We start from the raw sequence: 144,179 nt of genomic DNA, 5'->3' as shown, positions 1-144,179 counted from the left end.
GACAAGATAATTGTATTTATATATTTATTTATATAATGGTATTTGTATAATGGTAACTGGCAATGAAAATTAAATGAGCTAGAACTATAAGCAATAACATAGATGATCTTAAAAAAACGCCATATTGTGTCAAAGGAAGACAGATCCAAAAGAATACCTACTTATTCTATGGTTCTATTTACATAACATTCAAAACCAGGCAAAACAAAGCTATATTGTTTAGGGATGCATAATAATGTGGTGAAACTATAAAGAAAAACAGGTAGTGATTATCTCTTGGGGGAAGGGCGACTTGTTATTGAGAAGGGGTTTTTGGGGGGCTTCTGGAGTACTAGCAGTATTAATTTCATGTCCTGGGTTGTGGTTATATACTTTCTAGAATTGTGTTATTTCAGAACAAAAACATTTTAAAACAAGCATGAACACAGACATAGGAAAAGGAGCAATCTTAAAAGGGAAGGTCCAGCTTGGGTTTTTTGGACATGTAGGATTTATAGTGCCTATAACATCTAAGAGAAGTAAATCTTAACTTTTCACCAAGACAGCTTCCTCATTGCCCTCGTAGGCTCTTGTAGCATTTTTTGAATTCATCGTAACTAATGCCACCAGACCTTTTCACATCTTTCCTACACTGAACTTCAATCATGTCGATTCATTTTACCAACTCCACTTCTTTTGTGTTTCCCACCACATCAATTCTATACTCTCCTACTCTCCTACTTTGGAACAAAGCCTTCCATACTTTCACTCCGTACTGTATGTCTATACTTATTCCTCTAGTACTACTTAACACTCCCTTTAGATGCCCTTGACTCTTCAGGTCCTGATCTCCTCAAGAGCTATAGATTTGCACAATCCAAGTGGCATCAGTATTTTATTCTGAGGTTGTGCTCACAGACATCGTGTTCAGTCCTTTACATGCAATTTGTGTGGTGCCCCTGGATGATCTTTTTCTCTGAATTCTTGTCACATTTACTGTTCAATGAATTCGACTTCTTGAAATTAGTTGCTGTTTTCTGTGCTTCCTGAGTGTTATCTTCCCACCTCTTGTAAATTTACCACGTCATATTCCTTCAGAAACTACTTCAGAACAGGTGTTATCACCACTAACACTACATATATACATATGTAGTTGCTCAGTCTGAGAGAGAACTATGTAAAATGGCAGTTATATACTGTATTGTGTTTTGATTCCTTAATTTTTAGTTTCAGCATAAATAGATTTTAAACATAGTTGTTTGGTGAACAGATTTACAACATTTACAACCTGAGGTCTTCCATAAAATATGTCGAAAAATAAAGGCTGTTTCTTTTCATGTACTAGAAATAACCATTTTCTCTTTAATTGGAATCATGTTCATTACTGTGTGAATCACAAGCAGTTTTTTGTTTTATTTTCTAAATTGTGCTGTTGGAGAGAAAGACCATTGATTAGAATGAAGATGTAGATTTCTTTGCATGTACATATTTGTTCAGAGGGCACAGAAGCTACTGTCTTCGTTTTCTTTGAAAGTAAAAAGAGTTTTTAAAAAAAGTTTGGTTCTTGTCATTTTGTGGGCCATAGTTTCTTTTGAGAAAGTAATAAAAGATTTATACCTTCTCCCCAGGAGAAAATGAACATTTGTAAATAAGATTTAGTGTTCTTGATACTGTTTAGTTGCTGAGGGTTTAGGGATCTTCTCTTAAGACTCCATGTGTTAGAAACACTTGGTAAATTGGAATAATAATGATCAAGCCAGAGAAAATGGACAGCCACCAGAAGAGGTTGTATGCAAGAGTAGGTGAACCTAGAACACCCTGTGAAACCATCATCTGTGTCTGAGGCCTCTGTTGTTAGGAAGGGAACAGTCATTAGTTTATTTTTTAGAATACCCTGCATAGTTTTTAATCTGCTTTGAATGCTCATGTTGAGGATCAATAAAATCTTAATCCCCAGAAAAGCTTTTTTGGCACATTGGCAAAACGTTGATAATTGTTAAAGCTAAATGAGTTCAGTTTACTGTTCTCTTTGCTTTTGCCTATGTAAAAATTTGTCTAAGTGGGCTTGGGGGCCTTTTTGGAAGATGGCATAGATAATTGTGTTTCTGTTATGATTTTGCTAATTCAGTTCTAGAAGGAGGTCAGTTTCTTAATCCGTCTTCGTAGTGGCTTGTATGGAGGAACAAATGGTAAAAATTTTCTCAAAAATTACACAATGGAATTTTCAGAGTTCAGCTTGCAAGTAGTATTAGTAGATTCTTTGTCAAGTAGTCTTTTGTTTTACACTAAGGAAGCTCAAGAGATTTTATTATAATGCTATTTTTAATAGGCTGGGTTTCCCCCTATAGGGGAAAAATCTTATAACTTCAAAAAGTATTCTACTTTTTCTTAAAATATGAGAGCAGTATGTTTGTCTATAAACTATATGAACGTATTTATATTAGAAAGGGAATTCAATTTACTTTTTAGAGATTAGCCCCCCACCCCAACTTTTAAAGCAAGTTCTTATAGACCTGTTTAAGTTCTCATTCAATCTTTTTCCTTATGAGGGTTTTCCATCTCTAAGTTCTTATGACAGTTTTGGATCCTTGGAATTCTCAAGTTTACTTGATAGAAGTACATAGGTATGCCAATCATCTTGCACTCAAGTTTTAGTCCTTCTTTTGAAAGAATACCTTTAAAAACCACAAAGGATTCAGTGGTATATTTTAATTTGTAGGAAAAATTTATATAACACATTGATACTTTTTAAAATCTAATAGTTCTACAGAAGTTATAAATGGAAAATAATTCTCCAGATCTTCATTTCCAGTCTCACTCCATGGAGGACAAAGAACTGTTTATTTCAATATTTCTTAATAACTTGGTTATGCTTCTACACTCTATCATATCTACTTGTGGAAGACACACATTAAGCCCATAAGATAATGTTTATTTGTAATGACTGGGGAAAGCCTTTACCCTTAGTGGGTCTACTTTCTTGTTCTGTATTGCAGTTTTAAGACTGCCATTTTCATGTCTTACTGTATTTGCTTTTTATAAATTTGATGGCAGTTCTCAGACATCTATGTGATCTAAGTGAATCTAAGCTCTTCCTTAGCTCATTTGATGTTTTTGTTTAAATATACCTTTTTTCTTTTTTTACGAATGGTAAAATCTACACCACTGATAAATAGAAGCAGGTTAATGAAGCCAAAGGATAGTTGAAATGTAGGATGTTGTTGGTGTTGCACATTTTTTTTTAAGTGCTTAGTCAGAACTAAAATTAAGGTATGGAATAATTGTGACAGTTGTTTCTGTTTCAAAATTGAAGTCTAGTCCTGTAAATTGCCCCATAAGAATACTGGAAGAAAATTATTTGGTTATATACAAGTAAAAGTATATGCATGTTTATATATGGGAATGCATAATATATTTTTATAAATTTTTTATATGTGTATTTATTTTTTCTCCCTCTCAGGCTTATAGCAATAGATAATTGACTTGTTACAGATACATAATGGCAGCATTAAAGAGCCACAGGGGAATTGAGCTCTGATAGCCTAAGAATATAGAATAGGAAAGCCCACCAGATAACTTCAGATTAGCTTAGCATTATTGCTTTTCTGATTATATTCTGAGAATAAGTACTTCTGCAACAGTGATCTTTTTATGAAGAATGAAGCCCTAGTACCTTTCAAGATAAACTCTTAATGGCAAAGTTAATCGTATACATATGCCAGAAGAAGAGGATTTGAGGTACAAAATGAGAAAACTGCCACTGGTGTTTCCTCAACAACAGGTTTCAGAATAAAATGAAACACTGTCTATATACAGAATATTGAGAAGCAAGGAGGATCTTTGCCAAAGTGCGCATCTGAATACATACAAACATTAGAATTATACCTAAGTAATTTTTATAATCAAGTTCAGGAAACAAAAACAGTTTTATCATTCTTAAAAGAAGCTTCTTAGTGTAAAAACAAGGTAATTAGTGAAAAAATTTTATAAAATGATAATCAGCTGGGAATCAAACTCCAGGAAGTTCCAGCCAAAACCTGGAGGGTTAAGTGTAGGGTTTTATAACATAGGGATAATCAGTGTGTTAAAGTTGATAAAGAAATAGGTATAAGCATTGATTAAAAATTACATAGACAACTCCTAGTAAAACTAAATCAGTTTTTGGTGTTTTCCAAATAACCATTGTGAATCAGGGGTGGATGAGCATATAGTAAATGAAAATAAAAAACATAACAATGTTGTAACATTTCTTACAAATGGGACTTGACTTTACTAAAAGAAAAACGTTTCTGGGCCAGATGTGCCCAAGAATATGAGTGGATTCTCTGTTTACATCAGCACTATTTGGAAGTTGCTTTGGTGGCTTCTAGTGGATAAAAAACTATAAATGTCATTGTGTGCTATCTTTAAGATACTGTATAAAGAATAAACTTCCTGAGAATTGTACAGAGCTGCGTAATGAAAAGTACAAACCTTTTGAGGGATAGAATAAGATTATGAATTAAATAAATTGAAAAGGATAATTTGTTTTTGGCTAGGGATTTAATATTATAGTCAATTCTTTTTTCAAACAGTATACTCTCAATTACAGTGAAAATATCAACAGGGTTTTCTTGTTTTACTTTAACAAAATGATTATACATTTATTTGAAAAAATGAACATGGAAGAATAGCTAAGAAAATTATATAAAGAAGAATGATAAAGAGCCCTTATCAGATACTGAAAATTCATTGAAAACTGCAAGAGCAGACAAATCAATGGGAATAGAATAGAAAGTCTGGGAAAAAACTTATCTGAATATAGAAATTTGATACATGATAGAGTATTTAAGATCAGTGAGGAGAGTTAGTTTAGTAACTTTTAAGAAGAAATTGAATGCTCATAATAAGATGCTTCTAGATGCTAGGGGTACAGCAGTAATAAAATAGTCCTCACCAGAGTGTATGTTCCAGCAGATAAGATATAAAATAAGCAGTGATTATAGAGTTAGTAAAGTGCTGTGAAGAGGGTGTAATCCAAGGGAACCTTACCTACTTGAAGGCTTAGTTGAGGAAGTGAGTTTTAAAGACCTACAGAGACTTAAAAGTGTGAAAAAGTGTTCCAGGCAGGTGAACATTTTTCAGTAAATGGTTAGCTATTTGAATTAAAATGAAATGGAATCCCTTCTTTGTTCCTTATTACACAAAACTAAATTCCAAGTAAACCAACAGTTTAAATGTACAGAAGGAAAGGTCTAAATTAAGGGTGAATTTTCATAATTTTAGGGTATAGAAGTCTTTTAAAGCTTGAGATGAAATCCATGAATCACAATAGATTCCATGGTAAATTTGCCTGCTTAAAAATGTTAAAACACCATTAAAAATGGTGAAAGACAAGTTAGAAACTGGGGGAAGAAAACAATCCATGAAATAAAGTGTCACTATTATAAAATAGTTCTTCACAGAAAAGTATGTTCAATCTCACTAATTAAACAAAAAGATGCAAATAAAGTCTAGGTTTTTTTTTTTTTTTTTTTTATTTTTCCCCTATCAGATGAGTCAAGATTTACAAAACTCTTTGGTGGCAAGAATGTGGGGTAAAAGCAAACTCAGAATGTTTGGTAATATGAATTGATATCATTTTTGGAGGGTATTTGGCAGTAAGTATCCAAAAATAAGGTTACTTGTACTTGCAATCACAGTTCTAGGAATTTACTCTGGGGAGATAATCCTAGATATGTTAAAAGATGTATGCACACGAATATTTGAATCTAGGATTGTTCTATGCAGAACATCTAAATGTCCTTCAGTATAAGGTTGGTTAAGTAAATTATAGTAAATACTTATGTGGAATGCTGTGTAACAGTGAAAAATAATGGTGACCTGTGTTCATTGACAAAGATGTCCGTTTCTTATTGTTTAAGGAAAAAGGCAGGTTATAAAACTGGAGTGTGATATTATTTATGTAGATTTATATACATATATCTCTTTGGCCATGTATGCATAGAATACTGTCTAGAATGTTCACCAAACTATTAGTCGTTAGTTTTGTAAAGTCAAATTTTGGATGACAGATGTTTGTCCTTTTTGTGAGCTATAATATTTTTATAAAAACAAGGTGTTTCATTGGTTTACCTATTCATATTTATTGTTGGATTCTTATGCTTTATGCTTATGTTTCAAATAAAACTTGGCATTTTTTGTTTTCTCAGAGATAATTTGCAGGAAAGAATTTGACTTTATGCTTTAAATATATTTGGATTTGCTGAATCATGAAGGACAATTTTAACTTGAGCTCATCACAGACAACTTTAATTCATATTTATATGAGTTCCCCTTTTATAATGACATTTTGGTTGATAATTTGATTATTACATTGAAATATAGTCTAGTTAAAGTATTAATGAAATATATATGTATGTATGTTGTTCTTAGGAGAGTTGTTCTCATTTGATTTTTCTGGATACACCATGGTTTGACACAAAGCTGAAGAAGAACTTCATTAAAAATTGGAAATCTCTTTTGAAGTATCGATTATTTTTAAATTTGAGAACCTCTTGTTTGTATGTAAAGAACCTTGTAGTTATCGAAATCTGTTATTTACAAGCTAAAAAGTAATTAACCAGATTCTGCCTTAACATATTTGCTGGTTATCTTGATTCACAGGTTGAAAGTTATTATCTATTATTCCTTTTCCCTTTAGAATTTTGAGATATTTCAAGAGGCAAGGTACGATGTCTAATCTGAATTAATGGAAGCATTGTGCTAGGTATTTACCTCTCTTCTGTCTAGGAATTTTCAGTCTAATTAAAATACTGTAACCTAAACATAAGAGATAAAACTCCTGTAAGAAAACGGGAGAAAATTCGTAACCTTGGATTTGGTAGTGATGTCTTAGACGTGACATCCAAAGAGCAACAAAAGGATAAAAATAGATACTACAGACTTCATCAAAATTAAAAACTTGTTCATCAAAGGACACTTTCATATGTGAAAAGATAACCTACAGAATGGAAGAAAATAATTGTTAACTATATAGCTGATAAGGGTTTAATATCCAAAATATATACAGAACTGCCACAACTCAACAACCAGAAGACAAATAACCCAATTAAAAAATGAGCAAAGGACTCGAATCATCATTTCTCCAAAGAAGATATACAAATGGCCAATAAGCACATGAAAGGATGCGCAACACCATTGGTCATCAGGGAAATGGAAATCAAAACCACAGTTCATACCCACTGGGATGGCTATTATTAAAAAAAGTAGGAAATATTAGGTGTTGGCTAGGATGCAGAGAAATAGGAACCCTTGTACATTTCTTGTGGCATTGTAAAATGGTGCAGCCACTGTGGAGATCAGTTTGGTGGTTCCTCAGAAAGTTAAGTATGGAATTAACATATGACCCAGCAATCTCACTTCTTGGTATACCCAAAGGAATTGAAAGTTGGGCCTTGAACAGATATTTGTATACTGATGTTCATAGCAGCATTGTTCACAATGGAAGCAAAAGTGTCAATCAGCTGATGAGTGGACAAACAAAATGTGGTATATACACACTGGAATATTAATCATAAAAAGGAATGAAGTTCTGATGCATGCTACAACATGAACTTTGAAGATGTCATGTTGAGTGGAATAAGCCAGCCACAAAAAGACAAGGATTGTTTGATCATATTTATGTGAAATAATCTAGAAGAAGCAAATTTCATACAGACAGTAGATTATTGGTTACCAGGGCTGGGAAGGGGAAGAGGGAGTTATTGCTTAATGGGTGCAGAGATTCTGTGTGAGGTGGTAAGAGCGTTGGGGTGATAGATATTAGTGATGGAATATTGATTGTGAATGTAGTTAATACTATTAAACTGTATACTTGAAAGTGGTTTAAATGGGAAATTTTGTGTTGTGTGTATGTTGCTACAATAAAAAGTAAAAAAAAAATTCTGTAGATAGTATGTAGTGTATTAGATATTGAACTATTTTTGTATATACGTATTTTATAAAATGCTATATATAGATATTATATACTTAATATAAAAGTGCTTTAAGGTATACTTTTTTGTTTCCTCCTCCTTCCCCTTTTCCTGGTGAAATAAAAATTATTTCATTTCAAAAGAATATTTAGAAAGCAACTCCATTGTATAGAATGAGACACATGTAATCATTTCATTTTTTAATTTTTTGGGGCAGTGTGCTTTTTAGGTGGTTTAGTAAAGAAGCATTACTACTAATGTATTTTGACTGGTTTAACTAAAATTGTTAATAAAATGAATGCATTTATATCAAATGCAGCCTAACCTTTTAAAATCCCATTACTCGTCATAAATTACCATTAGAGGTAGTACAACTTTCATCTCAGTGCTGTTATTGTATTAGTAGCTTCGCTTCCTCTTATTTTAAAACAGTTTAAAAAATCAAAATAGCAACAAAAACCCAATCTACTTTCATACGTATATGCTTCTATTTGCTACAATTTGTAGCCATACAACTCTTCCACTGAGTAAAAGCTATGATCTTGGTATTTTAAATCCAGTTAATTGCTTTTCCCTAAAGAAAATCAGGTTTTTGGAGAGCTCTAACAGTGTGCTATTGCTGGGCTCTCATCCTTTCTGTTTAAATAATGCAGGTACTTTGATGGGAACCTGGAGAAGCTCTTTGCTGAGTGTCATGTAATTAATCCAAGTAAAAAGTCTCGAACGCGCCAGATGAATACAAGGTCATCAGCACAGGATATGCCTTGTCAGATCTGCTACCTGAACTACCCTAACTCGGTGAGTATCTGGTAGTTTAAGGTTAGCACTGACTCTATTTCAGAGGGTAAATCAACTTTCATTATTTAAACAAAGGAAAATCTGGGCGCCTGGGATTGTAGTAAAACAATAATTTTATCAGTGTATTGAGAAGGAAGGGAATGAAGAAGAACTTGTATTGTCCCTTCCCCCACCCCCAATTTGTTTTCTTTTTTTTTAAAGCAGCAACTTGTCCAAGTTTTCGTTACGTATCAAAAGTTTTGCCAAGTTTATTTTACCACCATGAGACAAATTGTGTAATTAGGTAGGCAATGAGTAGAATTTTTTTTCATCCAAATTAAAATAGATTTAAAACTTCAAGTTTTCATCTGTTGTTTTTTTTTTAAACACCCAAAACACTTACCAAGCATCTTTAATACTATTTCACTAGGTTACTTTCAGGATTCTTCATAAAAAAGATTTTCACTTACTCAAATCTATTCTAATGGAGATTCTTAAATTACAGCATGGGGGGACACAGCTGAAGTAGAGAATAGGACAAATGAATTACGTTTTAAGTAAAAATATCCCTCTTAAAACTTATATTTAAGGTAATCTATTATGGTATAGTTAGTAAAGAAACTTTAGGCTCAAATAAATGTAATCTTCCTGTAAAGATCTTATTTTATTAGTAACCATAGGAAAATTATGTTTGTGGCAAAATTGTGTTACTTGCAGTTCATTTTTTTAAGATGTTTCAGAATACTTAAGAATTTATTTCTGTAATTATTATAACTGTCTTGTTCACATTCTTTGCTTTAATAGTTAAGCAGCTTTCTAATAATTTCTGTATTCTATGTCTTTCATACCAGTGTTATCTATCTATCTATCTATCTATCTAAACATACCAAAGGTTTTTCATTGTTTATCTTAGAGTTTTATGTGTGTATCAGTAAGAAGGCCCATATGAAAAAAGGGAGCTAATTTGTGCACATTTACAAGTGCCTTGAGAAGAAGTTTTAAAAGGAGTTAATTAAGCATTCTTAAAGAAATTGGAAAATCAGTGAGTTAAAGTAATTTAGTAGGTGAAATGTTGAACTGAATTTCAGGATTCCCAAGTTTTGATCATAGCTCTAACACTAAATATTTAGTTTGAGGTGGGTAAATTACTTAATCTCACTGAATTTCAGTTTCTTCATCTTTCAACTGAATGAATTGAATAAGATATTCTTTCAGATCTCTTCTAGCCTGAAAATTGTATCATTTTCCTCTCCTTAAATCACATCTGTAACTTAAATATTTAAAAAAAACAATCAACAGTACTAATAAAGTCTATTTATTAAGCTTGTGTTTTGACCATTTTATTATCTTTCTTTGACAGATCTTTTTGCCAGTTGACGTTTATTTAGTGGTTACAGTTTATAAGTGTTTTTGAGGGGCAGTACTAAAACCTAAATAATTTCTGAGGTTATATAGGGATTCCTTATTCTTGATGTAAGTCTTAACTATAGCTAGCTGCTTACAAATATTCCCTGTAACTTTCTGAGTTACCTTGGTATTTTCTAGCAGCCTCAACAAGCTAGAATTGAACTCATGACTGAAGCTTTGATGTGTAAATTTTTCTTTGCACTTATAACTGATGATGAAGAAACCATTATTCATTCAGCACAACAGCACTATTCTAGGTGTTAAGAACACAGTGAAGAAAAAAGACATATTCAGAAAAGAATGGTAAGTGCCTGGATAGGGCAAACAGATGATAGGATACTGTGGAGGGACACCTGACCCCATTTTGGATTAGGATTAACAAGTTAACATCTGAACTAACCTCTGAAGGTAGGGTAATTAGAGAGAACCAGGAGAATGCTGTTAATGCAGAAGCTAAGAAAAGAGTCCATTTTCAAAAAAATGAGGAATCGTAAACAGTATTAAAAGCTTCAGAGAAAAGAATTGAAAAATGAACTTGGAATTAACAGGAAGTTTATTGGTGATCTTAGAAAGTTATTTTAAGTACTGTGGTAGCATGCATAGCCTATGGGCTCAAGAGTGAGTGAATTGGAGGTGGGAAAGGAAGGGCAATAAATATAAACAAATACTCTTAAAGGGAAGTTTCACTATGGAGATGACAGGACAGCATAGCAAAAGTAAGAACGTGTTAGAAAGTGAGTTAGTGTTACAAAAACTTGTGTGCCAAGCAATATGAAAAATATAATCATGAAGAAACGAGGGTTTCTTTTCTCATAATTTTTAGACTACTATAGAAGAATAGTTTTAAATTCTTTAGTTTTTGGAAGTAAATGTCACCTGAAATCCTTCGTGAAGCTTTTCTTAATTGGATGGGTGATTTCTTCACTTATATTGTATAACTCCCATATTTCAGCTTCTATTAGTCTCTTCAAACATTTACATTTGCCTTTTATTAATGTATATATCAATGTATATATTTAATACCTTTTATTAATGTATATATTTAATACCTTTGCCTTCTGGAAAGTAGTTTTAGTTTTATTCAATGCCACATGAAAACAGGTGTTGTAATAAATGTTTTTGATAGTTTAGTTTATAACACTTGGGGTTAACTTTCCTTGTTGGTCTATAACACATGGGGTTAACTTTCCTGGTTGGTCTCTCGTTTTAAAACAATTTCCTGATATGTGGAGCAGTTTCCCCCCACTCACCCATGTAATGATAGTTCAGTGGTTTCTTTACTCTAGAATAAAGACTTTTAAATAAACCCCAGTGATATAAGGATTTATAGTTCTTAAATCTGAAGGAATCTGTTGTTTTGAATCAAAGTAGCTTTCGATCTAGCTGGGCTACAATATCTCATTTTTATGAATTCATGGCATGGCTAAGTGGTATCCTATTTTACCAAAATTAGCAATTTACTGTTTAAAAACAATATTTTATTTTTAAAATTGAGAAATAAGTTATGGATACAAACACAAAGAATTTGAAAATTTTCATTAATATTGAAGTTCTGAGACCTAAACTGAAAGTGTTGATTTATTTTGTAGTTTTCCCCATACATGTGAAAGAAGTGTTATGTTCTTTTTAGTTTCCCCACATATTTTATATATTAACATTGAAACAAGGTTATGAAAAAAATGTTTAATACAAAGTTTATGGGTATCTTAAAAAAATTAAAACATAAAGGGTTTGTTATAATCTATTTAATAAATTACCATCTGATACAGTGTCAGAAGTGTATTTACAATTGAATTTGTGGTTTTAAGTTGACTTATTTTTGGCTGGTTAGTGCAGTTCGAAGAATTAGTTGTTATCAATCCTCAACAAATGGTCTTTCATTTCCAAATGCACCAAAATCAGAATATTTTTGTGACTAAAAGCATTTTTATAATATTCTTAAACTAATGAAGACTCAATAGTATTTATTATTGGTAAATAATTTGTATTTTCTAAGAAGAAAATTATTTGACTTTTTCTGGGTAACTTAAAATCACAAAAGGTAGTCTGGTCCAGTGGTTTTCAGTTTTTTCTTGTGAAATAATTTTTTACCAAGTCCAGTATATGAAACAGATAAAGTCAGAGTTGAAGATTATGAGGATTGCCTACCCATCTGCCTCCACCCCTTAGGCTTCTCTGTGGAATCTTGCTGCTTCTGGGAACACAGCTTTAAAACAGCTCATCTAGATCCAACCTATGTCTTCTTCTTTACCCCATTTCATTTTACAGATGAGAACTGATGCCCAGATTATTTGTTTAGTTTTTATGAACAAAATGGCTATAATTTTGGAGATTATACAGGCAACTTCTAATGGAGGAAAGCTTTCTTAATATTCTTGTTGCTGTTTGAATTAGTTTCTGTGTAAATGAGGTAGGGGAGATAAATGAAACCCTTGAGAGTTTCTTTTAGTTCTTTCAGTTCCTTTTCTTCAGGACTGTTAATTTCTGGTGTAGGAATTCTTTGTATATTTTTATTGTATTCTCAGCCAGATTTATTTCTGATGTATACAGGATAAGTTTGATAAATAATCTGATACCTTGAGTCTGGGAAAGGCCCAGGAAGCCATGTGGGTGGTGAGCACAAGGTAGTAAGGGAACAAACATCAAAGGAAGAAGAGGGAAAGAGCAAAAAGACAGAAAGCTAGCCAGACTTATCCGTGAAAGTAACAACTTTTGAGAGCAATAAAATATGTCTTTAGAGCACAGGATTTGATTTTTCTTTAGACATGCATGTATAATTTGTTTTTTCTAACTGATCTTGTCTACCTAATTAGAATAAGGTTTGAAAAGAAGCCTTTAAAGTAAAAATATCTTACTGTGTATTTAGTTATAGCGAGCACTTAGTAACCATTGTGACATTCAACAAATTAATCTCTTAGTCTTAAGGATTCTTATTTAAAAAAAGAATAAAGCACATGAGGACATGTGTATGTTTTTAACTTTTGAATAAAACATTTGTTTTACAATTGGTGTTATTTATGTTCTTTTCTATATTTTTCCTTTACAGAATGTCCCATTCTCAGTTTAGCCTTGAAAATTAAATAGCCTCCATTACTCATCTGGTAACTAGTTAGTTGCCCCATCTTCTCCTTCATTGAAGGGGAGTAATGAGAATAGCTCTTTCATTTCCCAGGTCTTGTTTTAATGGATGAGAATATTGATTTTTCTAAATATTTACATTGTTCTTTGAAGGAGCTGTAATTGGCATTCTGAAAATCACTGTATTTTAAAACTTGGTATGTACTTTACATGTCATTCAGTCTATAAAACTAGTTTCAGAACTCTGATACATTTCCTTCCTATGCATTTTTATATAGTTGAGATGCTCTGGTATCATGAGCAACATCAGAAATTTCATATAAAAATATTTTTAATAATGGCTAATTAGAAAATATAATGGGATAAAAGATACCATTCAGAAGAGCCACAAAAAGAAAAGAATAGCTGGTGCTAAACCTGGCAGTAAATGCAAAAGATCTATACTAAGGGAGAAAAAAGGATGAGTTTTGAGTATTCAGAAAGATAGAAGAATAGTCAAGAAAATATAAAAAAGAATAGATGAATGTTGGGGGCAGGGGAGGACTAGTCTACCAGATACATGAATATGAAGAGCAGTGGAACAGGACAGAATCAACTATGCATGAGAATTTAGTATATGATAAGAGATGCATTTCAAATAGGGTTGATGATTCAATAAATGCTGTTTGAACAACTAGGTAAGCCATCTGGGGTGGAAAGTTTGAATACTTTCTAACTGTTTGTATCAAAGTTAATTTCAGATGGAATAAATATTTATATATAAAGATTTGAATACATAAAAGTAGTAGAAAACTCAGATTGGGGGAATGTGCTGACAGGTGATTTTTTAAGCATGGCTTGAAATTCAGAAGCCATAAATTTAAAGATGATGCATTCCACTCCAAAAGAGCTTCTGCATAACAACAAATTTCAATTCAAAATTGGAACTGGGAGAAAATATTTTCCACACTTATAAATGGGCAGTTGACTAAATATGTAAAAAGTCTTCCCAAATCATAATTAAAAAGAAAATCCAGTGGGAAATGGGCAATTTATTTGAAGAGAGTGCACAGAAAAAGAAATATACAGCCTTAAATCTTTTTTCAAATGTTTAAACGTCCCTCATACTAAAAGAATTTCAAATCAAAACTAATAAAATGTTCATTTTTAACTGTTAGATTGGCCAAAGATCAAGGAGTTGGCTAATATTCTATGTTGTCATGGCTGTGAGAAACCAAGTGCCACTCCCAGAGTATAAATTGCTGCAATCTCTGAAGGGAAGTTTGGTAATACCTTTCAAATTGTTAATGTATGCCTGTTACAAATTCGCCCTAAAGTATTTTCATATGATCACAAAGATGTATATATAGAGATAGTTCAGTAGGTAGAAGGGGAAAAAAAGAGATAGTCTAAATATCCGTTAATAGTGGACTGTTGAAATAAGCCGTGCAGACTTAAAGAGGTGGACCCATGTGAAACAATCAGAAATCTACTGAATAAAAAAAGCAAGGTACAGAATAATGTGTGATACTGCTACTGTGTATGTGTATACATACATGGATGTACTTGAATGGTCTAAGAGTGCTTATATGGTTTGTATGGACATTGGAACATCTCTGAAAGGATATGTAAAAAATTGAAGAGAGTGATTGCTTCTGTGTAAAGTAGAAAGACAGGAATGGTGGTGAAGGAAACATTTTTCAATATAAACTCATGCTATTAAAAAAATTGTTTAACCGTGAACATATGTTAATACAAATAATTTAGTAGTAAATATTGTAAATTATTCTTAAAATAAGGTTACTATTATTCGAGTTTTTTTAAAAATACAGTTCTCCAGACTCTCTAATATTTAAAGTTGCTTAATATCCCATTATAGAATACAGTATACTTCATTTAACCATCCCTCAAATTATTAGCACTTCAAATCATGTAAGCAATCTATGGTAGAACAAAATTTTACTGTTCTTAGCTATTCTGAATAAATCGTCTGTGGTTTACTGTAGGATTTTATTTATTTTCTAGGTTAGCTACATTCCATTCTATGTCCTGTATTTGTGTGACAGTTATTTATAGCAGCTTTATTGAGATGTAATTCCCATACAATGCCATTTACCCATTTAAAGTAGTTTTTAGTATATTCAGAGTTGTGCAACCATTTTACCACTGTTACTTTTAGAACATTTCCTGACCCCCCCCAAAAAGACTGTACTCATCAGCATTCACTCCCTACTTCCCCCCACTTGCCCTGCAACCCTAGACAACCAGTAATCTGTATTCCAGTTTTAGATATACCTGTTCTAGGCATTTCATATAAATGGAATCATAAAATACGTGGTATTAGTAGCTGACTTCTTTTACTTAGCATAATGTTTTCAAGGTTCATCCATGTTGTAGCGTGTATCAGTACCTTGGTTCTTTTTATTGCTGAATAATAATCTGTCACATGGATATACCATATTATTTATCCATTCATTGGTTGGTGGACATTTGGATTGCTTCAACTTTTTGGCTATTAAGGATAATGCTGCTATGAAGATTCATGTACAAGTTTTCACATGGACATATGTTTTCATTTCTCTTGAGTACATAACTGGTAGTGAAATTGCTGGGTCCTATAATATCTCTGTGTTTAACTTTTTGAACAAATACCATACTGTTTTCCAAAGTGGCTTTACCATTTTACATATCCACCAGCAGTATTTGAGGGCTCCAGTTTTCCTACATCCTCACCAACACTTGTTATTATGTCTCTTTGATAATAGTTGGCCTAATGTGAAGTGGTATCTCATTGTGATTTTGATTTACATTTCTCTGATGGCTATTAATATTGAGCATCTTTCGTGTGCTTGTTGGTACATGGCATTTTCTAATATTTTTATTTAGCACAAACTTACTATTGTTACCCACCTTTCCTAAAAATTATATTTTTGGTGGATGTATTTTTTCATTAATTAGGTGTTTTGTGTTCAGTGTATTTGCATGTCTAAATTTCACTACCTAAAAGTTCATTTTAGGATCCCTTCTATTCTTGTCAAGTTGAATATTTTAGCCACTGTGAATAATGTGGACTTAACGAGCCTTACTGGGTCACTGTATATAGTGATTTTTCTGATAATGTCATTGTTAAAGTCCTTGTTTTATTTTTGTTGCAGTATTTCACTGGCCTTGAATGTGGACATAAGTTCTGTATGCAGTGTTGGAGTGAATATTTAACTACCAAGATAATGGAGGAAGGCATGGGACAGGTAAAACTGCAAATTTAATTTCCAGTTTTTGGTGAATTTTCTACAGTGTTTAGACCCTTGCACAAATATGAACAGTTTAAATTTTCTGGATTATGAATCACATGGGAAACTTTTTCTAGATTAAAACACTAAAATATAAATGCGGGCTTTTTGTATTCATAATAAGACATTTTAGTTAATGAGCCAATCCAAGTAATTTTTCTCAGTGGACATCAGCCTTGTATGTATCAGGCCAAGCTTACCGAGGAATTTTGTCAGATATCTTGGCTTTTGCCTTTCAGTTTTGTATTGGAAAACCAGTTATTCAGGTTAGCAATAGTTACTTTTACTGTTTATGGTGATAAACATACAAACACATATCTTTTAAATAGAAAGGGGAGAATTAAGATCGTACAAATGTTAAGATATCCCTAGAACCTAGCAAAGTGTCTGGCATTGGTAGGCCTTCAGTAAATATTTGTTGAATGAAGACATAGTTTGAATTTCAATCAATCTTTTTCAGACTATTTCGTGTCCTGCTCATGGTTGTGATATCTTAGTGGATGACAACACAGTTATGTAAGTATTTTTGATAGATTCTGCATTTTGAATATTGTTCAGTTGGTTAAACCAAATTAACTTTCTTTCAGTATACATAGGAGATAAAATTTTTTAAATATGAGAATACTTTGTAATCTACATTCCTTTGTGGTAGGTGCAAAAGCCCATTTGTAACTTGGTTAAAGGCTCATTCACTAATGTGGTAAATGTGGCTTTTTTTAAATCATGGAATTGGAGAATAAGATATGTCACTGAGTCAGTTGATGTCTGGGAAGCACATGCCAAGATAGAATTGGAATGAAAGAGAATTTTTGTGGGATAGTATCTGTGCAGGGTAAAAGGGAGGAGAAGGAGCAGGAGTAGGCAGGCTTTGATGCTACCACTGATACCTGTTTTAAAGAGAGAAAAAAGGAGGGAACTTTTGTAGGAAGACATTCAAACCATGGTGCAGCTCTGAGAGAATCTCTGGCGGCCTGTAGAGGAATGTTGCAATAATCTGAAATGGGCAGGCCCTGGTTACCCTTGCTTTGCTCAGTCATTGACTGGGACCTGTCCAGGGAGAGCATAGCCTCTGTTCAAATACTGCTGCAGATCCCAAAGGAGACTTCAACCTACTGCTGTCCCCATGAAAGGGTTCTCTTCTGAAAGGAGAAAGAAGCATAGTTAGTTCTTGAGCCTGGAGTAAACTTCCTGTTTGTTTAATTACGCAGTCAGTGCCATCTCCATAACCTCAAGTCACCTAATTGATCTTGCTCCAGGAAGATAAACAGATTGAGGAACTATGAATAATCCAAGAATAAATTGTATAATCAGTCCTGGCTAATTTCCTGTACAGAAAGGTATACTTTTGTGTTTAAGCATTGGATTATCTATTAAATAAAAAGTAGTCAAGAGCTTCAATAAGCAAATGTCTTAACCTAATAAACCGATGAATTGACTTGACCAGCATGGTTTATAAAGCTTACTGATTCTACTTTCTTAATAACCGCAACCTTCTTTGATTTATTTGAAACCTATTTACCATTTTTGTCGCTCTGTGTTATCCTGGTTCTATTTTTCAGGAAATCTTATTCCATTATTATTTTAAGCTAGCAAAAATGAGCCACCTAACATCTTGAAGTACCACTGTCCTTCTGGATGTCTTCATCCTGTTCCAATGTTTTGTGGTTCCTTGTGGACTTCTGTTCCTGTATTCTTTCATGCATTCCACAAATATTTACCAAGAGCTTACCTATTAGCACACATGCACAGTGGAACAAAAGAATGAAGATATAGTTCCTTTCCACAAGAGGGTCACAATAATAAATAATTGCAATAGAGTTTAAGTTTTTTATATATAAAGCTGTGTATACAGTGCTGTTAGAAAGAAGCAAATTATTCTACCTCAAATGTGTAGAGAGATTTTATAGAGAGAGTAATATGATGAAAGGTATGAAAATTGTGGGTGAGGGATAGTATTAGAGAAAGAATGCCAAACAATATTAACAATATTTAAAAGTTAGATCATAAAACTTTTCTAGTAAGGATTCTGTAGTGGCTAAAGTACAGGGTAGGGGGCTGTTAAAGATGAGGATGGAAAGAGTTTGGCAGTTTATAATGATTTTTGTCATAAAAGGTTGTTAAGACTGTGATAATAGTATTTTCATTTTAAAAATACAGCTTTGGTGAGATAGTGGAGGGTGGTTTAGACTGGGGAGTCCTATGGGCAGTTAGATGGTACAGGCATACCTCATTTTATTGTGGTCTGCTCTATTGCACGTCACAGATAATTGCATTTTTTACAAATCGAGCAAGCATATCCATATTTTTCCAATACCATGTGCTTACTTCATGTCTCTGTGTCACGTTTTAATTAAAGTATGTACACTGTTTCTTTAGACATTATGCTGTTGCACACTTAATAGACTGCAGTATAGTGTAATCATAACTTCTATAAGCTCTGGGAAACCAAAAAATTTTTGTGACTCGCTTTATTGTAATAATTGGTTTATTGTGGTAGCCTGGAACCGAACCCTCATTATCTTCAGGGTATGCCTTTACCTAGAGTAGTCCAGGTTAAAGATGATGGCTGGGCAGTTGGGATTCCAATAGGGGACTGTAGAATCAACAGAATTTAGGAACAGATTGTTTGTTAGGTATGAGAAAACTCCAATGTGAGTCTGCAGTTTTTAATTTGATCCGTTTCTTAGAAAGTAATACCCTTCAGATGTGGGACTCAGTAACAGTTAAAGAAATGGGAGAGGATGCCATCACTCTTTAATGGAATGTAGAATGAGAAGACAAAAATTTTAGAGACTAACTTTTAAGGGGACAATAGAGGAAGAGGGGTCATCGTGAAAGATGCTTTTAAGTGATGCTTTAAGAATTAAGAAAACCAGAAGAGAATAATGTTATAGGAACCAAGATAGAAGAGAATGTCAGCAAGAAAAATCAATAGTGTTGCTTGCTGCAGAGGTGTTAAGGAGAACAGCCTTGAAAAGAGACCACTGGATTTCCACTTTATGAAAGCATTGTTTCACTACAATGGTGAAAGTGGGGATCACATTGCAGTGAATCCAGTATGAATGGAAAATGGAGTCAGTCTGAAGAAAGGAAGGCAAAGTGTGATGGTTTGTGTGAGATGAATATAATCCCCAATGGATTGCATATTGATTTATCTTATCTGTAAAGCACCTTTGGATAATTCTGTTAGTTTGTAACTTGAAGAAGTTGAGTTGGGTTGAGCCCATGGCTATGCTAATACTGGTTAGGCACTTTTACCATTTTCTTGGGTGTTCTTAAATATCATCCTTATAGCGAGTGTGTCAGTTTAGACATTGTTTTTCAAACTATGCACAGTGACGCTCTAAGCTCTTCCTGAGAGGTACGTAGAATCTCCGCTAGGGGACTCTTTCCTCTGGGTTTGCCAGAGAAACCTGTTTCATGTGTATCTTATATATTGGGTTTCAGGATAAAATTTTATTTGGAGAAAAGCTAGTTTGGAAGTGAATGAATGTTTGCAATATATAAAACAAATGTGGCTAATTTCCTTGATATCAAAAGGGCTCTGACAAATCAATAGGAAGAATATAATCCAATGGGAAAAATGAGGGAAGGACATGAACAAGCTAAAAACATAAAAAGCTATCACATCTTGTTAAGTGAATGCAGATCAAATTAGATACTCATCCTTAAAATTTTTGTTTTGGTGTTTCAGATTGGTAAAAATTAAAGAATAATGTGAATGATACAGTACAACAGGGAGTGTACACGGTTGCAACCTTCTTGTGATGCAATTTAGGAATTTCTGAAAGTTTATATGTTCTTCAATATTTTACCCATTAGTTTCAAAAAGTCTTTGAATTTTTCATTTCCTTGCTTTCTCACTTCCTGTGTTTCTGACAAGTCTGCTCCTAATGATACTGTTGTTTTTCTATCGCTCCTTTCAAGATTTTATGTCTTTGGCTTATAGATATGTCTAGATGGGGTTCTCTTTTTATTTATCTTATTTGGGATTTGTTGAGCTCTTTGGACCTGCAAGTTAATGTTTTTCATAAAATCAGAGAACTTTAAGGCCATTATTCAAATATTTTTTCTGCACTTATTGGCATAGACTTTTGTCCCACGGGTCTCTGAGATTCTTAATTTTCCTCAGTCTTTTTTCTCTCTCTTTTTCAGTTTGGATAATTTTGTTTGATCTGTCTTTGAGTTCACTGATTTTTTTTTTTCTGCCACCTTAAATCTGCTTTTGAACCCATCTACTCAAAATTTTCATTCTTGTTAATGTACTTTTCTTCTTTAGAATTTCCATTTTCTCTACTGAGACCTGCTATTGTTAATTGATTGTTAACCTATTTTCCTTTAATTGTCTGCATAATTTCCTTTAATTCTTTGAACATATTTGTAATAACTGCTTTGAGGTCTTTGTGAAATCCATTATCTGAGCTCCCTCAGAAACAATTTCCATTGACTTATTTCCTCCGAAGAATGGGTCATACTTTACTGTTTCTTTTTATGTCATAGTAATTTTTGGTTGAAAATGGATATTTTAAATACGCATTATAGCAACTCTGGGTTCTGTTTTCTCAAGGTTTGTTGCCTTTTTTTTTAATCTCTCTCTCCATCTGTTTAGACCAAACTGGAATCTTTGTGCCTTTCAAGGTACAGCTGAGCTCTGCTCAGTTTTTAAGTTCTTATTTCTTAAATTTAAAATTCTTGTTCTCCAAAGGTCACCACTTTTGTCTGTATAGCCAGTGATTTGGGCATAGGCTTTGCTCAGAACATTTCCAGGCTGTGTCTTCCACCCTCTGTAGATTGGTCTGAGTATGGATTTGTACACATTCAAAGTTGAAGCCATTTCTCAAGGCTTTCTTGGGTTTCACTGTTCACTAAACTCTCCTGGTTCTTCCCTGTATTTGTACTGTTTCCTGGTCAGCTTGGGATATGTCAAGAGCTTACCTCAGCCCTTCTATGGTTCTTTTATTTCCAGGATCTCCTTATTAAATTTCTGGTTGGTTCACTGCTTTCTCAGAATTGTGACTTCAGTCTTGGGCAGGAAAGCTTTGGATTTTCCTCATCTGTTCCCAACAGAATCTGCCACTTTTAGCTGGCAAAGCCATGAGTTCTCACATCCTTCCCCAAAACAAATCCACCCCTTTTTTTGCATCCATCTTCAGCCTAGTAAAACTATAGTTCTCACCAACTGAACTCGGAGATAGTGGGCTGTCATCCAGCAGTTACATTGCTTGGAATTTTCCCCACAAATGTGCAGAGGCACATTTACAAGGATACTCACTGATTGCAGCGTTTATTATAATTTATAATGAATTGGAAACAACCTAAGCAATGAAAGTAAGTGGTTAAATTATGGCACACCCATATAATGGAACCATTACAAACAAATAGATAAAGCTAGCTATATGTTCTGATACAGAAAGATGTTCAGTGGTGAGGGCATTGCAGCCTGGTACATGTACAGAAAACTTTGAGGGAACTCGTAAGAGACTTAATAGTGCTTTCAGCTGGCAGGTTGGGCATTAGGAAGAAAGATTTTTAATCTTACATAGTTGTATACTATTTGGGTGGATCGTACATTTTCTTTTTTTTTTTAATTCTAGTAATATATATACAAACTAAAGTTTCCCCTTTTAACCACATTCAAATATATAGTTTAGTGTTGTTAATTATGTTCACAATGTTATGCTACCATCACTACTACCAATTACACAAACTTTTCCATTACCCCAAATAGAAATTCTGTACAGTTATATTAACATTAACTCCCCATTCAAGAATTTGTTTTTAAAATGTTTAGTCTTAAGCTGTAGTAACTGAGATGTGCATTTCCATTTAGATGAAATAATAGTTTTTTGTTGTAATTTGAATTAAACTCAGTTGAAACTTAAATTAAAACTGAAACCCTATCCTTGCCTTCAAACTTATTCCCCTATAACCCTCTCAAGTTAAGGTTGTTTTTTTTCCCCCTTACGAACCTTATGGTCAAGAGAATGGAGTCATCCTTCCCCTCAGTCCCAAATGCTGGATTTAAACCATTTCTCCACTCAAGTTAAAAAATTCTTATGTCCTTTGTGGCTTACATTATCTAGCTATATTATGGTTCTTAACATGATGCAACACTATCATCTCCTGACTTCTTGGTCACTCCCATTTGAGAATTCATGGTACTAATACCTAACTCACTGTATTTTCTTTCTCCCAAGGCTTGCTATCATCCAGGGATTTCAGTGCCCATTTTGTACAGCCCTTTCTATACCTGATCCCTATAGTACTCAAATTACTACCAGCAGCATCACCACCACCCCAGAACTTGTTAGGAATGCAAAATCTCAAGCCCATCTTAGATTGACCTGATGTGGTTCTGCTGCACACTTAAGTTTGAGAACCACTGCCCTGGCCTTTACATTTCCCAGATCTACTCATGTTCAGTAAAGCATTCCCTCCATTCCAGCCATGTACTCCCTGGACCACATCTTAGGGCTATTCTAGATCTGCTCTAATGATTTAACTTTGCAAAATCATCTTTTTCTGCCTCTTCCTTAAATATTATTGTTTGGGGTTCTGCCCAACCCCCATCCCATCTCATTCTGTACACTTTATATCCTCGCCTAGATGTTGAAAATTTCCAAATTTAACTCTCTAAATCAGCTCTTTCTTGGAGTTTTGGACTCATGAATCCTACTGCATATCACATCTCCATGTGTATATTCTACAAGTTTTATCATGTTAAGCCCTCACCACCACCACCACCACCACCACCACCATCAAACTTAATCATTCTTCCTGCTTCTGAATATTAAAGAATGGCTCCACTAGGTGTTAAAGACTTGTCTCTTAGAAACCTTGATGATATCCCTGATTCATTTTTTTTCCAACATTTGCATTTTTTAAAATTCAGTTTTATTGAGATATATTCACATACCATACAGTCATCCATGGTGTACAATCAAGTGTTCACAGTACCATCATATAGTTGTGGATTCATCACCCCAATCTATCTTTGAACATTTTCCTTACACCAGAAAGAATTAGAATAAGAATGAAATATAAAAGTAAAAAAGAACACCCAAATCATCCCCCCATCCCACCCTATTTTTCATTTAATTTTCGTCTCCATTTTTCTGCTCATCTACCTGAATTCATTTTTTTTCTCCTGCATCTCCCATAGTCATCTAAATTCTTTGCCTTTAACTAAATTCTCTGTCAGTTCCACATCCTAATAACCCTTAAATGCATCCATTTCTCCCTATTCTTATTGCCAATAACCTGGTCCAGGCTGTCATCCTCTCTTAGTTGGAATTCTGCAATTGGTTCCTAACTGATTCTTGCATACCTTGTTTTATCATCTTCCAATTCTTTCTTCACAAATGTCTTCCATTGTCCTACCACGCTCACCTATGCAACTTCAACTTTTGCCTCATCTTTTCTCAAATTCTATATTCTAGACATGCAGAACTTGGTTTCTTGAGGGTACTGTACCTTTTCTTTGCAGTTGGTTTGGCTTAATTTTTTTGCAACACAGCATCACATCTTGTTCACTGGGAAATGTCATTCTTATTTAATTATAGTAGGCTCAATTTGCTACATATTGGTTTGTTTTTTTTTTTGTTGTTGTTGTTGTTTTTCTTTCAGTATGTCCTAAAATACATTCAGTGAAGTAGTATGAAGAACACTAATCTTAATGTACTATCTAAATCAAGGTATAGAACTTTTCTAGAATCCAGAATGTTCATCCTTGTGCCCTTTCCCAGTCAGTAACCATTTTACCCATGAAAGAAACATATCCTTTCTGACACCATCAGCTAGTTTTCCTGTTCTTGAACATGATACAGATGGAATTGTGTACCATGCACTCTTTTGTGTGTGTGTGACTCCTTCAGTTAACATAATGTCTTTGAGATCCATGCATGTTTTTTATATGTATATATATGTTTTTTGGTTTGTTTTTTTGTTATTGCCATGTAGTATTTTATTCTGATAATATTTGGGATTTGTTGGTTGGTTGACTGGCTTTTGCAGACTGTGAAAAAGCTTCAAAGAATATTCTGGTATGTATCTTTTGGTGGGCATGCACTGATATCTCCTGGGTATATTCTTAGGAATAGAATTTAATAGATACTACCAGAGGCGGGGCAAGATGGCAGACTGGTGAGCTCTATGTTTTAGTTACTCCTCCAGGAAAGTAGGTAGAAAGCCAGGAACTGCGTGGACTGGACACCACAGAGCAATCTGACTTTGGGCATACTTCATACAACACTCATGAAAAAGTGGAACTGCTGAGATCAGCGAAATCTGTAAGTTTTTGCGGCCAGGGGACCCGCGGCCCCTCCCTGCCACGCTCAGTCCCATGGGAGGAGGGACTGTCAGCTCCAGGAAGGAGAAGGGAGAACTGCAGTGGCAGCCCTTATCGGAAACTCATTCTGCTGATCCAAACTCCAACCATAGATAGACGGAGACCAGACACCAGAGAATCTGAGAGCAGCCAGCCCAGCAGAGAGGAGACAGGCATAGGAAAAAAACAACATGAAAAACTCCAAAATAAAAGCGGAGGATTTTTGGAGTTCTGGTGAACATAGAAGGGGGAAGGGCAGAGCGCAGGCCTGAGCTCAGGCCCTGAGGCGCATATGCAAATCCCGAAGAAAAGCTGATCTCTCTGCCCTGTGGATCTTTCCTTAATGGCCCTGGTTGCTTTGTCTCTTAGCATTTCAATAACCCATTAGATCTCTGAGGAGGGCCCTTTTTTTTTTTTTTTTTTTTTTAATCCTTTTTTCTTTTTCTAAAACAATTACTCTAAGAAGCCCAATACAGAAAGCTTCAAAGACTTGCAATTTGGGCAGTTCAAGTCAAGAGCAGAACTAGGAGAGCTCTGAGACAAAACGCAATAATCCAATGGCTGAGAAAATTCACTAAATACCACAACTTCCCAAGAAAAGAGGGGTGTCCGCTCACAGCCATCATCCTGGTGGACAGGAAACACTCCTGCCCATCGCCAGCCCCATAGCCCAGAACTGCCCCAGACAACCCAGTGTGACGGAAGTGCTTCAGATAACAGGCACACACCACAAAACTGGGCGTGGACATTAGCCTTCCCTGCAACCTCAGCTGATTGTCCCAGAGTTGGGAAGGTAGAGCAGTGTGAATTAACAAAGCCCCATTCAGCCATCATTTCAGCAGACTGGGAGCCTCCCTACACAGCCCAGCAGCCCAGAACTGCCCTGGGGGGACGGCACTCACCTGTGACATAGCACAGTCATCCCTCAACAGAGGACCCGGGGTGCACGGCCTGGAAGAGGGGCCCACTTGCAAGTCTCAGGAGCCATACGCCAATACCAAGGACTTGTGGGTCAGTGGCAGAGACAAACTGTGGCAGGACTGAACTGAAGGATTAGACTATTGGAGCAGCTTTAAAACTCTAGGATCACCAGGGAGATTTGATTGTTAGAGCCACCTCCCCCTCCATGACTGCCCAGAAACAGGCCCCATATACAGGGCAGGCAACACCAACTACACACGCAAGCTTGGTACACCAATTGGACCCCACAAGACTCACTCCCCCACTCACCAAAAAGGCTAAGCAGGGGAGAACTGGCTTGTGGAGAACAGGTGGCTCGTGGACGCCACCTGCTGGTTAGTTAGAGAAAGTGTACTCCACGAAGCTGTAGATCTGATAAATTAGAGATAAGGACTTCAATTGGTCTACAAATCCTAAAAGAACCCTATCAAGTTCAGCAAATGCCACGAGGCCAAAAACAACAGAAAATTATAAAGCATATGAAAAAAACAGACGATATGGATAACCCAAGCCCAAGCACACAAATCAAAAGACCAGAAGAGACACAGCAGCTAGAGCAGCTACTCAAAGAACTAAAGATGAACAATGAGACCATAGTACGGGAGATAAAAGAAATCAGGAAGACCCTAGAAGAGCATAAAGAAGACATTGCAAGACTAAATAAAAAAATGGATGATCTTATGGAAATTAAAGAAACTGTTGACCAAATTAAAAAGATTCTGGACACTCATAGTACAAGACTAGAGGAAGTTGAACAACGAATCAGTGACCTGGAAGATGACAGAATGGAAAATGAAAGCATAAAAGAAAGAATGGGGAAAAAAATCGAAAAAATCGAAATGGACCTCAGGGATATGATAGATAATATGAAACGTCCAAATATAAGACTCATTGGTGTCCCAGAAGGGGAAGAAAAGGGTAAAGGTCTAGAAAGAGTATTCAAAGAAATTGTTGGGGAAAACTTCCCAAATCTTCTAAACAACATAAATACACAAATCATAAATGCTCAGCGAACCCCAAATAGAATAAATCCAAATAAACCCACTCCGAGACATATACTGATCACACTGTCAAACACAGAAGAGAAGGAGCAAGTTCTGAAAGCAGCAAGAGAAAAGCAATTCACCACATACAAAGGAAACAGCATCAGACTAAATAGTGACTACTCAGCAGCCACCATGGAGGCAAGAAGGCAGTGGCACGATATATTTAAAATTCTGAGTGAGAAAAATTTCCAGCCAAGAATACTTTATCCAGCAAAGCTCTCCTTCAGATTTGAGGGAGAGCTTAAATTTTTCACAGACAAACAAATGCTGAGAGAATTTGCTAACAAGAGACCTGCCCTACTGGAGATACTCAAGGAAGCCCTACAGACAGAGAAACAAAGAAAGGACAGAGAGACTTGGAGAAAGGTTCAGTACTAAAGAGATTCGGTATGGGTACAATAAAGGATATTAATAGACAGAGGGGAAAAATATGACAAACATAAACCAAAGGATAAGATGGCTGATTCAAGAAATGCCTTCACGGTTATAACGTTGAATGTAAATGGATTAAACTCCCCAATTAAAAGATATAGATTCGCCGAATGGATCAAAAAAAATGAACCATCAATATGTTGCATACAAGAGACTCATCTTAGACACAGGGACACAAAGAAACTGAAAGTGAAAGGATGGAAAAAAATATTTCATGCAAGCTACAGCCAAAAGAAAGCAGGTGTAGCAATATTAATCTCAGATAAAATAGACTTCAAATGCAGGGATGTTTTGAGAGACAAAGAAGGCCACTACATACTAATAAAAGGGGCAATTCAGCAAGAAGAAATAACAATCGTAAATGTCTATGCACCCAATCAAGGTGCCACTAAATACATGAGAGAAACACTGGCAAAACTAAAGGAAGCAATTGATGTTTCCATAGTAATTGTGGGAGACTTCAACACATCACTCTCTCCTGTAGATAGATCAACCAGACAGAAGACCAATAAGGAAATTGAAAACCTAAACAATCTGATAAATGAATTAGATTTAACAGACATATACAGGACATTACATCCCAAATCACCAGGATACACATAATTTTCTAGTGCTCATGGAACTTTCTCCAGAATAGATCATATGCTGGGACATAAAACAAGCCTCAATAAATTTAAAAAGATTGAAATTATTCAAAGCACATTCTCTGACCACAATGGAATACAATTAGAAGTCAATAACCATCAGAGACTTAGAAAATTCACAAATACCTGGAGGTTAAACAACACACTCCTAAACAATCAGTGGGTTAAAGAAGAAATAGCAAGAGAAATTGCTAAATATATAGAGACGAATGAAAATGAGAACACAACATACCAAAACCTATGGGATGCAGCAAAAGCAGTGCTAAGGGGGAAATTTATAGCACTAAACGCATATATTAAAAAGGAAGAAAGAGCCAAAATCAAAGAACTAATGGATCAACTGAAGAAGCTAGAAAATGAACAGCAAACCAATCCTAAACCAAGTAGAAGAAAAGAAATAACAAGGATTAAAGCAGAAATAAATGACATAGAGAACAGAAAAACAATAGAGAGGATAAATATCACCAAAAGTTGGTTCTTTGAGAAGATCAACAAGATTGACAGGCCCCTAGCTAGACTGAGAAAATCAAAAAGAGAGAAGACCCATATAAAGAAAATAATGAATGAAAAAGGTGACATAACTGCAGATCCTGAAGAAATTAAAAAAATTATAAGAGGATACTATGAACAACTGTATGGCAACAAACTGGATAACGTAGAGGAAATGGACAATTTCCTGGAAACATATGAACAACCTAGACTGACCAGAGAAGAAATAGAAGACCTCAACCAACCCATCACAAGCAAAGAGATCCAATCAGTCATCAAAAATCTTCCCACAAATAAATGCCCAGGGCCAGATGGCTTCACAGGGGAATTCTACCAAACTTTCCAGAAAGAACTGACACCAATCTTACTCAAACTCTTTCAAAACATTGAAGAAAATGGAACACTACCTAACTCATTTTATGAAGCTAACATCAATCTAATACCAAAACCAGGCAAAGATGCTACAAAAAAGGAAAACTACCGGCCAATCTCCCTAATGAATATAGATGCAAAAATCCTCAACAAAATACTTGCAAATCGAATCCAAAGACACATTAAAAAAATTCATACACCATGAACAAGTGGAGTTTATTCCAGGCATGCAAGGATGGTTCAACATAAGAAAATCAATCAATGTATTACAACACATTAACAAGTCAAAAGAGAAAAATCAATTGATCATCTCAATAGATGCTGAAAAAGCATTTGACAAAATCCAACATCCCTTTTTGATAAAAACACTTCAAAAGGTAGGAATTGAAGGAAACTTCCTCAACATGATAAAGAGCATATATGAAAAACCCACAGCCAGCATAGTACTCAATGGTGAGAGACTGAAAGCCTTCCCTCTAAGATCAGGAACAAGACAAGGATGCCCGCTGTCACCACTGTTATTCAACATTGTGCTGGAAGTGCTAGCCAGGGCAATCCGGCAAGACAAAGAAATAAAAGGCATCCAAATTGGAAAAGAAGAAGTAAAACTGTCATTGTTTGCAGATGATATGATCTTATATCTGGAAAACCCTGAGAAATCGACGATACAGCTACTAGAGCAAATAAACAAATTTAGCAAAGTAGCGGGATACAAGGTTAATGCACATAAGTCAGTAATGTTTCTATATGCTAGAAATGAACAAACTGAAGAGACACTCAAGAAAAAGATACCATTTTCAATAGCAACTAAAAAAATCAAGTACCTAGGAATCAACTTAACCAAAGATGTAAAAGACCTATACAAAGAAAACTACATAACTCTACTAAAAGAAATAGAAGGGGACCTTAAAAGATGGAAAAATATTCCATGTTCATGGATAGGAAGACTAAATGTCATTAAGATGTCAATTCTACCCAAACTCATCTACAGATTCAATGCAATCCCAATCAAAATTCCAACAACCTACTTTGCAGACTTGGAAAAGCTAGTTATCAAATTTATTTGGAAAGGGAAGATGCCTCGAATTGCTAAAGACACTCTAAAAAAGAAAAACGAAGTGGGAGGACTTACACTCCCTGACTTTGAAGCTTATTATAAAGCCACAGTTGCCAAAACAGCATGGTACTGGCACAAAGATAGACATATAGATCAATGGAATCGAATTGAGAATTCGGAAATAGACCCTCAGATCTATGGCCGACTGATCTTTGATAAGGCCCCCAAAGTCACTGAACTGAGTCATAATGGTCTTTTCAACAAATGGGGCTGGGAGAGTTGGATATCCATATCCAAAAGAATGAAAGAGGACCCCTACCTCACCCCCTACACAAAAATTAACTCAAAATGGACCAAAGATCTCAATATAAAAGAAAGTACCATAAAACTCCTAGAAGATAATGTAGGAAAACATCTTCAAGACCTTGTATTAGGCGGCCACTTCCTAGACTTTATACCCAAAGCACAAGCAACAAAAGAGAAAATAGATAAATGGGAACTCCTCAAGCTTAGAAGTTTCTGCACCTCAAAGGAATTTCTCAAAAAGGTAAAGAGGCAGCCAACTCAATGGGAAAAAATTTTTGGAAACCATGTATCTGACAAAAGACTGATATCTTGCATATATAAAGAAATCCTACAACTCAATGACAATAGTACAGACAGCCCAATTATAAAATGAGCAAAAGATATGAAAAGACAGTTCTCTGAAGAGCAAATACAAATGGCCAAGAAACACATGAAAAAATGTTCAGCTTCACTAGCTATTAGAGAGATGCAAATTAAGACCACAATGAGATACTATCTAACACCAGTTAGAATGGCTGCCATTAAACAAACAGGAAACTACAAATGCTGGAGGGGATGTGGAGAAATTGGAACTCTTATTCATTGTTGGTGGGACTGTATAAGGTTCAGCCACTCTGGAAGTCAGTCTGGCAGTTCCTTAGAAAACTAGATATAGAGTTACCATTTGATCCAGCGATTGCACTTCTCGGTATATACCCGGAAGATCGGAAAGCAGTGACACGAACAGATATCTGCACGCCAATGTTCATAGCAGCATTATTCACAATTGCCAAGAGATGGAAACAACCCAAATGTCCTTCAACAGATGAGTGTATAAATAAAATGTGGTATATACACACGATGGAATACTACACGGCAGTAAGAAGGAACGATCTCGTGAAACATATGACAACATGGATGAACCTTGAAGACATAATGCTGAGCGAAATAAGCCAGGCACAAAAAGAGAAATATTATATGCTACCACTAATGTGAACTTTGAAAAATGTAAAACAAATGGCTTATAATGTAGAATGTAGGGGAACTAGCAATAGAGAGCAATTAAGGAAGGGGGAACAATAATCCAGGAAGAACAGATAAGCTATTTAACGTTCTGGGGATGCCCAGGAGTGACTGTGGTCTGTTGATTTCTGATGGATGTAGTAGGAACAAGTTCACAGAAATGTTGCTATATTATGTAACTTTCTTGGGGTAAAGTAGGAACATGTTGGAAGTTAAGCAGTTATCTTAGGTTAGTTGTCTTTTTCTTACTCCCTTGTTATGGTCTCTTTGAAATGTTCTTTTATTGTATGTTTGTTTTCTTTTTAACTTTTTTTTCATACAGTTGATTTAAAAAAGAAGGGAAAGTTAAAAAAAAAAAAAAAGAAAAACAAGGAAAAAAAAAAAAAGATGTAGTGCCCCCTTGAGGAGCCTGTGGAGAATGCAGGGGTATTCGCCTACCCCACCTCCATGGTTGCTAACATGACCACAGACATAGGGGATTGGTGGTTTGATGGGTTGAGCCCTCTACCACAGGTTTTACCCTTGAGAAGACGGTTGCTGCAAAGGAGAGGCTAGGCCTCCCTATGGTTGTGCCTAAGAGCCTCCTCCTGAATGCCTCTTTGTTGCTCAGATGTGGCCCTGTCTCTCTGGCTAAGCCAACTTGAAAGGTGAAATCACTGCCCTCCCCCCTACGTGGGATCAGACACCCAGGGGAGTGAATCTCCCTGGCAACGTGGAATATGACTCCCGGGGAGGAATGTAGACCCGGGATCGTGGGACGGAGAACATCTTCTTGACCAAAAGGGGGATGTGAAAGGAAATGAAATAAGCTTCAGTGGCAGAGAGATTCCAAAAGGAGCCGAGAGGTCACTCTGGTGGGCACTCTTATGCACACTTTAGACAGCCCTTTTTAGGTTCTAAAGAATTGGGGTAGCTGGTGGTGGATACCTGAAACTTTCAAACTACAACCCAGAACCCATGAATCTCGAAGACAGTTGTATAAAAATGTAGCTTATGAGGGGTGACAATGGGATTGGGAAAGCCATAAGGACCACACTCCAGTTTGTCTAGTTTATGGATGGATGAGTAGAAAAATAGGGGAAGGAAACAAAAAGACAAAGGTACCCAGTGTTCTTTTTTACTTCAATTGCTCTTTTTCACTCTAATTATTATTCTTGTTATTTTTGTGTGTGTGCTAATGAAGGTGTCAGGGATTGATTTGGGTGATGAATGTACCACTATGTAATGGTACTGTAAACAATCGAAAGCATGATTTGTTTTGTATGACTGCGTGGTATGTGAATATATCTCAATAAAATGAAGATTAAAAAAAAAAATAGAGACTACCATACAGTTTTCCAAAGTTGTATCTACACTCCTGCCCTCCTCCTAGCTATATATGAGACCTCTAATCCTTACCCACACTTGTATTGTCAGTTTTTTTTGAAAGTTTAGCCATTCTGATGGGAGTGTAGTCATATTTTATTGTGGTTTTATCTCTCTTTTTATGAAGTGCCAATTCAAGCCCATTCTTAACTATGTATTACAACTGTCTTTTCCCAATACATGGCTCACCTTTTCTCTCACTCTGATATCTTTTGATGAACAAAAGTTCTCATTTTAATGGAGTCTAATTCATCATTTTCTCCCATTTATGATTATTGCTACTTAAGAAATCTTTCCTTATATCAAAGTTATATTTATTTTTAAGGCAGTCCACAGAGAATTTATGGAGAATGCTTTGGAATCATGTGACCTTCAAGTTGTATGTCTCATAGTGAATAAACTGAATATCCCTAATCATTTCTCCCTAAGGAAACAGAAAAGCATTGACTTTCATATTCCAACTAGGACGTTTGGCACAAAAGTTATAGAATACTATCTATTTAAAAATATTATATGCCCAGGGGATCAGAGCTGAAGTTCATATTGTAGTAATTTCCTATTACATTGAAATGGAAAATGAAACAATTTGTCAGTTTTTGCTTGTTAATAAGGCAGAGTGTATAGACGGTACAAATTACTAATAATTATTAGTAATTTAAACTTAAAAAAATGTTATTGAACTATATAAATATAAACTTACAGATTGAAGGAGTGGCAGAGCAGGGTAGGGAAGGGGCACATGAAACAAGTTGTCTTAAAGGGCATTATAAGGTATAAGGTCTTTGGCTTTTACTCTAAGATAGAGCCATGACAGGGTTTTGAGCAGTTGATTAACGTAGAATTGCTCTGACTTTTGGTGTTTAAAAGACACTTTAAATGGGAGCAAGGAGATTGGTTGGGAGATTATTTCAGTAGTCCAGGTGAGAGGTAATGGTGGTTTGGACCAGGATGGTGAGAAATGGTTGGATTTGGTATGTGTTTTCAAAGTAGAATCAGTGTTAGTTATGGGGTATGAGAGCATTAAGGATTACTGCAAGATCATTTGACCTTTGATCATGATTAGGTGACTTCAGGAATCAGAAAATGTTATAATTATTTTTGTAATTAGAAATTTGAGGATTTATACAGAAGATACAAAGCTATATGAATAGAATAAGTTCTTTTTTAAAAATAATATATCATACATTTTAAAAAATGGAGATAAGTCCAGATACATAAAAACATGGAGTTATTCCAGCATGATGGGGTTTCAGATGACTTTTATTTCCTTCTTTTTGTGCTTCTGTATTTTTATGTGGGGTGGGGGGACCTTTTTAAAGAAAATATCTTTATAATTGGTCTTAAATTGAAGCATAATGTTGATTTACTCACACTGCTGTATAAGGATGGTTTAGCAGTTGGTGTAGAAAAAAACATCCTTGTGTTTAGTTACCTGTTTCAAATCACAGCTCTCTGGTTAACTCATCTGTAAAAATGAATTATTGTTCCACAACGCAAAGATAGTTAAATGTATCCCACACTGTGCCCAGCATATATAGTATGTATTCAGTAGAAGTCATTATGTTTACCTTCATGTAGAGCTGCCTTTCACTATGAGAGTTGACATAATAATTTTCAATTTAAGTGATGGGAACAGATCTTTGTCAGAAGAATCAGCTTATTAATAACCAGGATGATGCTTTCTCTCCTTTCTCATCAGATAAACTAAGATAGACTCCTTGGCTTAATAACTACAGCATACCTTTTTTCTTACCAGTCCTGGTGGGCCAAAGGAAGGTTTTGATAGTCTCTTAGGCTAGCGTCAGCTACAAGAAATCATTAGGGTTTTTATCACAGCACAAAAGCATTATGGGTAATAGAAGGAGAATGTGTTTGATTGTGAATTGGGGCATCTAACTTTGGATCTGGTTCTTTGATTAATTTTTTTATTCAGCTAAAATTCACATAACATCAAATTCACCATTTTAATCATTTTAAATGTACAATTTGTTGCCTTTAGTAAATTTACAATGTTGTATGACCATCACCACTTTTAATTCCAGAACATTTTAATCACCTTGGGGAGGGGGGGTGACGACAAAGAAGCCTGTACTCACTAAGCAGTCACTCCCCATTCTCCTCCTGTAGCCCTGGCAAACAGTAATCTGCTTTCTCTTTGTGTAGATTTGCCTGTTCTGAACATTTCATATAAGCTGAAATTATACAATATGTGGCCTTTTATGACTACTTCTTTCACTTGGCATAATGTTGTCAAGGCTCATCCATGTTGTAGTATGTATTAGTACTTCATTCTTTTTATGTTGTATAGATAGTCCACATTTGATTGTCTTCATTTTTTTGGGTATTATGGCTAATGCTGCTATGAACATTCTTGTACAAGTTTATTGTGTAGTTTTTCTTGGGTTTACATCCAAGTGTGGAAATACTAGTCTGTATGGTAATTTTTGTTTAATTTTTTTGAGGAACCACCAAACTCACTAATTATTTTTAGACCTCAGTTTCAATATCTGCAAAGTGTGCAGGTTTATTCATTAAAAAAATATTTGTTAAACCCTTTCTACAGGGCAGACACTGTGCTGAATAGAGAGGATCCTTTCACAGAACTGATTGGTTGGTTGGGGTAGGAGAACAGGAAAACAGACATAGAATAATTATACAGAAAGCTTCCCAATTAAAATTATGACAAAATCTATATAACTCTACAGTTGGTTTGTTCAGACACCCCATTATTACATGAAACTTGGAATAAGGAAGTGAGATATGGTAGGTTAATACAGATTAGAGTGAAATAGTGACACATCCCAAAGTAATTTGGGCAGAGAATAAGTATATATACAGGGCCCCCCAGAGGAGCTGGGGGAAAGCGCTGAAGTGTTGGACTTCCTCACCTGGACTGATGCTGATGCTGTCACAAACATTAGGACTGGTGGTTTGATGTGCTGAGCCCTCTATCATGGGACTTGCCCTTATGAAGCTTGTTACTGCAAAGGAGAGGCTATACTTGCATATAATTGTGCCTAAGAGTCTCCTTGAGTACCTCTTTGTTGCTCAGATGTGGCCCTCTCTCTCTCTCTAACTGAGCCACCTCAGGCAGGTGAGCTCACTGCCCTCCCCCTACGTGGGACCCAACTCCCAGGGGTGTAACTCTCCCTGGCAACGCAGGATATGACTCCTGGGGATGAATCTGGACCCAACATTGTGGGATTGAGAATATCTTCTTGACCAACAGGGGGCTGCAAAAGAAACGAAATAAAGTTTCAGTGGCTGAGAGATTTCAAATGGAGTTGAGAGATCACTCTGGTGGACATTCTTATGCACTATGTAAATAACACCTCTTAGGTTTTAATGTATTGGAATGGCTCGAAGTAAATACCTGAAACTATCAAACTCCAACCCAGTAGTCTGGACTCCTGTAGACGACTTGTATAACAACGTAGATTACAAGGGGTGACAGTATGATTGTGAAAACCTTGTGAATCACACTCCCTTTAGTGTATGGACGGATGAGTAGAAAAATGGGGACAAAAGCTAAATGAAAAATAGGGTGGAATGGAGGGGTGATTTGGGTGTTCTTTTTTACTTTTATTTTTCATTCTTATTCTGATTCTTTCTGATGTAAGGAAAATGTTCAGAAATAGATTGTGGTGATAAATGCATAAGTATATGATGGTACTGTGAACAGTTGATTGTACACCATGGATGACTGTATGGTATGGTACATGAATATATTTCAAAAAAATTGAATTTAATTAAAAAAAAATTATGGCAAATTCTAAAGAGGAAATGTGGAGAGGACTGTGAGACCTGAGAGGGTTCCACATCTAGACTGGTGTGGAGAGGTGTCAGGGAAGGTCTTCAGTAGTAAGTACTAATGATGCTGAGACATATCTGTTAGTTTAGTGAAGTTATATAAAAATAATAGCACCTAATATTTACTGAGTGCTTATCAGTTACCAGGCACTGTTCTAGTCTCACAAGTCTACAGATAAGTAAACTGAGGCATGGAGAGGTCAAATAACTTGCCCTCAATTTATACCTAATGAGCTGTGATGCCAGTGTTAAAACCCAGGCAGTCCCACCTCAGAACTCCACCACCACCATGTTATTATACTTCTCTTTCCTCTCCAAAGGAAGCAGCCATATGCAAAGCCTCTGAAGAAGGGGTGGTAGTACGTAATATTTTTGAGGAGATGAAAGAATGCAAACAGGAGTGAAGTAGCACATGATGGTGTGAGTTCTTGTGGAAGGAGAGTGATGGAATATGAGGCCCAAGGGTTAGGTGGGACCAAATCAAACAAAGCTTTTTTGGTCATTTTAAAGATTTTAATAGAGTTGACTATACACATGGTTGATATAATTCTTCTTGGCTTTGGTAGTAGTTGCCCTTATAATGGTGTTCACCATGAAATGAATAAAACTTAAGCATCGAGGTTCCTCACTTTCGTGGGCCTCTATGAGTTCTAGAAACTGTGAATTATAATGTATTTTGCATGGACAATTGAAGCCAGGTTCCAATCAGTAAGCATTTCTGGTAAATAGATATGAGAGATCTTTGAAAAAGAAGGCCCTCACAATTTTGTAAGCTTTAATTACCACAAATCCTGGATCCATTCCTTAAAATTTCTGTCAATAGCATCTCTCTTATTTTACACATTTACTGATTTGGGTGGAGATTCAAGGGGAGGTGGCTGAAATTTCTATCTTAAGGCAAGATCCTCAAAGTCTGAAAATGTTGAAAGGTCCCTAAACTTGGCAATAGAGAGTAAATAACAGTAGAATAGAGTATAAGAAACATGGGCAAAAAAAGGCTCCAAAATAAAACTGTAGACTCTGTAATTACTGATTTGATTAGTACAGTTACATTTGTTTGAGAGCATATGAGCATTTCAGTATTTTTGTGTCATGGCAATTTTTATAGCCATAGTAAATAAATTAAAATTGTATTTTGTGAATAGAAAATGCTCTTCCTAATAAACTTCTTTAAAACATTTTTTATTGTGAAATTCAACATATATGCCTAATAGCAGTAACTTTCAAAGCACTATTTAACAAGTAGAGAGCAAATTTCAAAGAATATTATGTATTACAGTTCTTAATAAACTTTTTGTTCTTTGGTTTTAGGCGCCTGATCACAGACTCAAAAGTTAAATTAAAGTATCAGCATTTAATAACCAATAGCTTTGTAGAGGTAAGTGATTTCTTTTATGGTTCCCTTCCTTTAATGAAGGGAATTGTTTGTTAATAGAAATATTACTAATAGAAATATTACTGATTTTCTTTGACTCTCGACAGTAAGAAACACTTTTATCGTAAACTTGAGATAAAGATTTTATTTTGAAGCATACCAAAACAGCTTTACAACTTCTCAAAGGAATGTGACACATCACTAAGTACATCTGTCATTAGAGATCTTGAACTTTGCTGGTAAAATTATTTTTACAGTATTCATCTTGTATCTGTCTTTATCCCTAGTGGGAAATTGTAGCAGATAAGTTTATGGAGCGACAGATGTAGTTATGCCATGTTTATGTAGTCATGTCATGTTTGATTATGTTTGGGATTCTAACCCTGCATATTTCTCTGCTTGTTTAAGGTACCACTGCCAGTAAACCTTGTTAATAAAAAAAAATGCTACAGTTACTCTCATGACATTTCTTTCTTAGAGCAGAACTGAGCAGGCAGTGGCCTACCTGCTTTTGTAAATAAAGTTTTATTAAAGTATGTCCACACCCGTTCAGTCTATGATTGCTTTTCACTGCATGGGCAGAATTGAGTAGTTATTACAGAGACTGTAACGTCTACAACACCAAAAGTCTTTATCATCTGGATTTTTACAGAAAAAGTTCGCTGACTCTTCTATAGGAGCACCGGTGTAACCTGGAATCTTAATTCTAGAAAGTTTTCATTTCTGTTAGAGATTTTGCAGGTCAGATCTTCTAGAAAACAGCATTTTTAGGAATAGTATTATTTTTGAAGTGGACAGTGGACTTCTGAGGTCTGATGCTGAATATTGCTTGAGCTATGTTTGGTCCAATAATAAAAATATTTCATAAGTTGTATTTCTTTTGGTGCAACTAATGTGCACTCTTGCCTGTGGCTTAGGAACTGGCTTTTGTTCTCAGAAGCAGTAAGAACTATTCTGCAGCATCTTATCACCTTCCCTGATTAGGAGCATGTCTGGTTTTCTTGCATCTTATGAAAATTGCCCTGAAATAGAACCATAAAGAAATCAGTGCTCGCTAATGGTCACATAATGAATAATTATTTTAAAATTTCTCATTGGGATTTTGAAGATAAAGGAGATGGCATGGTTCTATTTTAAAAAATCAAATCTTCGAGAGATAATTTTGGAAAAAACAATGGATGCAAAAGCAGTACCATAGAAGACAAGTATTGTCAGCAGATTTTTTTTTTAATGCAGTTTTATTGAGATATATTCACACAGCATAGAAACCATCTAAAGTATCCAGACACTGGTTCACAGTATCATCACATGGTTGTGCATACACCCCATGATCAAATAAATTTTTATATGCTCATGTCACCATCAGCCCTCTGCCCCTTCAAGTGAATATCTCCACCTTGAACTAGGGGAGCAATATAAATAATTGCTTTGTGTTGTAGGAAATCGTGCATCTTTTTTTTTTTTTTTTTCCAACTTGTGTTTTAGTGCAATCGACTGTTAAAGTGGTGTCCTGCCCCAGATTGCCACCATGTTGTTAAAGTCCAATATCCTGATGCTAAACCTGTTCGCTGCAAATGTGGGCGCCAATTTTGGTAAGCAAGTGATTTCCTAAATTGGAATTGTGCGCATCGCTGTTCTATTTCTGCTGTTTATTCTTGGCAGTAAAATGGCACAAGAAAAATTGTTTACTTCAGGCAGGGGAGGTGTAAGTGATGTTGGTTTAAAATAGTATATATTCCTTAAATGAGAATTGGATGAAAAAGATACTTCTTAACATAGTTTTCTTTAACTTTTTATTTTGAAATAATTTCAAATTTACAGCCAGTTGCAAAAAATAATACAAAACACATACAGAGAACTCCAATGTACTTCACCCAGATATCCAGATCCAACAATTTTTTTTAACATTTTAACACATTTGCTGAATCATTTCATCTGTGCATCCCCTAAACATTTTTTTTCTTTTTTGTTTTTTTTTATTTTGTCTTTTTTTCCATCCCCTAAACATTTTGAGAGTGGATCATATGCATCTTGTTCTTAGAGCATTTAGTACTTTGATATATATTTCAAAAAATATATACTCTTATGTAACCACCTGAAGTTCAGTTATCAATTTCAAGAAGTTTTAAATTGATATAATGCTTAGTCTATATTCCAGTTTTTTTGTTTGTTTTTTTCCAGTTAATCCCAATAATAGCCTTTGGGCATTTTCTCCTCCATTATTAGGTCCAGTCCAGGATCACGTATTTCATTCAACTGTCATTGTCTCTTCAGTCTCTCTCACTCTTTTTTTTTCTTTCTTAAATGTGCGAACATACACAACATAACCTTTCCCATCTCAGCCACTCCCAAGGGTATCATTCAGTGGCATTAATCATATTAAAAATTGTGCTACTCTCACCACCATCCATTCCCAGAGCTTTCCCATCACCCCAAACAGAAACCCTCCACCCATTATGCATTAACTTCCCTTTCAAACTCTTGCCCCCACTACCCCTCCCAACCTACTTTCTGTCTCTATAAATTTGTATATTCTTGATTCCTTTGTGTCTGACTTATTTCACTCAATATTTTTAAGGTTCCATTCATGTTGTAACATGTATCAGAACTTCATTCCATTTTTATGGCTGAAGAATATTCCGTTGTATGTATTTACCATATTTTGTTTATCCATTCTTCTGCTAATGGACATTTAGGTTTCTTCCACCTTTTGGCTATTGTGAATAATGCTGCTATGAACATTGGTATACAAGTATCTGTCCCTGTTTTCAATTCTTTGGGGTATATACTTAGAAGTTAGATTGCCAGGTCTTATTGGTCGTTTTTTTGTTTAACTTTGAGGAACTGCCCAACTGTTTTCCATAGTAGCTGCTTATTTCGTAAACAAATTTTCCTTTAAGTACCACTGTAACCTGTATAGGAACAAGCCTACAGATCTGGGACAAGAACTCAGTTCTTCTCATTACTAGTTGATTGCTTATTTTGGCAAATTATGTTTGGTTCCTTTTGATTCTTGTTCTACTTTCAAATGATATCTTAGGGCATAAAATACATAATTTTTTTTCTTTCTTTAACTCTGACATGATTAATCTTACTCCTTGAAAGAAAACATACAGGTAAATTTTGAGAAATGATACATGGTTGATTAGGTGTGATTTTTAGCTTTTCCTGTGGCTCACCTGCCCCAGATTTCTTGGTAATAGGGATCCTTGGAATTCTATAGTTTATTCTTCAGCTGCTGAATTCGAGATTCTACTTAATAGGGAATTTCCAATGCCACATATTAGGGAGTTGAGATGTTCTTCCTTTCCTTTGAGGATCTTTTAGGAGTGAGAAGCCAAGCCATGCCAAAAGCCTCTGAAGCTAGGAAGTAGATATTTTATTGGTTTTCCATGCCTTTCTTTTTATCTCTAATCATCTACAGAATTAGAATTATACATCATTAATAATACTTCCATAAAGGGCAGGTAAATTCACTAAGGCATGTAGTAATGTGTGTAAAATACATGCTATGTTGATAAATAGTCAAATCTAAGATTAAATGTGCATCTTGTTTCAGAGTTTACCCTGTAGTTAGAGGGTGGAGTCTAACTGATTTCATATCTACTTTCAAATATATTTTTAGTATAAAACATTTCAGGATAGAGAATAGCAGAGTAACAATGAACACCAGTGAATCTATAACTCAGCTTAACCAAAATTAGTATTTTGTTTCTTTTTGTTAAGAAATAAAACATGACAGATGCATTTGAAGCTCTCTGGTTCCCTGCTCCATCCCATTCCCTATCTACTTCTACAGAAGTAGCCATTATCCTGACTTCATTTAAATTGATATTACTTTGTTTCTGTCTTTTGCAAAGGATTTTTGGCTTTCCTGAATCACTTGATTAGCTAATTAATCAGCTATTCCATGGTTATTTTTCTTAAATTTTTGTGTTTATTCCTAATTCCTGTTTTTTACAACTTCGTATACTGTGAGCCTAGAAAAGAAAAATGAATTAACAATTAATACATCCTTAAAGAACATTTAGTTTCACTCTTTTGTTTTATATTCTGCCTAATACCACTTCTCAGAGGGCTGAGGTTTGTTTATTTGGATTATACAAAGATATTTGCTTTCTACATTTTATTTACTATGCATTAGTATTAAATTATATAATCATCCTACAAAGTGGGACTTCTATTCTTCATTCAGAGTGTTAAATAAAAGATCTAATATACACTGGGAAAGCATTGTTTGGAAATTAAGTTCTAAATATAATCTCAGACACTTTAGCAACCTTAGTGAAAATTATTTCAATTTGCTTTCAGTTAGAGAATGGTTACATCAGGGAACCATAGATTTTAAAGCTATCAGAAAAATAGATTTCTAACTAAACTGATTTTTATTATGAAATTGTCATCAAGGTGTGTTCTTATGCTTACAATTCATTTATTCATTTCACACACATTGATTGAGTGTCCACTACATGCTGCTAATTATAATACTAAATAATAGATAATTTACTGTATTATAAAATAGACATGATTCCTGTCTGTATTTGTTGCTCACTCAAAACTGGTGAAAATACTGTGGAAACCAAAACCATGAAAATGGCTGGTTTGTTTACTTAAGTAAGTAAGACTAATTCTTTTAATTCTTTGTATAACTTTACAGCTTTAACTGTGGAGAAAACTGGCATGATCCTGTTAAATGTAAGGTGAGTTTGTCTCGCATTTTAATTTCTGAATAATATGGTGCACTGCTATGAAATGATGACTAAAAATCACAGCCCAGGATTTTGTTATCTATCCTTTTAGTAGATGAAGATTTCGTCTTGCCCTTTTTACTTCGGATGATGATTACAGATATTCAGGGACCATTCCGTGGTATATAAGGAGAAGATAAAAATGTCATCTCCAGATTATCAGTTTAAGGCACTTAACATGGTTGAGGCATCTCCCTTGGCAGGCTTTGTAGTTAGCTGAGGGGACTAACAACCTTGGAGCTGAGGTTCTCCAAGCTCTAGGTTCCCTATTTGGCTCTAGTCAGAAAAAGTCCTCCTTTAGTTGATTTTATATATACTGCATATGAGAAGTATAGGACTTCCCTGGTTTAATAGTAAGTAAGCCCAGTGATAATCTTGTGTTTTAGCTTTTATATTTAAGCTTGTCCATAGTAAAATGCTGAAAATAATTTGCTATTCTTTTTCTTAAGTCTTTTGTTGTATCCTAACAGTTGTTATTTTCAAACAGTGGTTAAAGAAGTGGATAAAAAAGTGTGATGATGACAGTGAAACCTCTAATTGGATTGCAGCCAACACAAAGGTTGGTATTTTCCTTCATAAGCTCTTGGTGATGAAACCGATAAGGATAAGTTCATCAGCATTAGCAAAAGCAGTGACTTCACAGTTAAGGGCCTTGTTTTGACCTTTTTCTCCATTAAGTTTTTCCCAAAATGATTGCCTGTTTAATAATAAAGTAAGTTTTCCTTTATTTCAGCACTAAGTTTGAGTTTATTTTGGATTTTTTTTTTTTTTTTAGTAGAGTGTTGAGGTACTGTTCTGCAGGATGTGCAGTACTGCATTTTAGTTTTCCTCCACAAGAAGAACATTAATTTTCTACTCTGTTCTTGGCTACCTTTTAGTACACAAACGTATTGTAGCGTTTACTACACCTAGTGTGGTTCTATTAGACTAATTTACCTTTCTGCCTTAAAAAGTCCCCAGTGTTTACTTTATTAGGAGTCATTCATTTCTTTAGGGCAAGATTTGCACCTAACTAAGCAACTATTTTAGTATTGTAACTGAACTTAACAAAAGAAAGTTTCTTCAAATCTCACTTCATGTAAACTTTTAAAACAGGATTTATTGAGAAACTTGACTCCTACGAAATAGAAATTATGGGATAATATGGGTATCCCTTGGCACTTTTTTTATTGCTGCTGTTTTGCAGAGCCCATGATACTAGTTTCAAAATTCAATTTCTTTGTGACCATGAACCAGTTCCTTACCTTAGACAAATGTCTTACAAATGGAAGTACTCTTGAGTACTCTTAAGTGATAAGCAAGCATTTAAATCCCAAATGTGTGCTCAGCTAATATCTTAATAAAAAATTTACAAATATGCTGCCTTTGTTGAAGAGAAATTCAATTTTATATCTGTAGAAAAGGGAAATGACTTCAGTGATGAATGATAGGCTGATTCATGAGCTATTTATTTTTAGTATTGTTTTTCACATGTGAAGATGATGCTTAAAGAATGCTCTTTGTCGGTTGCTGCAAAGGAGAGGCTAGGCCTCCCTATGGTTGTGCCTAAGAGCCTCCTCCCGAATGCCTCTTTGTTGCTCAGATGTGGCCCTCTCTCTCTGGCTAAGCCAACTTGAAAGGTGAAATCACTGCCCTCCCCCCTACGTGGGATCAGACACCCAGGGGAGTGAATCTCCCTGGCAACGTGGAATATGACTCCCGGGGAGGAATGTAGACCCGGCATCGTGGGACGGAGAACATCTTCTTGACCAAAAGGGGGATGTGAAAGGAAATGAAATAAGCTTCAGTGGCAGAGAGATTCCAAAAGGAGCCGAGAGGTCACTCTGGTGGGCACTCTTATGCACACTTTAGACAACGCTTTTTAGGTTCTAAAGAATTGGGGTAGCTGGTGGTGGATACCTGAAACTATCAAACTACAACCCAGAACCCATGAATCTCGAAGACAGTTGTATAAAAATGTAGCTTATGAGGGGTGACAATGGGATTGGGAAAGCCATAAGGACCACACTCCACTTTGTCTAGTTTATGGATGGATGAGTAGAAAAATAGGGGAAGGAAACAAAAAGACAAAGGTACCCAGTGTTCTTTTTTACTTCAATTGCTCTTTTTCACTCTAATTATTATTCTTGTTATTTTTGTGAGTGTGCTAATGAAGGTGTCAGGGATTGATTTAGGTGATGAATGTACAACTATGTAATGGTACTGTAAACAATCGAAAGTACGATTTGTTTTGTATGACTGCGTGGTATGTGAATATATCTCAATAAAATGAAGATAAAAAAAATGTATATTAGATGGGATACCTTATGTAGTGAACTGAGACTGTGTCTTGATATAGAGCTATGTGGACAGTTCATTATTTCATTATGAGCATACAAAAATAATTCCAGAAATAAAAGTTGGCTTTATAAATCTTTTCATTAAATTATTAATAGCCATAGGCAAAGGAAGCATCCACCATCAAGAAAAGAAAAAAAAACAACTTTGATTTTTGCCTAGAAAGGTTAATAGTCATTGAAAAAGTAGGTCAATGAAATAACTGGGTTGCTGAAAATAGTTAGAACTGACAGGTAGACTACTAGAAGTCTATAGGCTATAGACATTTGGTTTGAATATTTTTGTAAAGACGGCATTTCTTGGTAGAGAGATGAAAATTAAATGAATCATGCAAACTTACAGCAAAAAATAAAATTTTTAAATGAATAATAATAAAAAAAAAAGAATGCTCTTTGAATTATGCCTGTATTAGTTATGTCTTTGCACTGTTCTATCACTCAGTTATGGGACAGTGATAGGAGTAAGTAATGAAATCATGAAGGCCGACATCCAATTTTTTACTACTAGTACTCTGTACTACCCCCAAAATTAAAACATAACTATATTTTTGTTCTAGCTTGCAAACTGTTTTCTGTCTCCCAAAAAGCATTAGCAGTGAAACACTGGATTGTGTCACATAAAACAAATGCCTGAATCTTTAAGGAATGTATGGTACAAATTATTATTATTATTATTGGCTTTTTCAAAGCCATCATGGTAAACATAACTCATGTCACTCAAAGTTCCTTGCTAAATACAGTGTACTGTTAGGAAAGCAATTGGTTACTTTTTTGTTGTTTTTAAAAAATTCCTACTAAGCATTCTTTTTTGAAAATTGAAAATTTCCCCACCCAAAAAAGAAAAACAATTCCATTTTTAAATACTGTTTATTAAAGTCTCAGGAGTCTTAAATATGCTTTGTTTTTAGAATAGGGTAGCAGTAGTTTCATTAAATAGTTTGATAAAACTGTTTCCCACTTTTTGCACCTAGAGAAATCCCTAAATATATAAATAAATATAATAAAATTACCATATTTTCCTATTTAAAATTACTATACTTTGTGGACAGTGCAGTCTGTTTCACAAAGAAGGCCGATTTGTGCAAATAGTAATAGGTTGGGTGATGCCCCCCCAGTATACAAACATCATACCCAAATATAGCAAATACAAGCAAAAAATACAAGCTTTGATCTTGTTTGTAGTATTAATAAAAATAATGACCAAATTTGATTATCTGGATTTTTCAGAAGAAAAAAATAATAGGCCTATGGGGTAGAAACGTTGGCTCACTAGCAATTAGGAAAATAAGGTCTTGGGAAAAGTAATACAGTACAAAATGATCTCTATAGCACATTTGTAAAGGGTCTACAAGGAAAAGAATTTAAAATGGGTATTAGGCAGAAGAAAGTTGGGAAATTCAGTGGCCACAGAAAGAATCTACCAGTTATAGCCTAGTTGATTTCCTGCTTACCTGCTCTTGAGGCCAGATTTCTTGGGTTTGAATCCTGACTCTTATCATTTATTGCTATTGACTTAGGGACTGATAAATGGAAATAATAATAGAACCGCCATAAGGATTATAAGTTAATGCATATAAAACACTGAGAACAGAGCATAGGATATAGTGAATGTTCAATAATTATCTCTAGATGAAATGAGAGAATGTATTATATTTACATGAATACAATGTTTTACCTCCCACGTACTATGTATATGATAAGAAGTACTTAAAATATTTTTATCTCACAACCCAACTAAAAAAATTCCTTTTAAATTGCTGTACATCTTAAAAGCCAGTGATGATAATAACAGCTAATTTTTAATGTGTTCATTAAGTGTTGGACACTTCTAAGAGCTTTACATGTATTAATCATAGCAATATGGTATTTAAAAATAAATTGAATCTAGAACTGGCTTCTCCTCAGTCATAGTAATACAATCTAGTGTAGCATTGACACCAACTTCATAGTTTCTCTTCATAGGAGTGTCCCAAATGTCATGTCACAATTGAGAAGGATGGTGGCTGCAATCACATGGTCTGTCGAAACCAGAATTGTAAAGCAGAGTTTTGCTGGGTGTGTCTTGGCCCTTGGGAACCACATGGATCTGCCTGGTAAGTTGGGGAAATGAAGAGAAGAATATGTTCACATGAGTATGTGCTATGTGCTGCATATTATGGATAAGGTTTCTACTTCGTAGAGATCACCATTTAACTTGGGAGGTAATGGAAGATCCGTAGAGAGAGGAATTAGGCATATTTCACAGAGGAGGTAACAGTTGAGATGAACATTAAGAAAAAATTGTTCATTATTTTTCTAAGTGGTGGGAAATACAGGGCAAAAGGAGCAGTCTAAACAAAGGTACAGTGATATGAAAGTACATGGCTTGTTCAGAGAGGAGTTGGGTTTGTCTAGTATGTCTCTGTAGGCAAAAATTAAAATCTTAACAGTCTGTGAAATAACCCAACCTGCAGGCATGTTTTATTTATCCTGCACATCAACAGAAAAAATTTTGTCCCAAAGTTTGAAAAAATTCAGATATTTAACTACCCTTTCAAACCTAGGAACAGGCCTGCATTCTAGCTGGCAGCAATTGCCTAGAACTGAGTGGCAGCCCTTTAGATAGGATCCTTAGTTTCAGTTTGCCGTATTTCCCTAATACTGAAGGTTAATGTAGTTTGCATTTATCACACTGACACCATTGTTTTTTCTTTAGTGGAAATATCTTTGTTGCATGCATATTCCTTATCAGTAAGACTAAAGATGCTTTGAATTTCAAGAAAAAATGTGAGCACACTTTGGTAGAAGTGAAAACATTTGAGTTATAATGTGCAAATGGACAACCTCACCAATTTCTGTTACTTGGCTGTCACCTATTGGCATTTGAGTTTGTGGCTCCTGATAGGTTGCCTGATAGGGAAAAAGAGTTAGAAGGTATATTGGGGCGTAAAGTAGTTTGGACGTTATCACAAGGATTTTAAGTGGAAGTGACAAGATCAGATCTGTAATTTAGGTAGAGAAAGCTCTGTGTTATGTGCCTTACATACATTATCTCATGGTTCTGGTTACCTTGTAGAGTGAATGGGAGGGGAAGAGATTGCCAGTTCAAGACGAAATGAGGAGGATCTAAACTTAAGACAGTGGCAGGTTTCCCCTTTTAGATTCATTGGATAGATGTTAGAGGAATAGTATGAGGGATTACTTCTCTGAAGTTAATTCTGAACAGGTAAAAACTGATTGGTTAAGTAGAAGTAAAAACAGTGATTTTGCCACTGTCAGAGCTAAGGAAGTGTATTTAGGGTTTACCGAGACAGGTGTCCTGGATTTTAAGAAGGCAGTCTTGGAGTTTAAGAGCTTTCCCAGAAGCTAATTTCACCCTGTCCTTTTGTAAACAAGCCTAGTGAAGGGGGAAGTGGGTAGGGAAGAACAATTCTTTAAAGGGGTAAATTTCTGAATAATCAAATCTCTGATCACAATTCAGATTTTAAATTAACTGTATTGGAACCTGAAAAGTGTACAAAACAAATGATGGATACAGAAGAATGATCTGGATCAGGGGTGTCAGTTATGCTGCCTGTGCTCTTTACCCGTAGCTGTCATGGCAAGATTTCAGTCTGATTTCCTGCAGAAATCTGAAAATGCCTCAGAATCCTCAAAATAGCATTCTCAGTAGCACTATCAGTCATCTGAGTTAGAAGTTTTGATGAAGTTTGTATGTGTTCCTGGGTTTAAGATCCTTAATGATGTTGTTAGGATAAAGCCTAGAATGAGAGAATGCTTATAAATGTCTCAAAAATATCAAAAGGAATGTTTTAAACAATACTGTCAGATAGGGAGAAGGAGGTGTAGATAGAGAAATGGTAATAGTTAGTTAATAGAAGGCAATTTGTTTCTTCAAGGAGAGTGATCCTTGAGTTATGTTGAGGAGACTAATTTATTGGTAAGAGAGGATTATAACCCAAGCTGGAGGAAATTGATGTCTCCTGACCCAGGTTAATTATGGTTGGGAATACTTTAAAAACTTGAAAATGAGATCACTGAGCCACTGTTGGGTATTTCTGAGTAATTATGGAAAATAGAAAGACTGAAAGCAGATAAATTGTAATCCCAAAATTTGTGATTGGTTCCACAAACTATGGACCACAGAACTTGTTTCCTCATGCGAAATTTCCGAATCAAATGGTATCACTAGGATAGTGGATCACGGAATGTATTTTAGATTTCAATGAAGTATTTCAGTGTGGGATAAGTTTGTAACCTGTAATAATACATATTTCATAACATGGTTGAGGGGATTAAATGTAATAGTACATTTGAAGTCCACAGCAGGTGCATAGTAAGCACTTCATAAATACCAGCTGCTCCAGTAATGTAGGCTCGCATCAAAGAGGTAGTAACCAGGACAAGGGAAGTGCCGGTCTTACTCATTTCCACTCTAAGCTGACTTCTCTGGGCAGTCTCCCTTCCCCACTTTGTGTATTATTCAATTTTAAATGAATTTTGTAAACTGTAATAGCATGTAAAACACATATTGCAGTGTGTATTACATAGTGGGCCCTCAACTATTTGTTCTTTTTTGCTTATAAGAGAACAAATAAGGTGAGTAATTCTGGAAATATCATATTTGAGAATATTTGACCTAAATATTTGAGAATATTTGACCTAAATAAGAGAAGACCTTGGAGGTGAAATAATCTCTGTCTTTAAAAATTGAGTTGGAATTTTGAACTGTAGTTGATAAATGGAAGTTCTAGAGTCACAGTGTTTTCTAATGATTTTAGTCGAGCTGATTTGGAATGGACTGCCTTAGGAGGAGGTGGGGAGTTCCTTATTTTTGAATGGGGAAAACTCATCCATTGTTACAGAGAGGGACTGGACATGGATCAGATTCCACAATACTCAGTTCTTTTCAGTCTGGTAATTCTATCATTACAACCGTAGAACCCTGGACATTTTAACATCTCAGTTGATCTGTTATAAGGGAGAATGTTGGTTCTGGATGGTCTGGGTTAAAATTCTGTGATCTGTCCCTTTTCATTGTTTTTATGGCTTTATGGAATCCCCTTAATTTACTTTAAAGGTACAACTGTAACCGCTACAATGAGGATGATGCAAAGGCAGCAAGAGATGCACAGGAAGTAAGTACAATTATTTTCATATAAGTGTTGAGTAGGAATGTCCATTATATATTCATTAAAGAATAGTGTAACAGTTTTCATCTCTGAAAGATTTGTATCAAGATAATCCCAACAAATACTGTGTATCTATCTGTTTATATTTTGAAAGGGAATCTTACCCAAAATGCTTATCAGGAACATTCTTATTTATTTTATTAACTTCATTATTCATCAAGAATCTTCCTATATAGCTAAAATAACTTATCACACTTAACCAATTTAATAATTCCTTACATTCATTCAGTCCCCAGTTGTCCCAAAAATATTCTTTTCAGATGATTTCATAGCCAGGATGCCAACCAAAACATGCTTTGTATCTGATTCTTATTTCACTTTTTAATGTTTCTTTAAAATTTATTTCTAAATTTATTTCTAATTTTAAAATACCATAAATACAAAAGAATGTATAGAACCTGGTTCTGTCATATTGTTAGAAATGAAAGTTCTGTCACGTTTTAAAAGACTGGAAATTATATTTTGTATTTATAAATGTAGAGTGTTTCACAGACTTTCACATTATTTAGGATCCTTTTAAAGGAAAAAAATTCCAATGATTTCCAGTGTTGATTTAAATTCTGTTCATTATAATATTGCATAAATATGTATAAACAAAAAATTAGCTGTAAACTCTTTTAAGTTCTTATACAACTGTATAGCCAAACCAAGAGAGCTAAAAAGCCAGTGAAACTCAAGTTAACATTAATTTAAATAATTTTATTATTTGACAGATAATATTTGCTGAAATTAAATTACTGCTGATAGACTGTTATATAGCTAGGTTCTTTTTAATTTAGTATTACTACACTATTAAAGTAGTGTCATGTGATTGATAACTCATCCTCCCACCAGTTTTCTTTATTTCATTTATTGCAAATCTTTGTTGCTACAAAGCATCCTTATTTGACTTGACCAAATATTGATGAATATTGATGTATTCTCTTATCACTTATTTTTCTCACTAGCCTGTAACAGTTAAAGCAGTGCTACTTTTAATGCCAACTTTTTAGCCATTTCACAAATGGCTGCCCTGAAATTAAATTTTGGTCCTTGGTTATAAGTTCATTCAGATAATCCAGAATGTTTGTATTTTTTCTTCATCAGGTTATCACATTTTTAAACACATTTTTAAAATTTTTAAATAAATTTTTTTTAAATATTTAAAAATATCATGGACTGTTGAGACCAGGTCATTTGGCATCCCTGCCCCATTCCTATCTAGTGGTCTCTATCAAAAAGGGATGTTGGATTTTGTCAAATGCTTTTTCAGCATCTATTGAGATGATCAATTGATTTTTCCCTTTTGACTTGTTAATGTGTTGTAATACATTGATTGATTTTCTTATGTTGAACCATCCTTGCATGCCTGGAATAAACCCCACTTGGTCATGGTGTATGATTTTTTTAATGTGTCTTTGGATTCGATTTGCAAGTATTTTGTTGAGGATTTTTGCATCTATATTCATTAGGGAGATTGGCCGGTAGTTTTCCTTTTTTGTAGCATCTTTGCCTGGTTTTGGTATTAGATTGATGTTAGCTTCATAAAATGAGTTAGGTAGTGTTCCCTTTTCTTCAATGTTTTGAAAGAGTTTGAGTAAGATTGGTGTCAGTTCTTTCTGGAAAGTTTGGTAGAATTCCCCTGTGAAGCCATCTGGCCCTGGGCATTTATTTGTGGGAAGATTTTTGATGACTGATTGGATCTCTTTGCTTGTGATGGGTTGGTTGAGGTCTTCTATTTCTTCTCTGGTCAGTCTAGGTTGTTCATATGTTTCCAGGAAATTGTCCATTTCATCTACATTATCCAGTTTGTTGCCATACAGTTGTTCATAGTATCCTCTTATAATTTTTTTAATTTCTTCAGGATCTGCAGTTATGTCACCTTTTTCATTCATTATTTTGTTTATATGGGTCTTCTCTCTTTTTGATTTTGTCAGTCTAGCTAGGGGCTTGTCAATCTTGTTGATCTTCTCAAAGAACCAACTTTTGGTGATATTTATCCTCTCTATTGTTTTTTTGTTCTCTATGTCATTTATTTCTGCTTTAATCCTTGTTATTTCTTTTCTTGTACTTGGTTTAGGATTGGTTTGCTGTTCATTTTCTAGCTTCTTCAGTTGATCCATTAGTTCTTTGATTTTGGCTCTTTCTTCCTTTTTAATATATGCGTTTAGTGCTATAAATTTCCCCCTTAGCACTGCTTTTGCTGCATCCCATAGGTTTTGGTATGTTGTGTTCTCATTTTCATTCGTCTCTATATATTTAGCAATTTCTCTTGCTATTTCTTCTTTAACCCACTGATTGTTTAGGAGTGTGTTGTTTAACCTCCAGGTATTTGTGAATTTCTAAGTCTCTGATGGTTATTGACTTCTAATTGTATTCCATTGTGGTCAGAGAATGTGCTTTGAATAATTTCAATCTTTTTAAATTTATTGAGGCTTGTTTTATGTCCCAGCATATGATCTATTCTGGAGAAAGTTCCATGAGCACTAGAAAATTATGTGTATCCTGGTGATTTGGGATGTAATGCCCTGTATATGTCTGTTAAATCTAATTCATTTATCAGATTGTTTAGGTTTTCAATTTCCTTATTGGTCTTCTGTCTGGTTGATCTATCTATAGGAGAGAGTGATGTGTTGAAGTCTCCCACAATTATTGTGGAAACATCAATTGCTTCCTTTAGTTTTGCCAGTGTTTCTCTCATGTATTTTGTGGCACCTTGGTTGGGTGCATAGACATTTACGATTGTTATTTCTTCTTGCTGAATTGCCCCTTTTATTAGTACGTAGTGGCCTTCTTTGTCTCTCAAAACATCCCTGCATTTGAAGTCTATTTTATCTGAGATTAATATTGCTACACCTGCTTTCTTTTGGCTGTAGCTTGCATGAAATATTTTCTTCCATCCTTTCACTTTCAGTTTCTTTGTGTCCCTGTGTCTAAGATGAGTCTCTTGTATGCAACATATTGATGGTTCATTTTTTTTTGATCCATTCTGCGAATGTATATCTTTTAATTGGGGAGTTTAATCCATTTACATTCAACATTATAACCGTGAAGGCATTTCTTGAATCAGCCATCTTATCCTTTGGTTTATGTTTGTCATATTTTTCCCCTCTGTCTATTAATATCCTTTATTGTACCCATACCGAATCTCTTTAGTACTGAACCTTTCTCCAAGTCTCTCTGTCCTTTCTTTGTTTCTCTGTCTGTAGGGCTCCCTTGAGTATCTCCAGTAGGGCAGGTCTCTTGTTAGCAAATTCTCTCAGCATTTGTTTGTCTGTGAAAAATTTAAGCTCTCCCTCAAATTTGAAGGAGAGCTTTGCTGGATAAAGTATTCTTGGCTGGAAATTTTTCTCACTCAGAATTTTAAATATATCGTGCCACTGCCTTCTTGCCTCCATGGTGGCTGCTGAGTAGTCACTACTTAGTCTGATGCTGTTTCCTTTGTATGTGGTGAATTGCTTTTCTCTTGCTGCTTTCAGAACTTGCTCCTTCTCTTCTGTGTTTGAGAGTGTGATCAGTATATGTCTCGGAGTGGGTTTATTTGGATTTATTCTATTTGGAGTTCGCTGAGCATTTATGATTTGTGTATTTATGTTGTTTAGAAGATTTGGGAAGTTTTCCCCAACAATTTCTTTGAATACTCTTCCTAGACCTTTACCCTTTTCTTTCCCTTCTGGGACACCAATGAGTCTTATATTTGGACGTTTCATATTATCTATCATATCCCTGAGTTCCATTTCGATTTTTTTCAATTTTTTTCCCCATTCTTTCTTTTATGCTTTCATTTTCCATTCTGTCATCTTCGAGGTCACTGATTCGTTGTTCAACTTCCTCTAGTCTTGTACTATGAGTGTCCAGAATCTTTTTAATTTGGTCAGCAGTTTCTTTAATTTCCGTAAGATCATCCATGTTTTTATTTAGTCTTGCAGTGTTTTCTTTATGCTCTTCTAGGGTCTTCTTGATTTCCTTTATCTCCCGTACTATGGTCTCATTGTTCATCTTTAGTTCTTTGAGTAGCTGCTCTAGGTGCTGTGTCTCTTCTGGTCTTTTGATTTGGGTGCTTGGGCTTGGGTTATCCATATCGTCTGGTTTTTTCATATGCTTTATAATTTTCTGTTGTTTTTGGCCTCGTGGCATTTGCTGAACTTGATAGGGTTCTTTTAGGATTTGTAGACCAATTGAAGTCCTTATCTCTAATTTATCAGATCTATAGCTTCGTGGAGTACACTTTCTCTAACTAACCAGCAGGTGGCGTCCACGAGCCACCTGTTCTCCACAAGCCAGTTTTCCCCTGCTTAGCCTTTTTGGTGAGTGGGGGAGTGAGTCTTGTGGGGTCCAATTGGTGTAGCAAGCTTGCGTGTGTAGTTGGTGTTGCCTGCCCTGTATATGGGGTGTGTTTCTGGGCAGTCAGGGAGGGGGGGGGTGGCTCTAACAATCAAATCTCCCTGGTGATCCTAGAGTTTTAAAGCTGCTGCAATAGTCTAATCCTTCAGTTCAGTCCTGCCACAGTTTGTCTCTGCCACTGACCCACAAGTCCTTGGTATTGGCGTATGGCTCCTGAGACTTGCAAGTGGGCCCCTCTTCCAGGCCGTGCACCCCGGGTCCTCTGTTGAGGGATGACTGTGCTATGTCACAGGTGAGTGCCGTCCCCCCAGGGCAGTTCTGGGCTGCTGGGCTGTGTAGGGAGGCTCCCAGTCTGCTGAAATGATGGCTGAATGAGGCTTTGTTAATTCACACTGCTCTACCTTCCCTACTCTGGGACAATCAGCTGAGGTTGCAGGGAAGGCTAATGTCCACGCCCAGTTTTGTGGTGTGTGCCTGTTATTTGAAGCACTTCCGTCACACTGGGTTGTCTGGGGCAGTTCTGGGCTATGGGGCTGGCGATGGGCAGGAGTGTTTCCTGTCCACCAGGATGATGGCTGTGAGCGGACACCCCCCTTTTCTTGGGAAGTTGTGGTGTTTAGTGAATTTTCTCAGCCACTGGATTATTGGGTTTTGTCTCAGAGCTCTCCTAGTTCTGCTCTTGACTTGACCTGCCCAAATTGCAAGTCTTTGAAGCTTTCTGTATTGGGCTTCTTAGAGTAATTGTTTTAGAAAAAGAAAAAAGGATTAAAAACAAAACAAAACAAAACAAAACAAAACAAAACAAAAAAAAGGGGCCCTCCTCAGAGATCTAATGGGTTATTGAAATGCTAAGAGACAAAGTAACCAGGGCCATTAAGGAAAGGTCCACAGGGCAGAGAGATCAGCTTTTCTTCGGGATTTGCATATGCGCCTCCGGGCCCTTCCCCTTTCTATGTTCACCAGAACTCCAAAAATCCTCTGCTTTCATTTTGGAGTTTTTCGTGTTGTTTTTTTTCTATGCCTGTCTCCTCTCTGCTGGGTTGGCTGCTCTCAGATTCTCTGGTGTCTGGTGTCAGTCTATCTGTGGTTGGAGTTTGAATCAGTAGAATGAGTTTCCGATAAGGGCTGCCACTGCAGTTCTCCCTTCTCCTTCCCGGAGCTGACAGCCCCTCCTCCCACGGGACTGAGCCTGGCAGGGAGGGGCGCGGGTCCCCTGGCCGCAAAAACTTACAGATTTCGCTGATCTCAGCAGTTCCATGTTTTCATGAGTGTTGTATGAAGTATGCCCAAACGCAGATTGCTCTGTGGTGTCCAGTCCACGCAGTTCCTGGCTTTCTACCTACTTTCCTGGAGGAGTAACTAAAACATACAGCTCACCAGTCTGCCATCTTGCCCCGCCTCTAGTGGTTTTTAGACTCTCATTTGAGATACGTGACCCCATGTAATTTTGATATGAAAATTCTACAGTGACAGTCATGCTTTTTCCAACATTCCACTTGGACTTGATTCTACTATTGTAGATTCTGTTTAGTCATTACATGTCCTTCCATTGTGTTGTGTTGTGTTTTTCATCTTAGCCTTTTCTCACTTTATGACTTGCTGTTTTTGTTTTAAGTAATCACAATCATGTGACATCCTACTGAAGAGGCCTTGCATTTTCCAAAATATTCCAAATTTTGATGATAATCTTTGATAGCACCTGGTCTTCATTTCGGTGCTGAGAGAATCCCTTTCTGAGATCTGCATGGAGTTACTAACATCTAGATGCTAGAATGTATTATTTTTCTAGTCCATATCTATTAGACTAAGCTATAGAAACTTCTGGAGTAAAGGAAGAGATTTAATATCAGTGCTTTTATTTGTTTGTTTAGTGGCAGCCACACCTGCCAGAATGAATACAGCATACTATTGCATGTCTATCTGGCCTTTTTTTCTTTGCCCACTTCCCCTTCTCCTACTCTGGTCTTCTGTTTACTGGGAGTTTCAGGAAAGTACTAGAAAATATGTTTGGAAGTTGACATGCAGTCTGGAAAGAACTTATATAGTACTCTGAATGCCTTGGAAAACTACCTCTGTCATAGAATAATTGTTTACTTAATATACTGTACCACAGGACTGACAGTGTTGGACATTTGAGTCTTCCTGTCTTCTAGACAAGGAGTTGGCACAACTTTTTCCATGAAGGGCTAGATAGTAAATATTTTCAACTTCTCCAGCCATAAGGTTTCTGTTGGGACTACTCAACTCTGCCTCTGCCCTTGTGACACTAAAGAAACCATAGACTTAAATAAATGGATGTGACAGTGTTCCAAGTAAACTTTATTTACAAAAAAAAAGGTGGCAGCTGGATTTGGCTTGCAGACCATAGTTTGCCAGCCTCTGTTATAAGCAGTTAGTTTTGTTTTGTTTTTTCCCAAAGTGTCTTCAGGCATTTCTGCATTTTATCGCTGTAGATTCTGGCAATTGATTGGGAAGTTAGTCTTATTTGCAGTGGTGGTATGGGTTTTCTTTTTTCATGTTGAGCTTTAGAGGTGTTGTTGTGAAAACTTATTTCAGAATTGTTGGTCAGATTAAATCAGAAGTACTCTAGTGTCATGTAGTTTAATATGATTTAGGTTTTCCTTCCATTTTGAGAATTGGACAGGCTTGAAAATGTTAGTGCTTTTGGGGGAGATAAAATGCCAAGCAGATTACTTTCACACATTATATTTTTGGGTTGGCAGTTTTCCAGCGTGTAAGTATTAATTTGATCCCTATCTGACTCTTGAAATAACCTGGCTTGTGTCAGTTTAGGTGATTTATCAGTATTGTATGATACTGGATGATGTGATTGGTTAAATTATGTGGTTCAGAGTTAGTATTTCTAAGCAAGAGACAAACCATAAGTCCAAACAATGTCTGTCATTAGTAGACTTTTAAGAGATAGGAAGAGAGAGCAGATCTGAAAGTAAAAGAAAAAAATATGTATGTTATTTAAAAAAAAAACAAAAAGCCTTTGATTGTATTTAACAAGGGTTTATTAATTCATTTTCTGCACATTGGGTAATAGAGATATGAAGATTAATTTTTTTAAAAACCCAGTGTTCAGATGTCTCCAATAGTCATAATTTTTTTTTTTTTTTTTTTTTTTTTTTTTTTTTTTTTTACAATTGGTTCGAGTCAGGATCCATACAGCTTTTCAGGTTACGTTTGATTGGTATCTCTTAAGTCTCCTCTAATCTGTAGTGCTTCCTGCTTTTTTTTTTTTTTTTTTTTTTTTTTGTCCTTGCCAATTATTTGTTGAAAAATTAGGTCATTTAGAATTTCCCACATTCTGGATTTTTGTGATTACAGTGCCATGATGTTGTCTGACAGGTTTTTCTATCCCTCTATTTCCTGAAACAAGTGGTGGTTAATTCTAGAAACTTGATCAAATTCAGATTCCGTTGTACGGGTGTTGGGGGTTGGGGGAAAGGATAGGAGGCACATAACATCCAGTGGTGCTGTATACTTTCAGTTGCACTGTATCGGGCGTTGTTTGTTTTATTTCTTATTGTATACTATAGAACAGTGCTATCCGTTAGAACTTTCTGTAATGATGGCAATGTTCTATATTGCTACTGTTCTGTATTGCTGCTGATCAATTTGATAACCACTAACCACACTTGGCTATAGAACACTGAGGAACTGAATTTTTAATTTTAATTGCTTTAAATAGCCACATATGCTTAGTGGCTAATGTGTTAGAAAGGACAGTTTTATAGACATTTAAAGTAATAGTAAATAACAAAGACAGCAATGGATGTTTTTGGTTTGTTCCTGGTTTAAGCTTAAATTTCTATACTGTTTCACAGTGAGTGTGATATTAGCTTTTGTTTATAATACTTGTTATAATTATATGACCTTCATTTTTCTTAATGGGACAGCGATCTAGGGCAGCCTTGCAGAGGTACCTGTTCTACTGTAATCGCTATATGAATCACATGCAGAGTCTACGCTTTGAGCACAAACTATATGCTCAGGTGAAGCAGAAAATGGAGGAGATGCAACAGCACAACATGTCCTGGATTGAGGTGCAGTTCCTGAAGAAAGCAGTTGATGTCCTCTGCCAATGTCGTGCCACACTCATGTACACTTATGTCTTCGCCTTCTACCTCAAAAAGAATAATCAGTCCATTATCTTTGAGGTAGGAGTAGTGCCTGGGGGGAACAAAGCCCACCTTGTGTCATAGGACCATTTGGTCTTTCATAGAGAAGATATATAGACTTTTAAAGATTCCTGTCTGCTCAGAAAATATAGGTAAACTATATTTACTAGGAAGATACAGGAAAAAAATGAGTTTCGTTGATCTTTGTCAATTTGATGTGGTTTAGCCGTCTGGCAGTTGAGTGTGTAGGCCTTAGAGTCAGCCCTGGATTTGAGTCTTATCTTCATCACTATTTAGCTTTGTTGACTTGGAGCAGATTACATAAAGTCTTCTATTACTATATTTTAAAATGGGGGTAATCATAGACTAATTCCTTTCTAGAATGTAATGAGATTTAAGTGAAACAATCCATGTAAATTCTTTATACAGTACTTGGCACATAATAAGTGCTCCATTCAGACTAAACTAATCTACGATATTAGAAGTTAATATGGTGTTTACCTTTGGTGGAGAAGTAGTGACTAAGGGGGCTTTTGGCATGCTGGTAGAATTCTGTTGATGATCTGAGTGCTGGCTATACAAGTGTATAACACTGATGTCCATAGATTGACTAGAGAGTAAGACTGACTAGCAGATGAAAATTTAGATGGGTAACGTGCAGAGAGCTAGCTATAGTAGTAAAGTATAGCAAAATTTTAATCTTCTTTTAGTGTTCTCTTAGAAGAAATAGGTGCAGCCAGATGTAAGCAAGAATAGGTTTCCATTTTTTCTTTCCTTTCAAATTGTCCTCAGTATTCTTCCAAAGGTAGTTGGTGAATCTTTAGTTCTTTAATCTTTTTAAAAATTGCCCAGGGAGAGAATAAGTTATTAGAGGTCAAAGTGATAAAGAGCTTTATAGATGCCAATAAACCACAAGAGTTACGGAATCAGTGTTGAGAGCAATCTCTAGGCAAAAAAGCAGCTAAAATGGTTTGTCTTTTACCTTTCTTTTAAAGCCAAAAGCAACGATATGTATTCTTCCTCTTTTTGCAGAATAACCAAGCAGATCTAGAGAATGCCACAGAGGTGCTTTCGGGCTACCTGGAACGAGATATTTCCCAAGATTCTCTTCAGGATATAAAGCAGAAAGTACAAGATAAATACAGGTGAGGTTTTTTTTTTGTTGTTGTTCTTTTGTTTTGTTTTGTTTTTGTTTTTTTTTAAATTACTATTGAGCAAAAGTTTCTGCCAGTAGTGCTCTAGTATGCCTTAGCAGTGAAATTAGGTGGTAGTGAAACTTGGGTTTAGCATATCCAGTAACTGAGCTGCTGCCATGTTTCTCACCGATTGCTTCTGTCCATTGGGCAACGAATTGCAGATAGTAGTGCTGGTCAAGCATAGAGGAGGAAATTAGCCATTTATCCCACCAGCTGATTCTGCTTCTTCTGTTCAGCTTTATCTACTTAGTTGCTGCCCTGCAGGGAAGAAAGAGCCTAAAAAGGGCAAGTGGCCATTAGGATGAGGGGTGAGAATAGGATGCTGGTCCTAACATGGGGATACTTTGGGTCATAGCTATTGACAAGTGAGCTCCCCAAACTCACTTTTTAGAGGTGTTGGTTTGTTTTGTTTTTAGATTTGTTATTTCTAAGGGAAGAATTACTTTGTCTTAGGGGTAGATGATACTTCAGATATACCACCTCTTAGGCTAAAGAAGGAAAATGTTTGATTTCTCAACATGAAGCTCTTTCTCCCGAAGTTATTTTCCTGGCAATTGCTAATTTCTTTTTAATAGTTAAATAAAATCATAGTAGGAAACTTTGGAAAACTGGAAGACTTGGAGATTTGGTCCTTACTAATATTTTCACTTTACTTAGCTAACTATAGCTACTAACTACCTTGTGTTTATAGTGTTTAAGGTTTATAAAGGTTTTACAGATGTGAGTAAATAACCCTTGAAATTACTTCTTTCTGAAACTCTTAACTTATTTGTAGAACAACAGGACTGAATGAGATGATCTATAAGGTTCCTCGGAACTTCTAGCACTTTATGCTCTAAAATTAATTCCTAGGGCTGGGAATCATGCCTCTACATGTTTTAACATTAGAAAGAATTTGTGTCTGTATATCTAGACCTGGAAATGTGCCTATTAAAAACAGATGCTTGGTTCTGAGTCTGGATACTGTAGGGGTGCCTTAAATAAATTAAGCCGATACCTGTTTTTATTAGTGGAAGCTGACAACAAGTTTTTCTTTCTGTCTTTGATTACAGATACTGTGAGAGCCGACGAAGGGTTTTGTTACAGCATGTGCATGAAGGCTATGAGAAAGATCTGTGGGAGTACATTGAGGACTGAGAATGGCCCTGCATAAAATGAACTCTGAAAACTTTGCCATCTAGAGTGCTCATGCAATTAAAACAAACAAAACAAAACAAAACAAAACAAACACAAACAAAGAGGCACTAAGCCTATTCTGACACCGCTGGTCTGTAGTACCGGAATTCTGTTTTGTTAACGGAAAGTTTAAGTAAATTATATTGTAATAAAAAAAAAAGGTAGATAAACCATTGTACAACAGTATTCTAGGCCGCCAACAAAAGTGTGACAGACACACTAAAAGCCCTCCAACTTTAACTTCTAACGTAGCTTCATTCTCAAAGCTGACTCCTTTTTTCTTTTTCTTTTTCCTTTTTTTTTCTGAGTATAGTACAGTTAAAATTTAAAACAGCTCCTTGACACTGCTTTTCATGCCCAAACCAGCCATTTTGTTGTACTTTGGTAAAGAACCTCTTCCCCTTTCTCCCCTACACATACAAACACACCCACACACACAGACTGACTCTCTTTTTCTCATACCCCAAGGTCATGAGTGAATGATTATTAGCTCCTTGTAAAGAAAATTCTTGGGGTGGGGAAGGGGGGTAGGCAGCAAGAGGATTAAACAAAAAAACAAAAACAAAAAAACTTTGTATATGACTTTTAAAACAAGAGGACAACACAGTATTTTTCAAAATTGTATATAGCGCATATGCATGGACAAAGCAAGCGTGGCACGTGTTTGCATAATGTTTAATTACAAAAAAATATTTATTCTTTAAAAATCTTCAAGATTATGTCTATTTGCTGTGCATTTTCTTTCAGTTTGCTTTATCTTTCCAGGGTTGGGGGTTGGGATAAAAGGTGTGTTGTTTTAGTTTCTCTGGAAACCTAACTAGAGCTCTTTGATTTCCCTTTCCTGCTCCTTAGGTTGCTTTGCCCTTTGGGTTTTGGTATATTGTTTGCTGGCCATGGGCTTCAAGCCTGGAATTCCCAGCTCGTTGAAGGACAGGGAAGCCAAGCTCTGACTAAACACAATGGCCTGATAAGGGCTGCAACAGGGAGATTTGTTGCTGTCATTCAAGAATGTCCCAGTCCCCCAGCTTCATCCACCTCCGTGGCCTCATGCATCTACCAAAGCCATTGTTGCCCATGTCACGCACACAGCTGAAGGCTTCTTAGCCTACCTGTTACATCCAGAAGAAGCATTTCAACCCCCCCACCCCCCCCACCCCCACTTTTTGGGGGTGGTTGGTGGTTTTGTTTTAATTGCTGCTTTTAAGATTTTAGTTATGGCTCTTCTCTCACCCCTTCGCCATGTTAGGGTGGCAGATAGAATGTTTTTGCTTTAAATATAAATAAATAGCCATTCACTTAGTCTCAGATTGTGAATTTAAAATGGCAGATACTGAAATTGCCTGTGTGTGTTGCTGTGGGTTCAGTTTGAAGACAAACACCCCTAGAACATGATATTCCCATCTAGTGCATTTAAATAGAAATCACTGAGTTTGCTTCTTTTCTATTTTCAGCAGGTAGGAGAATTAATAATGCATTTTAGCTGTGATGTCCATTTTTATGAAATTTCTACTAAGCTATGTTAAAAGTAAAGGATGGTGGTGGTTTTATTACCTGTATACCCTTTTAGGCCATTCTGGCTATGGTAATTTTCAACAGGTTAGCAGACCCAAATCCGTCAGTTTTACACAGGAGTACAGAGTGAACTAGGCAACTAGATTAAGAGGTCTTAATATTAAATACCCAATTTTGGCTAAGGACCTCTTTGTCTTCCTTTAAATGTCTTGTGCCTAGGGAGTGTTTACCATTTGTGAGGCAGCTTTGTCTGCTCTTGCATTGTACATCTTATTACTCCATTGGGAAGTAGGATCACTTTCCTCTGGCCTTTTGCCTAAGTTAGGCTTTGCTGAATCAACCCTACTTTTCCTTTTAGAAAAGGTTGTTATATGAGATGTACTTGCAACTGTTCTTTTCCCATCAGAAATCAGTGAATGTTTGCTGAGTATATTATGCTGCTTCCTTAAACCACTTGTTGCTTCAGGATCAACTTTACATGTACCTTTTATTCTTTCCTCCCTTGCCACCTCAGGTGCAAATCTGAACTCAGTGTCTGTTTCTTCCGTATTCTCTTTTCCTCCCCCTTCTCCCATCATCCATTTGACTTCATTTATTTTAAATGACTGCCAGAAATCTTAAAATATATTATCAAAATTAAGGAGGTTTTTTTTTTTTTTAGAAAGCTTGAATAAGTTCTTTTCTTTGGTAACTTTGAAAGCAGCCAGATTTACTATATAGATACATGTGAATTCCTAAAAATGCTTTGTGTATGTGTGGTGTTTTTTTGTTTTGTTTTTTTTTGTTTTTGTTTTTTTTTTTTTTTTTTTTGAAAGCTTTCTAGTTTACCTTGCGGTATCTAGGTTTAAGTGTCATAAATTCTCTTTACATGCTCCAAAAACTGTGTGCACTTCATAATATCAGCCCCCACCCATGGAGGAACAGTGCTTTTTAGAGATGCTTTCTAGTTTCAGTGTTGGCATACTGTCTAAGGGTATTGCAATTGTGGGTGTGTTCCCTAATTTGTATGGATCAAGGTGTACTGGCTTTTTCTACTTCCAAGCTTTTAACAGCAATCTCCATATTTGGCAGAATTCCTCAAGTTAACTACTTTCATACTTAATAGCTTCAATGTTGCCAGCTGGGATAGGCAAGCCATATTGTATGACAGCTTCCCTATTTCACCTCCCTAAGTCTGTGACAGGGCTCTATCTATTCATAGCAAGCACCAGGGTGTCCCTGTTTTCTTGAGGGCAGTTTACATTGTCTTTTCAAAAGTGCATGTTGCATTAGAACAATTCATTCAGCAGTAGATGGATTTTCAATGATTTACAATAAAAATTTGATCCGAAGCTCAGGACACAAACTGCAGTGGTAAAATTGAGTAGCATATAATATCAGACTCTAAATTCTGTGTAATTTGCTGCAACCCGGATTGTATGTGTCTTATGTGTGTTTAAATAAATATATTAAATACACATGTGTATAGATACGCACATACAACAGATTTAAGACTGACTGACTTGATTTAAAGTGGGTGAATCTGCAGTGTAAAATGTGGTTCAGCCACTGTTAGGAACTGAAATTTAGTTAAAGAAAGAAAAGGATGTAATGTAACAGATTCTTTTAGCTACAAATCCAGGTATAGAGCACTTGGGGGAAGGGAGGGGGTGGGTTGGTGAGACAATCAGATTGGTAAATTGATTAAATGCTCCTAACCCTGTAATTTTGTGCATAGAGCACCCTGTGCTGTGGAAATAACTGTTCTTAGATTTTCATTGTAACTGGACTGTTCAGGTTGCCCAGAGGGAAAGAACATTCCTAATTCTAATAAAATAAACTTTTATTTTGTTATTCCATTAGTAATTTATGTTTATTTTTATAGTTAAAAAAAAAAAAAGACATATTGGTAACCCAAGAGCCACCTATATTATGTGCCTTATTCACTGTTCCTATTTAATATAAAACGTCAAGATTTAGTTCGGTTTCTTTGCAGGGAACTGTGAATGAGACTATCCCCAATTATTAACTTGATTGCTGAAGCCTTCAAAGCATTTTCTAAAAACTTTTCAATTTCTTTGTCTCCAGTATTGAATTTAAATTGCTGTTTGTGGTGTTTACAATGATACAGACTAGATGCTTGGTAAATCTTTGTCAATTTTTTTTAAGAAAATATTTTTAAAAATCATTCTCAACCTCCAAACTTCATATAACTTCCATTTAGCTCACTTTTAGAAGCTGATAACTCCTGGACAGAGGGAGGGAGAAAAGGAGGGAGTGTTGCTTTCTTAAAGTTCTGAAAGCTGTAAGAATTTGTTATTGATGTTCTAGCCAAGTCCAGATTTTAGGACAATTTAATTTGGTCCTATTTGGATCTGTAATTATAAGGGTTCATTTATCATTTCCATCTTTAAAGCACTTTTACGAATTATATTGCTCTCTAAAGTGAGTGGGATACAAATGGCTCTGTTTTGCAAAAGAAGAAAATTGGGTTCAACTAGGTTAAGTAACTTGCCCAATAATTCACAACTTCTTATATCTGTGACTCAAGCAATATTTTACTACCTCTTTGCATCCATCTTTTCTAATTTTGGTCTCAGAGTGACCTAGAATTCAATACCGGGAAAGTTGGTTCTTAACTATAGTTTTATGCTTTTAAACAGTATCAAAGACTAGATAAATACCTGTCACTGCTACTTTTAGAGGAATGCTATCTTTGATCTTTCAGTTGGTTGTATATTTTGCAACAAATTTGGCCCTATGTGTTGCCTAACAGTTGAAAACCAACCATGGATAGAAGAGGAGCCCTTTCTATCCTGCAGATTGAGGCAGTTCTCATGTGACAGTTGAGAGTAACTGATTGAGCAGGATTTGATTTGCTAAATAGTGCCCAAGCAGTTTATAGTTGGTGTAGTTATTTTTTCATATGAATTTCCAATGTAAAGAATTTTACATAGTCTACTGGAATTTGTTACAGAATTTGTTTTATAACTGATAAATGAAAATGCGTATAACATCCAGTGCCTATTTGATATCAGCATTTCTTCTTGGAACTGGCTGACCTTTGGAGCTTTAAGAAGACAATAGGTAGTTACCATTATGGGAAAATCTTGACTCCTTCAGAAACAGGAAAATGTGTGATTTTTCTGTTTTCTTTCAGGATAAATTTGGTGTATATCTGGTGTATTGTAAGAGGTTTGTTTCTTCACTTAATTACCCAAGATGAAATAGCCGACTCAGAAATACTCGGGAATCAAATAGTGCCCCATGTTAAAGTAAAGAGAATAAACCAAATTTTGCGGTTTTGTTTTTTGCCTTTTGTGGGATTTAAGTCCAACTTTTGGGGCAACTATTGTTTCTCTAGGCAGTAGCATTTAGGATGGGAAAAGTAACTAATGTGATTCTTTTGAAAAGTAGTTTTCAGACTGATTAAATCATAGACATGCTGATTTAGGGCCATTTTCAGGGTAGGAATCAATCAAGCATTGATATGTAGCAGCTTTAACTAGGCCAGAGGCACAATGGTATTACCATAGGGGTGGGTCTCAAGTAATCCTGGAGTTTCAAACTCATGTCAACAAGACCCAGGTAAATTTAAAAATAGACAACTCTGGGCTAGGTGGGCTCTGAAAGAAGCCTGTGGAATTGTGACTTTATGTGAATTCTCTCAATTTTGAAATGTTGGCAGTTAATTTATAATGTTTTAAAATGTGGGTTGAAGAATAACTGCCCATGGGTCATTTTCTGACTTTTTAGTCTTGGGTCGCAACTTAATGCCATTATCCTTCTGACATTACCTAGACTAGTGGCTCCCAAACTTGTCTGCATATTGGAATCACTGAGCAGTGATTATAGTTTAATTAATTTGGTATGTGACCTGGGTATCGATATTTTTTAAAGTCCTTCCTTCCCCATCCCTCTAAGTCCCCCACCTTCACCCCATCCCTGGTGTTTCTAATGTGCTTATAAAGTTGACACCATTGATCTAGACTTACTGCTATAGTAGAAAAGAGGGAATGTAGCTGAACACTAGGTCAAAAGAGACAAAAGCGCTCGTATGGCAAAGTCACAGGCTCATGTTAAGGCCTCTTTGGAAACCAAGCTTAGTAGGTTTTGTGCATTCTGTCACCCAAGGGTCTAGTGTGTAGTGTCCCATTTGTTTTTGTTAGTTTTCTGGTAAGTGGGCCACTTCGGAGAAAATTCAATTCACAAAGCCAAAAGCCTTACTTGAGAAGTAGATCTGAAAAGTTAAGTAGAATATTCATGCCAACTGGCAATACATTCTCTTCCCAAAGGGCAGGGGGTCTCTTATCTGAGAAAGTAGTGTAAATTAGTGTAGTCTGGACAAAGGAAGTTGAATGTTGATAAGAAAACTTGTCATTAACATTTTCACATCAAGCCAGTGCACACTACCACTTATTAAGTTCAGAGCATAAGTTTCTCACTTGTACTTTCATTCTTTGGATAATCTTTTGTTAAGACAGTAGATTTTCCTATTTTTATTCCCTAAATGGTGTAGTGGAAAGAACATTGATACTTCTCAGCCATAATTTTCCCTTTTGTAAAATAAGGATACTAATAGTAGCTATAATTTGTTGAGTGCCCTTGCCAGATGCCTTATTTATATTGTATCCTCTAAGCAGTCCTAAAACAATATAGACATTGCATCCTATTTTATAAATGAGGAAACAGACTTCAGACATTTAACTCTCAGAGGTTACACTGTGAGTTTATGTAGGGTTATGTTTGCCTGTTTCCACATGTTCTTTCTATTAAGCAATGTTCTCTGGAATATTGTGAGGATCAAAGAAAATAATTGAGAAAACAAAGCCTAGTGCAAATAATAAGCATAACCTTGGGCAGAAAAAGTAAGGATACAGAGCTGTCTAACAGACTCCCAAAGGCAGGATGAGATTGGATCCATAAACTAGGAAGCCATTTTGGACTCAAGCTGGCATTTTCTGTGCTATCTGAATATCCATGTCATTCTCTGTATACAACGGGTTTTGCTTTTCAGCTACACCATAGCTCCGACTGTTACATGTTAATTGTTGCAGACGCATGTAGACAGACCAAAGGAACAAGACCATGGGGCAGAGTCAACAGTGCAAACTTGGTTATTGGGGACCCACCCTTGTGGCTTGGGGGGCAGAACTAGGAGATCATGGTTACCAGGGCACACATTATAGAAGGTCTCCACAACAAAACTGATGAAACGCCCTGAACATTTTTTTAAAGGAATTAGTATAGAATAGATAATTATGGGTAACTTACTGTTTACTGCTTCATGTTCATTGTCTCATTTAAACTCAGAAGAATCCTATGAGAATAATTACCATCACCATTTTATAAATTATGTAAAAACTCCAAAAAAAAAGTGGGTAACTGCCCTGTTAGTAAGTAGCAGAACAAAGATTCAAACCTAGATACCCTCAGTCAACAGTGCCAGGCACTGGAGGTGCAGTAATGAACAGGGTTTGTGTGTGTGTTTGAGTCTTAATCCTGATTGTCTGTGGGGAATCAGCTAGATTGCTCAAGGTCACCCATCCAGTGAACGACAGAGCTGGATCCACATCTTGACATTTAGTACTATATTATTTTCACCATACTGTAACTGCTTCTCAAAACAGCCTTGCCAAAAACACCTGTTAAAATTATGTAGATTGGTTTAAGGGACTTCCAGCCTTAGATTGCCTTGAAGACCCAATGATTAATTGTTATTTTGGGCTCTTCTATGTTTAAAATATGCCTCTTTTTTTGTTATCCTCAGATATTTACTACTAAAAAGGATCCAAAGTATGCCTTTTCTCCTTCACATTTGAGAGCCAGCTAGAATTTTAATAAGCGATTCCCCTATTTCCAAACCATCTCTAAAAGGCCTGTCGTTTCTGTTTTGAACTGAACACATTGATTATGTCATAGGCATATATTTCCTGATTTTGGCTTCTAACTTGGCACTTGTAAATCCCTCCTTACTGACTATACCTGTATTAAAGTTTGATATTTACTCTGAGTTGCCTGCCTTTTGCTGTAAAGTAATCAAGTTCTTTCAGGGTATGGTTTGGAGGGTGATTTTAGAAATATAAAACTTAATTCCCTACAGTAGAAAGCTCTTAAAGCTGAAAACTTGTTTAGATAGGTTTTAAACTTCCTTCTGATGGGTAAAATTTGCTTCTGTATCAGTAATAAAGCGGTGTCCTAGAAGACACTTCAGTGCACATCAAATGGCTACTCTTAGAATTAGGAATCTGGGCCTTGTGCAGTGAGGATCTAGCTCTGAAATCCATTGACCAAGTTGTTATACAAGGAGTGAGTACACATACAGCAGGATTTGTCCTAGGGAGCCTATCCCAAGACACTCCTACTTGTTGAATTCCCTAGCTTTCTCTTGCAGGAAGACTCCCTTCCTATGTGTATTCCTACGCTTCAGATCACATCTTTTTCTCAGAGGGAGTGCAGCATAAAATGCTAACCAGCACTGCACCTCTGGTGGGCCTAGTTGAGCAGTAGACATTCTAATGGAATGCTCTAAAATTGTTAGTTCATGCACCTGCTCTCAATTCAATTATAACCTAATTGTTGGTCTTCCTGGTATGAACAGAGTTGTTTGCTTTTTAATAAATTCCTACCACATGACCTTGACTTGTTCATTTCTGCATAACTAGGAAAAATACTAAAGAGTTTTCTAACAAAGAGAGAGGAAACATGACCTGGGTGTCTACCTGCTTTGGAAAAGATGCCTACTTTGGATAGGAAATGATTTTGTATCCAAAATCCTGGTACTGATTGCCAGCATTGTAAAGACTATGGCAGCAAATGCCAGAGAATGGGCTTCATGAGGGTGATAGAGTCTGCATGTCTTTGAAGAATTTATTTTTACTCCATTTTTTGACTAGTTTGCAATAGAGTATGTTTAGTACTTTGCTTTTAAAGAACTCCACCATGTATCCAGTTAAAAATCAAATTTAGTACAAGTCAGTGCCTTACAATGGTCAAATGGTTGCTCACTAATCAATGGAAATAAAAGACTTGTTTCCACAAAATTGCTTCATATATTCTAAATGCTGTTTCTTTGAGATCTTGATTGAGTGCTCTTTAAGATAAATTCCATAACCCAGGACTTAGCTCTGAACAGATTAGAGACCAAAGATCACCCCGAGGAGAACAGATCAGGTAGGTCAGTAAGGGGTTGGGGTCTTCTGGAATAGTAATCCTTGACCCCCACTTTTATTTTAAATTGAGGTACAATTAATATATGGTAAAATGCATATACCTTAAGTGTTCAGTTTGGTGTTCAGTTTGATGAGTTTTGACAATTGTCTACACCTGTGTAATAACCACCACCCCCCCCAAATACATAGAACTTAACAGTCAACCTAGAAAGTTCTCTTGGGCACCTTTGAATTAATCCCCCCTCCCTCTCTCTTCCAGTGATCACTTGCTGCTTTCTATCACTAAAGAATTCATTTTGCCTGTTTTGAGACTTTTATAAATGAAATCATTAATATCTACTCTTGCATCTGATTTCTTTCACTTACAATGCTTTAAAAACTCATCCCTATTATTGTGTGTTATTAGTAGTTTGTTCTGAGTTTGTTGCTGAGTAGTATTCCATTCTATAACTATACCACAACTTGTTTATCCTTTCTCCTATTGAAAGACATTTAGATTGTTTTCATTTTGGGGTGATTATGAATAATGCTGCTGCTATTCTTATACAAGTTTTGTGTGTGTGTATTTATATTTTCATTTCCCTTGGATAAATACCTAAGAATGGAATTTCTTGGTCATATGGTAAGTGTATTTTTAACTTTATAAAAAAACTGCCCTCCTGTTCTCCAAAGTGATTTTACTATTTTGTACTCCCATCAATGATATGTGTCAGATCCAGTTGCTATACATCTTTGCTAGTATTTATGTGGTCAGTGTTTTTATGTTAGCCATTTTATTGGTTATGAGATGATATCTTTGTGATTTTAATTTATGTTTCCCTGATGACTAATGATGTTGAGCACTTTTTCGTATGCTTATCTTCCATTTGTATATCTTTTGCGTCTTTTCGTATCTTTCTCCCATTTTAAAATTGGATTATCTTTTTATTATGGTTTTATTTTATTGTGGTTATTCTTTATATTCTGAATATGTATTTGCTAAACTGGCTTGTCTATTCATTTTTTGATGGGGATCTTTTTTTAAAAAAGCTTTTTATTGTGGTAACATATAAAACAAAATTTCCCATTTTAACCATTTTTAAGTGTGCAATTCAGTGGTATTAATTACACTCACAATGTTGTGCTACCTTTGCCACCATCCATTACCAAAACTTTTTCATTTGTTCCCATTAAGTAATAACTCCCCATTCCTCTCTCCCCTTGGCTCCTGGTAACTTATAATCTATTACTTGTCTATATGAATTTCTTATTCTAGATATTTCATTTAAGTACAGTCATACAATATTTTAATACTTTTGTTTCTGGCTTATTTCACTCAATGATTTCAGGGTTCATTTATGTTATACCAAGTATCAGAATTTCATTCTTTTTTTGGCAAATAATATTCCATTGTATATACCATATTATATTTTTCCATTCACCTTTTGACCGACATTTTGGTTGTTTCCACCTCTCAGCTATTGTGAACAATGCTTCTGTGAACCTTGCTGTACAAGTGTCTGTTTTCAGTTCTTTGGGGTATATACCTAGAAGTGGAATTGCCAGGTCATGTGGTGATTCTATATTTAACTTTTTGAGGAACCACCAAACTTTTCCATTGCCGGACCATTTTACATTCCCGCTAACGATGTACAAGGATTCTAATTTCTCATCTATCCCAACACTTATTTTACATTTAAAAAATAATAGTCATTGTAACATGGGTGTGAAGTGGCATCTTGTGGTTTTGAATTGCATTTCCCTGATGACTAATGATATTGAGCATCTTTTCACATGTTTATTGACCATTTGTATATCTTTAGAGAAACGGCTATTCAAGTTCTTTGCCCATTTTTAAATTGGGTTGTTTTTCTCGTGTTGAGTTGTAGGAGTTCTTTATTTATTCTAGATTTATTGGGAACTTTTGATGAGCAGAAATTTTTATTTTGATAAAGTATACTTTTATCAATTTTTTCTTTTGTGATTGGTGATTTTTTGTGTCCTGTCCAAGAACTGAATGCCTAAACCAGTGCTACAAAGAACATGATATATATCATAGTATATACTGCTTATATTTTCTTCTAGAAGTTTTAGTCTATGATCAATCTCAAATTAATGGCTAGAGGTTTTACATTCATGATTTGATGTTTTATTTTAAGGTCTATTATCCATCTCAAATTAATATTTTGTGTACAGAATGAGGTTTATTTCCATATTGATATCCAGTTGCTCCAACATTTGTTTAAAAGATTTTCCTTCATCCTTCAGATTGACTTGGGCCTTGGTTGAAAGCAATTGACAATATGTGTGTTATTGATGTAAGGATATTAATATATCCTTACATCAAGACACACTGGATTATAGAATCTTTATAGTAAGTCTTGAAATTAGCCATTGTTAATCTCCATTTTTTTTTTCTTTTTCAAGGTTGCTTTGTCTATTCTAGATTCTTTGCATTTCCATATACATTTTAGAATTAGCTGGTCTATTTAAAAAAATGGCTGCTGGAATTTTTGTAGAGGTTGTGTTGAATCTATAGGTTAATTGAGGAAGAAAGTATATCTTACGAGTATTGAGTTAGTCAATCCATGAACATGGTATATCTTATTATTTATTTAGGTGTTCTTGAAGTTTTCTCAGCAGTTTTCCTTATTTAGATCTTGCATACCTTTCATTAGATTTCTTCTTAGATATTTGATTGTTTTAAACACTACTTTAGATTTTTTATTTAATTTTTCCAGTTTGTTGCTAGTTTATAGGACTAAAATTGATTTTTGTATATTGACTTTGAATCCTGTGACCTTTCTAAATTCATTTATTAGTTTTAGAATTTGCTCTTGTAGATTCCATAGGGTTTTCTAGATACATAACCATGTGGTCTGCAAATAACATTTTTACTTGTTTTCTTATTTTTGTGCCTTTATTTTGTTGCCTTATTTTATTGTACTGGTTAAAACCTCTAGTAAAACCTCTAGTGAAAGTGGTGAAAGCAGACATCCTTGCCATATTCTAAATCTTAAGAGGAAAGATTTTAATGTTAGCTGTATGTTTTACATAGATGCTCTTTAGCAGCCTGAGGAAATTCCCTTCTATTCCTAGCTTACTGAGACTTTACTAAGAAGGAGAGTTGTTTTGTCAGATACTTTTTGTCATCTAATATGATTATCATATGTTTTCTCTCTTTAACTTTGTTAATATGGTATATTACAGGAATCAAAAGACTCTGTCTCCTGAGCCAAATCTAGCCCATAGCCTCTGTTTTATGTGGCCCTTGAGCAAAGATTTTTTTTTTTACGTTTTTAAAAGGTGGTTAAAAAATGAAGAATATGTGACAGAAATTATATGCAGCCCATAAAACTTAAAATATTTACCATCTCACCCTTTACAGAAAAGTTTGCTGAACCCTGTATTGATTTTTCAGCTGTATGTGTGTGTGTGTGTGTGTGTGTGTGTAGTGGGTGCTCTAAAATAGCACTCTCCAATAGAACTTCCTATGATAAGAGAGACATTCTATATATGATATGTACAAAATATAGTAGCCACAGGTGGTTGTTGGTCACTTGGGATGTGGCTAGTGTAACTGGATTGCTAATTTTATTTAATTTTAACCGGTTTTCATTTAAGTACCGACTTGTGGCTAGTGGCTACTGTACTCCATGCAGCTCTAGAAATTACAATGTACATCCTTTGCTCTTGTTATTTTATCTTTTACTTCTATATGTTATAAACCTCACAATACATTGTTATTGCTCTTCATACTTTGCAGCAAATCTAAGGTTCCATTTGGTATAATTTCCCTTACGTCTGAAGAACTTCTTTTGGTATTTCTTCTAGTGCAGCTTTGTTACAGATGAATTCCCTCAGCTTTTATCTGTCAAAGAATATCTATATTTTGCTTTTATTTTTGAGTGGTATTTTAGTAGGAGGTAGAATTCTATGTTGATCTTTTATTTATTCTTCTCTTTCAATACTTTAAAAAAGTCATTTCATTGTCTTCTGGTCTCATTTGTTTCTGGTGAGAAGTCATCCACCATTTTTATTGATGTTCCTCTGTCCACAATGTGTGTTTTTTTTCCTATGGCTGCTTTTAAGATCTACTCTTTACTTGGTTTTCAGCAAGGATGTGTCTTGACCATAACCAGGTTATGTTTAGGTCTGTTTTCTTTGTATGGAGTTTACTGAATTTTTTGGCTCTGTGGTGGTGTATTTCATTAGTATTGGATATCTATGGCCATTATCTCTTCAAAAATTTCTTTTGCCCCATACTCTCACCTCACTTTTCCTTCTATGGCTCCAATTATAGATATGTTAGATTATTTGATACTATCCTACAGATTTGGATGAACTGGCCCTCCCCAACACTCTTTTTCACTCTTTGTTTTCAGTAGAGACACTTTCAATTTAATTGTTTTCAAGTTACCTGATCCTTTTCTATGCTGACCTATTGAATCTGTTTAATGTTAAATTCTTCACTTCTGATATTTTTTCAGTTCTAGTAATTCATTGTTTGTATAGTTGCAATGTTTCCGCTACAGTTTTCTGTTACTCCATGCATATTATCCACATTTTCTACTACATATTTTAGCATTTTCATCAGTTATTTTAAAAAACATTCGTGTTCATTCCAGCATTTTGACTTCTATGAGATATTTTAGCATTTTAATCAGATTTATTTTAAAGATCCCAACTGATAATTCAACATGTGTGTCACCTCTAATTCTGCTTCTATTAATTGCTTTCTTTCTTATCATGGATCACATTTTCTTGCTTTTGCACATGTCTTACATACTTTATTTTCTGAGGGACATTTTGTATAAAAGACCGGGAGAATGAAGTAAGCATTATTTACCACCAAAATGGGGCATGCCCCTTTTTCTTTCAGGTTACTTGAGTAGGGGCTGTATACTGATGTATATTTGACCTAAGTCTGGGTTTTATGACAGCTTTAGTTTGATTCATTTCACCACTAGATTCAGATATTTTGAAGGTAGAATTAGAACTTACCCTTTAGCAGGGCCTGGGTTTTGGGCATTGCGAGAATCTAGAGATTTGATTTTGCTTCACAGCCAAGTTGACAGCTTTTAGAAATGTGACATCTCTTCCTGCTTTACAACCTAGCTGCCAGGTATTTCTGTCACTGGAGGGTAGTGAGGGGTCGCTATTTTTCTCAGCTCTCCTATCCTGCCTGTAGTCTTTTGTAGTGGAATGGCCACAGTGCTGGGGGATAGCTCTCTCAGCTCTACTGTCTTGCCTTCTCATTTTTAAAAGGTTATCTTGTACTTGGGAGAGGCCCAAGATGTGGGACATCTCTCTCAGCTCTCTTCACCACCCCCACTTTTGGTGCACTACCCTCCACCCCAGTATTTTGTTAAGATCCAAGAGGTAAGGTTGGTCAGTGGACGCAAGTGTCCCTGTGCATTTGGCTCTTCCAGATTCTAATGTCATGCCAGCCCTTGTGGGACTGTTAAAAGTTTATTGAATTTTGTTTAGTTTTCTGTTTATTACTGCTATGTTGGATTCTTCCTCCTGGTATAGTTCAACCAGGAATATGAGAGCAGCCATGGTTCTCTTTTCTCCTGTGAAAGACTTGGCACTTTCTGGGGCTTAGTTCATTTAGCTTTCTTAGCCCTCAACTTTCTGATGAGTTATAAACATTTTTTATTTTCTGGCTAATCTGGCCTTTTTGTTTGTTTGCTAGGATGGGAGCTATGTTTTCTTATGACTTTCTACATCAAAGCCAGAATTGAATTCCAGGAATTGGAGTTTTTAACATGGTTTTATTTACATATTTTATTAAATATTTTGAAATACAAAAATACATGGGTAATGAAAAGTTAAATTTTATAGAGTGTAAACAATGGAAAGCAGATCACCTTCCCGTCGTAGGTCCTTTTCCATAACAGTGCCATTGCAGAGACAAACAGTACCATGATTTCTTCTAAAAAATTGGACTTATTATGTGTATAAATATCTTCCCTCTTTTATTTAACATGAATGGAAGCATACGATAATATTTTCTACACTTTTTTTTTTCACAAAACTATTTAACCATCTCAAGATCTTTAGAGGCTGCATAATATGACTTAGCATGGATTATTGGCTTATTTAAATTGTCTCTGGTGATGGACATTTGAGTTGTTTCCAGTATTTTTTTTCCTCACAAACAAGCAAACAATGTGTGGGTGTGTATGTGCATATATATATATATATATATACACACAGACACACACACACACTTTAGTCAACTCTGTTGAGTATATTTGAAGTTATCAGGAATAGATGTATTTAAAATCTTCATTAAGGGTCCTGGGACATTATTATTATTATTATTATTATTATTATTATTATTATTAATTTATTTTTAAAACCAGGACATTTATTGCATGACTAATCAGTGAAATTCTAAAAATATGGAATGCTTCATGAATTTGCTTGTTATCCTTGGGTAGGGGCCATACTAATCTTCTCTGTTTTGTTCGAATTTTAGTATATTTGCTGCTGAAGTGAGCACCCTATTATTTTAAAGTGTTGTTTCCTCCAAGGATTGGATGGGCTGTTAGGGTTTGGTGGTGTGGATTTTGGGAGACTGGACATTTCCAAAGAGGCAGAAGGTGATAAGAGAGTTGCCCTTCTGATGATATCAGAACAAAGCTACCTGTGGACTCTAGCAAAATGTAGAAGACATTAAAATATTAAAATATTAAAATATGTCTATACTTCCTTTATTATACATGTATACCAAATAACACGGTTGCGGTACCATATGGCAACCCCATTCGTAGCTTCCTGTGGAACCACCACACTGCCCTCCAGATGGGCTGCACCATTCTACTTCCCCACCAATGGTAATTAGGCACATCCCTTTTTCCACATTTCCTCCAGCACATGTATCCCTCTGTTTATTTTTAAACAGTTTATTTACACACCATACATCCCCTCCTAAGTGAACAATCAAAGGTTCCCAGTCTAATCACATAGTTATGCATTCACCACCACTATCTACATGAGGGCACTTCCATGTCTTCCACAAAGAAAAAAAGAGGGAGAGGAGGAAAAAAGAAAGAAAAATATGATAACTAAAAAGCAACAAAAGAAAAAAAATAAAATAAAAAGGTCAGACAACAATCCAATGCCAAGAACCCCATGTCCCTCCCTTATATCCCCCACTTATAGACATTTAGCTCTGGCATATTGCCTTTGTTACAATTAATGGAAGCATATTACAAAGTTATTCTTAACTATAGATTCTAGTTTGTATTGACTGTTTTTTTCCCCAATACCATCCCAGTTTCAACATCTTATGAAGTTCACATTCATTTGTTCTCTCATGTAAAAAACATTCTTGTATTTGTACATTTAATCACAATCATTGACCACTCTAGGTTTCATTAAGTTATACCATTCCAATATTTATCTTCTGTATTTCCTTCTGGTGTCCTACATGCCCCTAACCTTCCACTTTCAACTGTACTCACTGTCATCTTTGTTCAGGTTACTTCAGTATTGTGCTACCATCACAGTATTGTGCCATCCACTTCTAGATCTATACAGTCAATCCTGTTGAAGATTCTGTACTCTTTCAGCATCAAATGCCTGGTCTTTACCCTCTTTCTATATCCTGGTGTCTTCATTTCTACACTCTTCTCCAAACCTCTCTTTCTTATCTTTTCCTGTCACTCCCTTTAGTATTTCTTGTAGCAGAGGTCTGTTCACAAATTATCTCAGTGTCTGTTTATATGTAAATATTTTAAACTCTCTCTCAATTTTGAAGGACAGTTTTGCTGTATATAAGATTCTTCAGCGGCAGTTTTTCTCTTTCAGTATCCTGAATATATCATACCACTCCCTTCTCATCTCCCTGGTTTCTACTGAGAAATCTGCACGTAGTCTTATTGAGCTTCCCTTGTATGTGATGGATTGATTTTCTCTTGCTGCTTTCAGAATTCTTTGTCTTTGACATTTGACAATCTGATTAGTAAGTGTCTTGGAGTAGGTCTATGTGGATCAATTCTGTTTGGGGTACACTGCACTTCTTGGACCTATACTTTTATGTCTTTCATAAGAGTTGGGAAATTTTCATTGATTATTTCCTCTTATTCTTTCTGCCCCCTTTCCCTACTCTTCTCCTTCTGGGACGCCCATGACATGTATATTTGTGCACTTCGTGTTGTCATTCAGTTCCCTGAGCCCCTGCTCATATTTTTCCAGTATTTTCCCTATCTGTTCTTTTGTGTGTAAGATTTCAGATGTCCAGTCCTCTAGTTCAGAAATCCTTTCTTCTGCCTCTCCAAGTCCACTGATGTATGTCTCCATTGTGTTTTTCATCTCTTCCATTGTGTCTTTCATTTCCATAAGTTCTGCCATTTGTTGTTTTTTCAAGCTTACAAATTCTTCCTTATGATTACCCAGTCTCTTCTTTATATACTTCATCTCTTTTGTCACATTTTCTTTCAACTCATTGATTTGATTTAGAAGTTTTGATTGAACACCTTTAATTAGTTGTTTCATCTCTTGAATCTCAGTTGAGGTGTTTGTTCCTTTGATTGGGCCATATCTTCGTGTTTTCTGATGTGGCTCATGATTTTTTGCTGTCTAGGCATTTGATTTTCTTGATTAGTTTATTCTGCAGGTTGTTTTCTCTTGCCTTGGATTTTCTTGTGGTTTTCTTTGATCTCTTTATTTCTTTATTTCTCTCACAGGCCAGTTGTCAGATTGGCTCTGCTCTCCTGTCTTCCCCCCAAATCAGGCACCTACTGTGGCCTGCCACAGGGATGGGAGTAGGCAGTAGGCACCCCAGCAAATCCACTGTGTATGCGAATATAAATCTGCTGGCTTCCAGTTGTGTTCTGTTTCCCTTGCACTTTCCAAACTGTCCAGCAGATGGCGCTGTTCAGTAACTTACTCTTCAGAGGCTGCTTTGCCTCCTAGCACAGGGTCAATACAGTTGAGTTAAATCTGTGGAATTCCTATGCCTTCACTTTGCCAGCCACAATTGGCTTGATGTGAGGCTACACCTGTAGTAGAGTACTCCCTCAGCTGACCCAGTACTCCAGCCATCCCCAAGGCAAGGAAACAGCTGCTGGCTGCTTCTTCCCTCAAGGTTGGGGGAAGGTTTTTCAGACCCCGGGCTGGAAACAGTCTCTGTTCACATTTTCTGTCTCTTTGTCCCTCACTGACCTGGGACTTAAAATGTCCTCCTCTGTCCCCCTGGTCTTGAATGGTCTCACTGTTGTGAGAGATTTTAAAATCTGTGTCCCTGGTGGGAAGGTTCCCATCTGATGATTCTGTACCTTTCCCACATGGAGACCAAGTGAGGGGGAGGAGAGAGGACCAACTGGTCTGGGATGGAAGATTTCTACCTGATATTTCTTTTCTTTCTTGAATTTGGCATCTGCAGGGCCCTTCTTAAGTTTATATCCTCTTCCAGAGTTTCAAACAATTCAGAATTGTCCTTTTTTTGATCGAATCTCTGGAAATGAGTTTTCAGTAGCTGTTTTATGTTGCCATGTTGATGATGTCACTTCCAGCATGCTATCTTAATGAAAAAACCCTTGCACAAGAAATCCTCTATCTTCCTCCTATGACCTGGGTTCAAAGGAGAGATTTTTTAAAGTATAGTAATAATAATGACTTCTATTTATTGAATAATAACATGAACACAAAAGAATATCATTGACTCTTCACAGGATTCCTTTCAGGGAGATTTTCTATATTGGGACCAAGTCTCAAGAGGTTTCTACCAATATGTGTTCCTTCCCTAAAGCTCCTCATGTGAGTAATTGGCTGAACCATTCACCCAGTTGCTTAAGTTAGAAACCTGCAATTGTCCTTTGACATTTTCTTTTCCCTCATTCTCCCACATTCAGTTCTGCACCATGTACTTTATGCTCCTACCTCTTAAATTTCTTCGGAATCCACTTATTTTTTCTTCATGCCTTTTGCCATCCCTGTAGTCCACGTGAACTCTTTATCTCTTCTTTACTGTATTCTTTAATCTAGTCTCCCTTAGATTATCAATTCTGATTTCCCTCCCAATTCATTCTCCATTCATTACCTGCATAGTAACAGCCAAGAAACGGACAGGTTTGTAATTTAAGGCGTGAAGATGAGACTCTGCCCTAGGGTTTGGCTTGGCGGGGATGGGGGTGGGGTGGGGCCGGGACTCCGAGAAGGACTGAAATAAACGGAGACTGGAGCCAAGGCAGGGAAAAGAGCTGCTTCTCCAGGTTAGGCTGGCCACGCCCACCTGCGCGGCCCGGTATTTCTCCAGCAGCGTCCAGACTTGTGAGTGAGGTTTAGTAGCTGTGCATTTCCTCCCCAGCTCCGTCAGAGGCAAGTCGGCTGTGAAGCGGACCCCAAACCTATCTCCATTTCCTGAATGCCTTGCATCTTCCAGCCGCAGCCCCAGCGCCAGCCTCTGCAATCTATTTACTTCCCTTCTCAGGCCCCGCCCTGCTGTATACAGACTCATGAACTTCCGTTTGCCTGGTCGTCTGGGAAACCGCCTACTTCCGGCCGCTTAGCGGCTGGCGGGAGCAAGATGGCTGGAGAGGGGCTAATGATGGTGAGCGCCGCCGCAGGACCGGGCCGGGAGGGTGGCGAGGCAGTTTGGTGAGCGCTGACTCTTGGCTCCTGGCTTGAGTCCCGTGCAGCCGCCCTTGCGGAGATGCAGAGCCAGGTCCAGAGCGGCTTGGGGTTGGGCGGGGGTGACAGTCTTACTCCTGTTTCCCTGGGAACAGGTCGGCCTAGGGCGGGTCTGAATTCTTTGCAGCGCTGGGGCTGTTCCAGGACTGTGGTCCCCCTTGGTCTGCGTTTAGCGGTGAAGGGAGACTTCCACCAGAAATGGCTCTTTTTCTAGTCCCGTCTTTTTAGCATCTTATGGGGTTTGGAAAATTAGCACTATCACATAAGTAAAGACAGTTTCTGTTAATCCCCTGGATTAGGAATTTAAAGCTTGGAAGCTTTCAGCGTCATTGACTTCTGCCGGTGGACAGGTTTTCAATGCTGTAGTTAGGTTTAGAAAAGTATTGTTATGTGATTTAGCTGGAGACTGAGTTCGGCTTTGATTAAACTCCCCAGAATTGCTGATACACAATAGCCCAGATAAATTCGGCATGACCCAACAGTAGTTGTTTTTGAGGTATATGTCTATAATTGGATATAATTTGTACAAGCAAGAAGTGTGAAACTTGTGTATCTTGCTTTAGTTTTTGCTTTAGGGTTTCAAAACAGGCTAGCCCGTTTGTTAGACTGATTTTAGTTACTTATTCAGAATTTATTTCTCTTTGAAAAACCCTGGAAAACATAAAGACAAAAAATAGCAGCCTTTGGCTGACTATTTGACCATGTAGTTTTAGCTGTTAAGGAACAAGGCAATTTTATCTTCCGAGGCGGGACTTTTTAATTCTATACCCTTTCATTTGCAGAGTTATCCAATTATTTTAGTTTTAATCAGAAAATAGGAATACAGAGAAGGAGGTCTAAAGTGTAAGATATAATTAGTCACTGTAGGTATAGCGAGGTATTCATGTAACAGAATATGAACTTAATTTCTGTGATGGCAGAATTGCCCTGTACTTTTAAATCTCTCAGAATTACTTTTAAGGAGAATGGCTTTTTTTTGTTTGTTTGCTTCAATAAGACTTTAGCACTTAAGCCTGAAGTTAACTTATTATTTTCATTGTTGTCAGATTTAATGCTAGCAGTCTTGTATTGAGCGTAATTTTATCTTTTCAAGTTACCACCACATGGAAATCTGATTTCTGTCCTTTTTGGAAAGTGATAATTATAAATTATCTAATAAAATGAAAAGGGACACATACTCTTTGACCCAGAAATCCCACTTCTAGATCTGTGTTCCATAGAGATAAAGTTGAAACATAGGTATATTGTACAAGGGTATTCATTGCAGAACTATTTGTAGTGGCAAAAAGTTGGAAACAAAGTGAATACCTATTAGGAGAGTAATGGATTAATAGCTTCTGATTTTAACATACTGTGGAATATTATGTAGCCATTTAAAAGAATGTTAGAAGTATGTGTGTTGATATGGAGAGATTTCCATGGTGTACATTCAAGTTAACACCAGATGTGAAGTGAGGTGTACCGTGTGATCTAAAGCTTATGACTTAAAAGAAAAAACACATATGGATCTATAGATGTGGACGTTCACACATGGAGGAATGAAGACTAAAAGCCTGAAAACTCAGATGAAACTGTGAGCAAATGCAGAAGTAAAAATGTAAGAATGCTGCAGTAAATGCATTGAGGCTAGGAGACATCCCAGCATAATTGAGTGAAACTAGTGCAGTGTGGAACACACAAAGTCTAATATGCTATCAGAAATACTTATGGATTATTACCATTTCCTTAGGAAGGAAAATTGGGAACTGATATTTAAATTTTGTATAAATATATATGATAAATGGTTTAGAGTTCTTATTTAACAAAAAGAAAAAGCAAGCAAATAGCTTGGGTTTAAGTTGAAAAAAGATCTTGGAAAACCATGATTTGTACTTATAAAGTTTTTATAACTCCCTAAGTCTCATTATGTGATATTTGTATAAATACCCATGTTTTCACCTTTCAGAACAGAGAAAAATATTACCACTGGACTGGTTTATCTGTGTCAGATACAGTGCCTAGCACATATCTGATATTCCATCAAATTTATGAGATATATAAATGACTGAAGTAATTACATAAAAATGAAGAAAGAGCCAAAAAAACATGATGAATTTACTCTGCATACATCACACCTATGAATGAGAACAAATGGGCTATTAGAATTCTTTCTATCTCAGAATATTCTGAAAAAAAATCTTTTGAAAAGACTCAAATAATTATAGTTTATTTTAATTCCACTTTGTGCAGAAGAGAGATTTATACCCCTGGGAGTCAGATCCCATGTAGGTGGGAGGGCAGTGAGTTCACCTGCCGAGTTGGGTTGGCTAGAGAGAGAGGGCCACATCTGAGCAACAAAGAGGTACTCAGGGGGAGACTCTTAGGCACAATTATAAGCGAGTTTAGCCTCTCGTTTGCAGTAACCAGCTTCATAAGGGCAAGCCCCAAGATAGAGGGCTGGGCATACAAAACCGCCAGTCCTCATTGTTTGTGAGAACATCAACAACAATCCAGGTGAGGAAGTCCAACACTTCCATATTTTCCCACAGCTCTTCAGGAGATCTGCATATATATTTTTAATCTCTGCCCAAATTACTTTGGGATGTGTCGCTATTTCACACTAACCTATACATACCTACCAGGTCTCACTTCCTATTCACAGTTCCATGTAATTATGGTATTTGAACAAACTGTATGTGTTAAATTGTTTAGGAAATATAGATCCTTCACCAAATAAACATCTCTTCCCTTGGTCTCACATGGAAGTTGAAGTTCCTGATCCACCTCTTTTAACATTTTGCCACATCTGCCCTTCCTTCCTCCTCTCCTTCCCTCCCTTCTCTTTCTCTCTCTATTCATTAATCCATATTCTCAATTCTTGAGTGTAGGTTGTATATATCATGCTACTTGAGTACTTAATACTGCCACATGCATTTCCCAAGAACAAGGATACTCACTTATGTAACTACACCTTATCAAGTGCATTTATCAAGTTCAAGATATTTAACATTGATATAAAGCTTAAAGTCTATATTCCAGTTGTTTCATATATGCCAATGATGTCCCTTCGAGCCTTTCTTCTCCTTTGTTAGCTCCCATCCAGGATCATGTGTTGCATTTAATTTTCATTGTGTGTTTAGTTGCTGTTTCTTTCCTTTATTTTTTAATTATGGGAACATATATGCAACATTAACTTTCCTATCGCAACCGATCCCAGGTCTCAGGAGGATTAAACCCATTCAAAGTATTGCGGTACGCTCCCCACCTACCATTACTAAAACATTCCCATCTCTCTAAACAGAAACTTTAATCCCATTCTTCAATAACTCCCCATTCCCCCTGCTCCTTATCTGGCAACCTGTTTTCTAATTTCTGTCTCTGCAAGTTTGCATTCTTTCTGATATTTTCTTCATAGTTAACATGGAGCTTAAATTTGACCTTTTAAATATATAACAATCTCATTTGCTTTCATGCCAACTTAACTTCAATAGTATACACAAACTATGTTCCTATACCCCTCCATTCCTGCACCTTTATGTAGTTCTTGTCACAAATCACATATTTCTACATTATGAGTCCAAACCACTGGTTTATTACATTTTTTAAAAAATTTTATTTTGAAATAAATTCAAATTTACAGGAACAGTTGCAAAAACAATACAAACCCCATACACAGAACTCCAGCATACCCCGACCCCCCTCCCCCGATACCCCCATCCACCAACTTTAACATCCTGTCACACCACCATTTCTTTCCCTCCCTCCGTATCTATCATCCATCATCTATTGCTCTGTCTTCTGAACGTATGAGAGCCAGCTTCACACATCCTTAAACGAACAATATAATTCACATATACATTTCCCATGAACAAGAACATTCTTTTATGCAATCCCATTAAGCACAGCTAAGAAGTTCAAGAAATTCAACATTGATACAAAGCTTACATTCTATATTTCCTCTTTTTTTTTTTTCTTATGTCCCATCTGTGTCCCTTTGAGCCTCCTCTCCATCCTCACATCCCATCCAGGGTCATCCTTGGCATTTAACTGTCTATTTAGACTGTCTTTTTCTTTTTTAAATTGTGGAAACATATATACAGCCTCCCTAGCATTCCATTAGTGGGATTAATCACATTTAGAATGTTGCAATGCTGTCACCTTCCCACCATCCATTACTAGAAATTTCCCTTCACCCCAAACAGAAACCTTACACTCATTTCTTAACTCCCCATTGCTCCTTCCCCCACTTCAATGGTCATATTCTCTGATACTTTCTTTGTGTTTACCATGGGGCTTAAATTTAGTCTCTTAAATCTGTAAGAATCTTGTTTTTCTTTGATTCCAACTTAACTTCAATAGGACACATAAACTATGTTCCTATACTCCTCCATTCCCCCACCTTTATGTAGTTCTTGTAAAAAATTACATATTTTACATTGAGTCCAAAACCACTGATTTATCATTACAGTTTATGTATTTTAGTTCCTGTAGGAAGTAAACAGTGGAGTTACAAATCAAAAATACAGTAGTATTGGTATTTATATTTACCATGTGATCTTTACTGGAAATCTTTATTTCTTCATGTAATTTCAGTCAGTTGTTTAGTGTCCCTTCCTTTCAGCCTGCTCAACTCCCTTTAGCATTTCTTATAGGACTGATCTAGTGGTGATGAAGTCCCTCAGCTTTTGATTACTTGGGAATGTTTTTATCTCCCCCTCATTTTTACCCTCCAGGTGTTTGTGAATTCTCCAAGTCTCTAATGGTTATTGACTTCTATTTGTATTCCATTGTGGTCAGAGAATGTGCTTTGAACAAATTCAATTTTTTTTTTTTTAATTTATTGAGGCTTGTTTTATGTCCCAGCATATGGTCCATTCTGGAGAGAGATCCGTGATCACTAGAGAAGAATGCGTGTCCCGGTGACCTGGGATTAATGTTGTATATATATCTGTTAAATTTCTCTATGTCTCTCTCTCCTTTCTTTGTCGCTCTGTCAGTAGGGCTCCCTTTAGTATCTGAAGTAGGGCAGGTCTTTTATTAGCAAAATCTCTCAGCATTTGTTTGTGAAAAATTTAAGCTCTTCTTCAAATTTGAAGGAGATCTTTGCTGGATAAAGTATGCTTGGTTGGAAATTTTTCTCTCAGAATTTTAAATATATCATGCCACTGTCTTCTTGCCTCCATGGTGGCTGCTGAGTAGTCACTACTTAGTCTTACGTTGTTTCCTTTGTATGTGGTGAATTGCTTTTCTCTTGCTGCTTTCAGAACTTGCTCCTTCTCTTCAGTATTTGACAGTCTGATCAGAATATGTCTTGGAGTGGGTTTATTTGGATTTATTCTATTTGGCGTTCGCTGGGCATTTATGCTTTGTATTTATATTGTGTAGAAGGTTTGGGAAGTTTTCCCCAACAATTTGTTTGAATACTCTTTCTAGACCTTTACCCTTCTCTTCCCCTTCTGGGACACCAATGAGTCTTAAATTTAGACGTTATTTTATCTATCGTATTCCTGAGATCCATTTCTATTTTTTCGATTTTTCCCCATTCTTTCTTTTGTTCTTTCATTTTCTGTTCTGTGGTCCTCGAGGAGGCTGAGTTGTTGTTCAGCTTCCTCTAATCTTGTATTATGAATATCCAGAGTCTGTTTAATTTGGTCAACAGTTTCTTTTATTTCCATCAGATCTTCTATTTTTTAATTTACTCTTGTAGTTTCTTCTTTGTGCTCTTCTAGGGGCTTCTTTATGCCTTTTATATCCTGTGCCATGCTCTTGTTCATGTCCTTGATATCCTGTGCCATGCTTTTGTTGTTTATCTTTAGTTCTTTGATTAATTGCGCCAAGTACTGTGTCTCTTCTGATCTTTTGATTTGGGTGTTCGGGTTTGGGTTCTCCATATCGTCTGGTTTTATCATATGCTTTCAGATTTTCTGTTGTTTTTGGCCTCTTGGCATTTGCTTTACTTTATAGGGTTCTTGCAGGTTATAAAAAATACCAATCTCTAATTTGTCAGATCTACAGCTTGGTGGCTTACACTTTCTCTAACTAACCATTAGATGGTGTCCGCGAGTCACCTATTCCCCTCAAGTCAGTTCTCCCCAACTTTTTCTTTGTGGTGTGTGGGGATCTGATTCTTGTGGGGTTCAGTTGGTGCACTAAGTTTGAGTGTGTTGTTGGTGCTGTCCGCCCTGAATGTGGGGCGTGTGTCTGGGTGGTTAGGGAGGCAGGGCAGCTTTAATAATCAAACCTCCCACGTGTTCCCGGAGATTTAAGGCTGTTGCAAGAGTCTAAGCCTTGTCTTGCCAGAGATTGTCTCTGCCGCTGACCCACAAATCCTTGGTATTGGTGTAGGGTCTCTGGGATTTCCGAGTGGGTCCTCCTTCTCAGCCTCTGCTGAGGGAAGGCTGTGCCACGTCACAAGTGCACACTGGCCCTCCAGGGAAGCCCTGGGCCACCGGGCTGTGCAGGGGTGTTCCCAGCCTGATGTATAGATGGTTGAATGGGGCATGTTAATTTCCCCCTTTTTGCACAGCTCCGCCTTCCCAGTTCTGGGACATTTAGCTGTGGGTGCACTAAAGGCCACTGTCCACGGCTGATATTGTGGCGTGTGCGCGGTGCTGCAGGAAACACTCCCTGTTGCACTGGGTTTTTTGGTGTGGCTCTGGCCTGTGGGTCCGGCCCTGGGCAGGCGCATCCCCAGGCCTCCAGGGGAGATGGCTGCAAGGGGTGTGGTTTCTTTCTCCTTTTGGCTCCCCTCCACCCCCCTGGCCCCGAGACAATCAGCAGAGGTGTGGGAAGGGCTATCCTCCATGCCAGACACCGAGGCTTTGGTACAGCCTGCTCCTGCTGTGCTTCACTGCGTGGTTCTCCCCGTGGTATCCACAGCCACTCCCGGGGTTTTTTTTTTTAAAAAAAGAATTAGTCCGTCTCCAAACGCCAACCCACAGTTTCCCCACACCGCAGCGCAGCTGCTGGACTTTCAGCCGGCTCACTCACTCATTTCAGAATGCAGACTCCCAGTTTCACCAAATGCATGTCCCTGTGGATTTAGCAGACCTTGTCCGGCTGGTGCATTGCTGGAACTGGTGTTCTGGGTCACTTTCTATTTTTTTCTAGTATTTTTCACGGAGGTGTTTTTTTGCCCTGTCTCACCTAGCTGCCATCTTAGGTTCCTCCTATTTATTACATTTTATGCATTTGCCTTTTAGATCCTGTAGGAAGTAAAAAGTGGAGTTTCAAATAAAAAGTACAATAGTATTGGCGTTTATATCTATCCATGTCATTAACTGCACCAGAAATCTTTATTTCTTCATGTGGTTTCAACCTATCATCTATTGTCCTTTCCTTTCAACATGTAGAACTCTCTTTAGCATCTCTTGTAGGGCCAGTTAGAGGTGACAAACTCCCTCGCCTTTTGTTTATCTGGGAATGTCTTACTCTCTCCCTCTTTTTTTTTTTTTTTTTTGGCAGTTTTATTGAGATATATTCACACACCATACAAACCATCCGAAGTATACTATCACTGGTTCACAGTATCTCCCTCATTTTTGAAAGACAGTTTTGCTGAATATAGAATTCCTGGCTGGCAAATTTTTGCTTTTAGCACTTTGAATATGTCATCACACTGCCTTTTTGCCTTCATGCTTTCCGATGATAAATCGGCACTTAATCTTATTGATGCTCCCATCTGTGTGACACATTACTTCTCTCTTGCAGCTTTCACAATTCTCTTTATCTTTGATATTTGGCTGTTTGATTATAATATGCTGCAGCATGGGAGAATGGAACACTAGAGCATTTCACACAGCCATCTTGGTCAGCTTGAAGTTGGACTCTTTCTTTATGTTAAATCGTATTTCCTTTTGTTGATAAGGTTCCCCTTGAAGTCTGTTTTGTCTGATACTAATATTGCTAGTTTGGTTTTCATTTTAATCTTTTTTTGTTTTGTATCAGTTCCCATCCTTTTGCTTTGTTTTTCTTTGCTTTTTCATTTTAGCATACATTTAGATTTCTTAATCCCTCTTAATACTTAGTCTTTTAACTAGAGAATTTCTTTTTGCCTCCTTCCTTCCTTTTTTGGGGGGTGGCAGGGCAGCTCTTTTGCTCCCCTTTTGCCACTCTCATTCCGTAATTCCCTTTCTTCTAGCATGGAAGCTATATACTCTGTCTTCCTTTAGTGGTTACCAACGATATTTTAAAATACATATTTAACTTAAAGTTCACACTTAATATTTTTTATTCTTCTTCATAATATCAAGTACTTTATTACCAGTTGCTCCCTGCCAATTTATACCATTGTTGTTCAGTTTTGTATTTCTTTGTATTTTTCAATTCAACACCACAAGTTATATGTTATTTTTACTTTATTCAGTCAGTAGATATTTAGAATAATTGCTTATTTTACTAGTTCTTTATTCCTTAATTCTGGATTACTTTCCTTCTCCTTAATGTATATCTGTTAAAAGCTTATTTATTGGAAACAATCCAAGTATCCTTCAAAAGACAAGTGGATAAACAAAATGTGGTATATACATATGATGAAACATTTGCAGCAGTAAGAAGGAATGAGGTCCTGAAACATGTGATAACATGGATGAACCTTGGGGACATAATGCTGAGTGAAATAAGTCAGATGCAAAAGGAGAGATATAGTGGATATCATTAATGTGAACCCCCTGGAAAAAGCTTATTTATTGGAAACAATCCAAGTATCCTTCAAAAGACAAGTGGATAAACAAAATGTGGTATATACATATGATGAAACATTTGCAGCAGTAAGAAGGAATGAGGTCCTGAAACATGTGATAACATGGATGAACCTTGGGGACATAATGCTGAGTGAAATAAGTCAGATGCAAAAGGAGAGATATAGTGGATATCATAAATGTGAACCCCCTGGATAATATAAAAATTAGTGTCATAAAATGTAGAATATAGGGGACCTATTGATTGACAGAAACTAGGAAAAGGGGAATGATTACCTAATGTGTACAGACTTGTTATTGATGTTGAACTTAAAGGTATGGAAATGACAGAGGTGACAATAGTTTGTTAATGGGATTGTAAGTATCAGTGACACAAAGGCTAACACTATTGAAAGGGGTTGTTTAAAGTTGTGTATCTCACAGATTAGCACTACAAATATAAATAAGTTCTTGCATGATCTACTGTCACAGGTTCATCTCTACACCTCAAACCTATGATTTCCTTAGAAAAGGTCTGAGCCTAATCAGCTTGTGATTCAATGGGTGTGAGCTTCTTTCAGGCAACCTCCCATTCAATCAAGAGTATAGGGACAGAGAGTAGTTTCAAAATAAACAGCACTCAAGACAAGAATTGACCTTTAACACATTTTTACTAAAGGAGCACTTAAGGGAAAATGAACAAGTTTACAATGTAAAATTTAATTGATACATTACCAAGCCTAAGAGCCCCTACTCCTCCAGATGCAGCTGGACATGAGGTCAAAGAGCTCCCCCTTGTCTCAGTTACAGAAAATTTATAGCACTTGATTTAGAGTAACTTTAAGTCATATTCTATTTTTACATTAAATGATGCTTCATGAACACAAATGTCTCACAAAGCGAAGCATCTCAACCCATGAGTTGTTCAAGATCAAAGGAAGGTATCCATGTTATCAGAGAGTTAGCCTTGAATGCCTGTAAAACTCTACTGATAATATTTTTACTAATTAAGCTATGATTTCTGTAAGAGCAATATAACATACTTTTACTTGTATAAAAATTAGAAAAGAGATTACTGTTACTTGTCTCTAACTTGTTAATGTAGTTTTTCTTATTTTATTCTATTGATTAGTTTAGCCATTGCATCATACTGATAAACATACACTTGATTAGGACTGTGTTCAACCTTGCTACATTATTTACCACTTCTCTATGATTAAAGTAACAGCTGCAGCCCATCCTGTTCTCACAAAGGACTAGGTGATTACATGTTATCTATATCTAAGAAGGTTGTGAGGGCCTTTCTGCTTTCTTGAAAATATTCACAGTTGTTTTTAACTGTTTCGCTTCTACTTCAGTATAATTTTCTAATGTGGGACTTGAAAGGTATGAAACATCTGTTCCAGTTGTTATAGTAAGGCCTTTCCAGTTTTTATTATTTGGAAATTGTACTTGAGGGTTTTAGGTAAAAGTTCTGTTAAATATGCTTCTATATCAGAAGGAATAATTGGTTCTTCACTATCAGAACAGAAAACATCAAGGTGGTATATGAGAGCCGTATAGAGAGAAAGAATCAGTATTCTCATTATTAGATTCCTCACTAGAGATATTATCCTGAACACTACTTCTAAGGTATGATACTTGTACAAAGAGTTAACAACAGAGTAGTATATGGTTAAAACTGCCTATTGTATACAGTGGGCTATATTTAATAGGAATACCTTACTAGTACCGCATCAATACTAGGAGTAAATAATTGGAGGGGGGGATAGGAGTTATGGGGTGTTCTGGGTTATGATAATTGCTTAAAATTGAGAGTGATGTTTGTACAACTAAGTGAGGATACTGTGAGACATTGATTGTTTATTTTGGACAGAATATATGCTATGTGAAATTAGGGACCCCCCTACTTAATAAGTAAAGCCCTGGATCTTGAGGCTTGCTGTTATGAAATTGACTGCTGTAAAGGAGAGTCTAAGCCTACCTATAATTATGCCTAAGAGTCACTTCCAGAGAACCTCTTTTCTTGCTCTGATGTGGCCTTTCTCTGTCTAAGCCCAACTTTACAAATAAATTCATTACCCTCCCCACTATTGGGACATGACTCCAAGGGTGTAAATCTCCCTGGCAATGTGGGACATGATTCCCAGGGATATGTCTGGCCCTGGCATCAAGGGATTTAGAATGCCTTCATGACCAAAAGGGGGAAAAGAAATGTAACAAAATAAGGTTTCAGGGGCTAAGAGATTTCAAATACAGTTGAGAGGCTATCATGGAGGTTACTCTTATGCAAGCTTCTGCTAGATACTGCCAATGGCCACAGTAAGCCAAGCCCAAACCAATAGTATTCCTGAAAATCCGAAAGACTATCCAGTTCCTATCTGAGACTCTATAAAAGTTTCACTCACTGTTTATTTGCCAGAAACTTAAAACCTCCAGATTGTTCCTATGCCAGTTAAGTCCCAAAACCTAGTGGCACCAGTATCTTCAAGAACATCAGCCTGCTGTATCCACCTTCCCCATAATGTCAACATCCCTTTTCAATATGAACAAGTTAGAGTGGTCATGGCCCAGATATTCCTGAAGATTGAGACAGTGATCAAATGAGAAAGAGGAGTAGCAACAGAAAAGATAAGATTTAACAAAGGGTTATGACTACTGAATCATTATATATATTTTTTTATTCTCTAGTGTATTAGAACAGCTAGAAGGAAGTAACTGAAATTGTGGAACTGTAACCCACACTATACTTTGAAATTTTCTCTATAAACACTTGTTAAACCGTACTTTGAAAGTTATCACTGTTCTGTATGTATGTTATATTTCACAATAAAAAAATGTTTAATAAAAAAAGCTTATTTAGTGGGGTCTAAAAGCTCTCAATTTTTATTTGTCTAAAAGTCTTTTTAATTTGTCTTAGTTTTTGAAATTTAGTTTTTATGGGTGTAAGTGTCTAGGCAAACTTTTTGTGTAAAAGGCAAGATAAGTACTTGGGACTTTGTAGTCCATATATTCTCTATCACAACTATTCAACAATGCCTTGTAGTAGGAAAGCAACCACAGACAATACTGTACACAAATGAGCATGGCTGTATTCCAATAAAATTTTACTTATTGACACGGAATTTGAATTATCTATAATTTTCATGTGTTACAGAATACTCTTCTTTTTATTTTCTTTTCAACCATTAAAAAATGTAAAAGCCATTCTTAGCCCATGGGCCATATAAAAAGGGGCTGGATTTGGCCTATGGGCCACAATTTCCTAATTACTTGTCTAGATTAATGTTTGTTCTCATTTAGCCCTTGACACTTGATATTATTCCATTGACTTTTTTTTCTTATTGTTGAAAGGTCAGGGGTCAATCTAATTGTGGTTTTTTTTGTAGGTAATCTGGTGATATCTTTGGCTACTTTTAAAAACGTCTTATTATCTTTGAGGCAGTTCCCTATGATGTATCTAAGTGTGGATTTATTTTCACTTTATCAGTTCATTATTTGTTGAGTATCCAAAATCTAAGGAGTGTTTTCTGTCATTACTTCTGGAAAATTTTAAGGCAATATTTTTTCATCTATAGGAGGTTGATGTAAGAAAAATACATTTGAAGATTTTCTACAAAGTTTTTATAGTTTAAGATATTATCTATTATGTTAAATATTGTACCTTTAAAACCAACTCTGGTAGAACTGAATGCTTGACAATTTCTGTGTAAATAACCTCAAGCTTTCTTTTATGAAACAGTGATTACTTTTTGGTTTGGCTGCTTAGAAATGTAGCTCTAAATAAAATACTATAATGAAGTGTCTAAGAACTTTGTACATTTATTTGTGCATATTTTATTACATTTTATGGTTATAAGTTATAAATATACCTTTCACACTAAACATATAAATATGAATTATACATTATTAATAGTTTGGATAACAAAAGTGCTACTTGGCATTTATTTATTTTTTAGTTTTATACTTAATTTTTTTAATTCAATTTTATTGAGATATACTCACATACCATACAGTCATTCAAAGTGTACAATCAGTTGTTCATAGTACCATCATATAGTTGTGCATTCATCACCCTGATCTATTTTTTGAACACTTTCCTTGTACCAGGAAAAGTGAAAATAAGAATAAAAAAAAAAGTTAACAAGAACACCCAGATCATCCCCCCCACACCCTATTTTTCATTTAGTTTTTTGTCCCCATTTTTCTAGTCATCCTTCCATACACTGCATAAAAGGAGTGTGATCCACAAGGCTTTTACAATCACACTGTCACCCCTTGTAAGCTGCATTGCTACACAATCGTCTGCAAGAATCAAGGCTACTGGGTTGCAATTTGATAGTTTCAGGTATTCTAAGCTATTCCACTGTATTAAAACCTAAAAAGGTTAACTATATAGTGTGTTCTGGGTTGCTAATGCTGCCAGATTGCAAAAATACCAGAGATGGATTGGCTTTTATAAAGGGGGTTTATTTGGTTACACAGTTACCGTGTTAAGGCCATAAAGTGTTCACGGTAATGCATCAACAATCGGGTACCTTCACTGGAGGATGGCCAATGGCATCCAGAAAACCTCTGTTAGCTGGGAAGGCACAAGGCTGGTGTCTGCTCCAAGTTCTGGTTTCAAAATGGCTTTCTCCCAGGACGTTCCTCTCTAGGCTGCAGTTCCTCAAAAATGTCACTCTCAGTTGCTCTTGGGGCATTTGTCTCTCTTAGCTGCTCCTGAGCAAGAGTCTGCTTTCAGCGGCCATCTTCAGACTGTCTATTATCTGCAGCTCCTCTCTCAGCTCTTGTGCATTCTTCAACGTGTCTCTCTCGGCTGTAGCAAGCTTGCTTCTTCTGTCTGAGCTTATATAGTGCTTCAGTAAGCTAAATCAAGGCCCATGCTGAATGCGCGGGGCCACACCTCCATGGAAATTATCCAATGAAAGATCTCACCCACAGTTGAGTGATCACATCTCCATGGAAACATCCAATCAAAAGTGTCCAACCCAGTCAATACCAATATGTTTCCTGCCCACATGAGACTGCATCAAAGATAATGGCCTTTTGGGGGACACGATACATCCAAACCAGCACAAGTGCGTAAGAATGCCCCCAAGAGTGACCTCTTGACTTCATCTGGAATCTCTCAGCCACTGAAACTTTATTTTGTTTCATTTGACATTCCCCTTTTGGTCAAGAAGATGTTCTCAATCCCACAATGTTGGGTCCAGCTTCATCCCTGGGAGTCATGTCCCGCGTTGGCATTTATTTTTTAAACCGTATTCAATATAGTTCAGTTCCTTGTACCTGTATGCAGTAAATGCCTTAATTTCATCTTTGTTGAGCTGTTGATTATTCTTGTTATTTGAATGCTTTAAATTATCAAGAAATATGGTAGCTTTAACAGTAGATTTCTTTTGTCATTTCAGAAAACTCAGTTTCCTGCATCTGTTGAATCTCAAAAAGCCCGGCTGAAAAAAGGTCTGTATGTAGTTTCATTCTACACATATCTTTGTGCAGATTTTTTTTTTGTCTCATTGATTCTTTTTTTCTGTATGTATTAGAGCTTTTTAAAATGTTAAAAGTTGTGGAGCAGCAGTAATAGGCTAAATGTTCTGTCATATCTAGCTTTTATTTCATGGAGTTGTTGGATATTAGGTAATTGGTTTCAACTGTAAATGTTTTTAAATGGGTTTTATTACTATATATGTGTTCTATAATTTTCTACTGGTGGAAAAACCACTCTGTGAATTTCCCCTCAGGCCTAAAATAATTTTATTTATATATTAAGAAAGTATGTGATTTTATAAAAATTGATTTTGCAAAGCCTAAAGAGCCGACACTGTAAAGAGCCACATTTTAAATCTGATTGAAATATGATATATATTTTATTGGAAGGAGCAGGATTCCTTCATTCATTAACCTATAAAGTATTAGGAGGGTATGTAGCAGATGTTCTCCCATGTCTGGTGGATTCCATCTCCTTGCTACTCATCAGGCATTAGAAAATATTCAAACTTTATATGGCAGAAGAGACTATCCAGTCCAGTGTGAGTGTCAGAACCACTTATGGGCAAGGCTTTCGGTTCAAGATGGTACAGTAGAGGCAGTTTTACCCTATTCACCTATCATAAATTGTATGAAAAATAACACAAGAATGAGGGGAAAACAGACACCACCTTTGATGAAGTAAGGAAAATGACACAGTCCCAAACTACAAATTTGGAAACACAGCCACCAAATCATGTGAAGTTAGGATTGAGATGCAGGAACATGCTGGACGCTGAAATGTATTATCTGAGACCTTAGGCACATTATAGATTTTCCTGAAAATAAGAGTCACCATTTTGAAAGACATTTCCAGTGATGAACCATTGGAATGGTGGAGAATGGATCACATTAGTATGGAAAGTTAGGGGAAGGGAGAGCAGTACATGGACACTGTCTAGCCATTTCTGCTTTTCCAGCTGAGGGAGATGATAGGAATGGAGTGGGATGAAGGGGAGAAAGGCATCTAGTAGCAGATTATACTATAGGGAGTCAGTGACCTAAAGGGTTTTGCTGTGAGGCAAACTGGCTTTTTTTTTTTTTTTTTTTCCTGAATTTTTATTTTCTTTTCTTTTATTTTTTTAATTAAATTCAGTTTTATTGAAATATATTCACATACCATACAATCATCCATTGTGTACAATCAACTGTTCACAGTACAATCATATAGTTATGCATTCATCACCACAATCTATTTCTGAACATTTTCCTTACATCAGAAAGAATCAGAATAAAAAATAAAAGTAAAAAAGAACACCCACATCATCCCCTGCATCCCACCGTATTTTTCATTTAGTTTTGTCCCCATTTCTCTACTCATCCATCCATACACTGGATAAACGGAGTGTGATCCACAAGGTTTTCACAATCACATTGTCACCCTTTGCAATGTACATTCTTATGCAATCGTTTTCAGGAGTCCAGACTTCTGGGTTGGAGTCTGGTAGTTTCAGGTATACTTCTAGCTATTCCAATACATTAAAACCTAAGAGGTGTTATCTATATAGTGCATAAGAATGTCCACCAGAGTGACCTCTCGACTCCATTTGAAATCTCTCAGCCACTGAAACTATTTCATCTCATTTTGCATCCCCCTTTTGGTCAAGAAGATATTCTCAATCCCATGATGCCGGGTCTAGATTCATCCCCAGGAGTCATATCCTGCGTTGCCAAGGAGATTTACACCCCTGGGAGTCAGATCTCATGTAGGGGGAGGGCAGTGAGTTCACCTGCCGAGGTGGCTCAGTTAGAGAGAGAGAGAGGGCCACATCTGAGCAACAAAGAGGTACTCAGGGAAACTCTTAGGCACAATTATATGCAAGTTTAGCCTCTCCTTTGCAGTAACGAGCTTCATAAGGGCAAGTCCCATGATAGAGGGCTCAGCATATCAAACCACCAGTCCTAATGTTTGTGGCAACATCAGCATCAGTCCAGGTGAGGAAGTCCAACACTTCCGCACTTTTCCCCAGCTCCTTGGGGAGGGGGGGGGGGGGCTGTAAATATATTTTTAGGACTGATCTAGTGGTGATGAAGTCCCTCAGCTTTTGATTTATTAGAATAGCTAGAAAGAAATACCTGAAACTGTTGAACTGTAATCCAGTAGCCCTGATTCTTGAAGAAGATGTCTGTATAACTATATAGCTTACACGGTGTGACTGTGTAATTGTGAAAACTTTGTAACTGACACTCCCTTTATCCAACGTATGGACAGATGAGTAGGAAAATAAAGACAAAAAATAAATAAATAACAGGGGATGGATAAGGTTATGGGATATTTTGGGTGTTCTTTTTTATTTTTATTCTTATTTATTTTGGAGTAATGAAAATGTTCAAAAATTGATCATGGTGATGAATGCACAAATGTATGATGATACGGTGAACTACTGATTGTACATTTTGGATGATTATCTGGTATGTGAATATATCTCAATAAAATTGCATTAAAAAGAAGATCATAGGCAAAAGGCAGATGAAGAAGTTAATTTTGCCTGTAAGTACTCTTGCTGCACTTTTTTCTTCTGTTTCCACGACTATCACCCTTATAGAAAGAATCATAGTTTCTTCATTGAACTACTACTGTAAGAGCCTCCTACCTGGTCTATCTACGACCATCCTTTTATTGCTCCAATTCATTTTCCATACTGCAGTCTGAGTGATCTTTCCTTTTTTTTTTTTTTATTAGAGCAGTTGTAGGTTTACAGAAAAGTCACGAAGAAAATACAGAGTACGTGCCTTCACACACACAGTTTGCCCTACTATTGACATTTTACATTAGTGTGGTGTCTTTGTTGCAGTTGAATTAATATCGTTTTAACTATATTAGTAATTGTAGTCCATAGTTTACATTAGGGTTCACTGTTCCTTGTTGTACAGTCCTAAGATTTTTAAAAAATTTTTATTCTGGTTGTATATATATAACCTAAAATTTCCCACTTTAGCCACTTTCAAATATACAATTCAGTGGTGTTAATTACATTCATAACATTGTGCTACTCTTACCACCATCCATTACCAAACTTTTCCATCACTGCAAACAGAAATGGTATGAATTGAACATTAATTCCCCACTCTCCACCCCAACCCTTGCCCCTGGCAACATGTATTCTAATTTCTGACCAGAGTATTCAAATCCAATCAGATCACTCTCTCCCAAAAATCCTTCATTAGCTTCCCAGTGTTCTTCTGATAAAGTTAAAACTCATTGACATAGCCTTTACAACTGTGCATGATCTGACCTGCCCCCCCCCCCCCACATCCCGCCCCGTTTCTCCAGCTGTAATGTTCACTCTGCTTTTCCTTGTTTTCTCTGCCCTTTGGGCCAGATGATAACATTCTCAGGAGATCTAGGCTCTTTCCTTTTGTTTCAAAAAGGCTGCTAGAAGTTTGGACTTCACATCAGTATCTCAAGGGAGGAGAAATTATTTTAGCTTTTCAATAGAAAGTGGAAGTTCTTTACTCTGGCCCTGATTCTCTGAACCAGTCACTGTGACCAGGGGCATAGGGTACCTCATTTACCAAGACTCTCATGGCCTACCCAGGGAACTGGTTGAGACTGTGAGAGGTATGATTTCTGAAAGATGTACTGTGCTCTATTTGAAGTACAATTCTCAGAATGAAGAGAAATAGATGCTAAGCAGCAAGCCATGCAAGACCAACTGAGTGAGAGTCTACTCATGTAAAATTGATGAATCTTGAAAAAGAGCTCAGAATAAATGGGACTAAAAAATAATTTCAAAGATTTAATCTAAGAAGCTTTCCTGAAAAAAAGATTTTGGTTTGCTATTTATTCTCTGTTCCATGTGTTTTCTTGTTTCTTTAGTCTTCTTCCTTGCATTCTTTTGGGTTAATTGAATATTTTTTAGAACTCCACTTTAATTCCTTTTTTTTTTTTTTAACTATACCCTTATATCTTATTCTTCTGGTGTTTACTCCAAGTATTACAATATACATCCTTAACTTTTATTAGAGTTAATATTGTATCACTTCACATAAAATGGGTATACTTCATTTATCCACCTCTTTGTTATATATATTTACATATGCAGTAACCCCGCAGTACAATGCTATGATTTTTGTATGAACAGTCATGTATTTCAAAGAAATAGGATGACAAAAAGCATAGTATTTTATTTTTATTGACATATTTACCATTTCTTGTGCGTTTCATTCCTTCTTAAAGATTGAGTTTCCAGCTGGTATCATTTCCATTCCAACTGAAGAACTTCCCTTAACATTTCTGCAGATCTGCTAGTGAAAAATTCTCTTAGTTTTTGTTTATCTGAAATTGTCTTTACTTGGCCTTCATTCTTGAAGGGTATTTTCCCTAGAGATAGAATTCTGTACTGACAGTTATTTTCTTTCAGTACTTTAAAAATGTTGTTCACAGTCCTCTGTGTTCTATTGTTTTGTTGAGAAGTCAACCATCACTCTTATTGTTGTTGCTTGATATGTAATGTGTCATCTTTTTCTGTGGGTGCTTTCATGATTTTTTTTCTATCTTAGCTTTTCAGCAGTTTGACTATGACATGCCTAGGTGTTATTTTCTTTGTGGTTGAACTTCTTGGGATTTGCTGAATTCTTGGATCTTCGGGTTGCTGTTTTTTCATCAGTTTTGGAAAGTTCTCATCCAGTTTCTCTCAAAACTTTTTCTCTTTTTTTCCTACAACTCCAATTACGTATATATTAGACCTTTGATATTATTCCATAGATTACTGGGGCTATATTTATTTTATTTCATTGGATAATTTATATTGATTTGTCTTCAAGTTTACTGACTCTTATCTGTCATCTTCAATTTGTTATTAAGTCTTCTAATGAATTTTTTTTTTATCTCCCATGTTCTGTTTTTTAGTTTTAGGGTTTCCATTTGCTTCTTTTGTATGTCTTCTGTCTCTCTCCTAAGATTTCCTATTTAATACAAGCATGTTTTGCACTTTATAGTAAACCCCTTCTTCCACTTCTTTCTGGCAACCATTGATTTGTTTTCCTTCCTTATAGTTTTGCCTTTTCCAGAATGCCATCCATTTAAACGTATATAGCCTTTTAAATCTGGCTTTTTTTTTTTTTTTTTTACCTAGCATAATGCCATGTGTTTAAGATTATTTTTATTGCTGAGTTGTATTCAAATTGTGTGCATATATTCATCCATTCATCATCTGAAGGACACTGTGAGTTGTTTTCATTGTTTTGGCTTTTATTATTATCATTATTTTTAAAGCTGCTATAAATATTCTCTTAGAGGTTTTTGTATGACCATATGTTTGATTTCATTTGTGTAAGTACCTTGAAGTGAGATTGTTGGTAGTATTATGAGTATATATTTAATGTTGTTAGAAATTGCCAAACTGATTTTCAAAGTAGTTATACTATTTTCTGTTTCTACCTGCTGTGTAGGAATGTTCCTTCTATTCCATATCCTCATAGCACTTGGTATTGTCAGTTTTTTTAAAACCATTCTAGTAAGTATGTGGTAATATCTCATTTTGATGTGCGTTTCCCTAATGACTGTTGATGTTGCATATCTTTTCATGTGTTTGTCTATAATCCATAAATCATCTTTGGTGAAGTGTCCAGATCTTTTGCCCATTTTTAAAAATTGGTTTGTTTTCTTAATATTAAGTGTTGAGAGTTCTTTATATTCTGGGAACAAGATCTTTATCAGATATGTCATTTGCACGTATTTTCTCTCTGTGGCTTGTCTTTACACTCTCTTAACAGTGTCTTTTGAAAAGCAGATATTCTTAATTTCATGAGGTCCAGTTTATCATTTTTTCCACTAAAGCATGTTTTTGGTATAATATTTAAGAAATATGTGCCTAATGCAAGGTCGTATGCTTTCTTCTAGAAGTTTTCTAGTTTTTTATTTTGTATTTGGGTCTGTGACCATTTTGAGTTAATTTATGTTATGGTGCAGATTATGGATTGAGGTTCACTTTTTTCCACATGGATATCCATTTCTTCCAGCACCATTTATTGAAAAGCCTATCCTTTTTTTCACTGACTTCACTTTGCACCTTTGTTGAAAATCAGTTGACCCTAAACGTGTGGATTTATTTCTGGTTCTTTCTTCTCTTTCATTTACTATATGGCTTTCCATTTGCCAATAGCACACTGATAACTGTAGCTTTAAGTAAGTCTTGAAATCGAGTATCATTAGCTTTCCAACTTTGTACTTTATAAAAATTGTTTTGATTATTCTAGTTTCTTTGCTTTTTGTATAAGTTTTAGAATCAGCTTGCTGATTTCTGCAATACATTCTCTGAAAATGTGACAAATATTACATTGAAGCTCTACATCAATTGGGGAAAATTGACATCTAAACAATATTGAGTCTTCTAATTCAGGAACATGGTATCTCTCCATTTTTTTAGGCTTTCTTTGATTTCTTTCATTAACATTTGTAGTTTCCATCATAGCAATCTTGCACATATTTTTGTAGATTTATACATAAGTATTTCATGTTTATTGGTGCTATTTTAAATGGTAATACTTATATCAATTTCCAGTTGTTCATTGCTAGTATACAGGAAAATGATTGAATATTTTTCCTGTTTCCTGCAACCTTGCTAAACTTAAACTCACTTATTAGTTCTAGTAACTTTTTCATAGATTCCTGGAGATTTTTTATGGAAATAGTGATACCATCTGTGAATAGAGGTAGTTTCATTTCTTTGTTTCCAATCTGTATGCTTTTAATTATTTTTTTCTTACCTTAGTGCACTGGTGTTCCGGTTTGCTAATGCTGCCTTTTTGCAAAACACCAGAAATGGATTGGCTTTTATAAAGGGGTTTATTTGGTTACGAAGTTACAGTCTTAAGGCCAAAAAGTTTCCAAGATAAGGTACCTTCACTGGAGGATGGCCAGTAGTGTCTGGAAAACCTCTGTTAGCTGGGAAGGCACATGGCTGGCATCTGCTCCAGAGTTCTGGTTTCAAAATAGCTTTCTCCCAGGATGTTCCTCTCTATGCTGCAGCTCCTCAAAAATGTCAGTTTTATTTGTTCTTGGGGCATTTGTCCTCTCTTAGCTTCTCAGGAGCAAAAGACTGCCTTCAAAGGCCATCTCCAATATGTCTCCGTAAGCTGCAGCTCCTCTCTCAGCTCTTGTGCATTCTTCAAAGGGTCCCTCTTGGCTGTAGCAAGCTTGCTTCTTCTGTCTGAGCTTATATAGTGCTCTAGTAAATTAATCAAGATGTTCATTACAGTATTATTTATAGTATTGGGCTATTGGAAACAATCTACATGTTCAACAACAAAACAAGAGCTAAGTAATGATTCATTCATGCAAATGAGTATTATACAGCTATTTAAAAATATTTATTTTTAAAATAGTCTATAAATAATTATCTCAGTGTACATATAAAAAGATTAGGAGGAGATATGGTAAAATGCTAACCATGATTTTCTGTGAGTGATGGGCTTATGGGAGATTTTTTTTCTTTGCTCCTTTCTATATTTTCAAAATTTCTATAGTTAGTGTGTATTTTGTCTAAGCTTAGATATTTAGATTTTATTTTCTTTTTAAACTGCTTAAATATTTTAAATACATAGGTTCTGTATGAATCTATTCTTGTAAAAAGTTTGAAAAACTTAAAGAAGGTTGAAATACTGGTTAAATCACCATCCAGAGGTAGTCACTGTTAACCAGTTAGTATGCTTCATTTAGACTTTTATACTGTGTGTACATATATGTATACATATATAACTCTAGAAATACATAGTTCGGTGTTGGGTGGATGTTTTATATAAGTGGTATCTATCATATATATTTTGCTAGGTTGGTATATCTTGGAGGATGTTGTAAATTGAATTGTGTCCCTACAAAAGATATGCTCAAGTTTTAACCCTGGGTCCCATGAATGTGAACTTATTTGTAAATAGAATCTTTGAAAATGTTATTATTTAAGATTATGGTGGTCCCTAATCCAATATGACTGGTGTCCTCGGAAGGAGAGGTAATTTGGAGGCAATAGAGGCAGAGGTTAAGTTATGCCTCCACAAGCCAAAGAATGCCATGGATTGCCAGCTACCCACCAGAAGCAGAGGAGAGGAATGGAATGGATTTTTTCCCCTTTAAGAGAAAACATGGCCTAGCCAACACCTTCATTTCAGACTTCTAGCCTCCAAAACTGTGAGACAATAAATTTCCATTGTTTAAGCCAACCAGTCTGTGGTACTTTGTTACAGCATCCCTAACAAACTAAGACAGAGGACTTTCTATGTCAGTAGGTAAAGATCATCTTGTTATTTTTAAATATAATATTTCATAGTATGGATATATTATAGTTTCTTGTGATAGAATTTAGGTTGTTTCTAATTTTTCCCCACTGTTTGCTATGACAGACATTCTTATACATGAGTCCTTGTGAATTGCTGGGGAAAAAGATACATACATTTTCAATTTTAGTAATTCTGCCAGGTTGCTCAATAAAATGATTATTTATATTCTTACTAGCAATATGGAATATGTACAACATTTCTTTCATTTTTTTAAATAATGTTCATAATATAAATTAAGGAATGTGGAATATAGGACTCTATGAAGGAAGTGTAATTCTTTTCAGATTGTGTTTTAGTTGGAAATTTATTGGCTTACAAAAGAGGAAATTCAGACTTAGAGTGGGCTCCAGGGTTGGTCCAATAACTCAATGACATTCTCAAGGCCTTAGTTTTCCTGCCTTTCTGTTCTGCTGCCTGCAGTGCCTGCCCTTTCCTTTATTATAGCTGCCAGTGGCATTCAGGCTCCATTTTTCCAATGCCAGAGATATGTCATGGCTTTGCATGGTGCTCTTTTAAAAATAAGAAAGCCTTTCCCCTCAGAACTTCCTAGGAATCATTTCTTTTCATTGGACCAAATTGATAGGCTTGCCAATCAGTGAACCAGCCAATAGACAAGGGAGATTACTGCAAATTAATCATCTGACACTAATGAATTTTGGAGAGTCAAAGATAATCATTACTGGTTGCAAAGCACAGAAAAACACATACGCAAGTGATGGGAATATAAGGATAAAGGAGCAAGTGAGGATGCACAGGCAACTCTCCCACAGTGTTTTAGAAGTTAGCAGCAATTCTGGCTTTCTACGGTTTCCATCATCATATGCTCATTCTATTTTTCTCTTTATGTTTAATCTGACTCTGCTTGTAATGCTGCTACTGAGTACTTCTACTTCCCTATGCCTTTTATGATGAAAACATTTTTATTTAAATAAAATTGTGTAAATATCTGAATAATAAATTGTATACTGTTCTGTGAATTGGTTGACCCTGAAAATAGAGTATCAGGAAATAGTTTGTTTTGATAAAACTTTGTTGTAATATTACTCCGTAACTTATCTTGAATTCTGATGTCAAAAGATGCTTCCAGTTAAGATGGTGCAGTAAACTCAAGCTTTGGGCAGTCCTTCTGCTCCAGATACAGAGCAATAATGGATAAAATGTGAGTAGAAAAAACAAAGACACAGGCTGGCTGAGCAAAATTTCTCTTGAGGCAAATAGGTTATTAACAAGGAGAGTGCTTTGTACAGAAAAAAGAAAGGATTGACGGTCTTTATTTAAAAAAAATGTGTATGGTTTTCTGATGAGGAAATCAATATATACTCATTTATAGAAATTTGAAAAAATATAGGGAAGTATAAAGAAAAGAGGAAAAAAAGTCACCGATAAGGATTAATGAACTTTAATTGACAAATTAAAAATTATATTTTGAACAAAAAGCTGTCACATCCCACTCTGTGAAACAGATTTCTTTTGAACTCTAGTTCAGGTTTTCTCATCTTTGACACTATTGAATTTTGGGCCAGGTAATTCTTTGTTGCAGAGGGCTCTCTCCTGTATTTTAGGATGCTTAGCAGCTTCTTCGGCCTCTCCCCACTAGATGCCAATAGTACCCCTCCCTGTTGTAACAATCAAACATGCCTCCAGATATTGCCAAATATTCCCTGGGGAGCAAAATTGCTCCTGGTTGAGAACCATTGCTGTGGTTAAATAGTATGACATATGGAAATAGAAGGCAGAAGTTGGAAAGTTTAACATGAAGAGATCACAGATTAGCAAGCAGAGAGACTTTATTTGAACAAGCAGTGGTCAAGAAATGTAATTTGACTGAGAAGTTCTGAGTTTGGATTTGGATATTGTCCCCTATCCTCTGTCCTCCCCTCCTCATCTTGAGAGACTCCTATCCTAGTTTGTCTCCTTAGTCTTGAAGGTGGGGGGTGTTAAGTTTGGAAGGGATAAACAACTCTTTACCTATGACTTTTGTCCAAATATGTCAGAATTTTTTTCAAGAAAAAGCGTTTTCTTACTTGGAATTGTTTATGAAAACTCAGTTTTGAGAAGAACATGGGGCTACATATGTCCTCTTTTTCCCCATGATGTCACCTCTGGTGACTTTCTTCTGGCTTTCAGTTGAAGACCTTACCCATCATTGAGGTGAGTGAATTGATTTACTTCATAGGTCTATCTCCTCCCTTGAAGGAGTCTCTCTTGAAGACCTTACATATTTTGGGATCCTTATAGCCCAGGATGAGTTATGTCCACAACCTAAGACAATATATTTACTACATGAGAAATTTCATTACAGCTTGAGGTCTGCTTTTAGAATATTTTTATATGTTAGTAATTCTTAAAAGATTTTAAAAGTTGTTGAAATTGGGAGTGTTACAATTATAGATATTCTGAAAATAAATGTCATTTTCTGTACTCTATATAATATCTTTTATAGACTAATTACTTTATGCATATAGTTCCTAGTAGTGATTTCATAGATTCATACTTTAACTTCATTAATGTTTTTCCCCTATGTTTTTGCTCTTATGTTCACAGAATTGTAGAATTAGAAGATAATTTAGATGGTACCTTGTTCAACCCACAATTCACCTGAAATCCACCCCACAGCATTTTTGATAAACAATGATCTAACCTCACTTCATCTACTGTGGTAGTAATTGTCTTTCATTGATTTGCTTTTTCCCCCCATTTTTAAAAATTGAGATATATTCATATACCATACAGTCATCCAAAGTATACAGTCAGTTGTTCGGAGTACCATCATAAAGTTGTGCATTCATCACCACAATCAATGTTGGAGCATTTTCATTACTCCAAACAAACAACAACAACAACAAAAAAAAACAGAATAAAAACTAAAGAACACCCAAACCATCCCATAACCTGTATTATTCATTTAATTTTTGTCCCCATTTTTCTACTCATCTGTCCATACACTGGATAAAGGGAGTGTGAGCCACAAGGTTTTCACAGTCACATGGTCACACTGTGTAAGCTTTGTAGTTACACAGTCATCTACAAGAATCAAGGTCACTGGGTTGCAGTTCAGCAGTTTCAGGTATTTCCTTCTAGCTGTTCCAATACATTAAATACTACAAAGGAATATCTACGTAACACATAAGAATAACCTCTAGAATGACCTCTTGACTTGATTAGGAATCTCTCAGCCACTGAAACTTTTATTTTGTTACATTTCTCTTCCCCCTTTTGGTCAGGAAGGCTTTCTCAATCCCACAATACCAGGACCAGGCTCATTCCTGGGAGTCATGTCCCATATTGCCTGGGAGATTTACAACTATGGGAGTCATGTGCCACATAGTGGGGAGGGCAGTGAATTTACCTGCAGAGTTGGCTTAGAGAGAGAGGCCACATCTGAGCAACAAAAGAGGTTCTCTGGGGTTGTCTCTTAGGCACAATTTTAAGTAGGTTAAGTAGGTTTAGCCTCTCCTTTGCAGTAAGAAGCTTCAGAAGGGCAAGCCCCAAGACCCAGGGTTCAGCCTATTAAATTGGTAGTCCCCAATGCTTGTGAGAGTATCAGTAATTTCCTAGTCCCTCAAGGGGGCTTTGCAAATACATTTTTATTCTCTGCCCACATTACTCTAGTATGTAAAGGGGCTTCACACTGTACCAACCAACTGGATCTCACTCCCTATTCAAAGTTCCATGTAATTATGGTGTGAACAAACTGACTATACAAGTTAAATTATATAGAGTGTTACAGAAAATAAAGATTTTGCACCAAATAAACATTTCTTCCTTTGGTCTCACATAGAAGTTGAAGTTTTAAAATACTGTCAGTATCATTCTTTACTGGTTTACCTTAGTCCTAAACAAGTCCATTTCGTTCATATCTCTAATTGAAGTCTGATCTCTTTTTCAGCTTCTTTAACATTTGGTATATGGGGTAATGCTGACATTTGCAGCTGCCGAACTCTTATGAAAGGCATAAAATTACTCTGGTTCTGCGTCTCAGGTGTCACACAGATACCCAAAGTTCCAGGGACTGACCCAATTATACACAAAGAGCTCAGCATCTCAGAATTTAGAAATAACCATTGCAACTCAGGAATAGATGCGACTACTATAAGAGCTTACAATCTAGGGAACTTTACCATAAGCCTTCCTCTGATAACCTGTGTTCTCAGTTTCAATTCTCAGGGTTTGCACATTGTAGTTAGTCTGTATTAATGAGGCATTATATTGTTTGTGTTTTCATTTCTGGTTTATTTCATTCAACATACATTCCTCAAGGTCCATTCACCTAGTTGCATACCTCACAACTTCATTCTTGTAGCTGCTCAGTATTCCATTGTTTGTATACACCACAGTTCGCCATTCTGTTCATCAGTTGATGTACTCTTAGGCCACCTCCATCCATTGTGAATTGTAAATACTGCCACCATAAACACCAATGTGCAGTATCCATTTGTGTTCCTACTCTCAGTTCTTCCAAGTCTATACCCAGTAATGGAGTTGCAGTACCATATGGCAATCCCATACTTAGCTTCTGTGGAACCACCACACTGCCCATACAATGGGCTGCGCCATTCTGTTTCCTCACCAACAGTGAATAGGTACATCCCTCTTTCTACATTTTCTCCAGCACTTGCATCCCTCTGTTTATTTTTTGCACAGTTTTATTCACACACCATATATTTCCTCCTAAGTAAACAATTAATGGATCCTGGTATAATCACATAGTTATGCATTCACCACCACAATCTACATGAGGACCAGAAAAAAAAAATGACGAATACAATTAAAAAAAGAAAAACAAAGTATACTAAACAGTTCAGACAGCATGACCACTACCAAGAATCCCACACCCCTCCTTTATATCCCCATGTTATAGACATTTAGCTTTGGTATATTGCCTTTGTTACAATTACTAGAAGGATATTACAATGTTATTGTTAACTATAGACTCTAGTTTGCATTGATTGTATTTTTTCCCCAGCACCATCCCATTTTCAACATCTTGCAAGTTGACATTCATTTGTTCTCCCTCATGTAAATACATTCTTATATTTGTACATTTAATCTCCATCATTGACCACTCTAGGTTTCACTAAGTTATACAGTCCCAGTCTTTATCTTCTATCCTTCCTTCTGGTGTCATATATGCCCCTAGCCTTCCTCTTTCAACCATACTCAGAGTCATCTTTGTTCAGTGTACTTACAATACTGTGCTACCATCACATAGTATTGTGTTATCCATTTCTAGATCTGTACAATCAATCCTTTTGAACATTCTGTACTCCGTCAGCATCAAATGCCTGATCTCTTTACTCTTTCTATGTCATGATAACCTGTGTAGACTTTTACTCCCTTACTGCTAGTCTTCATTTCTACTCTTCTCCAAAACTCTCTCTCCTGTCTTTTTCTATCTGTCTGTAGCAGTCCCTTTAGTATTTCTTGTAGAGGAGGTGTTCTGTTCACAAACTCTCTCAGTATCTGTTTATCTGTTAATATTTTAAACTCTCCCTCATTTTTTAAGGACAGGTTTGCCAGATATAGGCTTCTTGGGTGGCAATTTTTCTCAGTATCTTGAATATATCATACCACTGTCTTCTCAATTCCATGGTTTCTGCTCAGAGATCTGCACTTAGTCTTACTGAGCTTCCCTTGTATGTGATGGATCACTTTTCTCTTACTGCTTTCAGAATTATCTCTTTGTCTTTGACATTTGACATCTGATTAGTAAGTGTCTTGGAGTAGGTCTGTTTGGATCAATTCTGTTTGGGGTACGCCGCACTTCTTGGACCTGTAATTTTATGCCTTTCATAAGAGTTGGGAAGTTTTCATTGATTATTTCCTCTATTCTTTCTGCCCCCTTTCCCTTCTCTTCTCCTTCTGGGGCACCTATAACACATATATTTGTGTGCTTCATGTTGTCATTCAGTTCCCTGAGACCGTGCTTGTATTTTTCCATTCTTTTCCCTAGCTGTTCTTTTGTGTGTAGGATTTCATATGTTTTGTCCTCTAGTTCACTAACCCTTTCTTCTGCCTCTTCAAGTCTGCTGTTGTATGTCTCCATTGTATTTTTCATCAGTTCTATTTTGCCTTTCATTCCCATAAGTTCTGCCATTTGTTTTTTCAAACTTCCAAGTTCTTCTTCATGTTCACCCAGTGTCTTCTTTATAGCCTTCATCTCTTATGCTGTATCTTCCCTCCACTTGTTGATTTGATTTTTTTTTAATTGGCTTGGCTTTTTATTTTTTATTTTTTTTTATTTTGAAATAAATTCAAAGTTATATGAACAGTTGCAAAAACAATACTAGCCCCATACACAGAATTCCATCATACCCTGACCCTCCTCCCCCAATAGCTCAATCCACCAACTTTAACATGCTGTCACATTGCGATTTCTTTCCCTCCCTCCCTCTCTCCCTCCCTATCATCCATCATCTGTTGCTCTGTCTTCTGAACATATGAGAGTTAGCTGCACACATCCTTGAACATACACTATAATTCATGTATATACTTCCCATGAACAAGAACATTCTTTTATGCAATTCCATTAAGCGCAGCTAAGAAGTACAAGAGATTCAACAATGATACAAAGCTTACACTCTATATTTCCTTTTCCTTATGTCTCAACTGTGTCCCTTTGAGCCACCTGTCCTCTATCCTCCAATCCCATCCAAGTTCATCCTTAGCATTCAATTGTCATCTAGTTAGACTGGTTTTTTTTTTTTTTTTTCAGTTGTGGAAACATATATACAGCCTAAATCTTCCCATTCCACCCCCGCCCTAGCCTTCCATTAGTGGGATTAATCACATTTAGAAGGTTGTAATGCTCTTTCCCACCATCCATTACTAGAAATTTCCTAGCAACCCTACACTCATTTCTTAACTCCCCATTGCGCCTTCCCCCACTTCTCGTAACCCGTACTCTACTTTTCATCTCTATGGTCTTACTCTCTGATAATTTCTTTGTGTTTATTGTGGGGCTTAAAAGTAACCTCTTAAATCCATAACAATCTTGTTTTTCTTTGATGCCAACTTAACTTCAATAGGACGCATAAACTATGTTCCTATACTCCTCCATTCCCCCACCTTTGTATAGTTCTTGTCAAAAATTACATATTTTACATTAAGTCCAAAACCACTGATTTTGTCATTAGAGTTTGTGTATTTTATTTCATGTAGGAAGTAAATAGCGGAGTTAACAAATCAAAAATTATTGACTTCTATTTGTATTCCATTGTGTTCAGAGAATGTGCTTTGAATATATTCAATTGTTTTGTTTTTTGTTTTTTTGTTTTTTAATTTATTGAGGCTTGTTTTATGTCCCAGCATATGGTCAATTCTGGAGAAAGATCCATGATCACTAGAGAAAAATGTGTGTCCTGGTGATTTGGGATGTAAGGTTCTATATATGTTGGTTAAAATTCTCTATATCTCTCTCTCCTTTCTTTGTTTCTCTGTTGGTAGGGCTCCCTTTAGTATCTGAAGTAGGGCAGGTCTTTTATTGGCAAAGTCTCTCAGCATTTGTTTGTCTGTGAAAAATTTAAGCTCTCCCTCAAATCTGAAGGAGAGTTTTGCTGGATAAAGTATTCTTGCTTGGAAATTTTTCTCTCTCAGAATTTTAAATGTCATGCCACTGCCTTCTCGCCTCCATGGTGGCCGCTGAATAGTCACTACTTAGTCTTATGTTGTCTCCTTTGTATGTGGTGAATTGCTTTTCTCTTGCTGCTTTCAGAACTTGCTCCTTCTCTTCAGTATTTGACAGTCTGATCAGAATATGACTCGGAGTGGGTTTATTAGGATTTATTCTATTTGGAGTTTGCTGGGCATTTATGCTTTGTGTATTTATATTGTGTAGAAGTTTTGGAAAGTTTTCCCCAACAATTTGTTTGAATACTCTTTCTAGACCTTTACCCTTCTCTTCCCCTTCTGGGACACCAATGAGTCTTAAATTTGGACGTTATTTTCTCTATCGTATCCCTGAAATCCATTTTGATTTTTTCGATTTTTTTCTCCATTCTTTCTTTTCTTTCATTTTCTGTTCTGTGGTCCTCTAGGACACTGAGTCATTGTTCAATTTCCTCTAATCTTGTATTATGAGTATCCAGTCTTTTTAATTTGGCCAACAGTTTCTTTTATTTCCATAAGATCTGCTTTTTTAATTTACTCTTGCAATTTCTTCTTTGTGCTCTTCTAGGGGCTTCTTTATGTCCTTTATATCCTGTACCATGTTCTTCTTCATGCCCTTTATATCTTGTGCCATGCTCTCATTCTTTGATTGTAGTCCTTTGATTAATTGCACCAAGTACTGTGTCTCTTCTGATCCTTTGATTTGGGTGTTTGGGTTCTCCATATCATCTGTTTTTTTCATATGCTTTAAGATTTTCTGTTGTTTTTGGCCTCTTGGCATTTGCTTTGCTTGATAGGGTTCTTTCAAGTTGTAAAGAATACCAATCTCATTTTTCAGAACCACAGCTTGGTGGCGTACACTTTCTCTAACCAGCAGATGGCGTTTGCGAGTCACCTAGTCCCCTCAAGTCAGTTCTTCCCAACTTTGTCTTTGTGGTGTGTGGGGAAAATGATTCTTGTGGGGTTCAATTGGTGAACTCAGTTTGGGTGTGTTTTTGGTGCTGTCTGCCCTGTATGTGGGCGTGTGTCTGGGTGGTTAGGGAGGCGGGGCAGCTTTAATATTGAAACCTCCCAGGTGCTCCTGGAGATTCAAGGCTGTTGCAAGCATCTAAGTCTTCACTTCAGTTTTGCCCCAGATTTTCTCTTCCACTGACCCACAAGTCACTGGCATTGATATAGCGTCCCTGGGTTTTCTGAGCAGGCCCCTTTCTCAGCTGTGATCTTCCAATACCTCTGCTGAGAGAAGGCTGTGCTATGTCACAAGTGCACACCGTCCTTCAAGGGAAGCCCCGGGCCACCAGGCTGTGCAGGGGGGCTCCCAGCCTGATGCAATGATGGCTGAATGGGGCGTCTCAACCCTCCCCCACTTTTCGCACAGCTCCGCCTTCCCAGCTCCGGGACAACTAGCTGTGTCTGGACCCAAAGCCACTGTCCATGGTCGATATTGTGGCATGTGTGTGGTGCCATGGGATCACTCCCCATCACACTGCATTTCCTGGCGCAGCCCTGGGCTGTGGGTATGGCCCCGGGAAGGAGTATCTCCAGCCCGCTGGGGAGCCGGCTGCAAGCAGCACGGTTTCTTTCTCCTTTTGGCTCTCCCCTCTGCCCACCCCAGCCCTGAGGGAATCAGCAGCAGTCTATCCTCCATGCCAGACACCGAGAGGTTGGCACAGCCTGCTCCTGCTGTGCTTCATTGTGCGGTTCTCACCGTCGTAACTGCAGCCGCTCCTGGTTGTGGGTTTTTTTTTTTTGTTTTTTTTTTTTAAAAGAACTAGACCATCATCAAATGCCAACCCCCGGTTTCCCCACACCGCAGCATGGCTGCAGGACTTTCAGCCAGCTTACTCACTCGTTTCAGAATACAGACTCCTGGTTTCACCAAGTGTGGTTTTAGCAGACCTTGTCCAGCTGGTGCATCACTGAAACTGGTATTCTGGGTCACTTTCTGGTTTTTATCTAGTATTTTTCACGGAGGTGTTTTTTTGCCCTGTCTCACCTAGCCACCATCTTACGTTCTGATCTGTATAAATCTTAGGTACTCAGCTCTTGAATTTTTCCAGATACACACACACACTCATGTAGTCATCACTCAGATCAATTTAAATGTTTTCATTGCCCACAGAGTTCCCTTCCAGTCAGGTCCTTAGAGGCAACTACCATTCTAATTTCTGTCACTATAGATTAGTTGTGCCTGTGCTTGAACTTCATACAAGGGGAATCATACAGTATGTATGTACTATTTAGCTTTAGGCAACTTTTAGTCAACAAAATATTTTTGAGATCCATCCATGTTACGTGTGTATTAGTAATTTTTTCTTTTATTAATGCTGTCAAGAATTTCATTGTATGAATACCACAGTTTGTATGTCCATTCTCCTGTTTATATCTAAACACTGGAAACAATAAACATTGTGTTGTTTCCAGGGTTTAGATATATGAATAAAGCTGCTCTGAATATTCATTTACATGTCTTTTTGAGTGTGTGCATGGGGCATTTGTTTTCATTTTTCTTGGGTAAATACCTAGAGAGTGGAATTGTGGAGTCATATGTAAAGTGTATGTTTTAACTTTATAAGAAACTGCCAAATGGTTTTCCAAAGTAGTTGTACCATTTTACCCTCCCATCAGCAATATGTGAGAGTTCCTGTTGCTGTACATCTTTGACCATGTATTGACTGGTATTGCCAGTCTTTTTAATATGGGATATGCTGGTGGATGTCCTTATTGTGATGTTATTTTTCATTATCCTGATGACTTAAGATGTTGAATACCTTTTCATATGTTTATTGGCTATTTCTTTTGTGAAGTGCCTGCTCAAGGCTTTTGCCAGTTTTTAATTGAGTTATTTGTTATTGAGTTGTAGGAATTCTTTGTATATTCTGGATACAAGTCTTTTGTCTATTATGTGTATTGTGAATACTTTTCCCCAGCCTGTGGCTTGCCTTTTCACTTTCTTAATGCATCTTTTTTTCTTTTTTAATGCAATTTTATTGAGATATATTCAAACCATACAGTCTATCCAAAGTATACAGTCACTGGCTCACAGTATCATCACAGTTGTGCATTCGTCACCACAATCAATTTTAGAACATTTTCATTACTCTGGGGTGGTGAGGGGAGAAGAAACTCAAAATATCCCATACCCCTTAACCCCCGCTCCCATCATTTATCCCTAGCATTTGTGTGGTACATTTGTTGCTGTTGATGAAAGAATATTGATATATTACTGTTAACTGTAGTCCATCATTTGCAATAGGTGTGCTTTTCCCCATATACCACACTATTATTAACTCCTTGTAATAGTTTTATATATTTGTTCTAGTTCATGGAGGAAATTTTTTATATTTATACTGTTAATTATAGTCATCGTCCACCACAAGATTTACTGATTTATACAGTCCCATGTTTTAACCTCTGACTTTCCTTCTGGTGACATATATGACTCTAAACTTTCCCTGTCAACATTCACACATAATTCAGCACTGTTTATACTCCTAGTAAAGTGCTACTCTCACCTGTGTCCATTCCCACTCATTTAAATTCAACCTAGTTAAAAATTCTGCATATCTTAAGCAACTGCTCCCCATTTTCTAGCCTCATTCTATCTCCTGGTAACTTATATTCTAGATTCTGTCTGAGTTTACAAAGTATAATTAGCTCTATATTAGTGAGATCATAACAATATTTTTCCTTTTGTGTCTGACTTATTTCACTCAACATAATGTCCTCAGGATTCATCCATGTTGTTGCATGCTTCAGGACTTCATTCCTTCTCACAGCTATATAATATTCCATTGTGTATATATATATACCATATTTTGCTTATCCACTCATAGGCTGATGGACACTTGGATTGTTTCCATCTTTTGACAGTTGTGAATAGTGCCGCTGTGAACGTTGGTATGCAAATGTCTGTTTCCCAGCTTTCAGTTCTTCTGGGTATATTACCAGGTAGTGGGATTGCCACATCATAGTGTAACTATATACTTTACTTTCTGAGGAACCACCAAACCATCTTCCACAGCAGCTGTACCATTTTACAGTCCCACCAGCAGTGAATAAGTATTCCTATTTTTCCACACCCTCTCCAGCACTTAAACAAGTGGCTTGTTTAATAGTGGCCATTCTAATAGGTGTGAAATGATATCTCATTGTGGTTTTGATTTGCATTTCCCTAATAGCTAGTGAAGATGAGCATCTTTTCATGTGCCTTTTTGCCATTTGTATTTCCTCACTGGAAAAATGTTCATGTCTTTTGCCCATTTTAAAATTGGGCCATTTGTCTTTTTATTGTTGAGTTGTAGGATTTCTTTGTATATTCTGGATATCAAACCCTTATCAAATATGTGGTTTCCAAATATTTTCTCCCTTTGAGTTGGCTGCCTTTTCACCCTTTTGACAAAGTCCTTTGAATACTTGAAAGTATTCAGTTTTGAGGAGGTCCCATTTATCTATTTTTTCTTTAATTGCTTGTGCTTTAGGTGTAAGTTCTAGGAAACTACCACCTGTCATGGATCTTGAATGTTTCCCTACATTTTCTTCTAGGAGTTTTATGGTGCTGTCTCTTATATTTAGGTCTTTGATCCATTTTGAGTTAATTTTTGTATAGGGAGAAAGATAGGGTCCTCTTTCATTCCTTTGAATATGGATATCCAGTTCTCCCAGCACCATTTATTGAAGCACAAGAGTTGAGTGTACTTGGGAGTTAATGCATCTTTTGATGATCAGAAGTTTTAATTTTGATGAAGGCTAATTTATTATTTTTCCTTTATGGGTAATGCCTTTTGTGTCTTGTCTAGGACCTTTAACCCTGACCAAGTTGGTGCCAACTCTCCCTGGTTGTAATACCACATTGGTGTTGTGGAAATTAATTTTTTTTTTATGAGGAGGTGTTTAATTTGGTTCTATCAGTAATTTTTGTTGTTTTTTTTTTTGTTGTTGTTGTTTTATCAGTAACTTTGATACATTTTTATTGAAATATAGTACCTATACAGAAAAGTGCACAAATCGTAAGTGTACAGCTCCATAGATTTTTACAAAGTGAACCTACCCATGTAATCACCATCTGAATAACATAAACATTACCAACTTTGTGGGTTTTGTTTTTTTTTTTTTCATTTTTTAAGCAGTGATTTTATTTTTTTATTTTTTTTAAATTCCATTTTATTGAGATATATTCACACACCATGCAGTCATACAAAGCATACAGTCAGTTGTTCATGGTACCATTATATTTGTGTGCTTATCACCAAAATTAATTTTTGAACACTTTCATTACCACATACACAAAAATAATAAGAATAAAAATTAAAGTGGAAAAAAAAGAACAATTAAAGTAAAAAAGAACACTGGGTGCCCCCCCCCATTTTTCTATTCATCCATCCATACACTGGACAAAGGGGAGTGTGGCCCATATGGCTTTCCCAATAACATTGTCACCCCTCCTAAGCTACATTTTTATACAACGTCTTCAAGATTCAAGGGTTCTTGGTTGTAGTTTGATAGTTTCAGTTATTTACTGCTAGCTATTCCAATTCATTAGAACCTAAAAAGAGTTGTCTATATTGTGCATAAGAATGCCCACCAGAGTGACCTCTCGGTTCCTTTTGGAATCTCTCTGCCTCTGAAGCTTATTTCATTTCCTTTCACATCACCCTTTTGGTCAAGAAGGTGTTTCCATCCCACAATGCTGGGTCTAGATTCCTCCCCGGGAGTCATATCCCACGCTGCCAGAGAGATTTACACCCCTGGGTGTCAGATCCCACGTAGTGGGGAGGGCAGTGATTTCACCTGCCAAGTTGGCTTAGCTAGAGAGAGAGGGCCACATCTGAGCAACAAAGAGACATTCGGGAGGAGACTCTTAGGCACAATTTTAGGCAGGCCTTGCCTCTCCTTTGCAGCAACAGTCTTCCCAAGGGCAAGTCCCATGATAGAGGGCTCAGCCCATCAAACCACCAGTCCCCTATGTCTGTGAGCACATCAGCAACCATCAAGATGGGGAAGCCCAACACCCCTGCGTTCGCCACCAGCTCCTCAGGGGGGCTCTGCATATTTTTTTCATTGTTTTTGTTTTTGTTTTTTTAATTAACTTTTTAAAAAAATTAACTATTAACTATATAAAAAAAATTAAAAAAAATACATTAAAAAAAATTTCAAACAAACCATAACAAGGGAGTAAGAAAAAGACAACTAACCTAAAATAACTACTTCACTTCCAACATGTTCCTACTCTACCCCAAGAAAATAACCTAATTTAGCATCACTGGTTTTTAATTTTTTGATAAAGCTAAAAAACAAAACAAAAAACAAACAAAAAATCACCAGCATCCCAGAGGCTTCCCTAATGCCCTTTCCTATTCATTAACCACTCCTCCCAAAGGTGGTTACTTGTATCTAACTTCTATCATATGGAGTAGTTGTTCCTGCTTTCAAACTTAATATAAATGGTATCTTACTATATGTACTGTTTTATGTACTTGGCTTCTTTTCTTAAAATTATCCATGTGGTTACATATGGGTTGTAGGTTTTTTTCTTTCCCATTGTTATATAGTATTCCATTGTTGGGCTCTACCACAATTTATTCATTTTACTCTTTTTTTGACATTTAATTTTTAGTTTATTCCTTCAGTTTTGTAAGAACAGAGATCAAACTTTATAGTGTTTTAATGCTGATGTTCAGACTTCTCAATGAATCTAATTTTGAAATGTTTCTTTATGAGGTTGATAACTGTCTTTGAAATTGTTCACCGAGCAATTAAATAGTTTTGTCCTTACACAAGATAAAGTAATTGTTCTGGTTTGCTAATGCTGCTGTTATGCAAAATACCAGAAAAGGATTGGCATTTATAAAGGGGGTTTATTTGGTTACAAGGTTACAGTCTTAAGGCCATAAAGTGTCCAAGGTTAGGCATCAACAATAGGGTACCTTCAGTGAAGGATGGCCGTCGGTGTCTGGAAAACCTCTGTTAGCTCGGAAGGGACGTGGCTGGTGTCCGCTTGCTTCCAGGTTGTGTTTCAAAATGGCTTTCTCCAAAATGTTGCTTTTGGGGCATTTTGTCCTCTCTTAGCTGCAGCTCCTCTTCAAAATGTCACTCTCAGTTGCTCTCCAAAATGTCACACACAGCTGCTCTTTGTGTGGGCCTGTGTGGCTCTTTTTAAAGTACTCCAGTGATCCAATAAAGACCCACTCTGAATGGGTGGGGTCAACACCTCCATAGAAATAATCCAGTGAAAGGTCTTGCCCACAGTTGTTTGAGTCACATCTCCATGGAAACACCAAACCAATAGGTTCCAACCTAATGAGCACTAATATGTCTGCCTCCACTAGACTGCATCAAAGATAATGGCATTTGGGGGCCATAATACATCCAAACCAGCACAGTAATATTTAATTACTGCTATAAGTCAAATATTCATAATTTCTCCAGTTTCAATCTGAATGTTTAATTTGAAGTGACAAATTTGGGTTATAGTACCAGATTTTCTAATTAGTTATATGGCCCTAGACAAGCCCTTTTAGGTCCTTGCCTTCACTCATATCAAACAGGGATAATAATACCTTTTTTAGACTTACCTTATAGGTAAGCAGACATAAGATTTATATGAAAACATTTTGTTAAAGTCACCAAACGTAAGGTGAAATATGTAGTTTTATCATATTAACCATTTTCTAATATTTGGTTGACATTTTTATAATTTAATAAAATAAAGATGCATGTTTTTAGAACCACAAAATTCAACACTTTTACAAGGTGAATTAAAATAGTAAAGCTAATTCTAATTAGTAAATCCACCCATGTTCTCATTTAATTATATTAAATAATTATAAAAATAGGTAAAATTTCATGAAAATAATTCCTGTTTATTCTAGTTTAGGAGTTCTTGCCCATATCAATGGACAGGCTGGCATCAGCCACTGATTCAGATACTTGAACAGTCATGTGGTCCATAGACTTTGTCAAAAAGATTTGGCATCCCATCTGTGATGTGTCTGTTAGTCCAAAAGGCAGATCAAGCATGTCATTCTCCTCATCAGTGATTGCTTGTCTATTCTCAAATACGTGTTCTTCAAAGTTGAGGTGACAGAGCAGGCCAAGGTTCCCTCAAATGCACCAAAACCATCAATGTATATTATTTCATCCACAACATCTAGCAGAGATTTAACAACTTTTCTTGGTTGTTAATGTTCACCATCAAGGTGATGCCTTTATTGGGCAATGCCAGGACGTACCCCTTCCTGAGGAAGGATTTTCCAAAAGACAAAAACTATTGACCTGCTGGGGCTTTCTGAGAAAATGGAACAATGGAATGCACCCTACAGAACTGCAGATAAAGTGTGATAAAACAGTTTCGGTCCAGTGGAGATTGGACATACCATACTAACCGATGTATATCTGCTCCTCACTCTATAAGACCACCCCCCAATGTAAAATTGAAACTTAACATCAGCCAATCAGAACATTTCCTTGCTTGCATCTGCAATTGCCCTATATATACTTCCTCTTTCCACCCTCTTGGTAGAGCTCCTTTCTGCTTGCTATCACTCAATAAATTTGTGAGATCCTAAATTGCATGAAGAGTTTTTCTTTTAACAATGGGTTATAAAGTGGAGCTTTATTTGGTATGAGGAAATTAACATTTATTGAATAGCAACTTTGAGATTTTTAAAAAAAATTTTCCAGTGAAAATTATATGGGGAAATATAGGGGCTCAGAGAAGTTAAATAACTTGCCTTCAGTTCCGTAGAAAGCTAGTGCTGAATAAAAATTGGAATTCTATATAAAAAACTTTTTTGTGCTACATGTCTGCTAGCCCCGGAAAAGATCTTTTAGCCAAGAAGGCTTCATTTATACTGTATTTATTAAAAGCCTTAGTCATTTAAGAAAGATTTTCAACTAAAGAGTCAAACCATAATGATTTCCTGCTTAGCCTTCAGTAGCCAGGAACTACTATTCCCTAGCATTAGTAGAAGTTTAATGTAAAGGTTTGTTTGAAGTAGGGCCATTCCTAGTAGAACTTAACCCCTAGGGCAAATCACAGGGGAGAAGCAGTATTGGAATGTCATGTTTATCCGCTTATGGAATTGTTTAGAATATAAATCTGGCGCATCCTTGGAGGGGAAAAGAAGGGGAAGAGATGTCACAGAAGCTTAGAATGGGCGCAGGAGAAGAGAAGCAACAGGAGGGTATTGTTGCCAGGTAGCCAGCCTTCCACCTCCATTGCCTTGGTGATGGTGAGAGCGGCAGAGTGGGACCTGGGGCTATGAGCTAGATGTTTTTTACACTCAGCTGAAGACATTACCTTGTTTAAGCTCATCAGCTGGTCCCTTGACCTCTGTGGTAATATTGGCCCCTATAAAATAGGGGGAGTCCTACCTTGCATTTACATATCTTACTTCTTTGGAGGATCTTGCAAATAGGTAATTCTTGTAATACCTGAAAAAAAGCATATAAGAACTAGGATCCCTGTTTGCAGGGGAGTTGGAGTGAGCAGGCAATGATTTGGAATACAAGAAATTCAACTTATAGATTTACAGGTTAAGTTCTAATTGTAAATTCAGAATTGATAGAATCTAAGGGTTTCTAAGATATCCAGAATTCCCTTATCTTTGAGAGTAACTAAAGAATAATGATAATAAAAGTAACAGCAACAACAATGGCTAACACCTCTTTAGTGCTTACTGTGTACCAGGCACTATTTGAACCTCTTATATATATAAAGTCATTCAATCCTTAGAGTTCTATGAGGATGTGTATATTATTCCCTGACTCTTTTTTTAAAAAAAATTCTAACCTCCCAGCCCTGTACTCCCTATCCTTCTTCTCTGCTTTATTTTTCTTCATAGAAAAGTATCACAAATATAAATATAACTTAAAATGAATTAAGTTTATAATGTCAATCCTTTCTGCTAGCACTCCCTGCCCTATCTTGCTACACAGGCTGATTATAAACTTTGTAAAACAGAAAGTCAGTTCTCTTCACCTCCGTATCCCAGTGCCTAGAACAGTGCCTGGCACATTGTAGCCTCATTAAATATTTGTTGAATGAATGAATGAGTCTCCACTTTACGGATGAGGGAATTGTAAATTTTCTACAGTCACACAACTGGTAATAGGACAATGATCAAGCACTGGAAAGGTCTCTGAAGTCTTTGATGAAGCAAAAATTCTTTTAGCTTTTAGATAGACCATATCTCCAGAATGTGAAGTTAAACTTTAATGCTTTGATTTGCTAGTGTTTTCCCTTCTTCTAACCCTATGGCTGCATTTTTTGAGCCCTTGGGACCTTGAGCTATCTTACAAAAATTTTTTTTTTCCTCCATTTTACACCCACGGAACACAAAAAAATTTTATTGTTAGATTTTAATAACAGGCAAGACTTGGAAATTTCCATTTATACATTTTCTTTTTAATGTAATAGAAGCAATGGTGCTTTGCGATATTGTAATGTCAAAAGGGTTCAGTGCCTCCTTCTCTTTTACCCATTCCCTTCAGTGGGTAGGCAGCAGAGGCGGTAGGCCATAGAATTGAGAATTGTTCCAAGATTATTCGGTCAGCTTTTTATTTGCCACCAGGGCTATTCATCACAGTGTGCTTCTTTACCCACTTTACACACACACATGCATGCATGCACACACATACACACACACAACCACACCCCTGGCTTTAATCTAGGTGATTTGTGTGGCTTTCCACAGGAAATTTAACTTGAAGTGGTTTAGCAGAACGTGAATGGCTAAGATCTGATGATAGGTGGGGGCTTGGGGCAGAGACGGAAGAAAAGAAAAGTCAGAAGAATCTCAGATAGGCCCTTGCTGACTAGAAGAAGAGAATGTGGGTAATAGGAAGGTGAAGAGTCAATTACTTAAAATAACTTTTTTTTCCTTCTCCTGGCATATAGAATCATATCCATACTTTCAGTTATAATTTCATTTTATAAAATTCCACTAGTGTTTCCTGTTTTGGGGAAGTAATGAGGAGTATTCTTTTTTTTTCCCTTTTGAAAATTGAGGTGGAATCAACCTAACATAAAACTATCTTCTTTAAAGTGTACAATTCACTGACATTTAGTGCATTCACAATGTTGTGCAATCACCACCTCTGTCTAGATTCAAAACATTTTCATCACCCCAAAAGGAAGCCCCATACCCATGAAACAATTTGCTCTACACCCCCCACCCCCCTGCAGCCCCCCCCCCAACCCCCAGTCCCTGGCAACCACCAATCTGTGTTCCATCTCTATGGATTTTTCTATTCTGGATATTTCATATAAAAGGAATCAATACAATGTATAACCTTTTGTGTCTGGCTTCTTTCACATGGCATAAAGTTTTCAAGTTCCATCAGGTTGTACCATGTATCAGTATTTCATTCCTTTTCATGGCTAAATACTATTCCATTGAATGTATATAATACAATTTGTTTATCCATTCATCTATTGATGGACATTTGGGCTGTTTCCACCTGTTCTAGTTTGCTAATGCTGCTGGAATGCAAAACACCAGAGATGGATTGGCTTTTATAAAGGGGGTTTATTTGGTTACACACTTACAGTCTTAAGGCCATAAAGTGTCTAAGGTAACAGATCAGCAATCGGGTACCTTCACTAGAGGATGGCCAGTGGTGTCTGGAAAACCTCTGTTAGCTGGGAAGGCATGTGGCTGGCGTCTGCTCCAAAGTTCTGGTTTCAAAATGGCTTTCTCCCAGGATGTTTGTCTAGGCTGCAGTTCCTCAAAAATGTCACTCTTAGTTGCACTTGGGGTATCTGTCCTCTCTAAGCTTCTCTGGAGCAAGAGTCTGCTTCCAATGGCCGTCTTCAAACTGTCTCTTATCTGCAGCTCCTGTGCTTTCTTCAAAGTGTCCCTCTTGGCTGTAGCTCCTCTTCAAAATGTCACTCACAGCTGCACCAAGTTCCCTCTGCCCATCAGCTCATTTATATGGCTCCACTGATCAAGGCCCACCCAATGGGCAGGCCAACACTCTATGGAAATTATCCAATTAGAGTCATCACCCACAGTTGGGTGGGGCGCATCTCCACAGAGACACTCAAAGAACTGCAATCTAATCAACACTGATAACGTCTGCCCACACAAGATTACATCAAAGATAATGGCGTTTGGGGGACACAATATATTCAAACTGGCACACCACCTTTTGTCTATTGTGAACTGTGCTGGTTTGAACATGCATATACAGGTATTTGTTTGAATACGTTTTCCATTCTCTTGGGTATATATCTAGGCATGGAATTGCTAGGTCATATGGTAAATTCTCTGTTTAACTTTTTGAGAAAACTGCAAACTGTTTTCCACAATGGCTGAACCTTTTTACATACCTACCAGCAATGTACAAAGGTTTGAATTTCTCTGCATCTTTGCTAATGCTTATTTTCTTTTTCTTTTTAATTTAATTTCATTTTATGATAGCCATCCTAGTAGGTATAAAGTTGTATCTTGTGTTTTTAATTTGCATTTCCCTGATGACTAATGATGTTGAGCATCTTTTCATGTGCTTGTTGGCCATTTAATGTTTTCTTTGGAGAAATGTCTATTCAGGTTCTTTGCCCTTTTTTTTTTTTTTTTTTTTTTTTTTTTTTTTACTATTAAAGCAGTTTTATTCACACACCATACAATCCACCCAATGTGTACCATCAATGGCTCTCAGTATAGTCACGGAGTCATGCTTTCATCATCTCAATCAATTTTAGAACATTTTCATTGCATCAAAAAGAGAAACCCCAAAACCCTTATCCCCACCCCACCCCCCATTATTGATACTTAGCATTAGGTGGTACCTTTGTTACAGTTGATGGAAGAATATTATATTACTGTAAACTATAGACCATAGTTTGCAATAGGCACATTTTTTTCCGTATACCACCCTATTATTAACACCTTGTAATAGTGACATATATTTGTTCTAGTTCATGAAAGAACATTCTTAAATTTGTACTGTTAACCACCTTTATCATCCACAGTAGGGTTCACTATGTTATACAGTCCCATGTTTCATCCTCTAGCTTTCCTTCTAATGACATACACAACTCTAAACTTCCCCTTTCAACCACAAACCATGCACATGATTCAGTGCTGTTAATTACACTCACAATTATGTGTTTGCCCATTTTTTAATCGGGTTGTCTTTTTATTGTTGTGTTGTAAGAGTTCTTTATATATTCTGGATACTAGACCTTTATTAGATATATGATTTACAAATAGTTTCTCCCATTCTGTAGGTGTTGTCCTTTCATTTTCTTAATAATGTCCTTTGCACAAAGGTTTTTAATTTTGATGAAGTCCAGTTTATCTGATATTTCTTTTGTTGCTCATGCTTTTGTTGTCATATATAAAAATACATTGCCAAATCTAAGATCATAAAGATTTACCCCTGTGTTTTCTTCTAAGAGTTTTATAGTTTTAGCTCTTATTTTTAGGTTACTGGTGGAGCATTACTTTTTAATCTTTGTGTTCAGGCAACATTAACTCTCTGGGTCATGGTAAGCTTTATTCCTTCCTATCTTATGGATATATAAATCTTACTTTTTCTGTTGGTTCTTTCTTCTAAGGTTCTGGAACATTTCCCTCTTCCCCTGCCCCCGCTCTACCCTTTCATTTACATTTTTAAAATATCCCAAACATAAAGTACAGAAAATAAGATAAACACCTATGTACCCATTGACCAGATTTAATGAATAAAAACATTTAACCATGTTTACTTTAGAGTTTTTTTATTTTTTAAGAAACCAAACATTGGAGAAAGAGTTGAAATCTCCTTCTTGTCTTTTCCTAATCCCATTCCTCCCTTTTCCTTCCTTGAGGTCACCATTGTTTTGAGGTCGGTGTGGATCCTTCTTACCCTTGTTAGCATAGAAAAGTAATTTCTTAATGAATTTTTACCTGTATTTTAAACTCTGGAATTGCAGTGGGCAAGCAACTTGTTTTATGGTCTCAATATCATGAGTCATTTTCAGTGACACAGATTTTTTTCATTGTTGTCTTCTTAATTCCTGGGCAACAGTATAACGTTTCACGTTTGAGCTATTTCTAAAAATTGTGTTAACCGTTTAAAATACTTTTTGGTACTCTCATCTATCCTGATTTGATATTATATTATATATATTTTGTTAATAATATTCCTGAACTCCCCTTTACAAAGTCTGCCTATTCACTGCCTATAGCCAGGGAACAGGAGAAGGAGAGGAAGAAGAGACAAAGAATGATTTTAGATTTTCCAGACCAAGTTATCACTTTGAGAAACTGACATAAGCTACAGTATCTCATGGGAAGTGTATAGTCAATGTGTAATAGGACAAGTATCTCTTGGTTTAACCATCTATACATTTTTGATGCGCCGTAATATACTCTTGGTCAACAGCATGAAGAATTTAATGTGATATTGCAATATGCTTTTTGTTAGTTGAGATTTGAGGACCATTCTAAAGTTAAAAGAAAAAATCTAACAGTGCCTTTGTTGCTTGTTTTGTCAAAATATGCTACCGACTCCAGAGTTTCCTATTTTAGAGAAGCAGAACTGGTTGATACATCTCCATTATATCCAGAAGGATTATGAAGCATGCAAGGTGAGAGACTACAATGATAAAGAAAATAAAATGCAGGCTGTTGAGTAAGCAACTAAAAGTGTCTGTCACACACAGTTTGTGACAGTTTATATCCCACTAATAATGTATAAATTCCTGTTTCCCCACACTTACTGTATTAGTTAGCTTTTGCTATGATAATGCTGCTTAACAAACTCAAATTTTCAGTATCCCCAACAGTAGACATGATTTATTGTTCATGGGTCTCCAGATTGGCTATGGGTTGGCTGGGTTTGATTCCAGGCTATCGGTCAGGTTCATGTGTGATCTATGTGTCTTTTTGTTTGAAGACCAGGCTGAAGGAGCAGCCACTCTCTGGGACGTGTTGGTCTTATGGTGGAGAGCAGATGTTCAACACTGTATTTAACTTTTTGATCTTTGGATAGGTGAAAAATGATATTTCACTCAGTTTTATTTTATATTTCTCTTATGGGTGAGGTTGGTCATCATTCATGTATTAAAAATCAATTTGTCTTTAAAGATTAAAAAACTATATCTTTGATAATATACCACATATGTTATAATGTTATATACTTACTGGCAGATAGTAGTATTAACAGGCAAAATATACATTTGGTATTGGCTTTTTTGGCATTCAGAGCTTTGTAATGCTTCTAAGATTGTGGGTTTTTTATTTATACCTGTGGCTTTTATACTTATAGCACTGCACAGAACTGGCAACATTTAGTCCCAGTATGAGTTTTGAAAGCATCTCTTCCTTTTCCTTCTGTATTACCTTTTCTGATTTCACTTTTGCTTTTTTGACCACTTCTCAGTTTCCTTTTTGGCTTTTCTTCTTCTGCTTATTTCTGAAGAGTTGGGGATGTTCCCAGGATCCTATCCTGGACCGCTTCTTCTGCTCATTCTGCATACCTCCTGATTTCCAGACCCATTTGAATGCCTCACAAGCATTTCAAATTCACCTTTTCTGTAGTGGAATTTATCCACTTCTTTTCCAAACCTATTCCTTCTTCTCTTCCCCATCTCAGGGATGGGGTACCATCATTCATCCAGTTGTCCATGTTAGAATTCCCTGATTCCTTTCTCCTTGATATAGGTAATCAAGTTCTGGAGATTCTTCTTCTCTTACTGTACTATCTCTTGAAATCTTTTTCCTCTTCCCATGTGTTAGTCAGTCCCTATTATTTTTATTTAAATTACCACAAGAAGTCTTCTACCATCCTCCTTGCCTCTAAACTTACCTCCTTTTAATCTACTTTCAACAGTGCTCCAAAAATGATTTTTCCATAGAGCCAGCAGGATTAGGTTACATCCTGCTTAAAACCCACCAGTGGTTTCACATTGCTCTCAAACTTTTTAGCCTAGCATTTGAAGCTCTTCTGTATCTGACTCTCTTGGACAGCTCAGCTTCTCTTCCACTACCTGCCAACACAGGGTTTGAAACTGTTTACTCTGGAAAGCCTTCTCTGATTTTCCAGGTTGGAATCAGATAGTTGCCCTCTGGGCTCCTTTAGCACCCTGGGCTTAGCCCATCATAGTAGGAAGGCAGAGCCCTGGGTTTGCTTATCAGAAAGTCCCTAACGTCTACAGTGTTGTTTGGAAATCTTTTCATATTTTCTGAGTGTGCTTAATTAGATTCCAGGCAGGGGCTAGCAAACTTCTGTATAAGGGACCAGATAAACATTTTAGGCTTTGCAGGCCACATATGATCTCTGCTGCATATTCTTCTTCTTCTTTTCTGTAATCCTTTACAAATATAAAAAGCTTTCTTAGTTTGGGAGCTGTACAAAAACAGGCCATGTGTCAGATTTGGCCCACAGGCTATAGTTTTGCCGACCCCTGTTCTAGAATAATTAATCCTAAAGAGAGATTGAGATTTAAAAAAAAAAATTATAAATGAATGACTTTATTAGTTATTATTAGTATCTAGGTTTCTTACATATGTCCTTTGTCCATGTCTGCCTTTTCTTAAAGACACTTAACCACTACTCAAAAATATTTTTCTTCCTCTTTCAGGCTGTTATCAAAGAAGAGCTTCATGAGACTCAGGGGTTGTGTGAATATGCTATCTATGTCCAAGGTAAGACATATATTTCTTCTCTTCTTATGCCTACTTTGCCTAGCTTCTTGAAGGACAGCAAACAGCTTATGAAAATTCAAATACATATTCCATAAAGGTCTTAGTATTCTCTTTTTTTGAAATATTCATTAGAAACCAAATATAGGAACCATTGACTCTTTAGTAGCATCCTTACTTTTTCCAGGAACTTGCTTTTAGACTCTTTGGTGTAAACAAATGATCTTTGTTTACTATTCATTGCCTTTGTAGTCACCAAACTAATATATAACTTTCTGACATAATTGGTAAGATATTGACACATTTAGGACATCATGGCCAATAAAAAAAGTTCTTCTAATCCAAGTGTCACAAGTTCTGGACTTTCAGTGCCCAATAATAACAATAACATTTAAGCATGTATATCCTTCTGAAAACTTTGGCCTAGGAAAAATTCTTAGTTCTGACTGGAAAAATTGCTATACTGAAAACCGAAGTCTAAACTATTCTTTGCCAGAATCTCCTTCTTGGACTTGTAGTATTGGTTCTACTTACCCATTTGGGAGTTCTCTGAAAACTATCAGATGGAAGTCTGAATTATCATGATAAATAGCACATCTGATGGAGAAGCACAAAGAAGCCTGGCCCTTGTAGCTGCAGGCTCACACATCAGAATTTATGTGATGATTTGCAAGGCACCCAGTTATCTCTGTGGTGGATGCTGGCAATGGAGAAGTTAGATAGGTTTGAGCTACCTTATTTTAAAAGAGGGTTAGCTTGTCAGCAACTTTACTGCTTGTTTCAAGTGGCACTTTGCATAGATAACCTATCTGAAGTCATATCTGATTCATGAAAGATAAAGTTTTCCATAGGGTTCCTTTCATATTATTTCCCACCTCTCTCTTCTTCAGTTTTTCTGATGCCAGGGCTCCTTTCTTCCCAGGACATAGTTTCATTTTCTTTGTTTTCTGTTTCTTGGCAGCATTGATATTTCGCCTGGAAGGAAATATCCAAGAATCTCTAGAACTGTTTCAGACATGTGCTATTCTCAGCCCTCAGTGTGCTGACAATCTCAAGCAGGTGGCCAGATCTTTGTGAGTATTGGCAGCCGGGGGGCCCTGGGGTCCACACTGACAGCAGTGTGAAATGTACTCTCAGGCAGAGGCTGCTGCTGGGGCCTGATTAGTTGATATAGAAGGCACTGTGGCTTAGTAGATATTTTGGATTCACTTTTAAGAGTGTGGATTAATTTGAAATTTAGTGTTAAGGAACTGAGTATTTCAAACACTGTATATTCTAGTTTGATGGGGAAACACTGATACTATTTATCATGTAAATAATGGCATTTTGTGCTCTGTGTCCCCTAATCATATTGGAAACCAGTGAATTTTTCTCATCTGCTGTTCTAACACTTAGCATAATACTTGACACACAATAAGTTTTCTGTAAGTGTTTGTTTAATGAATGCCCTGAAGGCTCCTAGATGCAGACAACCTCCAGAGTCTTTATAAGCTATTACCCTTTCCAGAGTAGTGAAGTGGAAATCATCTCTACTTGCTTACCTGTGTTGTCATACCTGTTTTGTCTTCTGCAGAGAGTGCCTGTTTTCCTTTTTCTTTCCAAACTCATGATCCAATATCAAGGAAAGAGATTTAGGCTTGAGAGAGGACATGTACCTAATGGATGATGATGCCAGTTATTGCTTAACATGGTATATAATTGGCTTCTTTCTTTTTTGGTCTACATTTGTGGTATATTGTCGGGGAAAACATTGCAGAAGACTTTTCACTGTAATGTGTAAAATGGGATCCAGGTCCTGGAACAGCTGCCAATGCAGTCTCTACCAAGAGAACCTCTGCTTTTTTTGATGCACAGGAGCTTTGCTGGCCAAACTAGCATAACCGGCTCATAGGGAAGAGGTTTCCAAGATTCCCTGCTGAATGGAATATGAGTTTATGGGGGGCTCTGGGGTTTAGTCTTATAAGGGCTTTTAATTATGGAAAATGTACTTATTCCACAGATTTCTTTTGGGAAAACACAAAGCTGCCATCGAAGTATATAACGAAGCAGCTAAACTTAACCAGAAAGATTGGGTAAGCAGGGAACTTGAATTTTTTTCTTATTAGTAAACATGCTGGTGGTTCCATTTATCATATGGCTGTCTTATGTTATTATTACTGAGTTATTACTTGCCAAATGTCTTGATTTTATCCTCATACTTGATTGGTGATTTGGCTAGGTAAAGGGTTAAAAATCATGTTTCTTTATACCTTGCAGACTTTGCTCCATTTTTCTAGCAGTCATTGTTGCTCGTGAACAGTCTGTTACTAGCCTGATTCTTGTTGCTAACCTTACTTTTCTCTCTAGAAACTTTGAGGTTTTTCTCTCTGCCATTGGAGTTTCAAAATGCCAGCAATAGATGTCTAGATGTGTTTATTTTTTTTCACACCCCTGTTTGATACTCAGTTGGCTCTTTCACTCTGAAGACCCTTACCATTCTTTGGATTAGAGAAATTTTCCAGGAGTAGTTGTTTGATTATTTTTCCCCTCCATTATCTCCCTTTGTATCAATTAGGAATTGTAACTACAACCGAAAATCTGACTAAATGTTGACTTTACAAATTAGGATTTTTTTGGTCTGGTTTTTTTTTTTTTTTTTTTTTTTTTTACTGTCCATGAAACAAAAAGTCCTGTTTAGTAGTTGCTGGCATTGGTTTGCTGGTCCAGTGAAGTCTGGGTGAAGCTTTTTCCTTCATGGTTTCAAGATGACTGTTGCAGCTCTAGCTTCTTATCAACATTCTAGATAGGCACACAGTGAAACTGAATGAAGTTACTGCAGTAAGTGGAGGATGGATCCCTAGGAAGAGCCACCTTTGAAGGGCTGAGCAGAATAACCCATGGAGGAAGACAGTGAGGAGGTGAAATAGGAAGGCTCTGGGTGGCAGGGAATGGAGAGTGTCTATTAATCCATCCAGATCATTTGTATTACCGACTGACTTGGTACAGTAACCATCTGTTAGTGCCAACAGAGCTGGCCGTTCCCAAACAACCAACACTTCCACCCCACCTACTTCACAGGTGCCTGTGGCTTGTAGAGAACCTTGTAGCCCCACTTTCTTGGACTCATCAGGGTATCACATGGTCTGGCTACAAAAAGGGAATAATAATTCCTCCTGCCATTTCTCATTTGACTTTTGGAACAACTCGGATAAGTAAGACAAATTTTCCCTATTGACAAGTGAGGAAGCTGAGACTTAGGGACATCAGAATGACTTGCTGAAAGGTGCACAGTGAGGTGGTGGCAGAATGAGAGCTAGAATTGAGGCCTAGAATTGAGAGTTTCTCACTCTAGCCTTTGATTGTTCCATTGTATCAAAGGCCTTCTCAGGATGCCTGCTAGATTCCCTCACCCTCTGAAAGACAGGATTTAATTCTGTTTTTTTCTGTTTTCCTTTTCACATTTCCTTTTTCTGTCGTTTTAAGGTTGATTGTTACTGCTTTGTCAAGTATCTATGGCAAATGATTTCAGTTAGCCTTCAGGAAATTTAAAGGACAAAAGGCTCTATCTCTTCTAGCACCACGTGCACAATGAAGTAGAAACTACAGAAGTCTTGGAGGCAGGCATGGGTCAAGTGTCGTGCTCTACAATGTATAGCCCTTATTTTGGATCCTGATTTAAGGCAAAAACATTTTTTTAAAAATGTGAGACACTGATAACACAGTTGTAATTTGAACATCACTCAATATGTGATATTAAGCACTTGTTGGATTTTTTTCATGTGTATAATGGTATTGTGGATAGGTTAAGAAAAAGACCTCTTTTAGAAACATGTACTGAAATATTTGTGAGAGAAATGTTATCTGGGATTTATTTCAAAACAATATAAAAGTAGTGGTAATAGATGGGACATGAATTGCAACAGGTGACAAAGTAGAAATAAAGAACACCCACAATGAGAATAAACAAAGGCTATTTATTCAGAGCTTGCTATGGTAACATATTTAGCCACCATCATTTGCATTTGGTAGAAATGCAAAGGCAGGCAGAGGAGTGGGAAAACTTTATAGAGGAAAAAAGGGAAGACTTCAGGTATGGCCTGATTGGAGGCTGTTGGCATGTGGAGGCTGGAGGTGGACTAACTAGAAGTGGGACACCCTAAGTGATTGGTTAGGGGAGGATATTTGGCCTTTTCCAGTTGGTCCTAAGCTGGAAGCAGGAACAAAAATTAGGGAAGCTGTCAGTTTTTAATCAAGTCCTGGTTATTTGGGGTCAATTGTTACAGGGATTGTGGTTTGACTTTCTGGGATCTTTACTATAGATAATGGCCCACTTCCTGGACCGATTGTTGCAAGTACTAGACCAGACTTTCCCAGTCATTGTCTATTTATGTATTCAGTCCCTGGTTATTGGGACAGGATGATAAGTACATGGTCATTCTCTCCACATTTGTAGATAGTTGAAATTCTCCTTAATAGAATCTAAAAAAGAAAAAAAAAAATCCTAGTACTGATACTTTCTAACTTTGCTAACTTAGGCAAGCCACTTCACCTCTCTGAGCTTCAGTTTCCTGTAAAATGGGAATAATTATAACTATGCTGCAGATTTGGTGGGAAGATTAAAATAATATATATGAAAAACATCTAACATAGAGCTTGATATGTAGTACCTACATATCAGGCATACTTCTTCTCTGAAGAACAAGATGGTAAATATTTTAAACTTTGTGGCTCTATAAGGTCTCCATCATAACTACTTAACTCTGCATTTGTAGTGCAAAAGAGCCATAGATAGTAATGTAATGGCATGGCTATGTTCCAGTAAAATTTATTTAGAGAGTCAGGGAAGATTTTTCCATGGGCCATAGTTTGCTGACCTCTGCTGTGACTTCTGTAGACCAGGTACCACTACACATACCCCATCATAGAGGCCTCCAGAGGACACTGTCAGTCCACAGTCTACATGGCCTAGTAAATCTAGTGCTTGAAGCTTGCTGGTTCTGTTCAATTCTAGATACTTTGGAAAAGGAATCTTAATCACCAAGGTGTCTGGGTACATATGGCTTTAAGGGTAGAGCCGTATGGCCAGCTGCTCTCTCTGCAGGGGCTGTAGGTAGTCTCCTCTGAGAAGAAGGCACAAAGGGTGTAGAGGTAGTGAGTGGCTCTTAGAGAAAAGGATAAGGATTGGGCTGGGTAGATACCCCCGGGTACCACAAAAATGCAGGAGGCTTACCTCTTTATTCTTCTTTTCTCTCTTATAATCTGTATGTGTGTGTACGTGTGTATATATATGTGTGTGTGTATATATACATATAGGAATCCAGTTTGTAGAATTAAATATATTTGAATTAAGTATGAACTGTAGTCAAAAAATTGTTGTTTTAAAGTTTAGATCTTTGCTGTGCAACAACAGTCTCTAGATGCCTGTTATTTCATTCTTCATACCCATTATAGAATTACACCTAAGCTGTTTCTCTTTCTTTTATGTATAGGAGATTTGTCATAATCTAGGAGTTTGCTACATTTATCTGAAGCAGTTCAACAAGGTAATTTCTAGAAATGGTGGTGGCAGTTGACCCGTTGGCTGGAGATTTCACTGAGAATATACTTATTACAGAGGGGCCATTGCTGTTTGTATATCATTTGTATTACTTCTTGTTCTTCTAGTGCTTGCAGACGTTCTTCTTTTTATTTTATTTTATTTTATTTTGAAATACTTTCACCCTTACAGGACAATTACATAAGACCCATACAGAGAATTCCAAGATACCCTTACGCTCCCCCCATCCCTAGATACTCATATCCACCAATTTCAGTATTGTGCCACATTTGCCATATCATTCTAACTGTTCATCTACCTATCAATCCATCCATTTGACTATTTGTCAATCTGTTTTCTGAACACTTGAGTGTAGGTTGTGTACATCACACTCCTTGAGCATTTAATACTGCCATATGTCTAAGAACAAGATACAGTTAGCTTGCAGAGGTTCTTAGATGTGAAAATTGAAAGTGCTTTACACATTTACTCCCTTGTTTGTTTTTTCTCATTTATCAATATCCTGTGTTTTTCTGCTTTTAACTAGAAAATGGATAATCCTGGAAATATTAGGAAATGCAATCTCATTCCTTTTCTCTTCTCATCTTTTTCTCCATCCCCAGTTTGATTCCTCAGAATAGAAACAAATATTTAATAAAACTTAGATATCAGAAAGTGGACCTTAAGTCTTAAAGGTGTAATCTTGACCATGTGAGTTATCTTATGCTCTGATAGCAACTGATTTTAGTTTTAAGGACATTGGAAATGAACTTTAAATTTTAAGTGGACCTGATTTCTGAGAGTTTTCAGATTTTAAGCATATTTTCCATGATGAGAATTTATATTTCATTGTGTTTAAGCTGTGGGCTCCAAATTCTTATATCAGAGAAAAACTCTGATCTGAGGAAAACTACCTTAATTGAGGTGAGGGATAGACTAAATTATTGAGAGTTCTGAAAGTTAACCATGGTGGGGCTGGGGAGAATCCCCTTTTAGTGACTGTCAAGTTTCATTCTTCTTTCCCCACTGCTGACAGGACTGAGAATCTGAATAGGTTAATACCCATTTGACAAGGTTTAATTTGTGTCCATTTTGCTCCCTGGTACAACTTAATCTGTTCCTCAGGGATGTGAAAAAAAATGGACACATCAGCAATTGATATATAAGTGTAACTTTTTCTCCTGTGAGATATCTAATTAAAAATATATATTTTTTCATAAACACACATACATGTGTATGCATGTATATACTACATAATACATTATATATATGTATATTTTTTTAGTGGGCTCCGTAGGTTTTCTGGACAGATCTACAGTTTTATCTACTATGTTGGGAGGTTTTTCTCTTTAGAGAATATTCCAAGCAAATACATTTCTATCTACAGGATTATTCTGAGCCTAGGGATTATCCTTTGGTTGGACTTATACTGGGGAGGAGGATTACACTTAATTAGATTTTACTGTTAAGCTAACAGGTGAAGTAAAATACAATACCTGGCATTTATATAAATATTCGTTGATTCAGTAAATGACCAAATGAAGCCCTTTTGATCATCTACTAGAATATACACTCCTCCAGAGCAAGGAGTTTGTCTTTTTAATTCTAGTTTCTTTAGAACCTAGAACAGCAAGTACTCAATGAATGCTTGTTTGAGTGAATAAATGAAAACAATTCATTCATTCATTCATCATCATCTTGGTGGGGAAAATGAGACCTACCCAGGGGAAGGTGCATAGTTGGTCAGTGGGGCAGCTGGGATTTGAGTTGGGTGCAGTACTCTACACTCTACCACGATGTCTCTTTTAACTTACGAAGTCTGAATCATAGGTATCAATGTCAAGAAGCAGAAAATGTTAAAAAAGGTTAATCATCTCATATAAACTCTACCAAGTGGCTCTGAAGGCATATACCCCAAGTTGTCAGTTATCCTGACCATGGGCACCATTGTGTTATGTTTTGGTTCTTCTGGGGGTTATTTACTGAAATGTGATGTTACTACTTAGTACAGCAGGCACTTTATCTTTACATAGCCATACAAAGCAATTGTCCTTTTACCTTTCAGTGGTAATGATTAGGTTCTCTTCATTTCATCAAATTTGTTAGGCACAAGACCAGTTGAACAATGCCCTACAGCTTAACAGGCATGATCTGACTTACATAATGCTGGGAAAGATCCACTTACTGCAGGGAGACTTGGACAAGGCCATCGAAATCTACAAGAAAGCAGTGGAGTAAGTATGTCTATGTCCTTTGAGAAATGAGAAACTAAAAAACAATGGGAGCAGACATACAAACTCCCAAGCCTAAGAGAGAATATGTATGACTACTGGTTGTGTGAGTTAGAGTAAAGGTTAAGAGATCCCAATGGCTTAAATAAAGTAGAGTTCGGTTTCTCGTGTAACAGCTTCTCTCATATCAATAGCACTGGTCTGGGCTAGCTAAGCAGCTCTGTTCCACAAGGGTAATCAGAAATTCTGGTTTCTTCCTTCCTTCTTGACCCACTATTCCTGAGATTGTCTTCATCTGCATGGTCAAAGTTGGATTATTGTAACATTCATGTTCTAGGCTATGGTGGGGAGAGAAAGTGTGGGACACACTTAACAGAATAAGCAGCTTGTGGTAAGATTTAAATGACCTAGAAGTTGTATACATTGTTCTTGCTCACATTCATGGCTCACAGGTAGTCAGGCAGCCACACTTACCTGCAAGGAAATAGGTAGATATGTGCCCAGGAAGAAGGAGAGAACAGATTTGGGGGTCAGTCTCCTGATTCAACAATAAACATCTTTCCTTATTAGAATGAAACCAATGTCTTGGTGTTTGGTGGTCGTTGTTTTTAATTTCATGAGGGCAGGCCAAACTCCTTGTTGATAATGGAACTGACTTTACTGTGATGGTATTCCATATTTCCTCTCTAGGGATACATGCTGTCTTGTCTTTTCTGCATAGGGTCTTATTTTGTTTCTTTTAAGTAGGACAGCTGTAGCAAAATGCTTTAGTGTCTCATTTGTTAGATCACTTAACAGAGTGTCTGGACTGTGGTTCAAGGCCTGTTACTCCTGATGATTTGACTCTGAACTACACTTCAGTTTCTGTTAATTTGTTCATCACCTTTGCTTTCTTCCATGGTAGTAAATGTTCTGGTTATACCAGTCACATCACCACTTTCTGAATTTTCTTCAACCACAGTTTGTGTCTAAAAATATACAAAAATCCTTTGGTTTGTTAACTTAAAATAATAGAGACTTGCATCATCAAGAGGCTTGATTAAGTTTGTGTGGGCAAGTAGGTAGGAGCTGTGTAGCATATGTAAGTACCTCTCTGCTTGTGGTGCTGGGTGGTGGCTCTGATCCTGCCTTCTAGAAGTTGGCTCTTTGAGATTAGTGCACAAAAGTCTCAAGATAGATCTTCTTCCAGTGAACTTGCCAAGGACTTAACTCACTGCAATTCCCAAGAGAAAACAGGGAACATGGAACATTTGGAGCCTCACCAAGAATGTGAAGACCTTTGTTCAGAATTCACAGCTTTGGAAAGGGTAGTCATGTTTTTTTGGGGGGGCAGACAGATGCCAACAGAATCATAAAAGCTACTTACTTGATTGTTAGGAGGGGAGTGATCAAATGGATATTTATTATGCAGAACCTGAAAGGCAAAAACTCACTTGTACCAAGTGAGCTTTGTTTGGCCAGCTCAGACCTCCCCTGGCTAGGGCTTTACTCTTCCAGTTCTTGCCTTCCCACAGATAATCAGCTCCCTCCTTTATTCCTTAGAAGCAGGAGACGTTGTTCCTAGCCCTTTGGCTTTTTCACCATTGAAACTGCCTGAGATCCCCTAGTCAGATCATTGCAGCTTAGTGTTGCTTTGGCTTTGTGACAAAGACAAGTATCAGTGAGGGACTGGGAAGTCAGATAACTTTTTACTTCAACCAGTGTTTACTCCCAAAGGTGAATGGCTGATTTTTTCCTAGGGCTGGTTACTGCATCTCTTTTCCTTTGTTTAGTTTGGCTATTTAGTATACCTTTTTGTTTAATTTGAAAACAGAACGTTAGGGGTCTTGGGATCCTATATTACATAGCTGATGTTGTGAGCACAATGGGAGCAGGAAAAAAAATCCACAAGAAAGAACCTGGCTAAAACTGTGTGTATTTGAGACTAACTTGGTTTATGAGCATTGGTCTTTAATTCTATGCATGTACTCAAAGATAGTCACACAAAAAATTCCATAGGTTCTTTCTTTCCTTGGAGCTTTTGGCCCTGAGTAAGGCCCTGTAAAAGGAGTCTGGATTCTAGGTCCTATTTCTTTGTTGCTTGAGCAATCTTCCCTGTAGCCAGGGTTGAGGTAACTTATTTTGAAGAAAATTCCCAAATTGCCTTAAGAAATTGCATGGGGAGTGTGAGGTTTACAGGAGTCTCTTAAGTGCTGCATGAGGGCAGATCACTGTGTATATGTCTCAGTGTCTCTCATACACGTCTTGTTTCCCTTCAAGCAAAACTGCTTTCTTTGTTGCAGGTTCTCACCAGAAAATACAGAACTTCTTACAACGTTAGGATTACTCTACTTACAGGTAATGAAAACCCTTTACTCATTCATTCACTGAAGTTAGAAACACCTTTGGATTTGAGTGTTTGAAGGTTTCCCTGTATTTTGATATTACTTTTGACACATTTTACTGTGATCATATGAAGCACATGAATCTTGCTGTCCGCATTTGATATTCTTCGTCTCCTAGAGGAATTAACTAAATGTTCTGCGTTCAAGTCAGAAGCAATTCTGTTTGGGTCCAGTGCAATTATAATCCTTATCCAACCAAGGAAAGAGCATATATGAGTAATAACTTTCTGGTGTGGGGGGCTCTTCTTTTATTATGGGGAGGGAGCAAAATTTAGGGCTTTGGAGCAAAGACCATTTCTGTTGCTCCTTCTCCCCAGCCAGGGTCCTACAGAAAAGAGAAGGCAAAGCATACTTGTCTGACATCAAAATAAGGAAGGTCTTCCCTCCCCTCTACATGCTAAGTGTGAATATGAGTCTTTTAACTCCATCCTTCTCCATATAAGCTGAGGATCCAGGGCCCAGAGATCCCTAAGCAGCCAAGTTCCCTGCTCAGCTGATCCTGCCTCCAGCTCTGCCTCTTTTGGTGGCCTTTATGTCTGTCTCATTTTCTTTAAGAGGAAACAGACCCAAACCCAGTATCAATGCCTGGGTTTTGACCTTGGGAGGTTAGCCCCAAGGGAGGTGAGGTTAACTGGCCCGTTTCCTGACAAAAGGCATTAATGTGGAATAGCACTAGAGTATCAAAGTTATAGATGGATCCTGGCAAATAGATATTTTGACCTACCAAGGGACAAAACAACAAAATAGGTAAGCAGGATAATGGGGATTTTTGGTCTTCCTTTCTTTATCTTGTGTTTATAGCTTTTTCTTTTTCCCCCAAGAGAACTCACAAAAGTCAGATGGTTTTGTTCAGGGTATAGTTGGCCAGATTCCTTAATTGCCATCTCTCCCTCTGATGTAAATTCTGTGATGTGCTTTTTCCTCCAAGCTTGGCATTTACCAGAAGGCATTTGAACATCTTGGAAATGCACTGACTTATGACCCAACCAACTACAAGGTATTGTGGGCCATCAAACCCCAGAAATAGGTGCTCCCACTGCTTCCAGAAAGTAAGGAGATATCTTCTTCATTTTCAATACCTGAAAAATTACCTTCATTCTTGGAAAGAAAATAAAAGGCAGCCCTTCTTATTTAAAAATATTGTAGTGTTGTGCTCTGTTACCTTCTGAAAGAGCACATTTGTTATAACAGGACTGTAACTGAACAGAAAGTTAAATTGTGGTGCTAGTCAAGTTTATATGTTACTTAGGATATTAGCAAAGTCTTCACAGTTACTACCAAAAATAATGATAGTGAAATGGCTTCCAAATTTCTAAAGAATTTTAGATTACAACTCTTGTCCAGATGTGACTTTGGGGATGAGAAAGAATATCATCAAGTGGAAGAGTATCATCAAGGGAAATAGACATCGTCTGGCTGTTCTTGCAGGTTGCAAACTCAGTTCTGATCTAGGAAGTCATACTAGGTTGACTGTTAGTTACTTGTTTGGAAAATTCCCCACCATGATACCTTTCCTTAGAGAAATGAAAGGGACTGGACCAATGATGCCCAAAGCTGATGTACCCTCTTGTTCTTTGGTGGGAGTTGTAGCTTAAGTAGCCAAGGACAGGTTTGATAGGTGTCTAGAGCACTTAGTATACCAAGCAGGGGCTGCAGAGAACAGATTTAAGGCAGCTTTTTCTCAGAATACCCTGATAATCTGAAGTATCCCCCAGGAGGACTACCCTGGCTAAAAATAGGAAACAAACAAGCTGGGTAAAGTTCAGTGAAATTTTATGTGTTCTTTTTTCTGTATTGCCCCAAAGAAAGCCACAGTGTCTGTGGTGGGCGCTTCTTTATCAGCACTTGTCCCAATAGCTTGAATATATTATTTATGTCCCCAGAAGAAGTTTTTCAGTTTCTGCTGATGGGCTTGCTGAGTATCTACACTAAGGAGGGCTACTTTACTGCCACAGCCTTTTGAGAATGACTGAATTACTAACTTTCACATGTGCCATGTTTTCAGGCCATCTTGGCAGCAGGCAGCATGATGCAGACTCATGGGGACTTTGATGTTGCCCTGACCAAATACAGAGTCGTAGCTTGTGCTGTGCCAGAAAGTCCTCCACTTTGGAATAACATTGGAATGTGTTTCTTTGGCAAGAAAAAATACGTGGCAGTGAGTCCTCATGTTCCTTGTTTGTGTTCATGCATGTAGTTGTTGAGTCTGTCAAGCTTGTCCACCTTCTCATTGAGTTCCCCCTCTCTCCTACAGGCTATCAGCTGCCTGAAACGAGCAAACTACTTGGCACCCTTCGATTGGAAGATTCTTTATAATCTGGGGCTGGTCCATTTGACCATGCAGCAACATGCATCAGCTTTCCATTTCCTCAGTGCGGCCATCAATTTCCAGCCAAAGATGGGGGAGCTCTACATGCTCTTGGCTGGTAGGAGACACTGACATGGAGAATCCTGTCCCCAGTTTCTAATGAGGAAAAGGGAATTAGAATCACAGGAGATCAGTGGCTTACTGTCCCAGAGAAACAATTCTCTTGCAGATCCCATAGGATCTGGATTATTGTCATAAGCTTAAAAGATGGAAGAAAAAGGGGAGCCACGGCAAAGCATCTGGTTTCTTCTAATGTGGGGGAATTCCACTCAGAGACCAGCAGGGTAAATCAAGATCATCCCCACCCACCTCCTTTTACCATTTTTTTTCTCTTAGCTTGACAATTCATATTTATATATATTGAACCCAACTAAATCCCAGATATAGAGTATTAAGAGCTTGGGCTTTTGGTGAGGTCCTGCCTCAACCACTTATTAGCTATAATAATAGGGTTGATCTGAGGGTTACAAGATTAAGCAGTGAATGAACATTAACTGTTGTTTTCATTGTGGTTATACAATTAGTCCATTATAATTGATATTGTTATAATTGTTGTTATTATATAATTGGTCCCTGGGTAGTAGTTCCAAGTGAAGCTATCTACAGTTGAAACCCCTATCTCCTTTGGGCACAATGTTATAGGATGTGGTTCGTTTCCTGAAGATCTATTTGATGCCATATAAATACTAAAATTGATCACAAAAATAAATTAAAATTCATCAAACATACTTTTAAAATGCATTTCATAAAATAAGCATTTAATTGAACTGCACTAATTTCTCTACGAGGTAGGTATTTTGCTATATACTGAATTTACTAGGCTTCTTATAAGCCCCAAAACATCTTCCATGTCCCCATTGGTATCAGTCTTCAGGTGGTTTTGTTTGTTTAGTCATTAACTGTCAGTTTGGTCATTAACTGCTCAGGGCTTCCAGAGCAGCTCTGCTTTTGTTTGTTTCTCTTACTTGCTGGAATTCAATAGCACTGAATGCTGTGAGGGATATTCCAGTCTGAGGGCCACTGTGAACAGAGGCATATAGCCACGAAATTGCATGGTGTACCCTGCAGTTAGTGGGTCTTAGTGTTACAGATTGTGATGGGAGATGAGTTCCAAAAAAAATGGAGGGCCTTGAGCACAGTGCAAGGACTTTAGACTTTATCTTCAAGGCCATGTTTTTCAAATGGAAATGAATATGTGGTTGGTGGAAGGTAGGGTGAGCAGGATTTCCAGAGTAACTCTGCTTTTGTTTGTTTTATATATCAGGTTTCTGGAAAATACTGACTTTTGCAAAAAATGGGTTTCTGTTACTAAATGAAAGTTTAAAAAGTATGGTTCTGGGTGATGGGGAATCAGTGAAGATTCTTAAGTAGGAGAGTGACATGGTTAGATTTGTTTGTGTATCAGTGAGATACCAGATAGCAATGTGGAAGGTGGAATAGAGTCAGGTAGGGACATTATCAACCAGGGAGAAGAGGTGGAAAGCCTTGAACAACTTGGGCTTGAAAAAGGACAATGGAGAAAAGAAACGGCAAAAAAAAAGGATACATGGAATTTGACAACTGATTAACTGTGGAAAGGGGATTGTTGAAGATGATACTAGGTATCTTAGGTGAATCACTGAGTGGTGCTGTGAGCTAAGAGGGCGAAAGAGGAGTTAGTTCAGTCTGTGAGCTGCATTAACTGTGGTCTTGAAATACCCTTTTTGTTTTCTAAACTGGGTTTTCCAGCCACAGTAGTCACTTTCTTTGTTGCAGTGGCTCTGACCAATCTGGAAGATACAGACAATGCCAAGAGAGCCTACGCAGAAGCAGTCCGCCTGGATAAGTAAGCTGTTCTGGTGGGAATTGTATTGGGGAGGGTTAGACCCTCCAAAGCCACAAGGTGGCGCCACAGCACCGCTGCTGGCTAAGTGTTTGTACACAGCAGGCCTGAGTGCTGAAGGCTGTGGTTCCAGAGCACACAATGACTCAGCAGGAATGGACACTGGCTGACTCTAAGACAATGTTTCTAGCCCAGAGTTTAGTAGTCAGGAGGCGGGAGAAAGTCCGGGCTGGCAATGGGCTTGGGGTGCTGATAGCCATGGGCTAGTTGGAATATCAGGTAAGTTTGGGCGTGACTCTTCCAGGATTTATTTCACTAGCATCTGCTAGATGGCACGATAGGAATCCCTTTTTCAGCCTTGCCCTGGGTGGCCTCCTTTGAGGGCTGAGATGTCAGATTTGGTCCCAGTACCTGCTCTGCTGTTTGTCCCCACCTTGCTGCGTAATGGAGAGATCTTAACCAATTGTGTTTTGTTTTTGTATAATGAGAGGGAGTCTCTGACTGATCTTTTGTTGCAAAACCCCAGTTCCATAGAATTGTCTGTCTGCCACAGGTGCAACCCTTTAGTAAACCTCAACTATGCTGTGCTGCTGTACAACCAGGGAGACAAGCGGGGTGCCCTGGCCCAGTATCAGGAAATGGAAAAGAAAGTCAGCCTACTCAAGGAGAGTAGCTCTCTGGAATTTGACTCTGAGGTATGTCTTTTATTAGCCCTAAGACTCATAATCAACCTGTTAGGAAATTTTTGAATCAAGCCCAGATAATCCAAATATAAGTATTATAGGCCCATGGCTGTTTTGGCTTTGATGTCCCTGGAAACATGATTTCTTAATGAGTAAGAGCGTAAAAAAAAAAACTTTACTGGGAAAAAAATAATGAAATTCAGGCTTACTGAATTACCTGGCATTGATAATAAAACTTATCTGACTTGAGCTCTGTTTTTCTTTGTAGCTTCCTCTCATTTCTCCTCATGAAAGACAGGCAGGAGTTTTAGTCCAATAATATACCAAACATGAATTGTTGGGTTTTGAGATCCTATATGAACTCCTTTACCAGCTATCAAGGGCAATCTTTGCTGTTGAGAATGATTTCCTTGCAAAAACCACTTCTTCCCTTAAATGCCAATACCAGCAGGCACTATTTCAGCTAAAATTCCCTGGTGGAAGGCCTAAGAACAGTCAAGTAGGTTTGTCTCTGCCAATCATGTCTTTGACTCATTTGGTTTTTTTTTTCCTCCACATATGGGCACAAGATGGTGGAGATGGCCCAGAAATTGGGAGCTGCTCTCCAGGTTGGGGAGGCACTGGTCTGGACTAAACCAGTTAAAGATCCCAAATCAAAGCACCGGACCACTTCAACCAGCAAACTTTCCAGTTTCCAGCAGCCTCTGGGTTCTAACCAAGCTCTAGGACAGGCAATGTCTTCAGCAGCTGCATATGGGAAGCTCCCCTCAGGTAGGATGCTATGCAAAGCCCCATGAGGACCTAGCTTTGAGTGCAGCTGGTACTTTTAACACTCAGAACATCTCCAATGTAATGTTGCGCAGACCAGAAAAAAATCGGCACTTGCCTCCTTAAGGCAAGCTGGGTAGTAGGTAACATCTACTGTCATGTTTAGTTGGATGGTCAATACACTGTGTGTTACAGTTTTCAAGTTTAAAAATAAGTTATCATAGTACATTCTTTAATTCAGTTGGAATTTTATTTTCACTGCTTCATCATGAAGTAGGTATGGTGTAGGTAATTAAAGATTTCTTTCACTGTATCATTGAGGGCAAACTTCACTGTTGCTTTATTTCTTCTGTGATGGTCTTTCCTCATGGCTATGAAAAGATACCACAGTCTCAGTAGTCCCAGAAAATACTGGGTGTCTTCTTAATATTTAACAGTAAAAATAATGATTTCTTCTGGAATTGTGAAACAAAATTCAAGCAATTTGTTTTGTTACTAGGTGCAGGAGGACCATCCCAGCTCACAAAGCCACCATCTCTTCCTCTGGAGCCAGAGCCCACGGTGGAAGCAAGTCCAGCTGAAACTGTTTTTTCAACTGAAGCATCAGAACAAATAAGAGAAAAACAGGAGTAGGATGGCTCCAGAGTAGGGGTTTCTTTGGTGAGGATATACTGGATTAGGAAAGGTCATATGACAGAGGCAGAGTAGAGCCAGCACTATTCTCTGGAAACCACAGAATCAAAACACAGGGTGTGTTTTGATGATCCAGAGGAGCTTATGGAGGAACCTGAGGTCTATGTAGCCCCCCACTGACCCTGTCAGCCAGGAAAGAGAGAGAAGATAGCCCAGGTGAATCCTTTAGGAACTGTGAGGGAGGGTTGTGCACCTCTGTGTGTCATTCCAAGAGCCAGCAGCACACATGGAAGTGTTTGATTTCAAAACGACTTTTATCTCCTGGTTGACTTCCTTTGTGCAAGGAAAGGCTGAGAGAGACCTCTGCTCAGTAGCCCCGTAATGGCAAAACCTTGGCTAAGCTGAAGCTTTGGGGCTATATTGGCCCCCAACATAAACACAAATCTTGGATTAATTATCTGGCTCTAAGAGCCTGGATGATGAAACAAAAGCTCTGTAAATCGAGGCCAGCCTGGTGAGTACCCCAGCTGTATCTGCCCATAGGAAATCAAGAATAAGTCCCTATATTTTGTTCTTGAGTCTAGAGCCAGATCATGTCAGTGTGATAATAAGTAGGAACCAAGGGCTGGTCTGGTATCAGCACCAGGGTTTAAAACAACAAATAAGTAGCAAAAAAGAGCTTTTAACTGAGGCAGTTTTATCTAATACAATCAATGTAACCACTGACCAAATGCTGTCAATACATTATCCATATGCCCTTTTTAGAATGAAGAGTATGTATTATTATTATTCCTTTGGGAAAAGTTATTTTTCTTTCTGAATAAGAACTTGCAATAAAAACTTTTTGAAACTAGAGGAAGAAACTTGTAATAACAAACAAAACTAACAGCCCATGTTGGGCCAATGATGTGTCATCCCTGCTGGGTCTCTTTCACATACACCCCGGGCTACCCTTGTCCTTTCCCAAATAGTGAGTCCCCAGTGTGGCTCTTTGAGGTCTGTACAGTTGTCAGAGCTGGAAGCCACTGCTTGCCTAACCTCTGTGTATTTACCAG

General features: G+C 36.7%; 2 protein-coding genes and 1 non-coding gene across 5 annotated transcripts in view; 2 read left to right on the top strand and 1 right to left on the bottom strand.

Moving 5' to 3' along the window:
* ARIH1 (ariadne RBR E3 ubiquitin protein ligase 1) overlaps positions 1–64,079 on the top strand; it is a 163,928-nt gene extending 99,849 nt beyond the window's left edge. For both annotated transcript variants that reach the window (XM_037833495.1, XM_037833496.1), the window contains 12 exons: positions 8,588–8,732; positions 16,331–16,423; positions 16,926–16,981; positions 37,586–37,652; positions 39,135–39,241; positions 42,307–42,349; positions 42,885–42,956; positions 46,696–46,826; positions 49,793–49,850; positions 58,133–58,393; positions 59,387–59,499; positions 60,603–64,079. In XM_037833495.1, the coding sequence (XP_037689423.1) occupies positions 8,588–8,732; positions 16,331–16,423; positions 16,926–16,981; positions 37,586–37,652; positions 39,135–39,241; positions 42,307–42,349; positions 42,885–42,956; positions 46,696–46,826; positions 49,793–49,850; positions 58,133–58,393; positions 59,387–59,499; positions 60,603–60,687 (1,231 nt within the window). In that variant the 3' untranslated portion in view covers positions 60,688–64,079. The remainder of the gene's footprint in view (positions 1–8,587; positions 8,733–16,330; positions 16,424–16,925; positions 16,982–37,585; positions 37,653–39,134; positions 39,242–42,306; positions 42,350–42,884; positions 42,957–46,695; positions 46,827–49,792; positions 49,851–58,132; positions 58,394–59,386; positions 59,500–60,602) is intronic.
* Positions 64,080–75,772: 11,693 nt separating this feature from the next.
* Positions 75,773–75,879, bottom strand: LOC119533542. The gene has a single exon (XR_005216669.1). It is a non-coding gene; the product is annotated as a U6 spliceosomal RNA (small nuclear RNA).
* A 4,007-nt stretch (positions 75,880–79,886) lies between these two features.
* BBS4 (Bardet-Biedl syndrome 4) lies at positions 79,887–143,979 on the top strand. Of its 2 annotated transcripts, XM_037833490.1 has the most exons (16): positions 79,887–79,932; positions 94,084–94,135; positions 124,591–124,664; positions 126,660–126,723; positions 127,682–127,793; positions 128,720–128,792; positions 132,189–132,242; positions 134,342–134,469; positions 136,749–136,803; positions 137,779–137,847; positions 138,856–139,008; positions 139,105–139,276; positions 140,974–141,043; positions 141,594–141,735; positions 142,293–142,494; positions 142,991–143,979. In XM_037833490.1, the coding sequence occupies exons 1-16, from the start codon at positions 79,909–79,911 to the stop codon at positions 143,122–143,124; spliced, it is 1,578 nt and encodes a 525-aa protein (XP_037689418.1). In that variant the 5' UTR covers positions 79,887–79,908; the 3' UTR covers positions 143,125–143,979. The 2 variants fall into 2 exon arrangements, with proteins under 2 accessions (XP_037689418.1, XP_037689419.1); XM_037833491.1 differs by lacking the exons at positions 79,887–79,932; positions 94,084–94,135; positions 124,591–124,664; positions 126,660–126,723; positions 127,682–127,793 and adding an exon at positions 128,392–128,410.
* Positions 143,980–144,179: the final 200 nt, after the last annotated feature.

This window comes from Choloepus didactylus, chromosome 4, assembly GCF_015220235.1.
Source record: "Choloepus didactylus isolate mChoDid1 chromosome 4, mChoDid1.pri, whole genome shotgun sequence".
Taxonomy (NCBI): Eukaryota; Metazoa; Chordata; class Mammalia; order Pilosa; family Megalonychidae; genus Choloepus; species Choloepus didactylus.
The sequence above is the reverse complement of the archived record's forward strand: the minus strand, read 5'-3'. Positions and strand labels throughout refer to the sequence as shown.

What these genes read in the sequence shown, in the direction of transcription:
- BBS4 (XM_037833490.1), top strand. Translation starts at nt 79,909, where the DNA reads ATGGCTGGAGAGGGGCTAATGATG. An exon ending in ATCTGAAGCAGTTCAACAAG is followed by an intron (nt 132,243 to 134,341) that starts GTAATTTCTAGA and finishes CAAATTTGTTAG; the next exon opens with GCACAAGACCAGTTGAACAA. An exon ending in GAAGCAGTCCGCCTGGATAA is followed by an intron (nt 141,044 to 141,593) that starts GTAAGCTGTTCT and finishes TGTCTGCCACAG; the next exon opens with GTGCAACCCTTTAGTAAACC.